Here is a 109,940-nt window from a genome sequence, read left to right on the forward strand (position 1 = left end):
GGCTTGGCCAGTTCGGATACTCAGGTCAAGCACGTATGCTCAAACTACAACTCTACATTTATGTCAATCGCAGTTGTGAACAGCTTATGCTTTCAGAAAACAGCTGGTCAAACTGCTTATTTAGGTAATGAAGATTAATTACTGACCAGCTCTGAAAAATCAGTTTAAGGAAAAACCATTTCATGTCAGAGCTAGAGCTAGAAAGCCAGCTCTCCTGTGCGGTGTTCCTTCTCCTGAACTTAGAGACCAACAGCTCAGTATTTCACTAATTCTGTGCTCCAATTTCTGCAGCAAATGAGACTGGAATTCAATAGGCAGCTGCCTCCACATACAGCCCCGATAGCCCACCAACCACAACAGAATAATGAACTCAGAAGTACCAGGGGGCCAAACTGGTGCAGCTTTCATTTTGTTCATTCTTGACTCTAAGGGCTTGTCCTTGCAGTCTTGACAAGAGTTATTTTATATAACAGCGAAATGTGATGCCAATGAAGAGGTATAGGATTATTTCTATAATACATGTACATTTTTGGTCCTTAAGCCTGCTCAGCTCACAGATGACTGGCATTCAACAGCCATCAATGTTGTAGTCCTGACAGGAAGCTAAACCTGAGATCATCCATTCAGTTTACTGAAAAATTTAAACCAATGGAATAGGAATCAAAGTTGTCAGTTCTCCTTCCTTCCTTCCTTCCTTCCTTCCTTCCTTCCTTCCTTCCTTCCTTCCTTCCTTCCTTCCTTCCTTCCTTCCTTCCTTCCTTCCTTCCTTCCTTCTCTCTCTCCTCCTCTCTTCCTCTCTGTCTTTTTCTCTCTCTCTTCCTCTCTCTTTCTCACTCTCTTTCTCTCTCTTTCTCGCTCTCTTTCTCTCTCTCTTTCTCAGTTGCCACCCAGGATTAGGAATCCAGACACACCGGCCTGTTCCTATAGACATATACATGAGTATACAGTTGTGTGTTGTGACAAAGCTCTTGTGCATGTGACTAAACCCAGTATTATCCTCTGGTGTGGATTTTCAAGCACACGTGAATGAGGGGTATTTGGAACTTTTACTTCCTTACATAAAACAAACAAAAAAACCACACAAAACCAACAAAAACAAAAACAAAGCACACAAAAAACAACCAACGACAACCCCAAAATCCAACAATGATGAACAGTGCACACCACTGAAAATATATGAATGAAGCTACAGAATGTGAAGCCACCACAGCTGCAGTTGGATCAGACTGAAGGGGTCTCGGGGACACCATTTGCAGCCCACTCAAGAGCGCGTGGGCAGGTGTGGAAGAGAAATCCCGGGCCCGGTGCGCCCAGCAGCCGCCGGCACCCCCGTCGCGTCAGTGGGCCGGTCGTGCTGCGCTCGCAGCCCAGCCCCAGCTGAGTCCCACCTTCTATTCATTTCTCAGCTTCCTCGAATTGTGCATGAAGCTTTGGCTTGTTAGACCGTGAAACCTGACCCCAATTTATTTTTATTCCATATACTTAAGTGCACATAGAAGACAGCCAAGAAATCTATAAATGCTGATGACTGCAAGAGGGAAGATCCAGGTAAGTCTCGGACAACCTTAAGAAGTACCTTAATAGCTAATAGTAAATAGCTGTTGATGTGCTTATAGAACACAGGCTTTTATGAAAGAACATGGTGTAAACATTGCAATTAATATTATGCAGCAAAATTAGGGCAAAGAAATAAAAACTAGATTACTTTTGTCAATAAATTTGACTTGATACAAATTAGTGGAAGTTAGGATGTCTCAGAGAACTTAATATGTTTGACATTGGGGGAAATAAAACCACTTGTTTTTATATGAACTCTTCAGTAGAGTGAGCGGAAAAATATTAGTAAAAAACAATGCATAGCTCAAGGTCTTAGAGCAGAAGCATAGCCTTTTGTATCTTGGTAAGACTTAAAATTCATGCTTGGTGAGAAAGGGTTCAGAAATTCAGCGTTTCCTTAGTGAACACACTTTCTCAATAAATACCCCATGGAGAAAAGGACAAGACTCGTGAGGATTTGCTTGGTGACGGGTCTCAAACGTCACTACAGGAATTCTCTGCTAGCAGTTTCCAGCCAGCATCCCGATCTCTCGACAGCAGCGCTATATGGGCGCTGGTGAGGCTGGCTGTAAAGGTTGCCCGACACTTGCCTTGATCTTCTCTCTTGCAGTCAGCAGTATCTATAGATTTTTTTGCTATCTTCTACATGCCCTGAATCATATGGAATGAAATCACTTGAGGTTAGTCTGCAGTGGGAAAATAGCCTGTTGTTGGCAGATTGTCCTCGCCCTTAAACAGTGTTCAACTCCGGACAAACCTGTTGAACTGCACCTACTACCAACACCTATTTTTGACAGCAGATAATATGTCTAATACAGATCAAGCTTTTTTTAATAATTCTTTCTTACTGGAATTCTTAGTTCAGTTTCTGCATTGGTATCTCTTGGGAATAATTATTCCTCTCTTTCTATATGTTTCGAGAGAAAAAGGTCCAAAACTGGCTTAGGCTTTTATTCCATCTGTAAAATTTAAGACTCACACTCAAGATTAGTCCAGAGGCATTGTTATTACCTTTACAGTGACTGTCTTAAAGCTCAGGGTTCTTGGCTTCATTTCTCTGACCGTCTACACATCTCCTCTTGAGTTGAAGCTTATATATTTGCCTCAAAATGTCCCAAATTGCTTCCCTGGCCTTTTGTTCAGATGTCGTTATTCACAGATTGAGGAGAGTGTTTGCCAGTCTCTTCACTGCAGAGTTCCATACCAGAGCTACACCCAGCAGTGAAAAATGTTGATAAATATGCCTAGTCCAGCTTTTTCATAGTCTTCCATAAAAGGTGTAGTCTTTTAAGCAGCAAGAACACCTATTCACCCGTATGCGTAACTGCTTTGAAAAACAAAAGCTTAATGAATGTTTTCCAGCTCAAGTATGTGTTGGTGGATACTACGTCCCCCATTGTCTGCCTTGACTCCTCCGTGTGCAAATAACTACTCAAAACACTCACATATCTTACATTAAACACTTTGCTCGCTGTTGCCTAACACTTCATGTACATAAAGTGACTCATTCTGAAGCCCCGCCCTATGTGACACCTGCAGACGTTTTCAACAAAGGGGCACAGACTGGATTTCACTGTGTTTAGAAGAATCCTTGCCAAGGAGTGAGGTAAGCAAGAAAATGTAGTTGTGCAACAAACCGCTCAGGTTGAGCGTGAGGTCACGTCCAGTCCATCTTACACCAGCCAAGCCCCGCTGCGGCTGGCAGCGCCGGGCCGGCTGTGGCGGGTGCGGCCTCAGAGCCGGCCGGGCCGTGGGGCAGCCGGGCCATATGGGGCAGCCAGGCCATATGGGGCAACCGGGCCATACGGGGCAGCCGGGCCATATGGGGCAGCCGGGCCGTATGGGGCAGTCGGGTCGCGGGGCAGCCGGGCCATATGGGGCAGCCGGGCCATATGGGGCAGCCAGGCCATACGGGGCAGCCGGGCCATACGGGGCAGCCGGGCCATATGGGGCAGCCAGGCCGCGGGGCAGCCGGGCCATATGGGGCAGCTGGGCCATACGGGGCAGCCGGGCTGCGGGGCAGCCAGGCCATATGGGGCAGCCTGGCCGCGGGGCAGCCGGGCCATATGGGGCAGTCGGGCCGTGGGGCAGCCGGGCCATATGGGGCAGTCGGGCCGTGGGGCAGCCGGGCCACGGGGCAGCCAGGCCATATGGGGCAGCCGGGCTGGGCTCAGGGCCTCAGCCTGCGGGCAGGCCCGGGCTGCTCTGCTGCTGGTCATTGGTCCAGCTTTGGCTAAACTCCTGACGTACCGCAGGAAAGAGGTTGGATTTAGTATGTATAGCTGGTTAAAAGTGCTGGGGAAAGCATCAAGGTTATTTTTAACTTTTGCATTTTATAAATGTATGCAGTCTTTGTCAGGCACCTGTATCTACATTTGCTGAGTATGATTTAATGTTGAAATTCAAGACTAGATACCTGGATTTTTTTTTTTTTTTTGGTATTTCCCTGTTTATGTTAAAAAATAATGATGTGTGAGGCAATCAAAGGAATCTTTACTGATTTCTTTAATCAAAATGTGATCAGAAAAGCAATTTTGAGAAGCCAAAATGTTGATTGACGTGGTTAATTTGAGGACAATATCTATTACAGTAATAAAAAGTTCAAACATGATGCACTCTTCCCATTTATGAAAATTCTTCTGTGCTTCCACAGAACAACAAATTGGTTGTTTCAGCAGGCCAGCAAGCGCTTTAGGCGAGGTTTATCACGCAGCTTTTGGTCTGCAGGGGACAGCAATGAATTTACGCAGCTTTAACTTCCAACAAAGGAAGTCAGTGTAATTTGGGGGCAGAAAATAAGGGAAAAGGTAGCAGGACAGCCAAGAGTGTGAAAGTTTTGAGTTACCAATATGTATGTGTCAGTTTCCTACTTTTCTAGTTACAATAAGTAGCTTTTTGTTACAATTGTTTGCCTAAGATGCCCCAAATAGATAACAATTAACCAAGGGTGCTTCCAATTTTCACTAGTAAGGAAAAGGTCCTTTTCATACTTGATTTCATATTAAGCATTGCTGGTTATTTGATGTACGAAACACTGTAAAATTTCCTTAATACATCTTCAATCCTTTCAGAAACACTTTGGGAAAACATTCAGGTTCTGAGAGCTGCAATGATTTCCAGAAGGCGTCCAGTTGGGCTGGCGGTGGTGCTGGGCGGGCCTGCGTCCTGGCCCGCGCGTGCTGACGGTGTTGTGAGCGTGCTATGGGAGCTCAGGAGTCAAACCGGTCATGAGGAAAATGTGCCCAGATTAAGAAATAGTGGATTAGCAAGAGTTTCTGGAGGCACGGAGACAGGATAAACGTTACAGAAATCTGACGACAGTCAGTGTTGCTTGTGGGATGAGTACTTCTGAACTCTTCTGCAAACTGTACTATTATAAACCAAATTCCTAGAAAACCATCTGTTTCTGGAATTGGCATTTCTTTACCAACATGTACAAATAACCTTATTACAAAACTCATCCTAAAAAGTTTCTATCTAGTGTTTGGAAGGTGGAGCTTTGTAAGACTTACAATTCCAGCTCTTCGTTCTGCCTCAGTCTTCACCTATTGAAAGGACATGGTCACTAGCAGTTTTCAGATTTAAGGGTTACTGTTGGTGAGGCAATGAAGAAATAACAAGTAAATGCAACTTTTAAGCATTGCTGTGTAATTTACCTTTGAATCTAGCTGTCATCTGGAATAGCACGTATGAGATAGGGGAAAATGAGATTCATTAATTGGTTGATTCTGTTATGTTAAGGACATTTTCTGGACACCAGACCCATGTCCTCTGTGTCTCTTTCACTCAGTGGTGTTGTTGGAAAAGCCTTTGTCCCAACAGCTGAACAGGTAACTCAGAGCACTTGGGCGGATGGCATCCTTTGTCTTAAATTGCTTTGGCCATTATTGTATCCACAATATTCAATCAAATCAGTGAAGTTCTCTGCAATGATACAGTATCAGATTAAGTTAAATCATTTTCTGGGAAGAAGCAGTTAATAGAGACTTTTGTAACTGAAAAGCACCAGGGGCTAATTTGGTCAACCATACACCTGTATGTCGGATGAACAGTCTTTTAGAATGTTTTTTTTTTCTTTATGAACACGTGTTTTTTAAACTAATCCACTTTATCCTCCAGGTTAGCTTTCCTGCAGTTATCCTTTTTGGGTTTTGTATATTTTCTATTTTATGGATGTTCTTGAAAGAGAAAAGTGTTTATGATGTCTTTAGCAACATTATTTGTAAACACAGTAAGTACGGACTAAGAGAAGAGGTAGAACCTGAACTGCATAAGCGAGGACAGTTTGCGCCTCAAAACTGCACCAGCAATTTTCATTGAATAAAATTTGACCAGTATGCACCTCTTTAAAAAACAAATGAAACAAACCACCTAAACCCAACCAAAAAACTTCTCTGTTGTGTCACAGTATTGGTGGGTATGGAAAAGAAATTCTGCATTACTCTGGTTTAATACACTAAAATCAGCTAGACAATATGTATAAATTTGATGTAGCTTTAAAGGCAGCCAACTGCATAGCATTTTATGGATAAAACTATTTAAAGCACACTAGAGGTAACTCACATTTAATAACCCAAGTGCAACTTGAATATGTAAATATTGACACAATAGTTTGTCATAGCTTCTTTCGGTATGTACTGTGTTACATATGCAGCAGCAATGCGCTGTGCTTTCAAATTAAGTTCATGGACAATTAACGAAGAGTGTGCTGAACTTTTTGCAAGAGTTCTCAGGCCTCGTGACTTGGCCAGATTCCAAGTTGGCTAATTATATAAGGTTATTTCCTGCTAATAAGAGATGCCATCACTTCCTGTCCTAAACTATTGTGCAGTCTCGTCTGCTGTGCAACAGCTCTTGTACTTGCCCTGAAAAAGCTTCTTTTCGCTTGTGGATGTAATTGCTACAGATCCACATTAAAAATATTGAGGTTGGATTTTTGAATCCTTGTGGTTAAAGAAGTAGCAGGAGTTAAAAAAACCACAACACCCAAACCACTGCATCCTTTGATCAGAGAAAACTCAGTTTTTGTTTTGGTGCAGGAATAGGAGAAGTTCATCAACATAAAGAAAATTAACCAAGTTCTTTTATAAGGTGTTTCGGAGGGTTTCACAGGGAAGGGGAAATGCTAAATATGCCTAAATAGCAAAAAGCATCTGATTTTTTTGGAAGAAGATAACTATGAACTGGATTTGCAAGGTAGTATTTCCCTGTCTTATTTCTTATAAAGGACATAGAAAAAAAGGATACAAAAAAAATCCTGATTTTTTGTTTTTTATGTATCTCTTTTGGTCACTTTATTTTACGAAGATGTTGATGGAGCAAGGTGAGGCCTCATGAGAGCGAAGGATTTTTAGTGCCGTAATTGCTGACATTACTGTTGGTGAGGGTGGTGTTTCTCCTGTCAAACAGAAACAAGTCACCTAATTCTTTCCCAAGGTAGAAGCGTTTTATTACCTGACTGAAAAATTTAGAATTAGCTTAGTTTTCATTCATTAGGAAGGTCAAAATGACACCCTGGGTATTTGGCTCCAATAAGCTGCAACTGAAAGCCCTCGAGTACTGAGGGTCAAACGTTCAGAGCTGCGGATTTTAACCATAAAACGGAATGAGAAGAGGAGAATGGAGGGAACAGAGTGAAGAGTAATGTTTTATCTGCCTACTTTTGAAGGCTTAATAATTTAATTGTTTAGAATGAACTGACCTTTCACATTGTTAGGGATTAAACTGGTTAATAAAAATACTACTTTTATTTACGCTTGGGGCTTCCAGGTGGGAGGAGACACGGAAGGGGCTGGAGGAGCCGCGGAGGGCAGGGCTGGAGTACGAGGCCGCTGAAGGGGGCTGGCAGGACAAATCCGATGTGCTGTGTTTTCAGAAGACTGAAGTACCCTTTGGCAGCTCAGGACTGAAAGGGAGATGAAATAACTCGTCGCCAGCGTTGTCTCTCCCGGAGAGGTGTGTGATCAGCGCGGCGCACCTTCTAGCGAGTGTCTTCGGGAAGTTGTCTGTCACGCAGGCTGATGCAGAAGCTCCTCAGGGAAGACTTTCAGACTTTGATAATCCATGTGAAACTGCAGCCTAGATTCTTTCCCATCCTTTGGAAGTTCTTATTTGTCCCTTGTTCCAGTCATCTGACTTCAAATTTGTGTTTTCTGCAAAAAGTTACGGCTGTTCTTCTGGGGATTCATTTGCTTCAGCACCTTTGCAAAGCTGCAGAAGAAAAGCTACCTACATACTGATTTTCCAGCAATTAAACAGCATTTCTTAATGGAACCAACACATCGATCCAGTTGCAAAGAAAGCTATTACATTTGGTTTATATTGTACGTAAATTGTTTGTGCTTTTAAAGATACCCTGGCCTTTTGTGCTTCTAACCTCTCACAGTGAGACGTAGGTCCTCCTTTGGCCACTCTGGGATGACGGAATAAAACCAGCGGAGTAGGAACGTAAAGCCAGGAGTACTGAGACATGTTAACTGGTATGAACAGCTGTGAGTGGCAGTGTCACCTCTGCAGGGTCAACAGGCACCTGTGATGAGAATGACCCTCCTAAACACAGAGTAAACTCAACAAAAAAGCTATGCTTTTGACTGGTTTACACTGTTATTACTTTTGAATGTAATTTTCTAAAACATAGTTTACATGTAATAATTGAGTTATGTATTTAGTTTTTTATTAAAAATGACCTTTTTAAAAAAATGAATAGCATGCATTAAATGCGAACTGTTTCTACCCTTCATTAGAAGAATGACTTCTACTAACCTTGCAAAAGCTTTGTTGTATTTTCTTGGATGGTAACTTTCTACCGGTCCTTACTGTGTGTCCAATCTGTCTTAATATATTTTAAAATAATAAAATACCTGCCTTGCAAACCCTACTCCAGGACGTCTGTTAAGAGAAATATATAGTATGGTTTCAAGCCTCCAGTGAATACTGCTTAGCCTTTTAAAACACTTTAAAGGACTTTTTGTGTGTTTAGGTGGATAAGCAAGTCTGCCTAGAACAGAGTGCGTTGCAAGACCAGGGTCTGGACCTGTGTGTGGTTTCAGCCTCGCACACTGGCCGCGGTGGCCCCACGAGCAGCCGGACGGCTCCAGACGCAGGCTGGGAACCAGGCTGGTGACTGGGGAGCCTGGGGGAGGAACCTCGGAACCGGATCGGCCTTTGGGAGAGCCCACCACGACCTCCACCCGCTCGGCCCGGGGCAAATCTTGGGCTTGGCCTTCCAGTTGTTCATGTGAGACACGTCACTGGTGCTGGTGACGCCGGTGTGAGGATTCAGACACGTACGGTTACGTGTCCGTAAATGTGGAGCCTACTTGGTTTTATTTCTGTTTTCTTCCAATTCAGCAATTAAGTTTTTCTGTTAGTGGGTGCAACTAGTTAAAGAAATATTAATGATAAGGTCAAAAAGCATAGCAGAAAAGACAAAAAGAACTACAAAACAATATTCTGTCATGGTACGTGTGTATATATATATATATTTATATTTTTAAAAATCTATCTATTTATTTATTTATTTATGGCACTTACTCCAGAAGCCTGAAAAGAACGCAAAGGCTAACCACATTTGTAATTAATTCACCATACAAAGAAAACGAAAGAAACAAGAATCCTGATTTTGTAGAATCCATGCTGCAGTTGGAATCTGCATTTTTTTAAATGGAGAATTACAGCTTTAATATTGCCTGGGGGACAACAGCCAAATTTGAAAGCCAGGAACCCTTCTGATGTAATAGTTAATCACTTTAAAGGCATCAGCGGTGTCCACTAACAACTGCTTCTGTTGAAAAAGCATATTAAAACAAAGGAATTATTAATACATTTTTGAAACCTTGTAAGTTTCGTGGTAATAAAACTGATTTGTTTGTGACCGATGGAAAAATACTAAACTTTTAAACATATTTTGGTGCAGACTATAAAATATTATGTAGTGACCTAAAAACATTTTGAATTGTTGACTGAAGGCCAAATTACTATTCAGCACAATGAGAAAGATATTGTTCGTATTTTGATGTCAAATATGTCCCAGTGGTTTGAATCTGGACAGTTGACTGAGCTTCGTGAGGAGGAGAAGTACGTGTTGGGGCCTGTGGTTCTGTACTCAAGTTGATTAAATTCTGTCCTGCTGAGCATTATAGAAAACAAAGATTACATAACATTGTCCAGACACGCACGCCTCTTCATTTTTCACAAGATACTATGCTTTGGCTTATTAACGGCAGAAAATAGATTTAGACTGGTTATTTAGAGAAGCTGTAATAATCATAGATACTAGAATGTGTTTTAAATATTACAAGTAGTGATATCAAATATGTACATAACAGCCAGTAGGTTTCGTAGTGTGTTATCTACATCCATTGTTTCTCCTTATAAAGTCCTGTTATCTCCTGAGTGACAATATTGTGTCTTGGAAAATGCATGAGCTTTTGATGCGTAACATTCTGAGCAAAACAGCTGTTTATTGTACCCGTACTCATTCTTATCCTACACTCTTTTTCTGAGACCATTATTAGTAAATGTTGAGGTTAGAGAGGTACTGACCCAATCAAACATGTACAGAGCTTGGCCTCCGAGTTAATTAAATATGGGTTAATAACATATTATAAGGAAATCATTGTCCTTATTACAATTATTAGGTAGCTAGTCAAATTATAGCTTCAAAGGAATGCAGAGCATGGAGAACTCAGGACTAAATTATGCATTTGAACCTTAGGCCAGCTTTTGCTGTTGAGACAGTTTGCTGCTGAAAGAAATTGTGTGTCATTGGAATTAAATGCCTTTCTGGGGATGGAAGGTTCCAGTTTTTAATGAAATTACTGAATGTGGTGTAGTGAAATGATTAAAATCTGTATTCCGGGAATGTGGCAGACAAAAAAATCAATAAATGCTAGTAAACCTTTGCTGCTGGATGTGAATGCTGGGAACGAAATAAACTAGTACAAAAATAATAATTAAAAACATATCAGCACATTAATGTATTTAGCATGAGTCTCATGAGACATCATCTTCACTAATTTTTAGCATACATTTTACTGTGTAATGAGCAGCTTTCTTTCCTCCTGCCCGCATCAGGCAGCAGTTTGCCCTTCCCCCAGTGTTCCTGCATTGCAATCATTGTGCCTGCACTTATTATGTTACAAATGACCGAGGTAAGGCTGACATTCTCATTGCATGCGAAAAGAGCTGGGCTGCCAGGCTTTTTTTTCCTAATGAAGCAGCTTTGTGAAATCTCCCCATGTGTTAATACTAATGAAGATCCTCCAGCACAATTAGAATCGCAGCCAGTGGCTGAGGAGGAAACAGAAAACAATGGCATCTTTCTACGTATACATATTTCTTTATGCTGAGATCAGCTTTATTTAGAAATAATGTTTATTTTTAAAAAATGCTGGTATGTAGCGTTGAAGGAGGTTAACAAGCCGTACACATTTTTGAATTCTGCAAGGATGATTTTTACCAGCTCTTTCTGAAATCAGTTACGTTTTCTTGGCCGCGCTGCGGTATAACTTTAAGTCTATGGTGTGAGGGGTTCTGGGGCGCAGTCCTGGGCCCCTCAAGTGACCTTTAACCTGCCCGGGCCTGGCTGTGCCCAGAAAGGGAAGAGGAGGATCCCATAGGAGTTTGCAGGGCTGGGGTAGGGAAGCACAGTTTTTCTTGTTGTACAAATAACCTGTATGGGGTGCTGCAGGAAAGGCAGGAACATTGGTACTTAAAAGATGTCCTGTATTTATTTTACACTCTTGTGTCGATACCTGGTGAATTTTAATACTTCAGTGTCTAACTTAATTCCCCCACCCTGTTGCCTGTTCTACTTGGATTATGTAGTTCTAGAGCATGAAAGTTGAATGTTGCTTCCCCCGTGAATTTCTGATTTGCTGGCTTCTTCGCAATGTCTCCTCTTTCGGAAATGGGTCGCCTTTATTTTTCTTTCTTCAGTAGATGACAATTTGTAGTGTTACAGATTCTTTGTTGCTATTTTTCCCCCAGAACTTCATGAATAAGACGGAGCGTAGCAGTTACTTCACGCACTCCAGGCGGCCAGCCGCGCTTCTCCCGCAGCCGACCGCCCCCACTGGAAGACGGCCAGGCGCGGGTGCCGCGGACACGCTCCGCCGGTGGCTCCGCCGGTAGCTCCGCCGGGCCCGCCCGCCGCGGATCCACGCTGGGCTCGCTCTCCCGGCGCGGCGCGGGGCCGGGCTGCTGACGTCACTGGCGGCGGGTGCAGCAGCACGGGCCGCGCGGAGGGGCCGGGGCACGGAGCGGAGCGCCCGCCGCGCGCGCACGCACCCGCGCGCACTCCCCCCGGCTGCGTTGGGCGCTGGAGAGCGCCGGGCAGGGCCGCTCCGCACCCAGGCCTGGCAGCCCCGCGGACCGGCGGCCCCGCTGCGAGGTGAGTGCGGCCGCTGCCGCCCGCGGGGGGCGGGCGGAGTTGTTCCTCGGGATGGGTTGCTAGAGCGTTACCGCGGCTGCCGCGCCGAGCCCGTGCCCGGGAGCCTGCCTGCCCGCTCGGCTGCCGGTGCTGCCGCCTTTGTTGTGCAGGGCCGGTCGCGGCCCCGGGCGCCCGTGCGGGTCCCGCCAGGGCCCTGCCGGGCACGGCTGCGGCCGGGAGGCGCGGAGGCCGCGGGGAGGCGAGTCCCGGGCGGCCCGGCCGGGGGTCTCCTGAGGGGATGGCGGGGTCCCGAGCGATTTTAAACTTTACTGGTGGCAGCGAGCCCGTCCCTGGGCCGGGCGGCGCCGGCCCGTCGCTGCCGGCGGTGGCCCGCAGGCTCCGCGGCGGCTCTTTTGTGTGGCGGGGCTCTCCGGCCGGCTCTCCGCCCCTCGCCCGCGCTCCGCTCGGCGCTGCGGAGCCGCCCCGCTCTCCCCGGCCGGCGCTGCCCGCCGGCTGCAGCTGTCAGGCCGGGCCGGTGCGCGGGCGCGGAGCGGCGGGGGGCGGTCGGCGGGGCCGCGCGGAACGGCCGCTGGGCAGGGCCGCGGGGAGCGGGCGGGAGCGCGTTCCCCCGCGCCGGGCGGCCCGGCCTGCGCGCTCCTGTGTGCGCGGGCGCGCAGGGGCCGCTCGCTCCGCGGGGCGCGCAGGCGGTGCGGGCCGGCAGCAGCCGGGTCCTGCGGGCCCCTCGCCTTTATCTTTTGTGCGTGTCGCTTCCTTGTGCACAGGAACAAGCAGCTGCAGCCCTTGGCCGAGTTGTTGAAATTTGTCCCTTTGTGTATATTACAATATCCTCCATTTTTCTGCCCTCTAAACAACGAGCCTTTCGCCATCTTGGGCAAATTTTTATTCCCAAGTCTGTCCGTGAGTGGAGTGAGGGAGTGGGTGGAAATCCTGAAAGTCCTTTTGGATGAGACTCGAAGTTTGGGAAATGTTACAGGGACGGATGGTGACGTCATGTAAAGTTTAAGGGGAATTTTCCCAGAGTGTGCTTTCCCCGGAATTCCTCATGGAGCTGTGGCAAACCCTGAGGAGAAGGGCTCCTGCTTGAGACTGCAGGGGACGTGTAGAATATGCTGCTTTATCTGGTGTCTGGTTTTGTAACAGGGAGAGAAATAACTCTGCTTTGGAGTTACTCTCCTCTCTCCCCTGGTGCTTTTATTTTTTTGGCCTTTTAATACTTAATGCTCACTTTACTTTAAAAAAAAAAGTCCAACATTCTGAAGTTCTTATGTTAAATAATAAATCCTCTGGAGATTTGCATTATTTTTGTTTACAGAAGGCAGTAATCTGTCATGAAGTTTGTATGAAACACTTAATACACAATCTTCCCTGAGGAATAAACAGTTTCTACTTGGGATGAGGAACATGGAAATACACAGTTATTCCATTTGCAAATGACAGATTTTGGGGGCATACTTGGGAGCAACAAATTTATTAAACTATGTTGTTAAGAGGTGTTGCATGTGGTTTGGGTTGTGTTCCAGATACTATGTTATATGGGTGGCAAAACACAGTCACTATGCTAAACTCATTAAAAAAGAACAAAAAACCCCCACCCAAAACAACCCCCAAACCCCAAATCCCTGTATCCGTGGCTACGAGCTCCGTGTCAGCTGTTGTGAAAAGGTAACCAATAAAAGACACTGTTCTGTTAATTTGCTTCTCAATTGCACTAATATTTCTCTTTTGAAATCTCACAAAAGTTTTTCTGGTCACATGGTGTGACTTGGTGACACGCGGGTGCTGGATGAGGAGTAACTAGTGTAAGCCAAGTTCTGGTTTTCTGTTCTTTTTCTTGTACTTGTCTTACTTGCATATTTACAGTCACATGAATGTGAAACTGCCTGTATTTAATTGGCATTTTCTTTGTCTTCAGGGTTGGGACAGCAGTTAATGTAGAAATGTAGAAAGTCATAGGAGCAGCTGTTAGTAGATCAAGACTGTTTTTCTATCCAAGTCAATATTGAATGATGTACCCAAAGTGCCCTTAAGGTAACGTTGGAACAAATGTCAGATGCTTACCTCGAGGACTGTGTGTGTGGTGTGTGGGTTTTTTAATGCATCATAAGGAGGGGTTGAATTGAGTATATGCCAGCTACATGGATATTTGGTAGATGAAAATGTTTAAGTAGCTGAAAGCATGTACAACAGATGGTTCTGAATTATACGTGCAACAAAGGTCTGGAAGATTTGACAGAGTATAAATGGTGAACAACACAGGATAAGTAGTTTCAGAAAATGATAGTATACGTGACATGTCATACCTGTGATAAACTACGTACGTGTGTTTGTCACAATGCTGCAAAATCAATAAACTACGTAATATAAAGAAAATAATAGCCAAGGCAACTTTTGTAGTGTTTATAGAGGAAGCACTAGGAGTTTTTAAGGGATTCATTTGAAATTTTATGCTAATTTCATGCAGGGGACATTTGTTTAATCATTGATGGCACCAATTCTTTGCATGCAATGGAGTATTAATATCAGGTTGTAATGGAGTTCTTAACAAATAGAAGTCTCTGGAGAGTAAAAAATATTCATTTGGAAGATCAGGAAATGTTCCCTTTTTACTACTGACCCGAAGTCTGTTCTGAGTGGCACAAAATAATGTTTTATGACTAATGTATATTGGCATTTTGGTACTGGTATTTCTCATCCTATTTATTTTTTTAACTAAATACCACTATGTTAAGTTCCTTACAAGTCAGTGTTACAACAAAAAGTAATTGTTTTTAAGATCTGCTCTTGTAGATTATTGTAGGTTGTCAATAACAATGCAAAATTATTTGAATAGTGTTAGGGGAAAGATAACTAAATGCATGCTTTGTACCTTTTGGTGGGAAATAGTTCGTTTTTGTGAACATAGAATAAGATGCTTTGTAATTTTAACAGATAAATGAGCAATTTTTTTATATTATGGAGGGAATAAGTCGTATTTGAGCATTGCAGTATATTTGTTTAGTCTTTATAGTGACCTTATGATAAGGAGTGCTTGGAGACCGAATTGTCTTTTTTGGGAAACACTGCAAATGCAAATAAGAAAGTAATGGAAGTCTTTCTGTTTAGGTGCTGTTGCCCTTTTCCCCATTTTCTTTGTTTGCGTGTTGGTTGTAGAACTGCAGCGTAAGGCGCAGATGTTGTGCAAACGCTCCCGACGCGTTGCGGAGCGGCTCCTGCGAGCAGGGCTGCGGCTGCCGGCGCTGCTGCCGCTGAGCGAGCAGAGCGGGCGCTCCCCGCTCCAGCTGCACTCGTTCAGGGCTTTGTTGCTGCTCCTCTGTGTGCACAAGATGTGGAGTATCACAGTTGCAAAGAAAGGGAAGTTTGTGTTCCCTGTCTCATCTCCTAAATCAGGGAAACCGGGCATTAGTACTTGGCTGCTTTTAGTTTTATAATGTTCTTCTAGTGGTGGCTGTGGGATGAGGAGATTTTAGCTGTTTGGAGGCAGATTTAACCAAAATGCGATCTGCTGCACCCCCGCCCCAGTAAGGGCATTGACGCTGCAAACTGCTCACTGTGATTGCCACTCCCCAGTCCCTAGTACAGGTGTCTTTAAATAAAGCCAGATAGCGGTTGGCTGGTTTGTTTTAACAGCTGACTTTATAACTTTATTCTAATAAAAGACTGCAGAATAGTGGTACTTTATGTTTTTGTCACATAGCTAATGTGGCCCAACAAAGATTTGCAAAGTCTACCAATTTCCTTCCAAGTGTGCTTCAGCTTTTGAGGTAACTTTGTTTCACTACAGTACATTCAGTAAATTTTGTCATACCACATTATTAACTAGTTTGGTGTGGTAAATTGCCATCAGAAGAAACACTGACACAGGTGTCGAGGACAGCAATTGTTTTTGTGACTGCTAGTTCACAACATCCCAAACATGGAGTGAGTTATGTGTCAGTCAACGTATTGTAAAGAAATTGGTGGTTTGTGGGGAGCATAACACTGTGCAGAATTCAGACTTCAGGTACAGATGATCTTCCCCGCTGCATTGGAGGAGGAGATGAGATGTCCGCCTTGTGACTGGTGTTTATGCTTTTAAAAAATTTTGGTTATGCTGCTACATTTTAACTTTAAAACTAGTTTTATTGTATTCTTTCTGTGTAATGGTAGAATGAAAGTGTATCTTTGTTTTAAACGAGTGGCAGAGTTTGGAGTTCTTCCCTGCGTGCGCTTTACTGGTGAGGAACAGAAACAAGGAGGCTGTGTCAGTAAGAATAGAGAGAAATAGGTCCTCCCCACCGCACTCCCCAATTTCTGCCTATTTATTAAAAAAAAGGGGGCAAGAAAGAAGCAACAAACAAATCAACAAGGAGTCACTGGAAGATTTGGATAAGGAAAATACATTCACATTGATTTTTTAAATTTCTGTTTCTTAGCCTTCTTTTTTATGAAGGTGAGAGTGTATCAGTGTCGCTGTTACACAGGCGAGGACTGCACGGAAGGGTTTGAGTCTTCCCAGCATCACCCAGAGCTGGCGGATGAGGCAGCAGGAGCGGCTGCCTGCCCGGACCCGCGGGGCCCCGTGGCTGTGGGTGGCACTGTGCACCGACACCACCCGAGTGGGTGACCTGAGGGCACAGAGTCCTTGGGGAAACCGGGACCCTGTTTTCATCCAGATCTGCAGAAGGGCCAGGCAAGATGCAGTAATTTCTGTTACTTTGTTTCTTAATAATAAAATTTTAAGTTTAAAAAAATGTAGAACATTTAATCCAATTAACACAGTTTCACATACCAGCTGTGTTTATCTCTTTATTGCCCTTAAATTTACAGTTACATGCTGCCATGGTGCTGAGCTATTCCTTAAAGAGAAAAAAGATCAATGGACTTTTGGAAGTTTTATCCAGAAGTTCCTTTGAGATCTAAATGGAAATAAACCAGAAAAACTCAGTAATTTTGCAGTAGCATTTGGATTTTTGTTTCTTTTTTGGGGGAAGGAAGAGAAATGGTGTTTTATTTGATTGCGGTGTTAGCACTGGATGAGGCCACCCGGTGAAAGGCACCCTGAGAGTGAGGGTCTGTGCGGTTCAGTTCTGTGATGTGACAACGGGGGGGGCAGGATACAGGGGTTTCTCTGTTTACTTTAACAGAATTAATTTAAACATTTGACGACATTCTCTTTTTATGTGAATGTTTTCCAGATCAATGGGGAAAATATGAAAGGAAGTATATGTTTCTAAACCTTACCTAGCAACAGATGATCTCTCAGACATGGTGTCTGAAATTTGGGTCTTACCAGAAGCTGTGCTGGGCTCGTGGGGGTCCCCGTCACCCCCCGGGTCGTCGGGGTCCCCGTCCCTCTCTCGGAAGGGCGATTCCAGTCGCCGTTGCCCGGACCCTCTGCATCGGCTCCCTGCTCACACCCTCCAGGGCCCCTGAGTGTCTTGTTCTCTGTGTGCAAAGGACATCAGGCTCTTTTCATGTGATGTGGGTCAGGCATTGTCAAGAGCTGAATGGGTTAAGCCTTGGTAGTTCGTGAAAAGAGATTGCAGGGATTTTTCTAGTCCCTGAGGGAGGAATCACACAAAACCCCAAAATTCAAACTACTAGAAGGGTAAAGGCACCATCTGAAAAATTGGTCCACCTCCTGGACAGTTTACATTAGTAATGGTCCCATTGAATCAGTGGGGCTGCTGAGTATGCAGATTTCATCTCAGGTAATGTTTGCAGTATAAAACCTTGGAAAAGACAGTAGGTCTAGAAATAATGCAGTGACCATCCGATAATGTCTTCTTTTTGGAGCCTCACACAGAACTGCTCTGGAATTGTTGGGAGGGATAATGAAGAATTGTAATTTTTGAATAATGGAGAACCCTTCTTGTGTTTTCTTGCAGATTGCAGGGAGTATAAGCTAGATTTTCTTTAGGATATTCATTACATACGGTGATACAAAGGCACAAAATGCTCTGCCCAGCTGTCCTTGAGCTCAAATCTCGGTCATGGGACTGTGGAATGACAAGCTAAAACTTTGAAATCCTCTAGGGAGTATTTTTCCTTCGCTTTGGATACATAGCTAAGGTTTTTGGATTGTGACCCTATTTATTAATTGGTTTGTATTAATGAAGTCATGTTTTTCTAATGCGGAAAGATTCTTTGATAAACAATGCATCACATTTTATCAGATACTTATTTTAGAACAGTGGTGTGTGGTATCCGAGTACAGTCAGCAAAATGACCCCACAACCCCCTTCTCAGCCCTCAGTCTTTTCTTGTACAAAAGAAAACCAGTTTGACAAACACATTGCAGCGGTCTGCCGGGTGCGCAGGGACATAATTGTGTGGATTTTGCCCCATTTTCTGTTGTTACACTTTTCCACAAGCATGCCCTCATTCATCAAAGACACTGTACTCCTGCTGAGGGTAGGAAGGTTCATCACGTTGGCAGCCAGTGTGGTGTAAAGAACAGTGTACTGAAGCTCTTAATGTACTAGGACATAAATAAATCTGAGGTCTTTGTATGCAAACGCTGGAGGTTAATACTGTATAATTCAATGTCCTGTCTTTGGTTTTGATGGATGTTTAAGTGTTTGAAGCTCGGTGCGAGCTCTCCCGCAGGTCAGGGCTGGCCGCCTGGCCGGCTGAAGCCGAACGGGGCTCTCCTGTGTGCTGGGAAATTTCCGTTTTCGATTTCCTTTTTGTTTTTGTGGCTGGCGGATCATTGTATCACCTGAGCTGCTGCAGGAAGGATCTGGAGATTGACAACCCCTGCTGTGATAATGGACTTAGTGCATGAAATGCTGATAGTTTGGTCCTGTTTGTTCTGAAGCTTACTGCTATTTGTATCCTTAACAGAACTAACATGTAGAACAAGGAAAAACTACTGGGATTTCCCTGTAGGAATAGTGCTGGGATCTGGCTTTAACATGAGTTGGTTGCATATTCATAATTTAAGAACAGCTGGGTACAGGGAGCATGTAGTCGTTTGCAAGCGATTATCAACCATTCCGCTCACACACGGAGGCTGCGCTTGAGCTTCTCTTTATTGATCTACCTGCATTTGAAATCTGGTCACCGCAGCCACAGAGGCCTTTCGTTTTAGCTGTGCTTGCATCATGGAACAGCCTCAGTATTAAATATTCAATTTTAACTAAATGCTGAATAAAATGATAAACTCTGAGCTTCGAAGGAAGCAAGTGAAAGCGTGAGCAGTGACATAGATCTTAAATACAAGATTTTGTTATGTACAACAGCCTGAAAAAGTAACATCAGCCAACCTTTGTAGTCCTTTGATAGCTTTTGTTATTCTGAATAAGAAATCTGTTTTAGATTCTACGATTCTATGATTTACCCCGGGTTACCTTGCTAAAACTGTAGTTGCTGAGATTTGTGGTATTGGTGCATCGTATGCCCAGTGCTTTTGGAGGAAAACCCAGAAGTATAAAATGTGATTATGTTACACAAAATGATGGTGTGGTAAAATAGTAGTGAGCACAGTCTTGCTCAGTATCACACGGGAAAAATGATGGAGGTATTAGAAATGACTCTACTCCTACATGGGTAAGCTTGTCTGTCATGATAATTAGAAAAAACCAGACTTATATGTATTAGTAAGCAATATTTCTACGCCGTGCTAGTAAAGTTGATTCCCCTTCTCCCCCTCTCTTTTTCAGTTTTGCCTTTCCAGCTTAGAAATAAAACAAAGCATTTCCACTAGTTTATACACTTAGTTTGACAACTTCTCAATGTCTTTGCTTGCCCTAGTGACCGGAGCTTCTGAAAGGAGAATGATACCAGAATTCCCGCTCTCACACATCTTTTGAGCCAGTATAAGTTACTACCTCATAATCTGGCACGTAAATAGAAGGTATTGCTAAGGAAAGGTGTCAGTTGATTTTTACTCCATACGAATGGATCCAGGAATATGGAGCTGTTGAGAAGGTTCCTTACTGTGTTAGTGAGTTAAGAATATCAGGCATACATGCCTGAGCGAGGGTCGAGTTTTTCAAGCTGTATCAGTTGATGTAGTAAAAGGTATTACCACTCCCTACAGCTGTGGTGTTCTCTAAGTAGTTACAGCAGTTTAAAAGAGGCTAAACGGTAAGAAGTGCAAACTGGTGTTTTTCCATTGCAGCTCTGATCAATTTTTATCCTCGTGGTTCCCCATCAGGACCTCACTGCTGCTTTTCCATGCTGATGGAAATCCTGGATCCAGAGATGAGAGCTGAGGCAGCGGAGCTCTGCTGGCGCCAGCCCGCGCTCGGCTGTGCTGCAGCGTCCGCTGCTCTGCTGCTTCGTGCTTTGCTCACCAAGCCTAATAGTAGAAACAGTCCTGAGTCCCGTTTTGGCTCTTTCAGAGAAGTTACCTTAAGTGGAACTCCAAATAAGTAAATGCATGTTTTTCCTACCCCCACCCCGTCTTCCCTCCACTTGAGATACTGAATGGGAATAGTCGGAGAACAGCAGCGGCCTCAAATGGACCATGTGCAGAAGCTGCTGTCCCAAAGTCCGAGATCCAAAGTCTCAATAAAAGACAACAAAAGAGTGTAGATTATTGGAAAAAAACCCCACAGTAATACATTGCTCTCTTTCTCTTCCTGGCAATTTAGTAGAGAAAGCCCTTGGATCTTGTCGTACCTTGAAGATACTGGGGAAAGGTTTGGAGGGTGGAGCTGAAGCAGAGCGGGTGGACGCGTGCTGGAGGCCTTCTGCTGGGCAGCTGTGGTTGGGTTGGGTTTGGATCGGTTGTTGGTTTGTTTTTTAAACTTGCCAGGAGTTACCAAATAAAAATAATATTCAAGGGTTTGTATAGTTTACTTGCTGCTTATTTCATTTAAGAGTGTTTGGAGAAGCAAATTAGCAAATTTTAGAAAAGGAAAAAAGACATAAGGAAAGAATATATTCCTAAAATGACAAGTCCGCTCTGTTTTGGCATTTAACTATGATATTAGCACTATGTTTTTCTGCAGCTGTCATATCTTTTTTTCTTTTCTAGAAGTGCTTTTCAAGCCCTGTTTTCTCCTGCTAAGGCTTAAATGTATAGCAAATGGTCTTCACTGAGGCAGACACCTTTGGAACGGGGCGGTGGGCGAGCCTGGCCGAGGGCTGGCTGTGAGCGGGTCCTGTGGCTGCGGGAGGGAGGGGGAACTCGCCTTGCCTGGGGTACCAGTAGTGATAAGCGCACTAGTGAGTGCAAACAGGTACAAAATGCCCTTTTTTCTCCTGATGTTAGGAAGTAGAAGGAACAGATTATGCAGGTAATTTCCCTTTTATTTGTGTGTGATAAAGAAACAGAACAGCTTGGAATACTCTCCTGTTCTTTGAGATACGTTTCTTTGTATGTCAAGCTGGTTTTGATTATCACTGAGGTAAATTTAGCATCTTTGCACTCTTGCAGATACCAGTAAATTTTCCGTGTTAACAGTTATGGACACAGAGCATATTGCAAAGTTTATTGTGTTGATACAAGTGGTTTATACAGAGTGGCCTTTAAATGCAGCCTGCAGTGTTTTTGCTGTCATAGAAATTAATGATGTATTTTGAGGGATCTGTTCATCGTGCAAAGGCTTTGTAGTAAACCAGGGGTGTAGGGGGGACAATCACTTTTAAAACTTCTTTGCCTCTAAGTGCTTAATTTATACAATTGTAGTTTTGGTATCTCGTGAAGTGCTTAAAATCAATACACGAGCAATCATCTTACGGAATGATACGTGTTGCAGGAGACGTTTGAAATGCAGGTAAGTGGGGTCTCTTGGTAAAGCTGAGTTCCCCTTTTTGCCTCCTGCATTGACCTCAGCAGAACTGGCCTGCATTCTGTTAGCTTCACGAGACCCGGGCTGAGGGGAGGGTTTGTTCTTCGCAGGTTGTTGTCCCTGTTGCTTCCAGCAGCCCAGGCAATAATACATAATTGGAGTGCTAGGAGGGTTAGGTGATGTGTGCGAATCTTTTTGTCGATTGTATTATGTTCTGTTTATACGCAGAATCTTATTCTTTAGTTCAGCAGCCCCTTACAAGTGTCTGTTTCCATGTTTAATTTTAGTGGTTCATGAATCAATAAATAATCTGCAGTTTTCTGCAAAAGTTAGTTTAAATTTTAAAGAGCTGTTTGAGTGCCAAATCTCAAATCTGTTTCTTTATAACAGTCGCTTCAAATTGTTTAGAAAAAAATCGTACGCTCACTTCTGGGGGACTCGTGACAGGGAAGGTGACCCGGGGCGGTGAGGCCGCGGTTCTGGCCGGAGGGCGCCGCGGCGCGGGGCGGGGCGGGGCGGGGCGGGGCGGGCGAGCGCCGGCCGCGCGGGGCTGGCGGGGCCGTGTCGGAGCGTTCGCCTGTCTCGCTAGCCGCGGACAGGCGGTCGCGGGCAGGTCGTGCCCGTTTTTCAGGTAAAACTGTTCAAACCTAAACTGTTTCCCTGAAAAAGGGGCATAATGGGCCTTCGGTTTCTCAAAAGGACAGTTCTCTTCTGCAGTCAGTGGTGGTTTGGTCTGTAGCCTCAGCCTGTTGGCTGTAACCTGTCCCATGGCAGTATCTTAATAAAAATCAAGAAATTACTGGATTACTGAACATTCATTTTAGTGTTTATGGACAGAAAAATGCAAAACTGACTCTAAAATGTTGCATGAAGTAGGCAAAGGGGCATCAGACTTCTTCACGTAATACCTAATTTTGTAAGACAATTTCACTTTCGGCACGACTTCACCAAATGCTTTGTATATTTTGGTTTACTGATATTCTGACTTCTTACATTTTCTCCAGCAGTAGGGACACGCAGATTAAAAGTTAAGACCCTTTTACCATGAATGATGTCAGATTTTTAATGGGTTGGTTACAGTGCAGGATATTTTTCTTGATAGGATGTGATTTGAAAGGACCTTGTAGGGAACAGGCTGAGTTTATCTGTTAACAAAAAAGAGTTTTACCATGGTGGAAAACCCACTGTGTTTATAAAAGATCAAACCGAACGTCTTGGGAAACTTAAGCGGCTGCACGAGATTAATCACTGATGAATTTGGAGAAACGCATGTGGAGAAGAGGGGAGCGGGGAGAAGAACATGAATAGGTGCACAGTGATGGGTTCTAAGTTCGTTATCTGCCATCAGGTAGAAATGCCGGGGCCGCAGCAGCAGTCACGGAGCAAGTCTGACACAGCACGGGGAGAGGAAAAAAGGACAAAACAGAAAACGTGCAGGATACTGTGTTAGTAATTCAGGTCACCACTGTCAAGTGGAATAAAAAGCAAATAAACCTGAAAGAATCATCAACTTTGGAACACTTTCGATGTGAGATGAGAGTATACTGAAGTCTTCAGCTTGGGCTGTGACCAGGTGCTACAAAGTCCTGCTTGGAATAGTAGAGTAAATAGAGAACAATTTTTTTGGCATTTCAGATATGACTGAAATGTAATATTGGAACTAAAAGAACACAGTAGTTTGTTAATATAAACCAGTAAGTAGTGCTTTTCACTTAGTGCTGGGTTAAATTGTGGACTAGTCCTTGGATACTGCGGAGAGGAAAATGGCAACACACTTAGAATGACGAGATGTGTTAATGGAAGATGGGTTTATTATGGCTGCTGAACATGGCGATTGAAATCAGCACTGGGTTTGTTACATCTTCATACTCGTGATTGCTGAGAGAAGGGTATGTACCTTTATTCTTTCTCAAAATGTTTATTACTTGTGTAGATGGACCTTATTCTGCATTAGTTAATTCTGGTTTTGTTAATATTTTATGTTTTGTGTCTTTGATAATTTGTATAGATGGAATAATAAAGATGCAAATAATACACACGTTCTTCTAAGATTTACACGAATATAGAGGTTTTGTCATGTTCTCGTGTGAGGGATTGAAAAGTAATCCTCTTTAGGTTGTGGTTGTTCAGCACAGTTGATTATCCCGCCCTTCATCCTTGGTTCCGTACTGTGCTCCTTTTGCACAGCTTGTTAATGTGCATTCTTCCATTAACATAGTGTAATGGAGAATAATTGTATGTACTGTAACTTCAACCTTACAGATTTTTCCCGTGTCCTTTCCTTCTCTGTCCCCGTGTGTATATTTAGTCTTCAGGTATATCACCTGTGATACCTGTAAACTCGGTCGTTATTCCACCCCTGCTGTTTAAGTTTCATTACATTCTCTCCAGCTCTAGAAAATTAGTTTGGGGAAAATGATATTTTCATTCTGCTTCTTGAATAAATTCTCCTGACACTATAGCTGGTGAGGCTCATACATTTCTAAAATAGTCTGGATCTCAAATATTGTCAAAACTGGAAGGGGAGGGTTGAAGGGAGTCCCTTCTGTACCTAGCCCTTAGTCCTGTTGTGGATGTTTTCTGTATTTGGGAAATAGTCTTGAACTAGCTGTTGCAGTGTTGCTTATGGTAAATATATATTGGTTTATGTAATTCTAGCTCAAGCTGGAAAAATGGGGGCAAAAATAAGATCCTTATAGGCTGTAGGCTGTAACTATCAAGTTTCAGCAGAGGGGAAAACAGACCAGAAGCTCCAGGATCGAAAGAGGAAAGCATTTGGAAGGAAAAACTGCCCAGGGAACGGCAGAGTGAAGGACCAGTGCGTAGACCAAAGGAATCCCTTCTATTTTGCTATATTTTACTTTGGAGACGTGATTAAAGTCCCATCGGCAGCCTTGCTGTGTTTCCTCTGGAGACAGTGCCCGAGTGTGACTGTGGCTGGGCAGGACGTGCTGAGAGTGCTTGGGATTCAATCCGCTGCTCTGGCAATGCAGCCGAGCTGCCCAGGGAGCAAACAAATACAAGGAGAGAGGAACCAGAGGCCATTTCTCTTCTAAAATAGGCCTGGGACAAGCTCATTTATTTTGGTGCCAGATATGCATGAGCAAATAAATGACAACTCCGTGTATGGCAGTGTATGTGTGTGTTCTTATATAGGCCGTTTTGCTGGATGATGTAGGGTACTTTGTTGTGCGGATCCTTTTAGAAATGCAGAGTTTGATGCTTCAGATCATACTGGTGTGGTTATTTTTGCAGACTGCTTTTTGACTTTAGCACAGGGCCTCTAATGGTGTCATTTACGTTCAGTAGCAGTTTGGAGCACAGAGGTCACTGCCACCCCCAGCTGTGGTTTATCCTTTTTGTTGGATCTGTTGTTCCTGATGCCACATCAGTTGCTGAGGGAACAGAAGCAGAACCCAAGAACAAGCAGCCAGTGCCAGAACTGTCTGACTTAGTTTCTCCTTGTCTTTTCATGGGAACAGATGTTTTAGAGGGGATAATAAAGCAAATAATTAAATCACTGTGGCACGTTTTGCTTCACCTTTTTGTGACTTGGGAGAAAGCACATGAGAACAGGGTTTTTTTCTATGAGTTTGAGGAACAGGCCATGAGCAGTCAGGTTAATGTGTCAGTAGAAGGCAGAGCTGAAGAGGTGCTTCAGTTTTGGATTTGACAAGTGGTTTTGGGATTTGATACGCAAGTATGTTCTGTCTTAATTTGTGTAAGTTTCCATTAAATCCTGAAAATGAACAATTTTGACTACAGTGCATGTGTCCATAAATGCCTTTCAGTCACTGATTTCATAAAAGTTTGGTAGATGCAAGTAAATTTCATCCAGACCAAACTGCACAGGTGTCTGACAGGCAAAATAACATGTATTTTAGCCAAATAAAGCATTCTAAAATCCAGGGACATGCCATTAAACCAGTTCCTTTGGTGTTGATAGTTTGGGCCATGAACAAATCCTTACAGGCCTCAACTGTTAACCCTGTACTGGTTCTACTAATTCCTAGATCACCAACTACATAGTTCTATTGTATGTTTCTTCTTAGTTTGAGAGAACTCTTGAAACTCTGAACCGTTTGATGCATTTGAGTAGCTGTTGTTCTGTGTGACTGTTCTTTGACTGGACCTGATCCTCTGTTACTTTTAGAAGATTTAGATAAGCTTTGGGTAGTGTGTAGGTGTTTGTATATTAGCATATAGGAACATTTCAATAGTTGGATGACAGAATTACAAAACACAACAGTTTTAGTGTGCATGATGCATATTATAGCTAAGATGTAGCAATTGGCATATTAGAGATACAAACTAAAGCACATATGAGAAAAATAACAAGATAATCCAGTTCTATTCTAATTTTGGAGTTCAGGTTTGCCTGACAAGTGTGAAAGTCCCGAGCCATGTGAAGCAATAGCAGAGGTGCTGGCGTGACGTTTCTGCACGAAGGGATTTGGGCAAGTCCTCGCAGCATGACGGGAGAACTGTCTTGAAAAACTGGGGGGTTATTTCTGTATGTACAAGAAAGTTTTTATATAAAACTTCGTGTTGGGTCTATCTTAAATATGTTTTTAAGAACGCTCTGAAAAGGTGTTCAACATTGAATGGAACTTTTAGGAATGGAAATAGTGTGAAACTACTAGTAAAAATGTATGAAGTGTATAAATAGGTTAGTTACTTAGTCAATAAAAGTTCTTTTCATTGGGAAAAAAATGTGATAGCAATGTAGTAAACAACAAAACTGTTACATGAAAAGTACCCATGTCTTGTGAATTAACATCTAAAAAAACCCAAAAGAGAAACCATGGTAGGTGTCAACTCAAAGTATATTGTTGGCATTAATTTAAATGGAAATGAAAAATGTCCTATCCTGAAGACTTCACACAACATTGCAAGTAAGCTGTGGTTAGACTTGAGCTCGTGAGTTTGGCTGGAGTATAAATAAGGGGTTGGAAGCGCTGGTGTCCCGTGGCGCTCCCGTGAGCCGAGCAGAGCGGGGTTCTGGCTCCGTGCTGACTGGTGTGGAGAGCAGCGCCACGGGGGGCGGTTCTGGGCCCGTTCTCCTCGGGATCCCCGTGACAGGAGGAACTTGGGACACACCAGAAACTCGTGGAAACGTGTCAGTTTGTTTGAGTGCGACTGGCAACCTGTGAGCGCTGTCAGTGTGAAAGACACAGTACTAATAATAGCGCATTTTTGGTGGAAATTGCTGAAATGCAGCTTTTAAAACAACAATATCTCAGAGTTACAATTGCTATGACATTGCTCCTAATAGCAAACAACATTTTTCTTAAACACAGAAGCCTGAGTGTATTAGTTGTCATAAACAGGCTTCACTATTAGTCTGGCTGTTCTGTATGTGGATATACTGCGTTTAACTTTCTTTGCAAGAAACAGAGAAATAGCAGTGCCAGGAATGTGAAAGATTGTATGTGATAGCTGGGTAGTCAGTTCTAAAGAGCTGGAATACATTATGCTCTAGTGCAGCGAGGGTTTTAGGAGATGGTGGAGGCGCGGGAGCAGCCTGGCCCTGTGTGCTCGAGGGCGAGGCGGCGGGGACGGAGGCCGGCCTGGCTGAGCAGGGAGCTCCAGCCGCTTCCAGCAGCTTCTCAGCAGGCCTGGCTGACCGGGGGTGTCCCGGCTCACTGAGGGCTGGCAAATGCGACGCCCGTCTACGGGAAGGGCGCGCAGGAGGAATCGCAGGCCTGTCGGTCTGAGGGTGGTGCCGGGGCAGCCCGTGGAGCAGACCATCCTTTTTTCCTCTCTTTTCCCAGCTGTGTTTGTGTCTGTGTGATTGTTGCTTTTTTAGCACTGTGCACGGTTCCCTGAGTGATGCAAAATGCAGTTCAGTTGTGTTTGTGTCTGGGGTTTCTGTCTGATGGGGCGATGGAAGCAGCTCTGCGGGTGCTGAAGTTGCGTCTCCATTGTTTGCCGAGTGCGCACATTTACAGCAGAAGTGCAGTCTCGAGTGGTGGTTGGTCTTAAACAGAGGATGAAGATACAGCCCCTCGTAGTGCAGTAATACTCAGGTTTTCTCTTGTTCAGCTCAAAATGGATGTTAAAGTATAAAATGGCACTTGCTTTGCTAGAAGAAAGACTCAGTTTGTTTCACATTTTCCTCGTTCTCCCAATGATGATGGCAGGAAGAGGATCAGTGTCGTACTTTTAGTGACAGCGTTCCTTTCTTCCATCTACACTGACACGACAGAGTTGTTAATCAACACGTCTCCGGTTGCTGGGAGCGGCCGTGACATCGCTCCCGTTCACGGGACGCGCGGAAGTGACACGCGGGGCGGTCACGCGGACGTGTCCTGCGAGCGCTGAGTCACAGAAACTGCCGTGGCTCTGGGGTGTGGGAGTTGATGAAAACTAATTAAATGACGCAAAAACCTTTCAGCACTATTAGACAAGCTTTGTCTTGAATCCTGATCAGAATACCCAATCCTGATGTAGACTTGGTCGTTGCTGGCGTTGTTGCGTCCGTCCCTGAGAGCAGCGGAACTCCTGGTCCGGAGAGGTGCGCGGCCGCACGGGTGGTGCGCTGACGGAGCCGGCTGATCCGCGCGGCTCCTGCTCCCTCCGGAGCGATGATTTGTCTTGGTAGTTGAGTCTGGCCTGGTCGACCTGTGTGGAGTAGTCAGCAATGTGAACAAAAACTGTGCCTCAGCGTTCTGAACTTTCCCATTTGTTAGCTTGGTTCCTGCCTCGGTGGGAGGACAGCGGTGCCACAGAACCGGTGTGTTTCTCAGACACGTTTCACCTGAAAAATGCGAAGAAGACTTGGGAATTTTTTTTTTTGTACTACTGAACTAAATAAAACCTCAGATCAGTCGTTAAACTTCTGTGGTCTGTTGCACTGAAAAAGAAATAAGCATAAAAGAGGATCTTTTTTCTTTACAGTGTATATAGAGATTTTCAGCATTTGGAAATATAAGAATTGCAAGTATAAGAATTAATATTTTTAGAATATTTGAAAATGGCCAGACCAGCAAATTTAGATTAATGGTGATTTAGGGGGAAGGATAACAATTCACAGCATGGTAACTGTGTCTAGAAGGTGTTTATTGATCATGATCAGACAGTCTTGCGCCAGGGGAGGTTGAGGTTGGATTTGGGAACAATTTCTCCCCCAAAGGGCTGTGGGGCATTGAACAGGCTGCCCAGGGCAGTGCTGGAGTCGCTGTCCCTGGAGGGCTGGGCAGACGGACAGGAGGGTCTCAGGACAGGGGGCAGGGACAGGGCTGGGGAACGGGTGGACTCTGTGATCTCAGGGGGCTTTTCCAAACTAAACGATTCTGCGATTTTGGGGGAATTGAAGTTATGTTTGGTTTTCTCTTTCCAAATACTTAACGGAGTTAGGAATGCGTAATTGCAAGTTAGTGCAAGAAACCAGAAGATCTAGAAGAATTCTGGGATTCTGATGGTAATTTGGAGGCTTTCTGAAGGATTTGGTAGAACCTAGGCTGGTTTCATTTAACACAATTAAAAACTGAGAGCTTGCACACTCCTGCCCTATGGGCCACAAACTCCAGAAAAACAGTGTAAAACCCACCAAAATGTAGGACTCAAACCAATGGGGTTAAGATGATAAAGAACGATTTTAGGCTGAAAAGCTGAGGAATGTAAAGACGGGAGAAGGAAGTCAATGTATAAATGGCATTTGATCCATGATAGGAGGGGCTGCGTGAGGTGGGAGGGGAGGGGAGGAGGTTTGGTCCATGAAGTCTTTTAGCAGGAGTGCGCTGGTTTATAGGGGGGGCAGGGAGGGACTGCAAGCAGGCGGGACCTGACTGCAGGAGTCTCTTAAAGAGAATTAAACCCAGAACCTGACTACAGGAGTCTCTTAAAGAGAGTTAAACCCAGAACCTGACTACAGGAGTCTCTTAAAGAGAATTAAACCCAGAACCTGACTACAGGAGTCTCTTAAAGAGAATTAAACCCAGAACCTGACTACAGGAGTCTCTTAAAGAGAATTAAACCCAGAACCTGACTGCAGGAGTCTCTTAAAGAGAGTTAAACCCAGAACCTGACTACAGGAGTCTCTTAAAGAGAATTAAACCCAGAACCTGACTACAGGAGTCTCTTAAAGAGAATTAAACCCAGAACCTGACTACAGGAGTCTCTTAAAGAGAGTTAAACCCAGAACCTGACTACAGGAGTCTCTTAAAGAGAATTAAACCCAGAACCTGACTACAGGAGTCTCTTAAAGAGAATTAAACCCAGAACCTGACTACAGGAGTCTCTTAAAGAGAGTTAAACCCAGAACCTGACTACAGGAGTCTCTTAAACAGAGTTAAACCCAGAACCTGGACTCTTTGGGAGAGCATTAAATGTTCCTCATAGTGACTGATGCCCAGCCTTTGCTAGCACCACTGTGCGCATTGCTGAAATCTGCTGCTGAAATACTGACCTGCTGTTGAATTATCAGTCTCCAAAATCAGAATAGGTATTTTTGCCTTGGCGGATTAAAATCTTTCTGAAATTATATATTTGCACAAAGCTTATATTGTTAACTGAGACTTTTTTTGTTGATCTGTTGTTCTGAAGTAATATTTTTAGTTATTGCTTTTCCACACATTAGTTCATCAAAGGAGATAGAAGCCTTTAAAAGTATTTCTAAAAAAGATGTGTTTTAAAAATCAGCTCACTTTCCTCGAACTGTGTTGAAGGGCCGTACCTTCTCTGTCCCCGGCCGCTGGGTGGGAGGGTTTTGCAGGGAGCCGGTTGTCGTGCGTTGGTCTGCAAGAGGTGTCACAGGCTCTTTGCCGAGACTTCAGATGTGTCGGCAGTGCCGTGCCCTGTCTTGCACAGCGAGACGTGCTTCAGCTTTTTCAAGTATTTATGTGAGTTTTCGGGAAGTGCCCCCATTTGATCAAATATTCTCTCATGTTTTCAAGAAGTGCTGGTTATAAACGTTGACATTGCCCTGATCTCACTTTTCAGTCATTTTCGACACCGTGGCTTGGTGAGCTCTCCTGTCCCTGCAGTTCCGGAGCAGACACACCTGAATTACGCATGAAAACCAGGAAGAATGAGCTTGAAAACTCATGTTCATTCAACCTTTGTTTGCAATATAATTAAAGCAGGCAGCGAGTCTGTGTTTAAAAGGCAGGCATACCTTTTGCACTATGTTTGCGTTGGAGAAAGAAGTAAATTAAAGTCAAGAGAGAAAACATTTTGGCCCATGACTTGATGAAAATGGTGCAGTTTTTGCTGCTTTCTGCAGTGCTTTCAGATTTTAAGTTCTGATTTAATTAAGCAGATGCTATTGCAAGGATGTAAACCAGTTATTCTAGTCTTGCTTGAAAAAACCCACCATGCAAAGTGATAACAGTAACAAAGGTGGGAATTCACCCCACCCTGTCTTCCCACTTAAGTCAAACCTCAATTAGCTTCATTTATATGCTATTAATAATATTAAGCGCAGGAAACTTCCTTTTTCTGTACTTTGTACACAATAAGGAAATAATGTAGGGGAAAAAAGATGAGGTTCTGTTAATGTTGCGTAGTTGATGGTGACGTTTATAAATACAGAACAACGTAATCGGTGCTGTCCATGCACTGTCCTTTTCTTGCCCGGAGCGGCGGTTGTTGCACCCGCGGTTCTGCAGCCAGGGCACACAGGCGGCTCCAGGGCACAGGGACATGATATGAACATGAAACAACGTGATATAAACACGATACAAAGTTTACAGTCTCCTCTCCAGGCACTCTGCATTTTCTGTTCTTTTACATTTTCAAATGCCACCTGTGTGCTCTGAGTGTGGAATGTTGGCTCTTTCTGGCCTTTTATTCTCAAGTTGCATTAGGATTTTGTTTGCGTGTAAGGCTACTTTGTTTTACGCTTCTAATAATCAGTTCTAAAAGCAAACCTAAAAAATAAACCACAATAAAATGCTTTTCTGTGGGCTTTGTTAGTGGAATAACTGTGAGTACCAAGAGGGAGAAGAACAGACGGGTCGCAAGGACTTCTGTTATTTCACAACTAAATGGTAAATCCCGAGCTTTCCACGTTTGTGCGGCTGTGCAGTTGTGTCATGAAGAGAATATTTAATCTGAAACAATATTATTTGGTGGTCTCAAATGTTTTTTGAATTGGGCGGCGTCGATGTGTAACTTCCCGAGGTTCACGCCCGGTCCCGTCTCGGCGCTCGAGCCCTGGGCTGCTCTTCAGCTCCCTGCAGTGCTTGTGTGGCTGAGGCACCTGTGCGCTGCGCTTTGTGTGCTGGGACCAAAACCAGCCTGCGTGCTTTCAGTCGGGGAGAAGAAAAACACTGACACATGTAAGGAGCATATTAGTAGTGGTATTTATAGAAGTAGATGCTTCCTTTGTTTTTAGTTTAGGAATTTTAAAGCTTCAGTCTTGGTGTATACAAATCTGCAGCAAATGATATAATTTTTGAAACCTCACAGTCACTTGTCAGAGTCATTTTTCCCCTAGTTTTACCATATAAATAAAATTTGGGTCTCTTTGTAGATAATGATTTTTTTTCTTTAACAGTTTATTGTTAAAGCCTTCAGAAATGTAGAAATTTGGATTCTTCCTTGAGCTTACTTCCAAAAAGCCCTTTACCCGTCAGTGTTACAGCCGTGGGGCAGACCATTCCCTGGTGGGCCAGCGCAGACCTGAGCACGGCCAGCGGCAGCGTGGCTCCAGAGGAAGGGCGGCCGCGTTTGCGGGGCGGGTGTGCGGTTAGCGGAGATGTGCTGGTGATGGAGCCGGGGCGTTCGACACAGGCGTTCATTCTCCTTTCCAGAGCAACAGAAATTGCTGGGCCTGTTTTAGAGGCCTTTATTTATTTGCTAACTGTGGTGAGTGCTACGAATGTATTGAGGTAGCTTTTACAGCAAGGGACTAAACTCTGAACCATGGAACCTTTCGTCTTTGGAAGGAGAATAAACAACATCAGTTATATAAGACCATGCGTTCAATCTGCTTTTCTTTGTCGATGAAGAGTGGATAATGGTCTTTAATTTGTTGATTGTGAATATGTACAGCATATGGGAGAAGGAAATAGGGCCGTGTGTGATGCATTTGGTATATGTTGCATTGTATTTGCTTTTGTTTACTTGAGTAAGAAATGGGAAGTTAGATTCGCATATAACAGACAACTCTATTTTTGTTACTAAAAGTGAATTTATTAGCTTGGGAAGCAGCAGTTGCATCAAGATGCACTTTTCTTTCCCTCAGACAGTGTCAGATACCCAGGACATCTGTCGGTCCCTTGTGTGTGACCCTCGGTTGTCCGGCTGACGGTAGCTGTGGCTCCTCAGCAGAGGGGCGGTGGGCTGTGTGTGCACATCTAGCCGGGGTTGCTTTCCCAGTCTGTAAAATTCCTGGGTTTGGACCTTCATTAAGGTCTTGACTATGTGCAGTTGATACAGTTTCACCACTCCATTAGATTAATTCAACACCAATACTAGTTTTATTACCTGTAATTTTGAATGGGCTGCTAAAATTTACCTACCTAATGCAGACTTTTTATTAAGCCTAATGAAAGTATGTCATGCTAACATGGTCATGCTGGGCGATTTGCATAGTACCATATGATACGTGAAATTTCACTGACTCTTGACTGGCCTTCAGTGAAAAAACATTAGAAGCCCTCAGCAATATCAGTGTTGTACTATTATAGCAAGTAATACTTTCCTGAGATGGTTGTATTCCAAATGTTTCATCTGTTCTGCCTTTTTCTCTTTTGTATACAATGGGTATGAACGATGTGTTTGGAAAAACTTGATCTACCCAGGGAACAGAAAATCTGGGAAGAAAGCAATCTGGACAAGTCTTCAAAAACTGGTTTTACATTGGGTGAAATGTGTGTGGATTTTGCGCTGACATAGTGGTGCTTTTCAGTCCTCATAACGAGAGGAGAATTTGGGATCCTCACGCTAGAGAGACTCAGTAAATGGATGAGACCCTGGTTCTGTATAAATGAAATTGACAATCCCATTGGTTTCCGGGAGGCCGGAGTTCTTTTTGCGGTTTAACAGGAAGATTCCTCTGACCTGCCGCCTACACGCGAAGGGACACGCGGTCCCGTATGGTTCACAGGCACGGGTTTCGCGGGCGTTTCCTGCCCCGTTTGGCGTCTGTCCCCGGGAAGGGGCTCGGGACAGGACGCGTGTGTCCCCAGCTGACGGTTGTTTCTGTTTGCAGGTTGCAGACCAGCCATGTCCCAGAACTGACCGTGGTCCGCCCAGTAAGTAACCAACCTGCAGCAGTAACCGTTGTGATGATGTTCTGAGAAGCATGAGCTGTACAGGGAGAAGGAAAACGTTATGCACTGTGTGCTTAGTGCTAAATTCTGCATCCAGGTCCTGATTTTTCTGCAAGACATTAAGCACGAGCTTAACTAAGACTTCTAGATCCTTAGTCTACATCTGCAGTTACTTTTGTGACTTCAGGCTTAACTGCTGAGTAGATCTGTGGCAGTGCTGTCCATAATAACAGTGGTATCGTGCTTTCGGGATCTGTTTGTGTGTAGGCTTGAAATATAAATATTATAGAATGTAATTTTAGTGTGTTGCATGTTTTCAGTATGCCTTTAGTAGCTTTGATATCTGATGGTATACAGTTCAGGGAATATTTAAAATTGATTGAGAGGTTGTGCTGAGAATTTTGATTCCAAAATCCATTTTAGCAACTTTGAAAAATATTTTGGATAGTCAGAGAATGTGTGATATTTTGCTACATGATGAGCGAGCATGAATTATCTTTTTTTAATTAATAGATAGCTTACTAGATGATTATGAAATCAATAATTTTACATTTACATCAATTTGCTTGTGTTTTTTCGGGACAGCTACAGAGAAAAGGTGTTTGTGTCTTACTCTGGTACTTGGCTTTAGACAAAGCTGCAGTGAAAACTGAACTAGAGATTTAAACCTTTGCTCAGCTCACAGGTGCAACTTTCAGGTGTGCTTTTCACTCTGTGCTGGCACTTGCTGTCTGTCAGGTACCTGAAGAAAGAGAGGGGAATTGGAAATGAATTTGACATGAATTATCAAGTTTATTATTTTGATACTCCTCATGTTAACGATCAATTCTTCATACGCTTGTGATAATAGACCCTGAAAATAGCAAATAACATACTTAAATTAGTAAGTTTATGTCCAGTAATGAGATATGTAGCTTAACAAGAGCCTTGTTTAGATCCCAGGCATGATATTGTGTGATTCAGTGGAGTCTTATCTTTCGGTAGCGTCCTTTGTGCCAGTATCCCAGAGGTAAATTATAATCAGTAAAGGTAAAACTTGCGCTGACAACAGGGGGAAAAAAGGCTAAATCAATCTTTTTTGCAAGCTGATTAAAATAATTTGTAAGGTTGAATTTAAAAGGTTTTAAAAGTACTCTTTCAAGTGTACAGTTGCACACTGTATGTACAACACTAAAACCACTAGATGTGACTTGATACAGGATTTATGGAATGTACCAACACCTGCTGGATTCAAAGAGTGAACAGGTTCATATGCAGAGAGCAGCTCAATCAAATAGGAGGGATCAAGTGAATTAAAGCTCCGAGGAAGGGTTTTTCTAGTGAACCCGTTGCGTACAGGCAGCGATGCGGGAGCAGGGAGGGGCGGGAGGCGGGGTCGCCTGCGTTTTGGGGCGAGCAGCAGCAACCTGAACCAGTTTAAAAAGAAAAGAAAGCAGACCTAGGAAAGTCATTAAGTACTTTCAAATAATAGACAGAAATAGGGTGACTGTGTGCAGGATTTAGAGTGTCTGGAGGCGCTGGACACTGAAGCGTTCGTAACGCGGTAGCGCGCTGCCGGCTCCTGTGGGGTCAGCCGACTGTAATGAAAAATCTTGCAGAAACACGCAAGTGAGACACGCATCTTGCTTTATTTTGAACACGTGCTTTATCACTTGTCAACAGCTGTGTCTCAGAACAAAAGAAATTGCACAAAAATGTGATTGTTGAACTGTAACTGAAATTCGATAAGAGGTCTGGGAACTGGCAACTAATGAGAAACTACTAATAACAAATTGCAACACACTGTACAGAGGAGTAAGGGGGAAAAGAAGTAAGAGAAGTCTGGCAAACTCGGGTTAACACAAATGGTTCTATGCTTTTATGGCAGTTTGAATGTACCGCCAGCTCCCTGCCTACAGCTGTTACCGTGTTACAGAAGTTAAGTGTCTACATACATAGCTGTATTTGCCTTTTTTGTCATGTAAATACTCAAAAGGGTGCAGAGAGGTCACGTGAAGGTGCATTTGGTTATGGAAAAGGGATCTTTGTTTCTATAGTCCCTCAAACAGTTGTGGGGTCTGGAGTAGAAAAGAGGTATGGAGCTGCCGGAGGGCCCAGGAGTGACGGAGGCTGGAGCAGCTCTGCTGGGGACAGGTGACAGAGCTGGGCTGCTGGGCTGCGGAGGAGAAGCTCCGGGGAGACCTGGCCGCGGCCTTTCGGTGCTTAAAAGGGGCTGATAAGAAAGGTGGGGACAGGCGCTTTACTGGGGCTTGCAGTGTCGGGACAAGGAGAAATGCTCTTAAACTGAAAGAGGCTTGATTTAAATTAGATATAAGGAAGAAGTTCCTCCCCGTGTGGGCGGTGAGGCCCGGGCCAGGCCGCAGCGCTGGTCCCGGTCCCGCGGAGCCGGCGCGGCTGGCGGACGGCGTCCCTGCCCGCGGCGGGAGCCCGGGCGCCGCGGGCCGGTGGAAGCGCTGCTCCTTGCGCCCGGCCGCGGCGCTGGCGGAGCGAGGGCCGGGGTACACCTGGCCAGCTCGGGAGAGCACCAGGGCGTCCAGGACAGTCCATCCCCGAAGAACATGGCCATTTACTTCACACGTGCGTAGCACCTACAGGTTTAATTGTATCTTTACCTCAGTAGAATGAATAACAGTTAAAATTGACTAAGAAACTGAAAAGAATGACTTCAGGTTTTATGTGCTTACAGTAGTTCTGCAGAGTGTAAATAAAAGGCAAAAGACAATTATGTCTTTTTCTACTTATTTTTGCAGCTACTTTTAGAAAATCATCTCATTAAAAAATTGAAATCGAAGTATTTTATTTCCCTAAGTTGCTGATATATCTGCAGATATGGTCATTGTGTATACAGGTGCATATGCTTGCTTGGATGTGTTTGTTTAGATTTATTTGTCAAGGAAAAAAAATAACATGCTACATAAAACCATTATGGAAGTAAAATTAAAAATGACTGAAAGTTTCATGGAAAGAATTAATAAACTACGTATTTGTCTGTGGAATATATATTTTTATTACAATTTTCTTTTAAACTAGTAGACTAGTTTGATGTGTTGTATTTTATAATCGGAAGGCAGTTTTGATAAGCAAAACAAGCAAACCACCAACACTCATGCGAGTGCTGTAAGAGTTACTCCAAATTGTTTTAATGCTGCTGCTGCAAAGCAGGTTTAAGAACAGTTATTTTCTGTAAGGGTTAAGGAGCAGCTTTTGATTACGTATTGTCAATCCAGGATTAGCATCTGTTAGGAGGAATAAGTGGTTTATTAAGCTTTACCGTACAGATGGCAACTGGAGAAGCTCAGATGCAAATTGAATTTTAGGTAGTATCCGTGTATTGTTGAGACCAGCTGGTTCTCTCTTTGCAGTAATGGTGATCTGTTTGCACCAAGTGTTAGTGTTGTTTGCAGTTACTTCAGAAGTTCAGAAGTCCTTCAAAGCACATGTGATTAGAGTTTTCACTTTGTTTGCTTTGACTTTCTTGCAGGAAGAAGTGTTCTTAGTGTTTGCATACAAAGCTTTGCTTATGGGAAACAAGAAATATTTTCTTCAAATTAAATGTCAGAGTTGTAATATACAGTAGCTCTGTAATTTAGATGTTTAGGTTAAAAGGACATTTCCAGGCAACTATTGAAAAGATAATTTTCCCTGTGTAAGTTGATACAACTTTATCTTTTGCATCTCAGTGTTCAGTGACTTTTCTGCTTGTAGCTGCTGTGAGTATTGTGTTCCTTTCTCAGCTGGAAAGCTGCTTCTGGGGGGACTTCACCGGGCACCCCAGGCAGGCTCCAAAAACCCTGGTCTGGGTAAGGGTTACGGTTTCAGGGAGGGAATGTACTGTATGCGGCGCTTTTTATGCTGTGACTAGAATTCATAGTACTACTATGAGTCATTTGATATTTGGTTATATTCTTAAAGTCTTAAAAGTCTGAAGGCAAAACTAAATTGGCTTTATTCAATTTCTTTTCTGATTTTGAGGTAGGTAGCAGATCCTGTGGCAGTAAAGGGAAAACTGAAATATTGAAATCAAGAGAGTCAAAACTGAGAAGGCAACCGGCATCCTTGAATGAAAAAATACCAAACAATTAGAGTTCTTTAATTTTCAGCTTGACAACCGGAAGAGTTTACATGTGTGTTTTGGGGAGATGGATGTGAAAACAGAACAGCCCTGTGCCGGGGGCGGCAGCTCATCAGGATCTCTTCAACCGCGTGTGAAGGGCACCAGGCCTTGGCTTGTTCTTCGTTTGTGGTTGTGCCTCTGCTCTTGTGTTGCTTGGAAGTCCATAAATCATTTACTAATTTATCTTAACAGTGGGTGAGTCAGAATAAAAGATGATTTTTTTCCCAGAGATTTTTGCCTAGCAGGACAGGTGGGGGCAGTAGCAGAAAGGCCCTGGGGTTTGGCAGAGAGTAAGTGGGAGGTGAGTCAGCCCAGGCCGCGGCGGGGTGTGAGGGGCAGGCCGAGCCCTGCCGAGACCAGGGGCTGTGCCCCAGGGCCGGGCAGTGCCGAGCCCTGCCGAGACCAGGGGCTGTGCCCCAGGGCCGGGCAGTGCCGAGCCCTGCCGAGACCAGGGGCTGTGTCCCAGGGACGGGCAGTGCTGAGCCCTGCCGAGACCAGGGGCTGTGTCCCAGGGCCGGGCAGTGCCCAGAGCAGGGGCTGTGTCCCAGGGCCAGGCAGTGCCCAGAGCAGGGGCTGTGTCCCAGGGCCAGGCAGTGCCGAGACCAGGGGCTGTGTCCCAGGGCCAGGCAGTGCCGAGACCAGGGGCTGTGTCCCAGGGACGGGCAGTGCCCAGAGCAGGGGATGCAATACGATGTGTGAGAGAACTGGGATTGATCAGAGGAGCTGATGGTTGTCTCGACCTGCCTTGAAGGTGTTAGAGAGAAGAAAACTCAGATTCTGCTTGGGAGTGGGCCATGAAATGAGAAGAGGCAAAAGACAAATTACGCAAAGAGAAAGCTTGATTAGACAAAAGGGAGAAAATTCTGAGAGCAAAAGTTGTCAAACTTTATGAGCTGGCAACATTCGCTTGCAGCCCAGAAACCCAGTTGTACCCTGGGCTGTGTCCCCAGCCCCTGGGCAGCGGGTCAGGGAGGGCATTGTCCCCTCTGCCCCGCTCTGTGAGCCCCCTGCAGTGCTGGTCCAGAAAGTTTTTATGATGAGGGTGGTGAGACACTGTAATAGGTTTGCCCAGAGAAGTTGTGGATGCCGCATTGTTGGAAGTGGTCAAGTGTGGTTCGATGGGGCTTTGAGCAACCTAACCCAATATAAGATGCGCCTGCCTACGGCGCGGGGTTGGACTAGATGATCCTTCAAGGTCCTTTCCAGCCCAGTCTGTGCTTCTATGAAACACTGAAATGGGTGCTCAGAGAGCCTGCAAAAATCTACTTCTTTGCTGGACAAGGCTCTGTGCAAGCTGATGTGACTTCGCAGTTAACTGTACTTTGAGCAGATGGGACCAGATGACCTCCCTAAGATCCTTCCAATCTCAACAAATTTTTGATTCTCTCTTAACCAGAAAGATCTTAATTGTTTTCCTTTTATTCCGCTTTGTGTCTTTCCTGCTAGGGTTTTTACAGGAAGAAGGTAGAATTAGAGGCAGTAGTTCAAGGAGTTGTTGAGTCAAGTCAGTGCTTCATAGCAGGGAAAATGGGGTGGGAGGTAACTCCCTTTGGAGTACTGAAGAGGTATTGAATTTCTACCAGTGACTGGCACTTGCTTGTTCCAGCACCTTCCACATCCTCAGTGCCATCTCTCTTAGGGCTGTGCTGTCTCCCAGACCGGGCCATGCCTGAACCCGTGGTCTGGGTGCCTCGTTAGCTCTGCTGTATTGTAGTACATCCTCTCAGAGACCCATTCCTTTCCTCTTCTGCTGGCCTGGGTTTCCCCCGATTGGGAACAATTGTTTTCAGTTTGGATGCAACGTGGTGCCCTTCTTCAGAGGCACAAAACAGTGAGCCATGAAGGTCCGTGTTCGAGACAAGTACGTTTCATGCAGGCGCTCCCTTGCATTCTGTAGTTTGCCAACCTCCTTTAACACCACTAATACCCCGAAGTAATTAGCTATTAGTAGTGAGGAGATGGGTAGAGGTAGTTGAATTGCAGATGAAAGAAACAACTGAAATGTATCTTGTTAGCAGATGGAAAATCGAACAAGTTTGGTGGACTTTTTTTTTCTTTGGGTGAGAGATGCAATCTGAGAGTGTCAGGTGAATATGTGTGAGTCATAAAATAAACATGTTGGATATGTATCAGTGTATATCTGATCCTGCTCTTTCTAAGCCAGGCACAGAGGTAACGCCTGAGCTAGCTCAGCCTATCCTGCCGTCTCCCCAAGCGGTGCTGGGGTTTAACCAGGGACATCGATCGCAGGGAAACGTATTCTGGGAATGAAGTGACCGTTTTTCCATATGGATTTAGAAAACTATTCTTGGCTTAAATTGTGTCTACTTTTGGGATATGAAAAGCAGCCTGACCAAAGTGAATAGTGGGCAGAGAGCACATAGAATAGAATAGATCAAATTTATCAGGTGTCTGATACTGTTACTGCTGCAACGGGAGGAAGTGAAGACACAGGCAGTGAGAAGACAGATGGGAGGTGAAGCCGAGATTGTAAAATATCTATTTTACGTATGTTGCAAAGTACATTTGCATAAAGGTGCTTACAAGTTGTGACTAGTATTGAAATGTTTTGATCCAAATGTTTAACATGTCAAGGGTTTGTATGGCAGTAGTTGGACATCAGCTATGTGATCCTATGTGTTTGCATATTATGTATTTGTAATACAAAATGTTTCTCCTGTGCTCCGTTTTCACTGTAAAATCAAGCTACAAGTTTGCATGTTTTAAAATTTCTGTAGAGTACCAACATGTACCTGAATTTCAAGAGTTGCTATCACGGAATACGTTCATTGAGGTCATGCTGTGATGAGCCTCGTGATGGACTGTGTATTCTCATAGCTGTTGGAGAGCATGTGTGTGCATAGACACGTATGTGTATATATGGATATATACCTATCAAAAAGTGCCTTTATTGATCTATGTGTAATCTGTTTTATCTGGGGACCTAAGTCTTCAGGTATTTGTTCAGTAAGGCAAGATTTTCTTTCCTTTTGTCCCAGCTCTAACCTGGAATCTTCCGTCAGTTTGTACACACGTCAAGAGACTAGAGCTGAGCGTGGTTCTGCTGCTGTCGGTGACGCTGCGATCGTTCATCTGTATGGTGGTCTGTAACGAGTGTCTTGTTAGGCGTGTTTTGATTTGGTAAAGAAGAAATAAGTTGAGATTGTGTTCATGTACATTATGTAAATATGAAATTAACAGGTGTTTTTGAAATGTTTTTGTGTGTTTTGTCAGTATTTGAAAGGTTTTCTTTTTAGATTTTTGTTTTAAAACAAAGAAAAGGCTGTAGACCTCAGCATTTTAGTATCCTCGCGTGGTTCCGAGGAGGCGAAGCGCTGGGGTGCTGGAGCGCAGCTGAGCGCACGCCGGGCGGGTAAAGCGCCGGCTTTCGGGGCTGGGGGGCCGGATGTGTCGCCTGCCTTGGCTGGTGCAGAGGTGACGCCAAGGTGAACGCAGGCGTGCGAAATGGTTGGGAATCATTGATATTCTGACTCGGAGGCTGTAAATGGCTCTGTGGCAGATGGAGTCTTTGTCAAGGAAGAAAAATGGCAGCTCTGGAACATCGTGGATGTTTTTGCTGGGCAGCTCAGCACACAGGCTGTGACCTTCAGTGTTCGGGGGTTTCTCCTGTGCTCTGATAAATTGTCCTCTGCTTTTATTCCTTAGAAGTAGATAAACAGTAGTCACCGTGATTCAGTACAATTTGGAGTATTTCATGGTGAAAAGGTGCGTTCGTTGCCGGTTTTTTACAAGTAAGCTTTGAAGCATGCTTGCGATTTGTGCTTGGAGTGCCAGAAACAGCTTTAGCTGAGCGTCGTGTGGTACTGGAAATAAAGGTGGTTGTGTGCATGGATATTGTACAGCACACTATGGAAACTGGGATGTGAGCTGTTGATCCTCTGGAATATGACTTTAAACCACAACAAAACGTGCTAAACTGGACACTGTTAATTTTTAGAACATATTCCTACTGTGGACATCTATATCCGTTTGATTTGTCCCAATAAAATACACAATTTTAGACTACATATTGAGGAAGCTATTTCTGGTTAGTTCAGAGAGGTTAAATGTGGCTGATAAATTCAGTCTCATTTCTGAGTTCATGCTTTTTCTTTACTGATTGAAAATCCAGGTGTGTTTTAGCACCTGGCACCATCTAATTCTCTGTACCCTTGATACGGTTTTGTCTGTGTTCTTCTGTGAGGTTGAGTCCATATTTATAGAACAAAGGTTTGCTTTTATCTGTAGAGTAACTGGTTTATATATTCTCATTCCTAACGGTGAAATTTGTGCCAGGTTGTGTGATTTGTGAATTTTGTCCTGTACTTAAGATATATGTATGGCTGCCTAGTCTGAAGTTGTGTACCAGAATCACATATTTCATGTGTACAGTAGATGTGGATCTCTTAACGTCCTTCTCATTCAATTGTTTGAATTAAGACTATGTCCTTTAACAATTCTCTGTATCTGCTAGTTTGATCCCTAATAAATCCGTTCACGTCAGTTGTTGTAGTATATGGCTTCCAGAGCCTATAACATCTTGTAGAAGATGCTCAATTGGACAGTTGACCTATATTACAGGGTAATAAGTCATTGTTAAAAGTGCAAGCATTTCACAGCCATCACTTGCCAGCCACACTCTTTAGCCTACTCGACAGTTGTTGGACTTATAGAAAGCAGTCACTGTTCATCACAAAAGAAAAGGGCCCAGCACTCTGGGCGTCAGGGTTGTTGCATTAGAGTCTCTCTCAAGCGCCGTGCAGTCTCTGCTCTCAAAGGTGAGCCCGCTCTAAGCTGTTCTGTTGCAGTCACCTCGAGGTGTAACATGGATGGCTTTTTGCAGAAGGACGAGTGCTTTGTAATTGAAGCAGAAGCATTTTTGATAACGTGATTGAAAATAATCTTCATGCATCTCTTTATTAGGACATGGCAACGTGCACATGAGAGCAAGAGCCCTCATCTGGCTGTCTGTATCCTGTAGCGCGTGTGGGTACAAGCGAGGGACACGGGGCAGTCAGGCCGCGGGGTACATGCTTTCAGCTTCCAAAGCTCCCAATGACAGAAGTGCTTGTTAACTTGAAAAGGAACAACTGGGGCATATATGGAGAGAGCTTATGGACTTTTTGACGCTTTTAGTTGCTTCCCTCGCTCATTACCTCCAGAATGTCTGTTTGCTTCGCGGGTTGCGCAGCGTGGCTCTGGTGTGACTGGCTGGCGCTGCTGTCAGACTGTTCATTAGGTTTCTCCTCTGTTTCGCAGTGGTCTCTTGCGCCTCCTGTTCCTCTGGTGGTGTGATGGCCATGATAGCTATAGAATGACTGAACGACTTCCTCATGGCCGCAAGATAAAATGAGGAATAAATGACAAATTTCTTTGATTTATTTCGCAGGAGTTCTGTATGTGATTTTTGTATACTAACAGTAACTGACTAATTGGGGTTTGGCTTAATGGAATTAGGGTGAAAAAGGAAGAAGAGCAAACAAACCAACCCCACCGACAACCAAAAAAACCCCAACCCTACCAAACAAGCTAGCAAACGTGTATTTTCTACTGGTTTATACTGGTTTTTGGACTTGGACTTTGATGCTTATCAACAAAACCGCAAACTTGATAGTGGCATTATAGTAACAGTATCTTATTGGATTATTTCAATTAAAAAACTCTGTCAAATGAAAACAGTGGACAAATGTATTCCGCTGTATTATTAATTTTACTAGTTTGTGGTGAACCCACGCCGTGTTCTGATACTCCCGGAGCTAGCTGTGTAAACAGGTTGCTTTTTGTCTATGAAGTAGAAGGCAGCATATATCCCACAAAACCAAAAGATGATGTTGGTAGAATGAGGGAAAAAACCCAGTTTTTAATACTTCGGTAATGTTTAACTTTTATGGCCAGCTCTGAGCAGTAGAATACATGATTCCATTCAGTATTTCTCTCTTTTTAGGTGTTTTGCATAGCTGATGCTGGCTTGTGCACACCGGTCCTGAACCGGCTGGCTTGTTTGACTTGGTGTCACGATGGTTTTGCATGTTTGTGCAAAGCAGTTGTGCTTTTATTCATGTAATGGTTCTAAACTCTATTCCTGTTTAATCATTAGATAAATCTAGAGGAGATTTTCATAGATGTGGTGGTGTTGTATTAACTGGTGTGCGAATCCGTCTGTGCGGGTATAGTTTGTTCCAAGTGCCACTCAGTTTTTATCGGACGTTGCTGCTGTTTTACTGAGGAATAAAACTCCTTTGTCTCCTCAGCACCCATTGATGTTTATTTTTCCTTCAGGGCTACACTGACAGTGCTGATAGAACCCATGCGATTAGAATCTACGTTTAGCAATAAGGAGAGAAATAAATTTTGTAAAGTAAAAAGTGTTGTATGTACAGTGCTAACAAAGTATTTTGCAGTATTGCTGCACTTGAGACCAGGAGGAGGACAAGGCACCGAAAGGTCGAGGGAAGATGGGAGAGAGAACAAACGATGCACAAAGAAAATGACACCGAGGTCCCGGTTTAATACATATGTATTCCAGGTTGATGGCTGATTTCATTAGCAAATCTCATTGTTATGCAATGTCTGTTCTTCTGCAGCAAAATGAATAGTGTATCCTCAGAGGGGCTGCGTGTGTGTACTGTGGTGATACATAAAGAATATGTAGTTATAGTTGTTCTAACCTTTGAAAACTTCTGAGAAGTCTTTGTTTTCAAAATAATTTTATATTTCAATTTTCTAATAAAATGGTAAATTAGTGGTTACTTATATGGGAAAGAGCAGTTTAACCCTCCTTCTCTGCGTTTCTTTGCTGTGTTTGCTACCTGTGTGATCTTTTCACCAGAACCTTCGGTCTGACTGAATAACAGCTGATACCGAATTTACCACGTAAGGAAACAGAAATTCGGTTCTGAGAGGTTGGTTTCTGTAATGCGTTTTAAATGGCTGATAGTGACGTCTGTGGAACATCGAAACACACATCATTGCAAATCGCACAGACTCAAGTCACTCTGTATATTGTAACAGAATATACTGAAAAATATTGAAAAACTGTTTTTTGTGAATTACATCAACTTTATTAGCAATGGTCTGTGCTGGTACACAGGGCAAGGGCTCCCTAAGATACTGGCGGGCTTGAGTTCCTTTTGTTTCCGAGTGGCTCCTCACAAACCCAATGTTCAACATGAGAAGGAACATACAGGAAGGCTTTGATGCAGGAAAACTGAAATGCACTGAAATGATTGAATTCAGGTATTTTTATGTGCTCTTTCAGAATTTATTCCGTATATGAACTCTGTGGAGCCAAAATCTAGTAGCAAGTGGATGAAATGCTACTAAATGAATGTTAATTTGGTGTTTTGAATAGTTTTATGATTAGTTGTAGGCGGTGAGCCAGCACGAAGAGTGCTTGTGGGCACTGCAGTAATGCGGAGGAGAGACTGCTGCTCTGGGTTCCGTGCCCCGAAACGATCCTGTCCCTACCAGGGGTTTGCCAGAGCCACGTTTAATGACAGCAGAACGTGGCTCCTTCCCAGTGGCAGTTCAGGAGTAGCTTCTCTGTTTCTTCCGATTCCCAGATACTATTTCAGATGAAGGGTCCGTGCGTTCGGTTAGCAATTCTGTGGGGACCCAAGGGCCTTCAAAACGAAGGTGAATCATGAGCAGCGTGCCAGGGGGCGGAACCGGGGGCGGGCGGAACCGGGGGCGGGCGGAACCGGGGGCGGGCGGAACCGGGGGCGGGCGGAACCGGGGGCGGGCGGAACCGGGGGCGGGCGGAACCGGGGGCGGGCGGAACCGGGGGCGGGCGGAACCGGGGGCGGGCGGAACCGGGGGCACAGGACCGTCCCTGCCGGTGCTGAGCTGTGGCCGGCGTGTGGGTGCAGGTTGCTCAGCCTCTGCTCGTGGCTTTTCGAGGTTGGGTGGTTCAGGGTTTAGACGGGCGGCGCTGGGCTGCGGTGTGGGAACGGGGACGCTGGGCTGTGAGTGGTGTCAGCCCCATTCACAGGGACACAAACAGGACTAGTTTGGGATGCCATCGTGGGAAGGGCCACTTCTGTTAACCTTTTAACTTGACTAAAAAGTGATTTAGAACTTCTGGTGTCTGACTCCAGCGAATGATTTCTGTGGGTAGTGAATTGTCCCTGTGTCCCCTCCTGGTTTGTCCGTGCAGCCAGCATCAAAGGGCTCTGGGTGGAACTGCTGAAAGCTGCAGACAGACTAACACTTGCAGGAGAAACTTGGAGAAACAAATGTGCTGATTTAGCACACTACAGGGGTGACTGCAGGAGTTGGCACTGCCTAGAGCCGCTGCTGCAGCTTGTATTCACAGGTGATGCTGGATTTTACATAGTGTTTATATTCATCAGGGTTTACTGTTTTAAGCAAGTGTTTCTGCTGTGAAGTAATCTGCATTTCTTGAAGCAGTTTTTATATTTGCATCAAGATATGATGCAAAATATAGATCGCTGGCTTTGCTGGCATTCTCTAGAGGTTACATAGAGTTAGTATGTTCTTCTCAGATAAGCATAAGCAACATCCGTAGCTTAACTGCTTTTTTTATTTCTTTATCACAGGTGAGCTGTGAAGTGTTAAATGGAAACTCCATTTGGCACGGGGCTGCCTGAGTGGTGCAGGAGTTGCAGCCAGGCTCAGGTCTCTCACTGGGGCTGGTGCAGGTTGAGGTGACTCTTACACTGCGGTGGTGCGATTCTTTGTAAAGTTGTGCTGGCGGCAATCACAGCACACAAGGCTCTATGAGAAGCCGTTGATGTGTTTGAAAAAATAAATTCAGTATCTTTAATTTTCTTTATGGCCATAGATTTAATTGCCCTGGGCAATGCTTGACATCTCAATAAAAGAACACTTCAGTATTTTGCTCACTGTTACTGTATGTACCGTTTTAAAATTCTTTAACTTCATTGAATTTATTTTTCAATACCCATATGTATAGCTAGATCCGTATCTAATACCCATATTTATGCCATATTTATAGTTAAACTTGGTATAGAAACCTTTAGATCATGAGCGTCTAAATCTTGCTGTGAGAGCTTGTTTGCAGTGATACTACTACAAACAATTAAGTACAACATACATTGCTTTTTAAAATTATTTCAAGACTACTGTGAAGAGTTTGCTGATAACTCCTTGTCTCTGCAGAAGGTTTTTCTGATTTGATGGTTTGATAAGAGTGCTTTTTTTTGTAAGATGAGTAGCCATAAGAGGCGAGATGAATGAAATGCTGCTGAAGTTTTGATGTGTTTTTTTCTTAAAGGAGAGAGTTGTGTCCATGTGTCTGATTAGGAAACCGTGGCTGTACTGATCGTGCCAAGCCCAGCTTGCAGAGCCCTGACTCTGGGTGTGCTGTGGGTGCAGAGCCCCTCGCGCTGGCACCAGGCGCATCCCAGGAGTGGGTTTGCTGGTGCGCACGCAACCTGCCAGGGTTCGTGGTTGTTCTGGTAACGCTTTCTGCGGGTTTTGTTCTCCTAGTTTCTTTTTTTCGTTTCTTGAGCTGAGTGTGAAAAATGGCTGCAGCATATTTATAACATTGTTATTAGAAGCTTACTTTTTGTTCTGTTCCTTGATTTGTTCCTTCAGTCACGTTTCTTTGGTGCGTTCCCTGGGTTTCTTGTTTCCTGCTGCTGTGCTTCCGAGAGAGGGAGAAGTAATGGACGATCCATTCCCGCCCCTTGCATAGTTCCTCTAGTATGCAAATGGTCTCTTTCCTCATTCCATGCTGCAGTCCCAGCCCTTGTGCTGTTGTTTAGGGCACCGTGGCAGTTTCGCTTGCATCAACCTGCTGTGTAGTAGGTTGGCTGTATTTACCCCTTGAAGAGATTCTGCCTTCTGTCAGTGGACCCAAGACTTGAGTTGCTTAGGAGCAGCAGGATTTGCTTTCACTAGTCAAGGGCTGTTTTGTGGGGAGTTGTTTGTTGGTTGAGAGGTGGTGGTTATTTTAATTTTCATAGTAGCCAGGGGCCCCCTTCAGTTCTACTGTGAGAATCTGGTTTTAAACTGGAGCTTGTTGAACTTAGTGTTTGGAAAAATTATGGGTAGGAAACAACCACCTTTTCTCACTGGATTGCTGCCATGTATCTGGTCCATATGTAACTAATACTTTTCAGGAGCAAAAATGTTAGGCAGTTTAAAAAAAAAGGCTTTTTTTTGTTTGTTTTCCACTTTTAAAATTGTGTTCAGTAAGTTAATTTTGTTCATTTTGGAATATCTTTAGATTTCTTTAATTGTGCTTTTTTGGAGATTGATGTTTGAATTCTGAACACAGCAATAAGCATTTTATTTTCTCAGTTTCAGGGTTTTCCAGGATTGGTTCAGGTTATTATTTCATAGCACTTTCTCATACCAAAACAACTTTTAGAGCAGTTTGTTCTGGGGTATGTACATAAGCATCATTTAAAAGACAATACAATAGTTTTGTTGGGCTTGGCTTAAAAAGAAGGCAACGAAGTACGGCATTGTGTAACATTGTGAAAAGATTTCCTTTGTGGTTCAGTTATTTGTTTCCTGCTGCCTCGCTAGCTGTGTTAATTACGGCAGGTGTAATTAGCAGTGCATGCCCAGCAGCCGGCTGGTCTGTGGTGGGGTCCCCGGTCCGTGCGTGTCGGGGTCCCCGGTCCGTGCGTGTCGGGGTCCCCGCCGGCCGGTCCGTGCGTGTCGGGTGGGATCCCCGGCCGGTCCGTGCGTGTTGGGTGGGATCCCCGGCCGGTCCGTGCGTGTTGGGTGGGATCCCCGGCCGGTCCGTGCGTGTTGGGTGGGATCCCCGGCCGGTCCGTGCGTGTTGGGTGGGATCTCCGTCCGGTCCGTGCCTGTTGGGATCTCCGTCCGGTCCGTGCCTGTTGGGATCTCCGGCCGGTCCGTGCCTGTTGGGATCTCCGGCCGGTCCGTGCCTGTTGGGATCTCCGGCCGGTCCGTGCCTGTTGGGATCTCCGGCCGGTCCGTGCCTGTTGGGATCTCCGGCCGGTCCGTGCCTGTTGGGATCCCTGCTTCCCTGGCTGTTTCCCAGGAAGCCGGGCTGTCCCTGCAGGAAGCGCCGTTTGACCCTGGGCAGGATCTCATTACAATAATTGCTAATCTCTGAATGAGACGGCCATGTTTGGTGTGGAACACGCAGGGAGGCTGTGCTGGATTTGAGATGCTTCCTCCAGTCCAGTTTGTAAACGCTCGCTTGAATTTTGTTTTCGGGGTAACTCTTGACAGCAGACATCTGGTGACCTTCGGGCTCGGCAGAGCCGGGCCATGGTAGCACGAGCTCTTTCTTCTTGCCTGAAAGAAAGAAAGAAGAAAACAAGAGCAAAGCCCCGGCTGTTGTTTGGGAGTGCTGTCACTGCTCGGTGGCGACAGGATAATGGCTCCTTGTGATTAAGTCGCGCTGCACAGTAAGCCGCACTGTTCGTGTTCTGCTCCCTTCCCTCCCCTCTGTGCCCCGCGATCGCAGTTTGGAATGGTTAGAGCTTCAGCGCAGAATATACAGAGTTGCAACTTTGAATTTTTCGGTATTCTAAGACAGGCAACTGCTGCTTTTTTGTGATACTTGTCTGATAGTAGTAATGAGCAAATATCTGATTTGCATGAGATTTAAAACAAATTAAAGTCTGTTTAGGTGTTAGAGAGCTAGTATTAACTTTATGAACGATTCTGGTGAATACTCGCTGGACAAATACAGTGACATAAAATGCACGTGTTTCATTTTATGGCTTATCACTCGCACAACTGTTTCATGTCCAATGAACTTAAGTTTTCAAATAAAACAAACCAGCTGTTTCGTCAGCTTTTCTTACAGGTGCAGTAACTGATTTGGTGTTTGGATGTTTGTTGCAGCTGCTGTGTTTGTCCTCCGGGTGGTTGCTGGGCTCTTGCTGGCAGGGCTGGGTGCTGTGGCGGCTGTCACGGGGTGCACAGCTCCGGTTCCTGTTGCTCCAGAGTGTCAGTGGTAACAGGTTTCATGCTGTGAAGCGATGGCTGCAGTGAGTTTTGGGGCTCACGCTGCTCTGCTAAATGGGTGTGCAATGAGTTGTGGTTGTTGTTTTGTTTTGCTTTTTTAAGATTGGTCTTATCTTGAACCAGCATAAATGTAATAGAATTTGCAATAGTGTTGTATGTACCGTGATAAGCATTACTGAAGTTCTATACCAGCTAATACCAATGCATGTTCTTGATTATTTGAGGGAAGTCTAGAAAGGTGTGAAGTCAAATTTTGCCATTCCAATATAAACTTGTATTAAACTAATATTGTGCTCTCGGTACCAAAGACTTCTTGGCCTTTTTTTGGGTGAGCTGTTTAGAGTCTGAAAAACACCTATTGAGAATTCCCTTACTGTGGAAATAGAATGACTTACGTCCTGTTACTAAATGAAACTGTATCCACTGTGTTAACAGATACTTGAATCAAAAATGAAATCTGGAGAAAAGTTATGGCTCAGATAAAAGAAATAAATATTTTCATAATAGATAGTTAATATATATTTTCAAATTTAATAGCCATTATTAAAGAACTTGTGAGGTAAACAGCATATACAAGGGATCTGTGGTTGTTCCCACTGTGGTAGAACAGGCGAGGAGCACAGACTGTTCCCAGCGTGGGGCGGCAGCTGGTGTTGGGGACCCGTGGGCTGCTGTTCCTGTGGGCTGTTGCCCGTGGGCACGGGGCTGGCTGGAGGGGAGCGGGGCAGGGCAGGCGCCGTGGGGAAGGGAAGAAGGAGGATCCAACCTACGTTAATTTGTTAAACAGCTCCTCTTTTCAACGGGCGGTGGAGACATGGTATTTGGAAACTGTTGATCTGCACTGTTTTTTCCCCCAAATACTCGGGCGCGTGTTGTGGGGATTACTGAGGAGCCAGCGCCAGTCAGCGTCCTCGGGGAAACTCTGAGCTCCTCGTGTCGGTGTCGGCCGCACAGGGGAGGTTCCAGGCGTGCTGTGCTGCCCCTTACCAGCCCCGGAACACCGGGTGTTTGATTTGGAACAGCAGTGACCTGGAGTACTAGTCCATACTAATCCCTCTTACAAAACAAGACTCCTTTTTTTAAGAAAATACTGAATTGCTCCTCTCACAAGATAAAACTTCGTATAAGCAAACCAGGCGTATCATCTCCCAGCAGGCCGGCAGTCTGCACTGTCGAGCTGGCTTCTTGTACCCCTGCTCAGTTTTTGTCCTGTGTCTTGCAGTCCTGGTGTTTTAAAAATGTGTCCCTCACTATTTTTAATCTTTTTACATACTCCGTGTCTATAGAGCCTCTTAAGCTCAGGGCTCAGTGCCTCACAGCTGAGTTTCATTGTTTAAAGCTTCAGTTCAGCTCATGTAGCAGAGCCGGGTTCCTGTAGAACAGGAGGGACAGCCCTGGTGGTGCTGCTGGACAATGGTTTACGGGAGTACCGTGTATCATTGTTAATCTTTATATGATAACCAAGCTTTGCTAAGGAAACAGCACCTGGTGCAGCTAAAATGGACTCCTGTATTTTAACTGGTGTCCTGTAATCATGTAGGAAAATGTAATGTTTAGCATGTGGCTTTGTTAGAAGCCTGAAATCTAGATAGGTATTCTGACACGTACGTTTGTTTTTGTAGATGGAAATACGGACGGTTTGTTGTCTGCTTTCTCTGCAGTGTGTGGAAACAGAAACGCAACCTGTCAGGTGTTTTAATGTCTAACCACTTCTTTCAGGTGTGTCAGTAACACTGGGATGTCAGTTTTGCACCTCTCTGGTTTTGTGGATGAAGTCAGCGAGGATAGTCTGACATGGTAAGATCTGCCATGGCTTCTGTTCAGGCTCGGGTTTATTTCTTTGTATCTTAAGAACCCAAATATTATTCCTGCTAGTTACTCTGTTTAGGTAAACTTAAGTGGACTGTTTTGTTTTAGTTGGTTTTGTTTTGCTTAATTATTATTTTTTTTCAAAGATCATAATGCCTTAAAAGTGTAAGAAACAATGAACAAATAACATAAGAAAGATACTTGGAAGTAAGGGCGGATGCCAGTGGTGAAGCTGCCGTAAATGGACGGCTGGCACAGCACAGAATCCTGCTAGGACTGGGCTGGTTTTGCAGAGAACTGCGTGAGTGGAGCAATGGGGAGATGTGGAGACCATTCCTCTGTGTCTCAGCCTTGCTGATCAGGCGTTAGTGGGAACCATTGCATTCCTGGTCCTGACAGCACAAGGGGCTTTAGGAGATCAAAACAGAGGAATTACCATTCCTTGATGATAAGTTTTTAGTCAAGGTGCCAAAACTTTCAGGCTTTCCTCACTGAAGCAGGAATATTTATCTCTGAGGAAAAAGCAGTATGTAGAGGGAAGATAAACTCTTTTGTTAGGCATCTATTTAGGTCCGTACTTATTGGAGACAAAGGCACTTTCAGGACATTAGTGTCACAGGCACTTTAGTGAAATGACTGTATGTGCACTATGGAACCTTTTCTGTTTTCAGTTGCCCTCTGTACACAGATGCCCGTCCCCGCACCCGTAATCCAGCCTGTGGACACCTGTGCCTGCAGGCGGTTCTAGGCGGTGTGTCTGCAGCGAGGCGCTGCGAGAGCCAGCCCGGTGCGTCGTACACACAGAGCTCTCTGGCACCCCGATGGTCCAGAGGTGTCCGGCAGACTAGAAAAGGAGATGGTGTCAGAAATTGGCTGGATCACCGTGACTTTAAAATAGCGTTAGTTCAGTAAAAGATACGTATCTTAATCTAGTGTACGGCCCTGTTAAACAGGTTTGCGTCACTGGGGAAGAAGTTTTCGGTGCTTTTACCAGTCAGGCATTGGAGCTGTTTTTTCACAGCTGGCCTGCGTATCCGATGGAAGTGAACAGCTCAGGAGCCCCTGGCGTTAGTGGAACAAGGGAAGGCATTTACCACAGGGCAATGTTCTTCTCTTTGCTCTGTATTCTTACTGGACTATGATTTTATTGCATACTTGAAGTTGGAGTGAAAACGGTAACAGAGAAGTTCGGTTAGCTGTTTGTACATTAAAGTACAAAAAGATCAATTAATGTGGTTCTTGGCAGCAAGTCCCAAGTGCTCAGTGATGTGAGGCCCAGGACCTTCTCTGGAGCTGCCAGTGTAGATCTGTCTGCTGCTGCGGGGGTGCTTGTGTCCTTAAAGCGGGGATGGTGAGAACGCTCCTGGTTTTAGTGGGTTCCTCTGCCACGGGTTCGCAGGCGCTCCCTTCCTCTGCCTTCCTGTTACAGTCCACTCAAGCAGTTCTGTGTCAGTGGTGTTATTTCAGCACTCAGGTTTTGGTACTTCAAAGACCTGCTTGAGAAGTGTATCGGAAGAGACTGAGCTGCTCCGCTTCCCTGGTCATCCCCATACCTTTATTTCTAAAATGACACTACTGTTCATTGTCCCTTCTTGGTAGGTGAGGAAAAAGGAAATAATATACTTTCATGAGTTCTAAATGCATGTCTTCACCTCTGTGAAATAAATAGGTATTTTGTGCATAAGTAGGGCATAGTTGATGCAATAAACAGTGAGCTGTTACAGCCCTGGTTGAACTTGGCCTGGCACTAGAAAGGGGGCTATAAAGGGTTTGGGGTATAATGCATGATTGTGCCCTGTGCCTCGCACAGTGTTGCTGACAGTAATGGATCGTTGGGGTCTTTGTAGTTGGTCTGATACTTGTGAAGCACGGGCCAATCTTGCTGTTGATTTACTAAAATAAGTTTTGCTGTGGTGGTTGATTTACTAAAAGGAGTTCTGTTACGGTGGCTTTCTTCCCTAGAGAGTTCTAGGTAATGTGCTTAATGTAAATTATCAAAAGTGACATAATTACAGTGAAGTTCTGCAGAACTTGAATTACTTAGTACTCAACCTGGCCTCTAAGATTTGTACAGCATTTGAGCCATGTAAAGTGACTGTCACTGATTATATTGACACTTGTATTTGAGTTTAAAAACCTCAGGTGTGTAAAGCACCGTAGCTGCAGGGTGTGCGTGTGGGAGGGTCTGACCAGGCTGTGCCACCGGAGCAGGAGCGTCATTGGGAGCCTCCCGTGCCCACAGCTCGTCTGCCGTGAGCTGCCCCGTTCCCGGCTGTCGTGCTCAGGGCACCTGTTTGTGCGGTTCTTGGCACATCGCTGCTTTCACCCCTGCTCCCCTGGTTCCGCGGCCTTTGTGACAGGCGGCGCGGAACCCGGGCTGCGTTCACCCCAGTGCCCGCTCGGCCTCACCTCCCGTGAGGGTCACCCCAGTGCCCGCTCGGCCTCACCTCCCGTGAGGGTCACCCCAGTGCCCGCTCGGCCTCACCTCCCGTGAGGGTCACCCCAGTGCCCGCTCGGCCTCACCTCCCGTGAGGGTCACCCCAGTGCCCGCTCGGCCTCACCTCCCGTGAGGGTCACCCCAGTGCCCGCTCGGCCTCACCTCCCGTGAGGGTCACCCCAGTGCCCGCTCGGCCTCACCTCCCGTGAGGGTCACCCCAGTGCCCGCTCGGCCTCACCTCCTGTGAGGGTCACCCCAGTGCCCGCTCGGCATCACCTCCCGCTCGGGGTCACCCCAGTGCCCGCTCGGCCTCACCTCCTGCTCGGGGTCACCCCAGTGCCTGCTCGGTGTCACCCCCATGAGGGTCACCCCAGCGCCCGCTCGGCGTCGCCTCCCGTGCTGACGCGGCGTGTCTGCCCCGCCGAGGGCACGGAGCCGGGCGAGCTTTGCTCCGTGCCCTGCAGCTGTTGAGGCGGGGGTGAGCTCTGCCGCGCTGCTCTGAGCCGCGGGGCTGCTCCCCTCGCAGCCGTGACGCCCTGAGCACCACAGCGCTCGCTTCCGCTCGAGAGACGCCCACGGGCAGCAGCATGGGTCAGTATGGCTGAATACCTGACTGCGAGACGAGAACACCCGATGTTGTAGGAGCCTCTTGCAGTCGGCCGACAAAGAGTCGTTACAAATGTCACCTGGTCATTGAAGAAGACTGAAGTATTTTTGTGCCCCATCACTTTCCGCTTCTTTTTCACCGTGTTAGGGGTAGTAATTGAACTGATGCAGCAATACTTGGGAGTGTAGAGATTACAGTGCAAGCTGGAGGTAAGTCTGCTGGTTAGAGTGTTTCAAGACCCACTTTATCTAGGACTTGTGCATCTCAACTGTCGTTGACAGGATGCCATTACATACTATCATCTCTTGAGGGGAGTTATTTGTTATTACCTGTTTAAGAATGTATTTTTTTGTTAGTGTACATTTCATCAGAGTTTTTGAGCATGGAATTGGTAGGTAATTTAGTTTAAAGAAATTTCTTGTTGTTAAATGTGAAAATGACTAGATTGTTGTTTCCTATAGTAAGCCTTTACCTCTTCTTAGTGTACTTACTCAACATTAGTAATCTTATTTTCAGAAAAGGCATAGTTTTCCTTGGGTAAAGCTGCCCATACCTCCCTTTGTTCCTTTTATAGAGACATTGCTTTCTGTTTTCACTGGATTCAGTTACATTCATGATCATTATTCACTATGGGAAATTCTGGGAAAATCGCTGGAGTTTTGAGCAAAGCATTGAGAGGAACTGACATGAATTACTGTACCCAGATAATTTAAAAAGCCTTTTTTTCCCCCTAGTTTTACTTATTCAATTTACAAATATGAGAATTTAAAAACCAGTCATAAAAGTTCGTAAGTATTGACCGGCAAAATACACTGAAGTGGAGCAAATGCCTAATTTATACTGGAGGTTAAAAAGAATATGGATCTGCTGTAACTGGCGTGGACTTGTCACAGAACACATGAGGTCTACAGCGTAATAATTGTTGCCGATCCTGACTAATGGCTGTTCTGGGGTTCTCTCTTGTGAAGTCAGCCGCCTGCTCTGGGTAGAGCAGTGAACTAGCTCAGCCTCATCGACAGTCGGCTTCGTTTGAAAGCAAAAGTGTGTGTGTCTTTAGGAAAAGAACATAATTTCTTCAGTTCAGAATCATTTAGGAACAGTGATATTGCAATTTTCTGTTAATCCCTTTAAACAAGCTTCATTAAAGGTTGAGAAAGGGCCCCCCCTTGGCAACCCCCCTCCCCAAATAAAAAGAGAGGGAGAGGAAGAGGAAGAGGAGCCTTAAAAGGGCAGTCTATTACTGTTTGTGCAGTTCTTACCTGATGCTGTATTACAGTTCAAACATGCGGCGTTTGGTGGTTAAAAGCTTGCAAGCACAGATAAAGTTATTTCTGTATTGAAAAGTATTGAATTACCAAGGATATGACACAAATGGGGATTGCTTATAGTTGATTCTTAACTGTGCTTATTTGTGAAACACGTTAAATTGAAGACTTATTTTAATGCCATATTATGATGCACAACATGGCAGCAATTTTCTTTAGAAATTGGAGAGTTCTGGATGTTTGTGTTGGGAAACGTACGAAAATACAACATTTCAATCTTGAGTGCTGAATGCAGTGCATTAAAGCTTAGAAACACCTTCCCTTTTATGAGTGATTACTGTAATAATACCGTTACGATGTGCTTCTCATGTCCCTTATGCCATGTGTATATACAGTAAAATCGCCATGGCCATACACAACAACGAATGCTAAAACACAGCAAAACCATAGGTCTTTGTACCAGGGCTGCCTGTTGGCCTCCCCTAAGTTCAGTCATCCATAGTGTCTGGAGAATGGGCTTCGTTGTGTTCATTGGGGTCTATTTATCCACCTCTACATTTATACAAAAGATAGCAGGTTTTTTGTAGTGTGAAACGATGCATGTTTGCAGACACTACAGACTTAAATCCACAGATGCAGCCTTAAATCATAATCGCGTGTGAAAGGGATTTTTATTAATTATTATCCTTAGGAATAATTATAGCATATAATGGACATAATTGAGCATTTGAAGTCTGCAGTACATACGGTGTTTTTCAGTGGTCTGCTTCCACTGAGTAGCAGTTTAGCTGAGTTATAATATATCACTAAAATCAATGAGGTATTCTTCAACTGTGAATAAAAAATGTTTTATTGGAGAAAAGGTTGTATTTAACAGTCCTGAATTAAAAATTTAAAATGTTTAATAATATTTTGCCTTGGTAAGTTATCTGAAGGGAAATGGTTTTCATGTTTTTTACTATTACTCTGAAAGCACATAGCCCTTGTATTTATACAATCTCGTCATAATTGCTGGCTCTTTTCCTAAACGAAGAGCCGGGATGTGGAGTTCTGGCGTGACGACAGGGTCTGTGGAGCCGGGATAGGTCGGGTCCTGCAGCCCCGGGCACCTCGTTTGCTGCCTCTGACGGACATTTCTCCTCTCTCTGGCAGATATGGAGTCTGCGGAGCGGTTGGCGTCACCGCCGGTCTCCTCCGCGGCAGCTGCTTCCACTCCAGCGCCTTCTACCCCGCCGGTGGCTTCAGCCGTGGCGAAAGGCGGCCTGTCCTCTGGGGCTGCGGCACTGGGCGCCGCCATCAGCACCTGTGGTAAGAACGGCTCCGTTACATATTGCAGCGTGATCTTCCTGTTTGTCAGCACTTGCAGTTATCGGTACAAGTCGCGTATATGGTGATCCACCGCTTCCAGAGCAAACGTGGTTCTTGCAGCAGGGCGAGCGAGCGTGTGTTCTCCAAACCGAACAACTCTTGTGCCCTGGCACTGTAGAACAGTCGATTCTCAGTGCCCCGCTACAGCCAGCATCTGCTCATCTGCGGCTGTCTTGGGATGAGAGAGAAACCAGAACGCCTGCATACCTAGAATTATTTATTGTAGTTACTCTGAGATCAGCCAGAAGAGTTCTTAGCTAAAACAAACCAGATAACAATGTGTTTTGGTTTTCAGTACCCCACTACAAATTCAGCTCCAAAAGATTTCTGTGTCTGTGTTAATTAGCCAGTGCCATGTTAAATGGTCGCTCCCAGAATGTAGCGGGAGTTAATTTAGAAATGGCTATAAATGTTCGGTCCCAAACAGAGGGTTTGTGTGACTCACTTAGCTCTGCTCACTCTCTTTACTTTGTGGATACTACAGCAAGTAATGTTGTGTCTCCTGTAACATCGTGTGTATGTATAGGATATAGATTTGGTCTATCAAGATACTGGAAGACTAAAGCAGATGAGTAAGGTAGTAAAGATAATGAACTGTCAGATCCTTTCTTCATTAGAAAATCCCGGTAGTCCTTTTCTTAAATAGGTTTTAGGATTTTATTCTCAACTTCTATTTAAAAACAAAAGGCAAAAAAGCAGCTTTACTTCTGGCCGGTAGCTGATAGTTATAAAGACTGATCGTAATTCCCAGGATTCCCAGTTTGTTACCATTTAGGTTTTTTCAGTGGTCGCATCCTTTGCCTGGCTGCATCTAGTCTTTATATATACGTGTGTGTATAATATATATCTTTTTCTCAAGGACACTTTGTACTCATAGAAACGAGCTGGCATGTGGTTTGCTGTCAGTGCTGTCCATCAGTCTCGTTCACGGGTCGGTCCGTTTCTGGGCCTGACGCAGCGCGCTGTGGCGGCTGTGGACCCGCTGCCCCGGGGAAACGGCTCACGAATCTGTGCAGCAGCCCAGGGCTGGCCCGGGGGGGACAACGGCTGAATTTACGTGATACTCTGAACTCGAGATAGACCGGTATCCTGGCCGGTTCCTGAACTGAGATGTTACTCACTTCTGTGGTATTTAAATAGAAAACATTATGACAATGTCTGTCTATCTCAATCTGATAATTAAATTATCTTCACATTTAAAAATGCATTTCTCTAACATCTAGTAAAATGATCAAGAATGAACAATTTTTCTTGCCAAGAGAAGGTTAAGGCATCTTAATCTATGCATTAAATTGGAGAGGCTCCTTTTATTCCGATTCATCTATTTATTTTCAGTGCAGCAATCAATAGTCTATTAAGTCGCCTCCACCACAGACCTGATTGCCTGCCCTGCGGGTCCCGTGGTGCGCGGGGCGGTGGGGCTGGGGGTTCGTGCTTTGCCAGGAGAGTGCACTGCAGATGAATCATTTTGGCATATTCCCAGGTCAAATAGACAAAGCACCTGTGTGAAACCATTATGAAATACATCACATACCATTAGTTTAATTGGTTAGTGCCACACTAGTTTCTGAATAATTGAGGCATTCCAATCAAGAAAACAGATACTTCACTTGCTTCTTATTCACCAATCACTAAAAATAAGGCGGCACATTGGAGAAGCAAATCGAATCTGGAAAGAGGTTTAGATTCCTCCTCATGAGAATGTTAGCAGCTTTGTAGGAATAGTAATCAATGGCCTTTTCTCACATGAGTAGGTGATACAATAGTTCAGTGTTTGTCTTTATGAGGGGCAATAATACCAGCATGTGAAACTGTCCAAAGTTGAACAAAAGATTCTTGTTGGCTTAGTGTTATCAGACTTGAAGGGTCTTTTATTTTTAATTTTCAAAAAAAAAGAAGTTCATTAACTTTCTATGAAACTATTTTAAAAAATAAGTCTTTTTTTCTGAACCGGAAGCTGCGTGTGTGAAATCAAAAACGTTCAGTGTTTTCTGAGCAACGATCTCCTCAAGCGAAACCCGGGAGGATTTTAAAATCATGGACATAATGCACAAAGTCACAGGATTGTCTGAATTTTAAAAGTGTCGTTTTCCACTTGATTTTCTGATTTGTAGTGACAAGATTGAGATGGAAGATTTTATTTTTTCTCAACACTAGCTATTTTTTGATATCTTGGTCTTTATAGAAGAACGGCAACGTAGCTCCTTAAATACATGTTGAGAAGGATCAGGTTTAGTGCCTGTATAAAGACGCTGCCTCTGCGGCGGTCTTGCAGTCCTGGGCTTTGCCGAGGCTGGTGGGTGTTCACTGACTCTAAATCCTGCTCAGCTATATGGTTTAATATATAAAATAGGACAAGTCCTGTACTTATGGCACAGCTTTCGTAATGTACAAACTTTATATTGCCATTTTAAGAAACGAAGCGTGCCAGTGGGCCAGACCGCAGGCCTTGCTCTTGCTCAGCTGGTTGCAGGGACACTGTGCAAAACTGCTTGTCCTGAATGGATGCCGCGACTTAGTCTGTGTTTTAGGGTTCAGAAAGAATCATCATTGCACTTAAGCCCTAAAGAAATCAGTTTCAAGAGAAGGAAAAGGTCAGTCTCAGGAGTGAGAAGAGACGTTCGCACCCCCTAGTCCGTCCTGTAACTTGTGTGGATTGTGCCTTCCAGTGTTTCCAGTGTTAAGTGCTGCCTAATGAAGTTTTTGCTGTAAGACAGGAGAGCATACTCACAAATCTGGTACTGTAAGCATAAACAAGGCCAAAAAAAAAGCCCTGTGTTTTTGATCTTGTTTAATGAGTGGGGCACAGCAGAGCGGGGAGGGCCCCGCTCACCCGAGGGGCCGCGCGGCCCGGGCGCCGTGACCAGCGCGCCCGCCCCAGCTGTTTGCTGTTTGGTGTTTGCTGCCGGGTTTGTGTAGGCCCAGCCTGTGTTTCCAGCCCTTGGCACAATGGCCTTGATGTGTCATGTTGCTGGTCCTTCTGCTTCTGGTAATGTGATAGAACTTGTGTTGTGATTGGTGGGTGGGAAGAGTTACTTTTAAGAGAAGAAATTTTTCTTTCCTCACAGAATATTGCTGCATTTCTTTTTTCAGACACACATTTTCTTTCTCTCACACAGAGGATCTTTGTTCCTTTTAGATGGATTTGAAAGTGTCTTCTTTAATTACGCTTTGTGGGCTATTTTCAGTCGTTGACTAACAAAGGTGTTAGGTTGTAGGTACCGCAGTAGCTCTGATAAGAGGGCCCGTGTGTTGAAGGAGTTCCCTGCGGACCCGCGCGAGTTCCCTGCAGACCCACACGAGTTCCCTGCGGACCCGCGCGCTGGTCCTGGGCCCCGGTTGAAGCACAGAAACCTGTGACAAGAGCAGTGCACTGGATACTGCCTGTTCAGGCTTAGCTGTGCCTTGTTAAATATATAGTTGGTTTGGTCTTGCAGAATTTCAAGAATCTGCAGGAAAGAATTACGTAAGGGTTGCATAAATATTCTATAGTTGCTGCTACAGTAAAGAACTTCAAAAATTGAAAGTTGTAGGGACCATATCAACTCCTTTGAAGTTTATTTTCCTGGAAAACAAAAATCAATAACCATTTAATATGAAAGTTTAAAACAGTAACAAAATTAAAAGGAGTATTATAATGTTTTTAAAATAAGAAATCTTTATTCCTCGCTCAACATCTTGAATTTCTGTAACAAAGCAGCACAGACCAGCCCTGCTTCTGGTTGTGAAACAACCACGATGATGGGGATTTACAGGAAAGCAGCAGAGCCCGCCTCTCTCTGCGGCAGCGCCAGCCTGCGGGGGGAACGGCTCGGGGCGGCTGCCGTTCCGCGCGGAACCCGGCGCTCGTGGCAGCGCGGCGGGGGGGTCTGGTGCAGGGGGCCTGCGAACGTTCCGGGACAGCAGCGGTCATTGAAGCGTTGGGTTTTTGTAGTTGTGGTGCAGGAAGACTGGGGTAAGAATGGGTGCTCGCAGTGACCTGTGAGTACTGATACTGAAGACCAACAGGTTCATTTTGGGGCGATCACTGTCACCTAGCTTTCCATTAAGTATTTATTTTCAGAATGCGTTTAAATGAAGCTGCATTGAAATCTTTGTAAGAATGGCTTTAATGACTGAAGACCAGAGTTGCTGTGGGAAATTCGTGTCATTTAAAGTTCCAAAGTGTTGCATTTTCTTCTTACTCCCAGATTTAGTGAATCTGCTCTAGATGATGCACAGCAACATGTTTACAGGAGCATTTCAGTGTGTCATTAGAAGAGCTGAGGTTTGTTGTTGTTTCCTCCCGTGCAGAATGGTGGCGAGCAGCGGACGCGCACTCTCGTCCTGGGGCAGCTTTTTTCCCGCCGCTCTTGGGAATTCCACCGCTGTTTGCACCTCCCGCACAGAACCACGATTCTGCCTCGTTCCACCCCAGAGCCACAGGGAAAAGTAGTCGGAGCAGTACAGAGAAAGGTAATGGCTAAAGTTGTATAGGGAATAACTGTATTGAACTTCTGCACGTGCGTATAGATGTGAATTTGAGCTTTACCTTTCATTGTTCTTCCCGTTCCTAAACAGTTCTTTAAAAATTGCTTCTGTTAGCTAAGCATGAGGCATGAAAGTATGGACGTTCAACAACAAAATACTCCTTCTACCAAGCTTTTCTTTTAAAGTTTGTGGTTTTATTTAGGAGGCCTTGTACTTCCATAGTGACCGCCGTTCCTCTGCGCATAAGAAGCAGGCATCAGGTAGTTGTTTGTTGGGGGCATGAAGGGAAGGGCGGCTACGGCTATGGGATCTCAGTGAAAATAGTTCAGTGACATTAGAACGTTTTCTTACATTTCAAACCAGTATCTTATGTAGTGGTATTGCACACGTTTTGGGGATGCCGGAGACGTGTGTTTGATGTCTGATGTTAGGATTGTTCAGCGGAGAGGAGGCGGCAGGGGGACCTTGTTGGTGTCCTGCTGAGGGGCTGATGGCTTCGTGCCGATGTCCGGTGATGGGACGCCAGGACACGGCATGGAGCTGCAGTGGGGAACGTCACACTGGGTGCTGGGAGCGTGTCTCTCACTGAGGGGGTGAGCGACTCCCCGGGACGTGGTCCCGGAGCCGGCCGCGCTCTTAGGTCTGGGGTTTAACTTCTGAGTGTCCTGTGTGGAGCCGGGAGCTGGGCTTGGTGATATCTGTGGATCCCTTCCCGCTCAGGATCTTCTGTTCTGTGATTCTATGATGAATGAGCAAAGCTTTTTTAATACTTTTGGTAGGTTTTGGGACCTGATATGTGTTTCAGAATCAATCTGATAATAGACCTGGGACTGCAGAGCAGCAAGTCTGTGTGAATAGGGGTAATTTTCTTAGGAAACAACTCTCTTCTTGACAGATTAGTGAACTTGAAAGCAGATATTTATTCCAATAGCATTCCTGCAATTCTCCGCCTCTTGTTACACACGGCAAAACTCATACCATATCTTGGGCTTCACGGCTTTTCTTTGGAGCTGATTCATACTTTGAAATTGGAAACAAGTTATTCTGTGAGATATTTACTGGAATGTATACTTTTTGTATCTTCTTTCTTTGAAATCTTATTATGCCTCTGACTAAACTCAAGGATAGTTTGGACTTAAAAATGGATGAATTCAGGGTTTTTTTGGTATTCTTACAGCGTTAAATGTGTTTGTCCTCTGCCCTGCATGTTTTAATTAAAATGGCTCCATGAGCAAATCGAAGTGGTTCTTGGAAGGCATGTTTTTAGTATATGTCAGTATCTTGTTACGTGTTTATGGAAGCTGGTGTGACTGGAACATCTCAGTATCTGCGGCTTCAGGGTTTTTCAAGTGTCAATTTGTAATCTGTCACCCTAAGGTATAAATGGATCGCTGAACGGGAGCAGCACCACTGCAGCGTCTGCTGTCGGCACATCTGTGCTGTCCACCAGCATTGCAACATCTGCAGGACCAGTGAAAGCTGCAGCCGCAGGGGCAGGGGGCCGCAAATACAACCAGGAGCAGAGCAAAGTTCAGCTCTTGGATGCCAGAGCTGACAAAATCAAAGATAAGGTAAATATACAGAAAAAACCTTAAGATTCAGATGAAAACTTGACATGGTAAGTGCTCTGATTATGCATACAGCAGCATTTTAAAATGTTTCTCCCAGTACAAAATGTTTCGGGTTTTTCCTATTATTGGTTGTTAAAGCAAGATCTGTACCCTTCTCTTTAGTCTTCTGCAAGACAGTCAGTTGTGTTCAAGGATTGAAGATTACTCTGAAGTCTTACTGTGTTTTAAAGATTATGCATGATAATACGATATAACAAGTTAAAACTGAACCATTAATAGAGATTTCTCTCCCTGGTAGAAGCCCAGAAAAAAGGCAGTGGAAAGCTCTAGTAACAGTGACAGCGATTCGGGCTCCTCGTCAGACACCTCGAGCGAAGGCATAAGCAGCAGTGACTCCGACGATCTGGAGGAGGACGAGGAGGAGGATCAGAGTGCTGAGGAGAGTGAGGATGATGAATCTGACTCTGAAAACGAAGCACATCACAAAACCAAGAACAAGGTACGACACCTCGCTCTGCTGCTTGCGGTCTGGTCGCTGGACGCTGGTTATGAAAAGCCCACCTGCTCATGTTTGTACCAGTGAGCAACTATTTAACTGCATATTAATGAATGCTAAGAATTTTGTTTCGCCTCAGGCTTTTCTGGGTTTTTTTTTCTTCCCTTGCGTGCGTGCATGTGTGTGTTTTGTTGTTCTCTAGGAGTTTAACGGTTGGTAGACTGTTACGTTTGTTATAGTGGGAAATAGAAAGAAAGGAAGTGCTGTGTGCTGGTAGTGTGTTGGAAATGGTCTTTCTGTGGATAATGCTTTGGCAGTTGCTTTTTTTCTAGAAATAGGAAATCAAGGTCGGAATCTTGAGTTTCCTCTTAGCTTTACAGTCAAAAATATGTTTTAAAACAACCATAGTTTAGTACTTCTTCTCTACTAAACAGTATCTTTGCAGGCTGAAACTATCTGTGGAAAAAGATCCCTAAACAGTAAATCTATGACAAGATTGATTTTAAAATTATTATTTTTCGTCCTCTGCTAAAAGTTGTACAGTTGTATAGTTATTAAATGGAAGCTGATGTAGGTTTTTTTTGAAGGATCTTTAGCTGATCTGATGTGAACTGTCAAAAATACCTATTTTGCAGGTGCTAATGCATAGTGGCATAACCGATACGAAAACTGATGGCCAGAAACCACATGAAAAGTCCCAAGAAAAAAGAACACACCAGCAGATACCTCTTGTGTCTGATCCCCAGACCCCCTCGCCGTTCCAGTCCCAGCAGAAGCAGCCTCAGGTTTTGTCACAGCAGCTTCCCTTTATTTTCCAAAGCTCTCAGGCAAAGGAGGAATCTGTGAACAAACACACAAGTGTAATACAGTCTACGGGACTGGTTCCCAATGTGAAGCCTTTGTCCTTGGTACATCAAGCCAAAAAGGAAACCTATTTAAAACTCATAGCTCCTTCCCCTGATCTACTCAAAGCAGGGAGTAAAAATACCTCTGAAGAGTCTGTCTCTGTGACCAGCGATGTGAGATCAAGGCGGGTGAGTGAAAAATCACCGTGTTTGTTTGACTGTTTGTAACGTGTGTTGCCTGCTGAACAAGAGACAGCGTTGTGCTGTCACACTCTTTGAGATACAGTGGTTTAAAATGATGTATGTATTTATTTTCATGTAATGTTTTTTGACATGCTTTTAGCATTACATGGATTTTGCAATTATGTAAATGAACTAAATTGTGTGGGTAGTGTATGTTCTGAACTGTGGTGGCTGGTTGTTTTTGGAGGGATTTTTTGTTGTTTGGGGGTTTTTGTGAAGAGTAGCAAATAATCATGCTCTAATTTTGGAGATGACTTGCTGTACTTCACAAGTGCCCTGAATTATCCCATACCTTTATCTTGGAGAAGAGCCTTCTCCGTGGTGCTGCGTGCGTGCGTGCGCGCGGTGCTGTGCGTGTGCCGTGTCGTATCACACCGCCTGTCACTGACGCCGCGCTGGAGTCTCCAGCTCGTCCCGCGGTGGAACCTGGAGCTCTGCTGAAGGAATCGGTGCACGATGTTGGCGTGCATCTCTTAAGGCAAATAAGCAGCTAAAATCAATGTCAATATATGTAGTCATGGGTAAATTGTGTGGCCTGAACAATTTTTCATGTGCTTCTCCAGGTTTCAGTTGGAACGCTGGTTTAACACTTCCCATATGTAGTGCGTAAGCATGGCCTCGCTTTGTTTCAAGGTGGATTGGTTTAAGTCAAAGTAATTAAAATTACCTATTCCAATCATTATTTTAAACAAAGTAGCTGGAAGCCTTTTCTAAACCATGTTTGATTTAATCTCAGGCTTTGTTTGCTCTTTGAAGACAGGAGGACGTTCGTGCTCGGGTAGCTGTTAACGCTCAGTGTGGCCATCGCCGTAAATCTGATCTTCCTTTTCCTGGGCAGGACACTACAATGTGTTCACACTGTCTTAGCCCTTCCGCAGCTTACCAAAATCCTTTGTAGTTGATTTTGTTAATTGTGATTTTGGTGACTAGTGGTGAATTTTCATTTCTGTTCAGTTAGATTTAATGTGTGCTAGAAGAGAATAAAAATCTAGTATTTTAGAAATGCTGAGTCTTGAGATATATATATATAGAGAGAGAGGGAGATATATATAGAGATATAGATATAAAAGTACACTTCCCAAGGCAAGTTTCATTATGAAAAGCAAACTTTGTTTTCAACTAAGTAGTATTAGGGGAGAGTAAACTCAATTCAGATTCTCGGCTAACTCTCGGTCCTCATGGAGGGCTGGAGAATATTGTCATCCTGCAGTTTGTGTTCCTACATTAGATGAGAAACTGTTTTCCTTTCAGCTCCCAGTTACTTTGTAGAATTCAAATAAGCTCGTCATTCTTCTGGAGTGGTTAAAGAAAGGACAATTATGACAAATATGCCTTTGCCACTGTTCCCGCTGTCACGTTCAGGTTACGGGGCTTCAGCTGGTGACACATCAGCCGTTTAGTGGTTCGGATTCTTTAAAACTTGAGCTGAAAACATGTGCTCTGTGAATGTTTAGTTCGTAGGTTTTAATGATTTCATACTGAGTTTTGAATGTGAGTAAATTCAAGAATGTATTGTATTTGACTTAATATTTAGGAATTGATTTAAAATGGACCGTCTTTTTCCATTCTGTTATTTTTTTCTGTCAAAGATGAGGTATTTTTCTTTTTCCTTGGAAGAGTCTTGAGACTAAAGACCACGTAAGCTTTACACGCGTTTCTGAGCCATCACTGGTGTTTTGCCGTCAAGTGCTGCTTTGTCGGAGTTCACGAACTAGCGTATCACAGCACTTCTGACTAGTACCTTTTTTCCATGGTTTTTTTTTTATAACATTTTTCTATGCCAAGAGCGTTCTCTAAACAATCGCTGAGTGGATCATCGAGATCCCATAGAGTTCACCTGCATGAATACTTAAATGCGGAGTTTTAATTTTTATTATTTCTATTCTTATTTCTCCAGGAACAATATAAACAGACATTCCCAGCAGCACAGCTAAAGAAACAGGAATCATCTAAGAACCTGAAGAAGGTTATTGCAGCTTTGTCAAGCCCCAAACCAACATCTAGTTCACCAGCTCATCAGAAACTCACATCCTTGGAAAACAACCATTCCAACCCATTCCTGACAAATGCACTTTTAGGTAATCACCACCCCAACGGAGTTATTCAGAGCGTCATCCAGGAGGCTCCTCTTGCACTTACTACGAAACTGAAGCCCCAGACCAAGACCAATGACAGTGTAGCCATCTCCAGTAGCGCCCCCTTTTCTGTGCCAGTGAACCTGAGCGCAAGTGGGAAAAAGCCAGCAGGTACCCGGACACCTGGTGTGCCCCCTACCTCTCCTGTGTTACCAGGCTCAGGAAAGGAGAAACCCGTCAGCAATAATGCAGGAAATGCAGCGAAAACCCAACACCGCCTTCACTCTGCAAAACTGGTGGTGGAGCAGTTCCGAGGGCTGGACTCGGATGCCCCCAGCAGCAAGGACTCTGATGACTCAAATGACGATGATGACGACGACGAAGATGAAGATGAGGACGATGAAGATGATGATTCTGATGATAGCCAATCAGGTGGTTTAACCTTTTTAATAGGAAAAGCAGAAACTTTATTTTTTGAGTGTTGAAAACTTATTTCCCACCATATTAAAAAACGGGTAGGAATTTTGGGAGTAGTGTGGCCCACGTGGTGTCCTCCAGGTGTCCTGGAGGGTGGCACATGGTCTCCCAGTCCCCTATTGTGTCATCCCTGGGTCGTGTTTCGGGCGTTCTGGGTGCTGGCTGACGGCGAGCGTGCCGCGGGCTGTCCTGGAGAGGCGGCTGGGGCCCGTCCTGCCGTGCCCGGCTGCAGGAGCGGGCTGGGACGTCAATGCTCTGCAGGCAGAGCCCTCTGCACAACAGGCTTCCCCACCCAAGAGGGACTAACAACGCCTTCACGTGGTCATGAGAAGCGTTTCTAGGCTTCGTTCTGGAGCGCAGCAGTCAATGAGCAAGAGTAGAGGAAAATACCAGGGCTGTTGTAAGTGCTGCAGTGTTTGTAGAGAGTAACTACTATTCTAAAGGTTGTTAGGCCGTTTGGAAGGGTAAGGCCCATTTCAGGAGCTGACTGTGTTCCTGGGCACTCCTTCTGCCCCTGCTTGGGCCCTGCTCCACCTTCATCGCTCTCTTTCACCATCATCACACACCCTGTACTAATCCTCTTTATTTTCTCACAGCTGTGGCCCGTCTTCAGTTCCTTACCCTGTCCGCCCTGTATGTAACCCTTCCTTTGCCCAGATGGCCACCCTTCCAGTCCTGACACCTCACAGCCTTCCATCGTTTGCTCCCCACGCTCGGTTCCCAGCCCGCGGGGCGCCCTTTGCAGGCAACATGGGCAGGGGGTGCTGGAGCCGGAGCTGCTGCTGGGGTCAGCAGTCTCTTAAATGCTTCAGCTTCCGTCTCTCACCTCCTCGTGCAAAGCCAAACAATTCCATCTGAAACAACAGTGCATTATCATGCAGAATTACTTCATGCTGTCGTATTTGTAGTAATTTTAAAATTTAGGTGGTTAATTACAACCATCTATATATACTCAAGAGATCGCTATTAAAAAATAAGTCAAAAAAGCATATTTAATAAGACAAAATGCTTTGCAAGTTTTAGAACTGAAATGTGTTTGCCATTAATTATGGAATCATAATGTGCCTTTTGCCACACTTGTTTTTCAACAGAATCTGACAGTAATTCTGAGTCAGATACAGAAGGGTCTGAGGATGAAGATGATGAAGATGATAAAGATCAAGATGAATCAGATACAGACACGGAGGGAGAAAAATCTCCACTGAAAGTGAATAAGACTCCATCGTCCGTGAAGAGCTCTTGCATTGGTCCTGCAGCTCACTCCACCCCGCTTAATCTCCAAGTAGCAAAGACCCCAAGCTCCGCACCAGCTGCCTTATGTCCCGAGAGCCAGCCCGCGGTTTTATTTGGGACAGCACCGGCTGCCCTCGGAGCAAGCACACACTGCGGTACCCGAACTGTTACTGTAGTGCATGTAACGTCTCAGTGGCATGTGTTGTAAAAGTAGTTATGAAAATAGCTCAGACTCAATATAAGAAATACATTTTTTACGGTGAGAACAATAATTCACTGGAACAACCTCCTCAGGGATGTGGTGGAGTCCCCACCACTGGAGATTTCTTAAGCTGTGGCTGAACAAGGCGCTGGATCGTCTCACCCAGCTTCCCTTTCCTACGAAGGCCTGGATCAGATGATCTCTAAGGTCCCTTCCAGCCCGTCCTGCCCTGTGATCTTTTCTCGGGGGCTGGCAGCACATGTTAGACCGAGTCAGCAGATCGCAAGTTCTTGAGACATGAACATTACACTTAGTCCAGGACATTTTGGCTCATATAATTATTTGAAAGAAGCCAGGATGAAATAGCCAGAATTGGTATTTATTACATTGAAACTCTTAATTATTTAGTCTTTGTTCTTTACCATTTTATTCTAAACCCAGGTATTCCTGTTTATTTCTAATTCTATGCGTTATAGTTTGCATCCTGGATCTTCCAGTTTTGCCCCTTTCCCAACAAATTTAATAACTGTATTTAGTTAAGATATATTCATTATTCTGTCAAAATTCTTAGTAGGATTTATGGATTATGGGCAAGGCGTTATTTTTAAAAGGTTAATGAAAAGCACATTTAGCATTTGCCTGATATAATCCTTCATTTGATGACTAATAATGCAACATTTAGTAATTACTGCTGCTACAAAAGAGTGAATGCATTCTTGAAAGTTGCTTCTCAATTTGCATGGCAAAAATTAAATGAAATTGTGTATTTACTACTTGGAATTAGAAAGTTGATATTTAATTGCCATGCAAGTGGGTAGATTGTAGATGGGACATCCACTCATAGATTTTGTTTTCTGTTTGGATTAGTGAAGCAGGAGTTTCGTTCCATGTTGTCACGTCAGTGACTGTGAAGCAGGGTGGTCTGCTCCGGATTTATCCCAGGAGCAGGCCGGAGCAGTTTGTGAAATAGTTGCCATGCATTAGGAGCAATCTGGATTGTTTAAGTACAAAGTTAATTTTCTTCGTTCAGTAGTCTGGTGATTTGTGGTGCTTTGAACAGACCAGTAGCAGATCTTTGTCTGTTCACTGGGTGGAAAGTAGAATAAATTAAATTGGGGTCCCTGTTTTGGTGTAGTGCTGTTTCCTAATAAGAATCACCGTAACACAATTAAAATGCTCGTGTGTCCCGTTTGCCTGGAGCTCGTCAGTCACTGGAGAGGTCTCTGTCTCTTCCGTGTGTCTGTGTTTCGCTGGACAGCTCAGTTTTCAATTCAACTTCAAAAGTAGAAAAGTTACATTAGTTTTCTTGGTTCTTGAGGTATTTAGTGGCTAGAATGTAAAAACGATTTCTCTTTTAGTTTGGGGATAAAAAGTATAAAAGGTGTATTTCAGGAACATGTTTTCATTTTGTAAGTTCTCTCAAGTGTTAATCAGAAGTTCTCTCTCAGGTGTTTCGAAAAGACGAAGAGTAACAGATGAGCGCGAGCTGCGTGTGCCTCTCGAGTACGGGTAGGTTGTGTGTGCCTGGTACCTTAGGCGGGAGACGCTGCCCTCGGGTCGGCGGGTAGGGAAACGGCAGTTTGGGAGTTTCCGAGCATGAATAATAACGAAAGGGCTTCAACAACTGAGAGTTCCAATCACACTGACTGTGGATCTCTCTAATAAAAAGTGTCAACATGTATCATGTTAATTTTTGTGCAGCACATTACTCTTCCGCAAACACAACCCGTCAGCAATTTTACTGCTGGAAATGGATCCTGATGGTTAGATCTGAGTCGTTACAGACTCCAAATAAGTCCCTGAAATATAGTTCTAAGCCATTTAAAATCTGCTAATATGTAAGTAGCTTGATTATAAATCCATATAGAGTCCAAATTTGGACAGTCTACATGATAACCATTTCTGGTTTTGCCTATTTGATGTACGATACTCTTGTCACATTTTAGACATGTGCCTTTTTATGTAAACATCTTACATTGACAGTAATGACTTGTTTTTTAAGAAATGTACTGTTTAATGCAACTATTTGCCGTTACTCTAGCTGGCAAAGAGAAACACGAATAAGAAACTTTGGTGGTCGTCTTCAAGGAGAAGTAGCGTATTTTGCACCTTGTGGAAAGAAGCTGAGACAGTATCCTGAAGTAGTAAAGGTACGTTCCTTCTCTTTAACTTCCGTGTTCTAATGCTGCTGAGCATGCTTGCAATTAAAATATGCCATTTTTTCCCTCCAATAAAGATACTTATTTCAAAATGTCCCGTCATGCAAGGCGTAATGTATCTCAGTCCGTTACTGATTTGACCTCCTATAAATGCATATCCCTTTGATAGAGAATGCAAAGCATTACACTCACAAAGTCAGCTGTACATCAAAGCTGGGTTGTAATGATTTACACGCTGAAGTGGAAAAATATGTGATTTTTTCAGTACCTCAGCAGAAATGGAATAATGGATATCTCAAGGGACAATTTCAGCTTCAGTGCAAAAATAGGAGTGGGTGACTTCTATGAAGCCAGAGATGGACCGCAGGTATCTGCTTTTTAAAAAGTAAAGTCTTTGATCCAAGGAACATTAACTTAAATTTAGGTGAAGTAATTTTTTCTGCAGTCTGGAGCATTGCCTGTTTTTCACTAATTCTTTCTAAAAATGGTGCGTATTTGTTAATAGTGGTTCCACTGAGGTGCTGAGAGCTCGGTCCTGGGCAAGCTGAAGGTTGCTGCTCGGTGATTTTGTTGGGATGTTGCGGGAGCTGAGCGTGCCTCGTGGCCAGCTCTGGGCCTGGCTTTGCCCAGTACCAAGCAGCTCTGAGCTGCCTATTTCATCTTAGTGTTCAGATATTTCTGACTAAAACTCCATTTCTTCTTTTACTGTATAAGCCTAATATTGATAGTAATTTATGTGTGTGCATTAAATCACACTCTTTTTGTGTATTCGTGTACATAATATGTATAAAATAAGTGTTCAAATAGAAGTGTTTCCTGTATAGAGAAAACAGCCTGAGCTGCCTGGAGCGTGACGTTTTTACCGGAAGGAATGCTGAGTTACACCACTTGTGCTTTGCAGTGGTACAACTGCTAGACTTTCTTGTAGATAAACTACACGAGGATAAATGAAGTTAGTATTTTCAGGAAATTAGTGCGTTTGTGCCATACTGTGTATTTTGGTCATCTTAGGATCTTTTCAGGACTTTTGTCAGTGAATATATTTGCTGCTTTAGAAGATTAGAATCCTGAATATGTTACTCCAGGAATGTGGACAGACATGCTCTCAGCAGCCTTGGATTCAAGTTCTGGTTAAGCCTTATGTCCGTGTGATACCCCGCAGAAATACACAAGGTTTATGTAGCATAAATCTGAAAGCAATAAAGACTAAGTTCATAGCAGGGCATGCTTCTAGGCGCTGCTTACCGATTCCTGGCTTACAGGGCCGAGCGTTGCTAAACCCCCTTTGTGTTTGGCCTTCATCAAACAACCATTGCAAGTTCATGTAGTTGTGAACTTCATTATGTACCTGAATGGCTTGACTGAAGTCCTGCCTTGTCCTGTGAACATGATGCCATGTCAGCAGATCTGCTTCTTTGTAGCCTGTTACCATTTGTGTGTCAGTTGCCCATGTTTCTTCTTTAGTCTTGTCCCCTTCTCTAGTTATCTCTTTCTTTTCCCCTTAATTAATGAGGTGATTTGCAGGTGTTGCCCTTCCTTGGTACCGTAAAGCTTCCGAACGGAGGCCTCGGGAAGGGCAGGTTCCTGTGGGAGGGCTGGCAGTGCGAATGCTGAGTTACTGCACATCTCATGGTAGTTCCCACTGGTCTAGCTTGTGGTAGGTTCCGTTTGTTCTTGGTTAGACAAAGGAAGAGTTTACTTGTAAAAACAAAGGGACCGAGGGCAGCTAATTCAGATGTGCTAAAATGTATTTGCATTTTATGTATGCGATTTTGAATGAGAAGATAATAATGTCGACAGCTGAACTACACTCAGGCTGATAATATGCCCTAACAGAAGTGATATTTGTACCCTTTTTACTGAGATTTTTTTTAATTGTCCAGCTTCAAAACAATATGTGATAATCGTATCTTCATGGATGTCTAGAGGTAATTCCAGGAATTTTATTTTGGCTTTTGCTGTAATTTTGATTATTCTGTATAGCCTTTTGTAGTTCCTCTTCCCTTTCTTCATTATCTATTTCTGTCATCTTTTGAGACATGCAGCCAAAAAGACTGGGTAAGTTTCACAAAGCTCGAAGGTGGAGCAAGATGCAAAGGAAATTATTCAAAGGCTAAACCAGTTACACTGAAGAATTACCTACAGCAAACCTGCACCATGGGTTACCTGCTCCTTGATAGCACCTGTGTTTCTCTCTCCTGGTACAGCAGCAATCAGATGCTGTGGGTTATTCAAAGCTGTAATCTACTGCTTTAGCAGAGGCGTCTATGGTAGAAATCGGCCATGAAGTAGTAGGGTTAGAGGAATGTTTGAACTTGGGCAGATGTAGAAATGCAGTGGCAGGACCTAGAGCTTTAAAGTACTGTGATTAAAAAGATAAGTGTGACTGTGATTTGGGGTGATGGAGAGGGCACGGGTCCGTACGAGTTGGAGTAGTCTGGATAGGGATACTGTGTCCAGTAGTAGGTGGAGGAGAACGTCGTGGAGTGATACCGAGCTGTACCCTAGGATTGCATCTTGCTGGATTTGATTAATATGGAACAGCAAGAGTATCCATCACAGCTTCACAGGATGTTTGAGGTTGGAAGGGTCACCCAGAGCCAGTTACCCAGGACCAGGTCCAGACAGCTCTTGAAAGTCTCCAAGGTGGGGGATGCCACAGCCTCCCTGGGTCACCTCTTCCAGTTCCCAGTTTCCTGCCATGGTGAAAACGTGTCTCCTGATGTTCAGGGCGAACCTCGGGTGTCTGAGTCTGTGCCCCTGCCCTTGTCCCATCCCTGTCCCCTCTGAGCAGAGCCAGCCCTGTGCTCTGGGCAGCTCCCTCCAGGTGTTCATCTCATTGACCAGACCTGAGCCCCCAGCCTGACCGGCCCAGCCCTTGACCAGACCTGAGCCCCCAGCCTGACCGGCCCAGCCCTTGACCAGACCTGAGCCCCCAGCCTGACCGGCTCTCAGCGCTTCCTTTGCAGTCGCTGTGCAGCACAGAAAACCTGACTCTTCATGCAGCTCCATCCAGATCCACTTTAGTTGAAGACGAAACATCAGTAAGGGCAAAATACAGACTTTTAAATCTGGATATAGCTCTTTGGGAGTAATCATTAAATTGTACTAAACATGGTATGCCCTTTCTTTTTCCCCAGTAAGATTTTGCATAAAGCTGTGAAAGTTATGCTTTTTCTGTTGTTCCCAGAGCCCGCATGCCAGCCTAGGGGGCAGCAGAATTCAGGAACAGGAAAGGAGGAAAGTGCTTGAAATACTTGTTGCTGTCTCCTGAGTGTGAAGTAATTGCTGTGTGCACGGGGCTTCTCGGAGTGCCCGGCCAGGGGGCTGCCTCAGCACAGAGCGGTGCATCTGTATCAGGCGTGAAATCTGCCTCTTTTAAGCCAGTTCGTAAGCTTGCTGTTGTTTACTTAAGAGACTTAATCTGTGAATAAGTATTCAGAAGTCTAAAATGTTTATTACAGACAAAATAGAAATACTGTACAGAACAGGCAACTATAAAATCAACTGTCATATACATTCGTACTGTAGTAGTAATTAGTTGTTTCCTTTTCTAGAAACCAGAATTTAAAATGTTTGTCATATTTTGAATCCTGGGATTCAATTTAGAAAGCTTTGTTATCAACTTTTTCTCACAAATGGAAGCTGAATTTAATGAGTGCTTCTTGCACCGTTCCTCTGGTTTTGCTCATCAGTTTGGTTAACAGACTGAGCTTGATTCTGCTTCCACGCGTAGCTACCTGGCGCCTTTTTGGCAAATGTCCTTGTAGGACAGTATTGCGATAGATGGTAGATGCCCTTGAAACACCAGTACCTTGAAACACCAGCTCCTTTTGCTTCCTGAACCTTCTAGCTGCATTTGGTGACCTCTTCTTTCTCTTTTGGAAGTCATTAGGAAAATGTTATATACATCCATGGTCTCTGTGGCGCTCATGATCTTGTAGGCCTCTGTCTTTTCTGCCTATTTGTTATCATTATTATCAGTAACCACAGAAAATACAAACAGAGCGAGAACAATTTCCTTTGCAGGATCTAAGGTGCTTCTAGAGCTGTGGCTGCTTCTCCTCCTTTTCTTTGAATTCTATCTTGCATTTTTGTTTCTCCCCGCCTCTGGTGCTCGCAGGTTGGAGGCTGGTGTAGGTGGGAAGTACAGTATTAAACCTGGCTTACATCGCTGTATTAAACCTGGCTTATGTTACTCATTGGGCTGGACCTGGGATAAGTCGTCAGTCAGGTCCCAGGCAGTGAATCAAAAGCGTATGCTCTTAAAGGTAGAATATGGATTAACTTCTGTTTGTGTGGCAGCAGTAACTGTTCTGGATTGAAAGGTCCTTGTGCACGTAGTGTGATGGTCGTGATTGGGAGCAGCTTGTACTTAGGAACATCACTAATAACAAAGCCTTTGGCATGCCCGTCAGTAGGTGTGAGATGAGCTCCTGGGGTGGTGATTCAGGCTTCAAAAACGTGTCTCTGCAGATGCTGGTGGCTTTCTGGGACTCTGCAAGTGTCATTACCAAAATGGCATTTCATTGTCGAATCCTTTATCGAACATTTGTAATCATAGAGAATGAGCAGGAAGGATTAAAAGATAAATTGACAGAATAAGCTCATGAAAATCTATGGGCACAGCCAATTTGTTTTCAGTATTTATGTATGTATATAGTTATTTAATTAATGGGTTTTATAAGTTGTCAGCTTCCATTCCTGCTTTAGCAGACACTTTCAGAATGTTTTCCAAATCTTTAGAGGCGGATCGTGGAGTCGTCCCGCGGGCTGCATAGCGCCATTTGTTCCCTGCGGTCTTCAAACGCTTGGGAGAGTGATGAGAGATGTTACAGTTTTGAAAACCTTGTGTTCGGTCAGACAGGATCAGATACTGTACTCCTGTTCTGCTCAGTAGACACAATAAACTTGACCTTTTATCAGTTAAAGTAAAGCTGTATCTATGTGAGGACTAACTTGGGTATTTGTATTGACAAAGTACTGAAGTATTTGTTGAAATTTCAAAAACCCAGCAGTAGCAGTGAAAGAGACAGTTGAATGTGCTGCTGCATACTTTGTGTGGTTATAGAACGTAGTTACTGTAACTCCTAGTTGAGATAGGTGGATTCTTAAAAGTTACAAACTTCTTATTGCTTCAATATTGGTGCAGAAAAGAATTTTCGTGCAGTGAATGAGGAGGGAACTAAATTGTACTAAATAAAACCTCAAGACTAAAGTGAGTCTTGTGTTTTTTCAACTCGGTTGTTGAGATCTACAGCGCTCCAGAAAGCAATATTTGAAAACGGACCCTTGCCTGCGCTCGTCGTGCTGCCAGAATGTCTGTAAGCACGGCTGGCAGCCTGACACGTGCTGTCGTTCGTGTCGAGCAGCGGATTCTGTGAAAGCAGAGGAGTTATTTTTTAGTTTATGTAATAAGGAAAAATCTATTTCGCCTTTTTAAAAGGTTGAGCAATAAGCAATTTGGTCAGAAATGATAGAAATGGCATGGTAGTGGCATATCTGCTGGGTAATACTCGTGTATGTCACTGAATAGCCTTCACAGCCTTGCACAGTAGTGCAATTTCCAAAAGCTGGTTGTGATGAGCTCTCAATATGTGGCTTCTGTGCATCATCAACACGTCGTACTACCCCAGTGGTGCATACCAGCTCTCGCATGTTTTATATATGAAACTTATTTAGAAGAAGGAAAAGTGTCTTGCTGTTGATACTCTGGAGTGTGTCGGGTGTGTGCTCCATCGCTGACCGCCGTGTCTGCCTGTCCACCCAAGGGCGTGCAGTGGTGCCTGCTGCAGGAGGACGAGGTGGTCCCGCGGCTGCGGGCCATGGAGGGGCGGCGGGGGCGGCCGCCCAACCCCGAGCGGCCGCTGTCCCGCGACGAGACGCGCGTGCGGCGGCGCAAGGGCCGGCCGCCCAACGTCGGGGGCTCCGAGTTCCTGGACGGCGCTGACGCGAAGCTGTTACGGAAGCTCCAGGCTCAAGGTAAGAGCTGTGTTACTGTTCTCGTGAGCAGAGGGTGTCTGAGCAGACAGGGCTCGTGTGTTTTCTGAAGGGGACCGGTACGTTTCACTAGGATGTTGTATGCAACGTTTTGTTTTGGAAATGTGTATGCTGTTCTTGAAGCCTTTTCAAGATGGGTAAATGTGTATGTGATTCAAAGGAAGGAGTGTGTGTAAATGCATGTCTTAGTTTACTCTATAGTTACTTTATTTAGATTTATAAAATTTAAAGAAGCGGACATCCAGTAATCGGGTTACCACTGATGTATGTTTTAAATTGGCAAAAATTAACAAATCTTTATTTCTCAACGACAGTGGAGCTAGAAATTGAAATTGAGAACCACCAAAGTTAGTGTTTCTGAGGAGCTTTGGGCTGTTCCAGGGAAAATGCTCTTTTTGTGAAGCCCCTGATAGTGATGAGATTTAAATGCCCAAAAGGTTGAATAGGATCCTATAATAAGTGGTACCAGTGCTGACAGTAGAACTTTTCATGGTATCAGATACTACAATATGTCAAAAGCATGAGGGCCTAGTCTTAAATAAACATCAGGTACGTGACTCTTGAATTTCAGTTGTTTAGTCCCTAAATGTATTGTATTTTCTGAATGCATCTAATCCAATATGAAAAATCCTTACAGACTGGGAGTCAGGATGTTTATTTAAACTGACGACTTAACTTTTCTTTCCTGTCCTGACTGTGAGTGTGTTTGGGTGGCTGCTTTATATTTTGCGTAACGTCCTTGTTTACTGTCCCTGTGCCTTTAATACCCGTCTTGGTGCAGTTCTTAGCGTTGTTTTCGCTTGTTGCCTGCAAAGACGACTGTTGTGTGGACAGCTTGCGGGCGCGCCGCGGTCGCGCTTTGGACACGCGGGCAGGCGGGAGCCGGTTGTGTGTCCTGTAGTGCCGCACAGCCATTCTACCCGTGTGCTAAGGTCGCCAACACCTTTTATTCAGTCTGAGAAGCAGTGCACTGTAAGCGTCACCTGCTGAAGCATTGTAGCGTTCACTGAGAGGCTGTGTGTTTATTGCCGAGTTTCAGTAACTGACTTCCAGAAGTCTCCTCTCCTCAGTGAAAAAGGACGAGGCCTGGTCACTAAGCTGTTTTACTTCACTCTGTATCTTCCCTTTCCCTGTATTGTTCTATCGTGTTCATCGTTAGGTCCCACTGATTGCATTTCTGGCCTCCTGTCGTGATGCATGTAAAGAACTTTTACTGTGCGCTCAGACATCCATTGTGAGGTGCTCTTCAAATTATTTTTCTGGCCTTTTTAACTTTTAGTTTTGGTGTGTCATAGGCTTTGCTGTTGTTATTTGAACAAGCTTTTAGTTTTCACATGCTCACCATTTTCCTATGGTGGCCTCCATTCCTGAAGAGCCACATCTGGACTGCCTTTTACCTGTTTGGGATGTGGCTCAGTGTTTACCTGGACAGGTGTACGTTGTTTTGAACTGCTTCTGGGTTGCTCACTTGAAGTAAGCGTGCTTGGGTCCTGCTCTTGCGCAGCTTCTTCGGGGAGTCCGCCCCACGGGCTGCGCGCTGTCTGCTGATGCACAGCTTCTGTGCTGTGACTCGACCCTGCAGCTCTGCCTGCAGCGCTGCTCTGCTGCCTGGGCGTCTGGTTCTGGCGTTCCTGTGATGGTGGTGTCTGGCAACACCACGGATTCTTACCTGTCCTTCTGCTGTGCCTACGTGATGTTCGTTACACCCTGATGATCATTTCATACCGACAATTCTGCTTTCCCTAACTTTTGTTTAGGTGTCTTGGCGCGATGTAGAAGCCCTTAAATGGTGCTCGGTACAGCACGTACTAGTGACCGGAAATACAGGTCGTCGGGTTTGTTGTCCCTGCTTTTTGCAGTATGGGTGTTTGTTTTCCATCTGTCTCTTTCAAATGCATGCTGAACATTTACTAAATCCTCCTCGTGGATTGTGCGGGCTTGCACTGAGTGGTCCTCTGCACCTGTTGGCCTTTCCATAGTTTCATGGTTTTAAGTTCTCCTCTGTAACATAAATTGTGATTTCCAGCTGCTGGTTCTGTTTCGATTAAGGTGTAACTTCCTCTGTATGGCTTACCCTTGGCCCTGAAGGTTTTCCTGTTGTCGGTACCTATTTACACTACGCTTGCTATCCACAGCATCATCTTGTCTGTCCATGGGTTTTCCATGTCTACCTGTGCCTTGGTCGTTGCATGAGAAGCTGTTGGTGTTGTGGAGAGCGCTGTCAGAGAGGTCCTGAACCTCAGCCCTTGGATAGGGGGCTGAATGCGGCCCCCAGAGACTCCTGCGGTGTCTGACAGCAGCGTGGCCGTTCCCCGCTCGTCCTCGTTCCGCGGGTGCTCCCCAGGCGGTACCCAGGTTCCATAGGTGCTCTCAGCGTGGTGGATGCTTCGGGAGGTCACTGATGGGGGAGAGCGGCTGCTGTAGGTTCCGCTGTAGAGGGAAGTGTGACCGGATGGGTTCACTCTTACTGCGCTGTTAACGAAGGGTTAAATAATTATAGAATTATATTCTGAATAAAATGTTGATTTGGTACTCTGAGACAAATATTTTCTGCATTAAAAAGAAAGAGTAAATCAGTTTTGAAATGAAGCAGCATTATTAGCCTGATGCTACCACTTAATAGATAACTTAATAGATAACTCCAAAAAAGTTCATTTTATAGAAAAAAAAGTATCCGTGTTCATTTGTGCTATTTATGTAGTTACTTGATACATGGTGATAGTGAAATGTCAAGATAAACGTGTGAAAACCAGATCCACTGTTTCCTCTGTCTTTACCTTATGCTATTGTCTGAAATACGAGCTGTATCTTTACTGTTGGGCAGCACTGGCTTTATGAACTTTCATTTTGTAACAGAAATAGCGAGGCAAGCAGCACAAATAAAGCTACTGAGGAAACTCCAGAAGCAGGAACAAGCTCGAGCTGCCAAAGAGGCGAAAAAACAGCAAGGTAAGCGTGGCCTGTGCACGTTTGTGCATATGAGCAGGTTGTTTGGGAAAGAATTACTGAAAATTGATGTTACTGTCTCTCGCCGTGTTCTGCTGATATTAATTTATTGTTTCCTTTGGTTTGTTAGCTATTATGGCAGCTGAAGAAAAGCGAAAGCAAAAGGAGCAGATAAAGATAATGAAGCAGCAGGTAAGCTTTGTGGTTGCTAAGTAAGCTGTTTAACTTTGTTTCAAATTATTGTATTAGGGTATTTTAATTATTTAGTAAATTATTAAGTATGTGGATTCCAAAGTGAATGTTTAAAATCTAGGTTTAAAGAGCAGAGGGTGTGTATTATTTAGCATGCTAAACTCTACAGCTGTTGTTCATGTTGTCGGGACGTCGCAGTTTTGTCTGTCTTGATTTAAACCACCCAACGTACGTAATTGCTTGTCAATAGCAGTAAGAAATTGAGAAGACTACTCCAAAAGTGCAGTGATGTGCTCTGCCTTTACCTGGTTCAGTGAAGGCAATGTTATATTTGTTCATGTAAATACTGGACTAGCATAATTAACTTCTTCAGCGCCTCTGGCTCTCAGTGGGTTTAGGTGTGTGCCAGGGGCCGGATCTCAGTACGCCAGTGAATTTATACGTGTTGTTAAATGTACAAGTATTGTTAAATACTGGCAGAGCAAATATGTCCGATAAAAGGGAGCCCATAGGAACTTTACCAAACGAAGCTATTACAGAAAGAGGCTTTTGATTTTTTTTTTATTTTAACAAATTAGTGAAAAGTTATGTATGTCTGGAATCTGAAACTTTGTAAAAAGGAATAATTGGCAACCAAAAGTATATTTGCATGGTAGGTTTTTTATATTCATTCTGTTCTGCATGAAAGTTACTGCACAGTTCAGAAATGAAACACATCTGCTCCCTTAAAGCTGTTAAAAAATCCTGTGGCCACTTCACCACGAGCAGCTGTGTGTGACGGAGCGGTGGTTCCCTCGGGGACGCGCCAGGCGTCGTCTGATGTTAGCGAGTTCTGAACAGGCGCTGTTGTATGGGAGCTGTCGACTGTGATGGGTGTGAGACGCGGTAACAAGAAGGATACATGTATAGACTTGGTCGTTTTAACAAATATAAAAGTAATATTATTTTCTCAAGGTTTTTAAAAAGAAATTACTTTCTTCCCCATGTAGGAAAAAATCAAGCGAATCCAGCAAATCAGAATGGAGAAAGAACTTCGAGCTCAGCAAATTTTAGAGGTAAAAATAGTGGCTCAAATACCATTTTTGTGTTGCCATTTTAAAGAGTGTTGTGTTTTCACAGTCACACATGCCGCTAGGTGTGCAACTAAACCTAACAGCTCTAACAAGCTGGCCTTCCAGAGCCAGTTCAAAACCAGGTCTTACAATATTCTTCTTAAAAAGTCCGTATTACTGCATCCCCAGTCCTGCCGTGTTCACTCGGTGTCCCAACTCTCCACACGAATGGTTTTATATTTGCTAAAATTAACAGCGTAACTATTCCTTTGTGAGAAAACGAGTTTGCAATAAAAGGATGTTAAAGCCGCATCATGCTCTGCTCTTTATGAAGTGCAGTGGTTTGAAGTACTGAGGTTTCCTATGTGCTAGAATATACGGATGTACTATCCTGGTTTCTAGTATAATAGCAGGGGTAGCTGGTTTTCAGGGCTCCATTCTTGGAAAAATTAATGGTAATCTCTTTACCATTTATATGTTATTGTTTCTCTGTATACTTACTGTCTTAATTATAATAGCCAGGTGAAGCAATTTTGAGTGGGACTTGAAATTCTGGCTTAATTTTTAAAAAGGAAATGAATTGTGAATTGGTTATGAAAGCTGCTTTGGGGAAGACATCTGTTGCAATGTACACAATATGTGATGATGTTTTGAACGTTTAAAGGCATGTAACTTGATTTCTAGTCAGATTGTTTTCAAGGTGTGACGGTGCTGTTGTGTGACCTGTTTTGCATGCACAGGCAAAAAAGAAAAAGAAGGAAGAAGCAGCAAATGCCAAATTATTGGAGGCCGAAAAGCGAATAAAGGTTAGTTTAGAGGAGCTCCGAAACAAGAACTGTGTTATTGTGCATAATATATGTTCATGTATAAAGGCAGTACATTTGGAAGAATATTCATTGATAATGAAATTGTAAATAGGGCATATGAATAACGTGTACATATGTTTATATAAATACATGGAGCATAAACAGAGAAGCCTGTGTATGTGTGACATACGCAAACACAAACATACCTACATTCGTATACACACACATGAATATAGAGACAGTAATTTTTTGTGTGCCATTACCATGAGTTTTGGTCGTACGACGCTTGGTTTGTATAACGTGAAAACCTCGTGCAAGAACATAATTCACAATGTTCTTTTAAGCACAGTTCAGCAGAAACCCCTTTGCTTCTCAGCAAGTGTAGTCTTTTCTAGGCTGCTGTAGCCACTCTTACAAATGTTGGAAAGTGCAGTCTCTGTTTCCTCCTGTCGCTGCTGTAGCATTCTGGGTGTATTTTAACACAGAACTCCCAGCTCAGTAGACTGGCTGTCATGTGTACCACCTGTACTTCTCTGTTGTCCGTTTATGGTGGGCAAGGAAGTAAGAATTTGATTCAGGTGTGCTGTTTAGTGTGGCAAAAATGTAAGTAAATGGCTCAGTAAATGCTGATGGATGTCTTAACGACGTTTTTGCTGTTCTGTTTAAGGAGAAGGAGATGCGAAGGCAGCAAGCTGTTCTGCTGAAGCACCAGGTTGGTGACCTTCAGCTGGCCCAGCAGGCAGGGTGCCAGTTGTCAGCTGCCGTTGCGCTGTGTGGGGCGGGGGGTCCTTTCAGATATGCCCTTTTAAAATTCTGGGTTTGATTCCTGCACAAATTTTCTTTCACCTTATGATTTGTTGCTTTGCTTTGGTATTGGGGTCTTTTGGGGGATTATAAAGTGGTTTTATGACTTTGTGATTTCTGTTTCATAATGTTGTGCCAACTCTTTCTACCAGGAGTTGGAGAGGCATAGACTAGATATGGTATGGGTATGTTTATTTTTGTACATCTAACACCGCATTGTGATTTGGTTGTGATATGGTTGTCATAGCAATGCATAAAATGTAGCACTGGCTGCTGTCATATTACATACTGCTGCATGGCTTTACAGCACAGTGCATTGCATACATCTGCTTGTCTTGTCTCTTCAGGAAAAAAGGCATGTTTTGAACATGTGTATAAATTGAACGTGTCGATGAACACACGAGCTTTTTAACCAGAAGTCTATGTTACTGATGTCCCCATAGAAACTGGGCTACTGTATAAAATCTGGGAATAATTAATGCAAAATTATTAGGTAATCACTTAGATAATTTTTGCAAGCCTTGTCCCATTCACTGGGAATGAATCCAGACATTTTAAATACAATTTGAATTAACCTCTTTTAGAAATCAGGATGATGTCTTTTGTAGGTTTGTAAGGTACTGAGGAAATTAGCTGCAGGTCAGTCCTAAACATGTAACGTCACAAGTGTAGAGTGAAACACTGAATGTGGTCCTGGCCTCACTGGATTAGATGATGAAATTCTCGTAGCCTTTTCTGGGGCCAAAATTTACTCTACAGCTTTTAAGGCAACAATCCCATACGTAATGCTCTAGAATGCAGCTCCTCCATGCATTCGAAGTTAGCGACATAATTTATTGAGGGACAGGCATCAGTAAACGCAGGTGTTGTTGCGTATGTATATGCGCCACCACTAGCTTGATTAAAACTGATCTAGAGCTGAGAAAATTCATCATGAATTTGTTGCTTGGTTACAAAAATGTGAATATTTGCGATGTCTGAAAATGACCAGTTGAAAATTTCTGCCAAATTGGCTATTGAAGAAGTAAATTACAAGTTCTGTGATAGCAGATGTAAGGTAACTGACCTGTTCCAGCCAACCATTATGCTTTTTGTTCTGCCAGCTTATGAAGGAGCATCACAACTGCCCATAAGTAAATCTGTATGCTTCTTTTTTACACTGTCTCCATGTTCATTCCTTTACCTTTTTGCTTTTGATTGTTCTTGTATTTGCTTTCTAAACCTGAACTAAAACATGCACAGACTTGGCCATTCTTGTCCTATATTTAGTATTTACTGTGACTTGTCTATTAATGCTAAATTTGTTACTCAGCTTCTTTACTGATTTGGAAATGTGGATTAGTTTTGTTCTAATCTTACCTGCTTCAATAGGAACGAGAAAGGAGAAGGCAACACATGATGCTTATGAAGGCCATGGAAGCACGTAAGAAAGCAGAAGTGAGTACCAGCCTCTGCGGGTCTGGGGGCGTCACGGTGTCGCTGTGCGGTGGTCTGGACAAGAGCAGCGTCTTTCGCGTGCTTGGCCGCGTGGTGCAGCCGGAGCAGCAAGGCCCAGCCGTGTTCAGAGCTGGCCGGAGTTCTTTGCCTCCCAGGCGTGGTTTCCCAGCACAGGGCTCCGGAGTCCCAGGGCCCGGCATCAGTGTTAAACACAGAGGCACAGAAGGCGTTAAACGTCTCTGCTTTCCTCTGCGTTCCCGTGTGTGAGGTGACTGACCTCATCCAGTGACAAGCCAGCGTTATCTCTGATCCTCCTTTTGCTGTTAGCATATTTGAACAACCCCTTTTGTTGTCCTCCACAGCACAATCCAGCTTGAACTCTAAGTGAGCTTTGGCCACGCTAATTTTCTCCCTGCAGTGGCGAACAGCATCCCATGTAAGGAAACAAGCCAGGGGTATTTTGTGTCTTAAAGTTGGTGCTTTAGTGTGGCTTTCCGTACACGACTAATGCTGGTGAAGGGAGGAAGCCGTGAACCAGCAGCGTGCCCCTCGCACAGCCCTCGCCGTCGCGGGTACGGAGGGGCCTGCACAGCCGCGCAGCAGCCGCTGGGCGCGCGAGCAGCTCTGCGCCTGGGGCGCTTCTCACCGTGCTTCCCCTCGGCCATCGTTCTGAAATAGCGCTCCACGCTGTAAACGTACTCAACGTCTGTCTCTGGGTGGACAGGAGGGGAAAAGCAGAATCTTAGATTTGCTCACAAATTCGATGTTTTTGTTCTGTTTCTGTAGCTTCCCCCTTCCCTTTGCTTGAATACAGGTTCCTTCATGGCGTTGGTAATTACTAAGATTGCATAAGTAGTGCTTCTCAGATTCTTAGATTGTTCCATTGTAAGTAAAGTACGTGGGGTTTATTTTCTGCCTTTTAAATTCTATTTAAGGAAAAAGAACGGTTAAAACAAGAGAAACGCGATGAAAAACGATTAAATAAAGAACGTAAACTGGAACAGCGAAGATTGGAATTAGAAATGGCAAAGGAGCTAAAGAAGCCTAATGAAGACATGTGCTTAGCAGACCAGAAGGTACTCATAATAGCCAAAACTTACTCTCTTGCTTCTTGTTTCTGTGTTTTGCTGTTGTGGCAATGACTTTTTTCTTGCAGCCACTCCCAAAGCATTCAAGCTTTGGTCTAGATAATTAGATGACTATTTGAAATACGTACAGATTCAAGACACTGTGAACACTGAAGTAGCATATCTTTAGTTAATTAAAAGCGTTTTGTTTAGAAGTGGCCTGCTTCCCAAAAAGCACTTGCATGTTTGCTTCAAAAACTGCGATTACTCTGAGTTACTTTGGCAGCAGGAATATGTATCATGTTTCAGTACACAGGTGCTAGATAGAGCTTTTCTCATAGCGCAACTGTGACTCAGGAACACGACTCTCCCAGCCTTCTGCGTTCTTAGTAGTTGTCCTTCAGGACTCGCCCACCTCAGGTTCCAGCCGCTCTCTTCCTGAGAGTTCCCCTCCCTATGTCTCCCAAATATTTTTACACCACCTCCTGTAGTATTTTGGCTCAGAATACGGCCTGAGAGTGTCTCCTGGCCAAAAGGTATTTATCAATCTCCTGCCTCCTATAACATGTGAAAAGGTAATTGTACTTCAGGTTTAAATGTACTGGATGGGATGAGGGGTCAGCTTCCCTACAGCCTTTACCTTCTAGCATTGCCATGCTGTAGGCCACATGGAAACATCTGCAACTTTCCCTAGCTAGTATCATGAGAGCGTTCTTTGAAATACTCTCCTGAATCTTTCATTGCTTTGCTTTGCTTTCCAGCCGCTGCCCGAGCTGCCTCGCATCCCAGGCCTCGTTCTTGGTGGCAGCACCTTCTCGGACTGTCTCATGGTAGTGCAGTTCCTGCGGAACTTTGGCAAAGTTCTTGGCTTTGATGTGAACGTGGATGTCCCTTCCCTGAGCGTCCTTCAGGAGGGTTTGCTGAACGTGGGGGACGGCATGGGAGAAGTACAGGACTTACTGGTAAAGCTCGTCTCTGCAGCTGTCTGTGATCCAGGACTCGTTACAGGATACAAGGTAAACAAAAACCCATAGTAAACACCCCATATTTATGGATGCATTTTTCTTAACGTGCCTTTGACACCTCTCTGGTTTGGATTTCCATTCTCCTTCCTAACTCTTCAGTCTCACTCTTCTCATGTCATTCCAAGACTTTCTGTGCCCTGTCAGCCTTCCAGTTTTCCAGAAGGGTTATATTTCTGGGAAGCTTCCACAGCCTCCTGCGTTTTCACTCGAACCTTGTGTACAGCACTGAGGCACTGCCACATGTCATTTCACTCTTGTTTCCTCCTCCTTTCATTCTTACCCTGTGTTATACTCAGTGAATGTTGCCATTTCTTTCTCCAAAGTCTGCTCTGTACGTCACTTCATCAAAACTGATTCATTCATGATTCTCTTTCTTATATCATTATTTTTCAAGCCAAAATACCCCTTTTCTATTCTAGAACTGCAACAGAGCATGGTTGTTCAGAACAATATTCACCAAGTTCTAGTTGGACCCTGTCTTTTTCATTTAGCTGATTTCATGAATATTATCTCTGCTCTTAAAAACTTAGAGGTGAAGACATTCTAATTTGCTACTCTGTTCAATATTTACATTTGAATAGTTTTAAAGAAGAATCCTGATGAAAGTCCTTACGTAAAAATGAAACCAAACCCACTTCATTATTTTATAGACAATAATATAGCCTGCAGATGGAAATAATATTTTAAAATGTGATTGATCAGAATGTCTTTATTCTTTTTAGGCTAAAACTATTCTTGGGGAACACTTGCTGAATGTTGGCATCAATCGAGACAACGTGTCTGAGATTCTGCAGATCTTCATGGAGGCTCACTGTGGGCAGACGGAGCTCACGGAGAGCTTGAAGACAAAAGCTTTCCAGGCACACACTCCAGCTCAGAAAGCATCAGTACTTGCTTTTCTTGTCAACGAGTTAGCGTGCAGCAAGAGCGTAGTAAGGTAAGGACTTTTCCCAAACAGGTGTGTAAAAATACAAGTATAAAAGTGTTATAGTTCAGAAATACTGTATACACTGTGTTCTGTTACAGGAGAATTCTTGATATACCTGTCATGAAAGCTGAAATTGGTTACCTTACTGCCTCTTACCTTTGTGTACTTGTGATATGATGGGAGAGTAGAACGTTTCCATGTTTGGTCTCTAGGTTTGTTTTCAAACGTTATGCTATAGCAGGTGACCAACTCTTAAGTCATATTTGTAGAAATGATCATTCAGAACTTGAGTTCTCTATCTGCATCACAGAAACAACTCTAACCTGCTGAACTATTGGGGCTGGGCTGTTTTCAAAGTGGGCTTACGTGGCCACTGTACCGAAGCACTTTGGTTGTGCAGTTTCTGCAGCGAAGAGCAGAAGTTAGCGGTGGGTCCCGCGGCTCCCCGTGGGAACACCACAGACGCACCAGCGACGAGTCTGTGTCCAGCGCGGGGCTGGCGCTGGTGGCTGATACATTTGGCAGCTCGGCGTTGAGTTAGGGCTCTGGGGAGTGTGACGTTCTTGGAACGCCGTGGTTCTTGTGGAAAGCAAGCTCCCGCAATACTGTAAACAGCGGCAGCCTGACCGAGGGGCAGCAGGACAGCAGGACAGCAGGACAGCAGGGTGCTGCGACGGGGCTCCTCGTGCCGGGGTTCCGTGGCTTTAGCACTGGTTGTTTTGAATTGCAAACATTTCTCTGAGATAATTTTTGGAGGCAAAGTATCTGTATGTAAATATCTGTCAGAAAAATCATGTAAGTTCACAGTTAATGCATTATTTTGTCTTTGACAGTGAAATTGATAAAAACATTGACTATATGTCAAACTTAAGGAGAGATAAATGGATGGTTGAAGGCAAACTTCGGAAGTAAGTTTTGTTTCCTTAACTATTACAATATATTGCTTTTTTGCATTTATTCTGATGTGTTGCTATATAGACAATTGGTTCTAAGGACAAATTTAGCTGATAAAATGACAGGTTTACCAAGAAATCAGTAACTGACCTGCTTACTAAAGCCGTTTGTGGATTTAGAATGGTGCAGCACCAGTCTTCTGCAGTCTGTTGAAGGTGCGTGAGGTTCGGAGGATTGGTGTCCCTCAGAACTGGAACACAGTCAAGGCCATTTTTGTATGCTTTGCAAACAAGTATTTTTTTTTTAATTGAAGTGTTACAGGAGCTGTCAAATTGCCATTGACATTATCAAAGTCTATCTGGACCTACCATAATTACCAGTGTTCATTTTGAAAGGTGGCTTAAGAAGACATGATTTTCATACAACAATTACCAATAGAATTTTGCTAATTTGTATGATGTTATCTTAGTGTTTCCCATCTGTCAGTGTTGCGTTGTTCCCTATAGCTAGGGATCGTATGTAGAATGCAAACTTTGAGATATTTTTAATATTTTTATTTAAGGTAAAATTGGAACTTTTAAAGGGTTTTCAGTTTCATATCAACTGTTCTCCCATTCTACAAGACAAAATTCCATACAGCAAGCGTAATGGCTCCAACTACCAGGAAGCTTGAAGGCATAAAGTTCATGAATCACAGGGGGTAAAATACATAGCCAGACTCTACTTTCTTTCTTTTCTTAGTCATCTTTATCTCTTGCTAGGAGTGGTGAATCCTTTCTTCGTCCTTGCTCAAGGTACCTGTGTTTCTAATGATGTGTCTCCCTTTTTTCCCTTTAATTTATCTCAGAAGGAAGAAGGAAAGAAGTAAAGAAGGACAACGAGGGAGGCAGATGAAAAAATTAGACCAGTAAAAAGCAATTACCTACTAATACTGCAGATCCCAGTCTGCACAGGGTTAACATATTTTATCTTTTAGGACAATCCAAATGCCTTTTCCTGTCTTCATCTGTACCCCTCCTATGGGAGATAGTTTAAAAAGCGTTACTGGAGTTCTGATGTAGCCAAGTGCCCGTTAGTGGAATGGGGCCCTTTCTGTCCTTGTCTCCTTGGGGCTGCTTACTCTTTTTCTCCCTCCATCAAACTGTAAGTACTGGTAGATGTAGGATCCTTCCTTTTGCTCGCGATCTTTCTTCTCTTCCCTTCCACATAGTGCACATAGTACCCTGCGGTCTCCGGCCCCTCTACAGTCATTGCTGTTGCTCGTGTTTTCCCCTCATGTGGAGTTCAGGTTCCAATAGCGCTGTCCCTATTTTTCAGCATAAGTAGCACGCAAGTGCTCAGAAACCTTGTTCTTCCACTTCTTTGAATTCTCTGGACTTGCTTCATCTCTCCCTTTTTTTCTCTCTTTTTAGAAGAGCCTTTTTTGATCAATTTTAAACTGCGTATTCTTCTTTACTATATCAGTTGGCATTTTTCATAAACTCTTACAAGTGTTCTGGGGCTTCTCTGAGCAGAAATGTGTCCATTTCAGTTTGCTGTTTGATCTCTCTCTCTGCTCCAGACTTCATTCTTACACATGTTGTCTTCCCCATCCATTTCAAAGCTCAGTCTGGTTTTTAAGCATCCCAGCCCCCGTTTTGCATAGGAATATCTGGTTTCTTGGCTGCCCGCAGTGTGATCGGTGGACGTGTACTCTTCCTGTGCACACAGAGCTGTATGTGACACTCGCCACAAGCCCATTGTGCCTGGGAAGCACGTAGTGCTACAATAGCGATGCTGAGGGGTGAGTTTATTTAATCTCAGCCTGGTTCACCAGTGTTTGCCGTGGTAAATCTTCACAGCACTGTGTCAAGACTGCCTTGACTACGTGCGGCTGGGATGAGAAAAGGGACTACTTGTACCGCGTGTCTTCACTAAGTGGTTTTTTGTGCTTACGTTCTCACTTTTTATGAGATCACCTCAACTGGGTGTTGGGGGAGTGGGGTGGAGGGCCGAAAAAATGATATGAAACCTGTAAGATATAAAAGTCAATATTAAAATCCTGGGTTGGAAAAGGGAATCATTGTATAAAAGCCCATAGGGATGCTTTATTTTTGTAATGCCCTCTGAAGGATGTTGAACAAAATTCCATTATACGTATAATATTTATGGTTGGAAAGTGAATTGTAAGGTGCCTGGACTGTTTCTGCTGGGCTGACTGTCAGTGAGAGGTTGCATCTGATTCCTTCTCTGTCACGTTTAGATGTGAATCTGGACGCTAACCACCACTGTTGTAAAGGCGCCTGGCTTACGCAGTCGATTCTTCTCTGTGCTTTCTGTGCAGCAGCTGCAGTCGGGAGACTCTCTCGCCTGAAGATGATTCAGCTGTTTTTCAACCGGATAATCAGAATCTCAGTATCTCTTTCTCCATTAAATGTCTTCTCCCTGGCATGTCTTTTGTAGCTTGGTCAACAGAAAAGGGAATAAAAATGACATAAATCACCTGAAGGATCAGGTAATATCTGTTTCTTTACGAGACTTGGAATACTGCGGAACAAGGTTTGTCACGGTGTTGTTTCCAACACGCGCGTGTGTCGGCGTGCTCCCGCGAGTTCACTTACTTCAGGGAGGCCGTCTCAGCTCCAGTGACGGCGACAAAGGCACGAGAGGGCAGGGATGCAGCCTGTGTTTGAGCGGGACTGGTGGTGCTGATGCGGGAAACTTCCATCTTTTGAGACCCAAGCTGAAGTATGTTAGAAGTGTGATGTTTAGAATTTCCTTGCCTTGCTACTCCTTAATATTTAGGTGCAAAGTTATGAGGAAGGCATGAGAATTACGTCAAAAGGTGGATTTTCCTTCTGTGGTCTAGTAAAAATTACAGATTAGATTAGAGCAGGCTTAAGTGACATGTCTGATTATGGGATGGGCCGCCCCCTCCTTCTGCCGGCCAGCAGGCTTCGTAATTCCCTCAGCAGCTGCAGGAGTTGTTCGGCGCGCACCTGAGAGCGAGGAAGACGAAAGGGCTTTCTGGGCGAAGGTTTTCTTCCCTTGCTGAGCCACGTGTGTGGGGAGCAGCGGGAAGCTTGCGCTATCTCTCGAGATACCTGAGCATTGCAAAGCTTTGTTCTCGCTGGTTTCTTCCTCCGCGCTCCCTGGGGTGCAGACTCGTGCTTGCGGTGCTACCGAAAGAGCATCCCTGCTCCATTTCCATCCCTCTGAGTGGTCGTGTCATGCAGGCCTCTGCCAGTGCTTGACCGCGGGAGATCTCTGGTTTTGCTTTCACCAAAAGGAGACTTTTGGGCTCCTTCTCTTAGATTGTGTGAGAGAGGTGTCTGCTGGTTGTTGAACTCAGCCTGCCAGCCTTATTGCTGAATGGTCTTCACGGTGGTCTCAGTCTTGCCTCTGGAAGCGTCCGGCCATGCAGCAGTCAGTCCAGTCGTTGGCTGGTGGCTTTGTCTGACGGTTCATTCCTGTGTGCAGGCCGAATTTCCAGTCCGGATGAACAGGATTTGATAGTTTGAAGTCGTTCTTATAAAAAAGGATTTTTTCCTAACAAACTCGATTTGGTGGCACTCTGGAGTAGGATTGATGCTCAGGGAGATGAAGGCTTTTTGCACCAGACCTGAAAATGTTACTCGCTTCCAAATTCACCAGAAAGCTCGACAAGTATTTTCTATCAAAAAAAAAAATGACTAAAGTAGCAAAAAATCCGTTTATATTGGAAAGATAAAAGTATAAAACTGTCTAAATTCTCCAGTTGATTCACCGCTGCAGCAATAAAAAGGCAATAAATCACCAAGCCAAAGAGAACCCCAGACCAACCCACTACACAAACAAAACAAGACCACCCCCCCAAACCAAACCAGAGCCTGACTGTTCTTGAGCAGACAGAAGGTCCCTTGATGACATATCGCTCATGGTCCTTTTAAAGCGCTGCTCCCAGTGCCAGCTCCGTGTTCCTGTGCTGTGCAGTCCGGGCTTTGCTGAGCCGCGCTTTCGAAGGCCCACACGCGCGTCCTGTGCCCAGAGCCGGTTCTCGTGCAGCACTCCAGACCTGTAGCCACTTGCTGTATGGAATCTTGTTTTGTAGGATGGGAAGAGAGAGAAGTACGGCAAGGAAGAATTACGTACTGGTAATTGTGTTTGTCGTTACCGTTCTACTTCTCCCATCCTACCTTCTTCCAGTCATCTCTTACGAAAATCTCTGTCTTTTCTACCCGTTTGTGAATCTCTTCTAAGTCAGTTGCATTTTCGGTCTGCGTTGTAAGTGACTGGTTAGGCCTGGCTCTTGATACCTCCTGTGATTCAGCATGTTTGCCTGCCAGCTCCCTGCTAGGCTGGAACTGTAATTGTTGCTGTGTGGAATCTTGTCTTATAGGGTTTTGTAGAAGAAGAAGGTCTACTACAACCATAATTACTGGTATGTAAGTTTCCCTTTTCTTTCATAAAAGGAAAAATGAGAGTTTGATTGAGTAATCTCCTGATAGTTTAGGTAGCTGAGATTTCTCAGAAAACACAGCATGTCCTAGAATAAAAAGATCAGCAGAAGAACTGGAGTCAAATAATACGTAATCAATTAAAAATGCATACAAATCTGAAATGGAGCTAAAACCTTGCTGTTGCCACGCAAATGTAAATAATATCACACTTCCAAGTAAAGATTTTTGCCCTTTTCTCCCACCTCAGACACAGGTATTTTATGATTGTATTCTTAAATGCATAAAACAGAAGACGAAGAAGTCGAAACGGTTCTTTCTTCTAGTTGTTTTTCCTGACTTTTCAAAGTCCCTCTTGCGTTTCATTTCTGCTGAACTGTTGCTCAATAAAATTCACCTGGGAGAAACAGAAGTTCTGTTCATAACTGAGTAAGAGGCTTAAGGGGCTTTACAACCTGAATTTTTCTTCTTGACTAATGGCACTAAATATTGAGCAAGTAAGCATCATATTAGAACAGAAGAGCTAAGCTGAATCTAAAACGTCCGCTTCGCTTCCAGTCACGTGGGAGGAAAGGTGCGTGTGAGCGCTGCGTGGCGCCCCATGGTTTCTCCCTGGTTGTGTTTGCAGGCTGAGGATCATCCACGCCAAGAAAACGGGCAGGAGGGACGCGGCGGGCGGCGGCGAGGAGCAGCACGCGCTGGAGGCGCCCGCCCCGGGCCGCAAGCGCCGCAGGAAGGGGGACAGCGACGATGACGACGACGACGACGACGACAGCGATGACCAGGCCGATGAGGATGATGAGGATGAAGAGGACAAAGAAGATAAAAAAGGAAAGAAGGCGGAAGTTTGCGAGGATGAGGTGAGGGCTTTGCAGTATAGTGGAACTTGACTAACTTAGAAGTTAAAACTTGTTTTCCTTCTGTTTCTCTGCAATAGGGCACTCTTTTCCCAAACTCTCACAGTAAAATGAAGGAAGAGTAACTTACCTCCAGTATTTTAAAATTTTTGTAATAAGTTTCTTTTCCAGAGTATTTTTTAATAACTGTTGTACTATGGTGTGGGGTTTTTCTGCTTACTCGTTCTGACTTATTCCTAATTTCTCTGAAATTATGAAAGATTGTACCAGATCCAGAGAACAGAAGCTTTGTTAGCAAATGAGCGTAGCTGTAGTTTTCTCTTGGAGGAGAATGAAGGTCGTTTATTAGTTATCAAAACACAGAGCCAAGAAATACGACCAGTATCTAACGGTGCAGGTGACTGGGAACTCCTAGGATTTGCTTGTATTCAAGACTTTCCTGAACTACATTAGAAGTCTCTTTGTGGAAATGACTCTCACTTTTAAAGGGTGTCAGGAAGGGAACCATAGTTTAATCATGGGTGCATTCCTCTCAGAAATCAGCAGGATTAATACAGGAACCTTTGCAGCACTTGTGCTTTAAAGGGGCTCTACAGTTTCTTGTAGATATTGAAATAAAATGCAAGTATGCACTGAACAAAGACTGATAAGATTTTGGCAGATTCTGTTATTATTGCACACGTGAAGAACGCCTAGAAATGAATTTGAATATCCAAAAGGCTTCATAGAAAACTAAGATTAAATTCCATAGTCGTGTTCGTGCACAAACTGAATTATTTCTTCCAGTAAAAGAGTGTTTTCAGCAGACATTTGGCCACAAGCTTTCTCCTTCGTGTGCATCTGGGATGGCTTGGAAAGATTCAAGATATATCTTTTTCCAGCTACATTGTTCCTAGCCAAATATATTAAACAAGCACAAAATTGGAACCTTTTTTACCCTTAGAATTTGCCTCATATTTTCTGTTACATCTTTTTACTGTAATATTAATAAGATGTGGTAGTATGATTTTATCCTGAAATAACTACAGCCTGACAGTGTGTTTGGTGGTTGTAGGATGATGGGGACCAGACAGCAAGTGTTGATGAACTAGAGAAGCAGATTGAAAAACTGACAAAGGTGAGAGGTTGTTTGTTATACTACAAATTTGATCATTGGATGCCATGAGTTAAAATGTTCACCATCATCTTCAGCGCTCCAACTTAATATCAATTGAAATAAGGATCAGCCTTTGTTTCGTGAAAATATGGAAGATGCTGCTGGTGATGACACCTGAATTGTGAGTTTAGTCTGGTGGCCCTGAGTGGATATGACTCAAAAGATGGTTGGAAAGCTGGTGACAATATATTTGCACATCTCAGAATAAAAAGTAATATCATTCTTATCCAGACCTAAATGATATGCTTCTGTTGGTTGATCTTAGAAAGTGATGATAAATTTTGTGTAGGAGAAGCAAGGAATTTTCCATTATACAAATGGTGGCAGTTCTCATTCACTCCTGCAGCTGCCTGGTTGCTGCAGCTGTGTTCCAGGCGGTACTGAGGACTCTGCTTCGGATTGTGAATGAAGAAACAATGGAACAGACAGAGAAACATAAACAGGAAAGAATACTTTAGATAGGTGTATTCATGGCCCATGTTTTTGTTCTTCGTATTTGAAAATTCATCATTTAAGACTTTATCTCTTGGTTTCTCTCATGCTCCAAATTGCGATAAGTGAGCAGTCCAGAATTACACCTGACTTCAGCAGTGTCAGTTCAGCAGAGCAAGAATTGAGTAAATGTACTGAACTCTTGTTGGCCCCCTCAGAGTGCTGTTTGTGTTTGAATAAGGAATTTATTTGCAGGCAGTATTGTTCTCAGTCTTTTACGAAGCAGTTAAAATATCTCACGAGTGTCCCATCGGGAGCTGCAGTACCGTCAGTGCTCTGCTCACCTGTGCTGTTACTGCGTGACTGCTGGGTTTGAGCTGCTCTTGTGCAATGAAATCTTGGGTCCGATTTCCTCTGACAGTCAGCGTTAAAAAGACAGGACCTGCCATCGCGAAATGTGGGTTTTTTGAACGGAAGACTGATAAGCTTAAGCTGAACCAGGAAGGGATTGAATTGATAGTTTTAAAGGGAGCTCTGTAAGTGAAGTCGCGGAGGCAGCGGTGGTGAGCGGAGTGTCACATCACACGCACGGGATCTCTGGAGCCTCCTCGGGTGATCCCAGACCTGTTCTGCAGTCTGACAGCCAGGAGATGTTTTCTGTTCTAACACAGTTGTTCCCTTGTTGAATTACACTTTCCTTTTTTTCAAACAGCAACAGAGCCAGTACAGGAAGAAGTTATTTGAAGCGTCGCACTGCTTGCGTTCCATGATGTTTGGTCAAGATCGGTACAGGCGCCGGTACTGGATCCTGCCCCAGTGTGGTGGCGTTTTTGTGGAGGGCATGGAAAGCGGCGAAGGTAGGGGGCACGGCGGCACGGCGTCCCGGCGTAGGGGGCGCGGCGTCCCGGCGTAGGGGGCACGGCGGCACGGCGTAGGGGACGCGGCGTCCCGGCGTAGGGGGCGCGGCGTCCCAGTGTCACGCCGGGCGTCCTGCCCTCGGCTGGGGGCTGGAACGTTGTACAGCAAGGTCTTGAGGCTTCACCGTAATAGCTTTCAAATGAGGGTTAACGTTTTCAAGTTTTCAGTTGGTGTAGTTCTATATGTTTTGCTTTTTCGTATTTGTCCACGTGGGATATTTTTTGGCTCTTTATGAAGTGTCACATTTCCCTGGGTAGTAAACTCCGTATATGAAAACCATGATGACCACAGAATGCCAAAACCCCTATTTTGATCTTCAGTTGTTACATTTTGTGCAGAATTACAGGCTGTTCTGTGCTCAAGGGTTTGATATGTGTCTTCAAAACCATGAAAATGAGTTTCACACAGTGTGAAGTACTGCGTTTTCTAATCAACAGTGTGATTTAGTCTCTGTATTTTACCAGCTGATCTTTCTTCCAATCCAGCAAGTGCTGAAGTAATTTTTGCTAAAATTAAGATGTCATTTTGTGGTTGTGACAGCTGTATACTAACTGTGGTTGAATTTTACACACACTTCAAATTGGATAGATGTAGAAAGCATATATTAGTCTGTCCTTTTTGTGGATATGAGAATTTTGAAACATCAGCCTTCATTTTGGTCACAGAGAAATCCTTTGTCATTCTAATGAAGTTAAACCCCATTACTCTCACAATTTTCCCCCCAAAATAAAAAATAATCTCTGATCCCCATTAGAATCGCGTGATCTCATGAGAGCCGCGTCATTCTAGAGCGATATTTACATAAAACAGCTGTCGCGTGCCGTATGAAAGCGGAGCCCTATTTTGGCCCCCAAAATCGGCTGTAGAACATTTCCTGGGTCTAATCTTGGTCTGGAAGTTCTCTTTCTAAAACGGGAAGCATTTCCCGTGTGTCCCGTTCCGCGCTGTTTTGTGCCGTGCCTCGGGAACCGTTCTGCGCGAGTAGCTGGATGCAGAAGGTGAACTGCCCGCGCTGCACTGCTCGCATTCACCCTGTTCACCAGGTGAATCCCCAGATACTTTGGAAATTCAGTGGCAATCAGTGAAAAACACCTCCCTGTCTTCAGACAGTCAGGCAAACACACACATGGAAGTTTTTGGCCGAGAGCTGTGGGGCCAACCCATGGTTTTTAATATATTGTCTTAATGGAAGTTTAATATCCCTGAATAGCAAAATGGACGTGTTCTAAAGTTCTCAACTGCTCCCTCTTCCCCTCAGCTCTTGCTTTGCCCCGTTCTGAGTAAATTCCGCAGTTTATCCCTTCCTGATTCCTTTCTCTAGACACAGGAGTTAGGGGATGTGAACTGTGGGATGATCGGTCCGTTCAGAAATACTTGTCCTTCCCTCTCCTGCCGTCGTCTCGGTTCCTGTGCTGAACTCAAGTTGTGGATGTCTTGACGTATGCCATAACTGTGGACAAATTTTTAGGTTTTATTGGGAGGGGATATTCTTTTATTTAATGAATTATCTTTGCAAAAATGATGATTTTCCAGAACGAGCAAGTAAACTTCAGTGGATGGTCAGGCCATGAACCACAAGCAGGACCTTGGCTTCTTTGTGATTGCAGTATCTGATGAAATAACTTAAGAAGTTGGAATGTAGGATTTTCTGCCTACTTCCCTTTGTCCTGATGTTTTTCCATTCCACCCTCAACTTTCAGGACTGTCAGTGTAAGCTGACACATCAGAAATAGGGCGGAGGAGAAATGGTTAAGAACGACTAAGAGAGCAAAGAAAACAGAAACAAGTTCTTCCTTTTCCCGGGAGGTTTTTTCACACCCAGGTCTGAGGAAGCTGGCGTTGGCAAACAGCCCCTGCTCCTTGTGCCTCAGGTGCCCGGTCACGTCTGCTGGGTGAGCGCAGGGTCCCCGGGGCCCGGCTGGGGCCTCCTGAGGAGTCTCACAGTCAGAGTTGGTCGTGATTTTTATTGGAAGAGGTGAAGTATTTAATGTTGTGTTTCAATACCAGGGCAATATCTGATTTCACAACAGGAATTTTGGTCCTTTTTGTAGTTGGCTGTGAGTTTAATGAAATGGTCTTCTGTAAACATAAGCTTTAAGGCTGTAAACATTTTACCTTCTTGATGCAAACAGAGGAGGTTTTCAGTAAAGCGTGGAGAGTCTTGCAAAAAGAAGGCTACCAAAAATTCTTCCTTTTCAGACTTCACAGCAGCAAACGACTTCAAACGTACGTGCATGGTAAGGGAGGATACTATAGCTGCATTAACTACGTGGAGATTTTCCTCCAGGTATTTAGCAGGGTTTAAATCCGTGGGTGCCTTGAAGCCCATTTCCTTGTGCCAAGTGTTCTGTAAGGTGAAAAAGGACGTTGTGATCTCGCACGCGTTGAGCCAAAATGAAGGAACTGTTTATTTAACTGTGATGATAATAATGGTCTAAATTAGTTGGTCTGTTATATTTCATCTGTATTCCTTGTACACTTCTAGGCCTAGAAGAAATTGCAAAAGAAAAAGAGAAGTTAAAAAAAGTAGAAAGCATGCACATCAAAGAAGAAGAATTTGAGACAGAAGAAAAATTACACTGTTCAAATACAACTCACTGTGAGCAAAAGGAAGATCTGAAAGAGAAGGACAACACTAATTTATTTTTACAAAAGCCTGGGTCGTTTTCGAAACTAAGCAAACTGTTAGAGGTAGCGAAAATGCCGCCCGAGTCGGAGGCGGCGGCCGCGAAGGCGAACGGCAGCGCGGCGAACGGCTGCGCCGGGGTGTGCCCGGGCAGCTCCCGGCCCGCTCCGTGCGGCCTCCCGCCCGCCGCGGCACAGGGCAGCGCGGAGAAGCCCGACTCCTGCAGCCCTTTCGGCCCGAGTGCCAGCGGGCCGGGAAAGTTTTACAGTTCTCCGCTAGTTCCAAACGATCAGTTGTTGAAGACTCTGACTGAGAAGAGCAGGCAGTGGTTCAGCCTCTTGCCGAGAACACCCTGTGATGACCTGTCGGTGACCCACGTGGATGCGCCCGCCACCGCAGCGGCGCTGACTCCGCCGTCGCAGCCCCCGTCGAAGTCGCCGTCGCCTGTCCCGTCCCCTCACCTGGGCCCGGCCCCTGCGCAGAGCCCGGTGCCGCTGGGCCCCTTCGCGCTGTCCCCGCTGCAGGTGAGCCGGGGAGGTCCCGAACGCTCGGGGCGGCTGTGCTTGTTGGGGCAGAATTTCTGGTTGGGTCAATTATTTCACGGAACTCTTATCATATCTTTCTTTTTCTATAATGTTAATAACTAGTTCCACATTATATAAGTTATGTAATACTAGAAGGTTTTTGATAAAATGTTGAAGATAGGTAAAATTAGGTAAGCCAATGTATGCTATTTTGTATGTGTATTTTGATAATTCAATTAGGCTTTTAGGAGGTTGGCCACCAAATGAATGAGTAAAAACTAGTTTTCAGAAATGCGACATACCACAACCTCCCTTTAAAAGCTATTATTTTTTAAGCATTAACAGGGCCCTAATAGGGAGTCTTATGTGTTAGTGTTATGTTAGTTTGTCTTAAACTAATCAAAGTACCGAGTAAAAGCCTCATTTATGTTTTGTTTATTGCTTGACAAACAGCATCCTAATCATAATTCAGGTTTCTTGGTGATAATTACTGATGGTAGTTGTGTTAACAATTTGTTCTGTGTAGCAGATGAAGACTGGCCTGCCTATAATGGGACTTCAGTTTTGCGGATGGCCTACAGGAGTTCTCGCTTCGAACGTTCCATTTTCATCTCCCTTACCTGCCCTTGGGCCAGGGCTGGCGTTGTCAGAAGTGAACGGGAACTCGTTCTTGGCATCTGGTGCTCCTGCGAGTAAAAGCGAATCACCAGTGCTGCAGAGCGAGAAGACAGCCCCCGCCCCCTCTGCAGCGGTGGAAGTAGCCAAGCCGGTGGATTATCCCCACCCAAAACCTATACCAGAAGGTAAGTGGAATGCAGCAATGAGATAGAGCTGTGCGAAGGATCATTTTTGCAGTCCCACTACAATGTTACAATTTTTGTTTTTATCATTTGCCTGTAGAATTTGGCTAGCTGACTTCTGTAATCTGATTGTGTGTGGTCACGTAAAAAACGCCCGCAATGTGTTTCTGTGCTTGTCCCGATGTAGAAATGCAGTACGGGTGGTGGAGGATTACTGATCCGGAGGACCTAAAATCTTTGCTTAAAGTGCTGCATCTCAGGGGAATAAGAGAAAAGGCCTTACAAAAGCAAATACAGAAACACATGGATTATATCACTCTGGCTTGCATAAAAAACAAGGATGGTATGTAACCGATATTTATGTTACACATGATGTGGGGGCATAAGATGGCTGGCATAGAGCTCTTTGAGATGTGTTCAGATACAGAGCAAGAAAAGGAGAAAAAAGGTAAAGGTTTTCTTGTCTGTAGTTGCTTTTTCACCAGCCTTGTTCTGGAAAATCAGAGGGTTGGAGAAATCCCATTCAATACAAGTGGCTCTAGTGCCGTAAGGGCGGGTAACCGTTAAGCTTTTCCCGCCCTGTGTCACTCTGGCTCAGCCCCTCGTTCCTCTTGTAAATCAGCTTGAATTTACTCGGGTAAATCAGCTTGAATTTACTCAGAGAAGCTATGATACTAATTAAAATAATTAAAATGTGATTCTCAAATACAGTTGCAATTATTGATATCAATGAAAATGAAGATAACCAGGTAACTCGAGATGTTGTGGAAAACTGGTCAGTAGAAGAACAAGCAATGGAGGTGGATCTTGCCATTCTTCAGCAGGTGGAAGACCTAGAGAGGAGAGTTGCATCAGCTAGTTTACAAGTTAAGGTAAAACCCACTTTTAGTAAAATGTCTCTTTAATTGGTAAGAATTTAAAGCAGATGGTAGCAGTCTTTTTGCTGTTGGTAAGTGCCCTCTTATTCCATCTCTGATTGTCTGCAGATAAATCTGTGTGGGAGCGTAATGGATATATGTGTTTGAAACACTATTGCAGTTAAGTCTTCAGCTGAGGATGCTCAGAACGGCAGTTCCTGGAGGGTGTTCTTGCGCAGTGTGCGGTTCCATGCGTGTTTTGTTAACCTTCCACAAATGCATACGTTCTGTTGCATATACCCTGCTTAATTGTAGTGGGTTTTGCCACAGTTGTGCCTGGCTGGGTGATTGTCGCTGTTGATGCTTTCAGAAGCGTCTACAAGTACATCATAGTGCTTTGCTTGGGTGTTGCAGAGTCATGGGGAACATGGGATGATGTGAGTGTGAAAGGTTAAGAATTCAATGGCTCCCATGACAGTTTGGGATTTTTCCGAGGTGGGTGTAGGGACGTCAAATTGCGTATGTTTGGTTGTAGTACAGATGTAATATTTGGGATCTAGGTTTAGAGGTGGATGTTATTTCTGTGTGACCGATTGATACTGTCTCCTGAGCCTGTTGGACAGACAGACCTATTGAGATGTTTCGACCAATGAAGTAGGTACTTCAAAAGGAGATAAGAATGCAGACTGTTGCAGAAAGGTCCCTTCAGAAAGTCTGGTAATGCTTGTATTTTTTGATTAATTATTTTAGTTCTCTGGATATTTTGGAAACTGTCTCTACAGATGGATTACAAGTAACCAAGATCTACTGGAAAGAGCACTTCAGTTACTTAGTTTGATTCCATAAAGCAGTTCGTCTGTTTCCACACTAAGTGAACAGCAACCAATAAATGCACAAACCTTTCTATTGACATAGGGTTGGCTGTGTCCTGAGCCTGCGTCAGAGAGAGACGACTTGGTATATCACGAGCATAAGTCAATTACTAGATTGCACAAGAAGCACGATGGCGATTGTGCTGGAGGCGGAGAAGGCAGTGCCAGCTCTCTAGAGCGGAGGAGTGACAACCCTCTAGATATAGCTGTCACCAGGCTGGCTGACTTGGAGCGGAACATAGAGCGAAGGTATCTGAAGAGCCCCTTAAGTACCACCATTCAGATCAAACTGGATAATGTGGGCACAGTTACTGTCCCTGCTCCTGCACCATCCGTTAGTGGTGATGGTGACGGGTAGGTTATTGAGATTAACTTGAAAAATTATTGTGCTTCTTTGCTAATTGGAGCCTATTTTCTTATTGCCTGTTATCTATGTACTTTCTTGTATGTCTGTGATCCATATGGATCATGCTGTTCTGCATGGTGCTTTGTAAAGATATTTTTTGTTCCGTTTGATAATCCTGCAAAGTTATCTTACATTTAACTGGTTGTGACTAAGCTTTGAGGCACGTAGCCACAGTCTGTGCACTACATGAAATTTAGTTGCTTAAACCTTATACTTATTGGCTGTGTACGTTTTGTCATTGCTTGGCTTTCAATGTGATGATGATTGTTCCACATCTAAACGTCAGCAAAAGGGAGGTGACGTACTGAATTCTCTGTGTTTCATCGCAGAGCCGAGGAGGACCTGGCGCCGGGGCTGCGCGTGTGGAGGAGGGCGCTGTCGGAAGCGCGCAGCGCCGCGCAGCTGGCGCTCTGCATCCAGCAGCTGCAGAAAGCCATCGCCTGGGAAAAGTCCATTATGAAAGTTGTAAGTACTGCGGGATTTTTAAATACTGTAACTAAACTATTTTGCTATATCCTGTTTTCCCACTTCAGACGTTTTGAGATACCATGGTTAATAATGCATTTCTTACTACTGTGTGTAAAACTTAGTATGGTTACATATGTACAGATACATGTAAACCTAATGGAAAAGATTGTTCCTTTCTTGCCACATTCAACATCCTGAACTTTCTGAGATAAAAAGCCCCTGAAACGTAACTGGTTGCTTGAAGATGATAATTACTCTTTATTGTTAGCATTTTGGTTAGAAAGAGTAATTTCTGGCTCCATCTGATGTAAGATACGCTCTCTGATGAAGTATTTGTGATGCCACCTCTGACATAAGCTTTATGGAGGTTCAGCATCACGTCTCCCAGTTAAGGACGCCATTGTCAGAAAGCGGAGATGCTGCCATGCACTCTTCTCACAGCTGAGCGTGCAAAGTGGGCAGAAATACGTGTTCCCTTGTACAGCTAACAAGTCAATCTGTGTGAACTGCCTGTGCAGAGCAGGCATGAAAAATGGGTGTCAAAATTGCACCGACCTTCGACCCTCGAACTTCTGAAAACGGCTGCTGCAGCAACGGTGATGGTGATGATGGAGTTAGGATGGCCAGCGCTATGTAGTGGGTGGCAAAAGTGACTCTTCCATTAGCGGTGTTTTCCCTCGTGTTTTCATGTCCACCAGTCCTATACAGATTCTAATTAGAGCTGGACAATTAAAGGATGATTTTAATAAAACTATAGTGTAAGGCTGTACCTTTAAGTTTGTGTGGTTGTATGGTTAAAGCTGTATCTTTAGAGCAAAAAGTGTGTTAATTTAGTAGAAGCACCTGAAAAGGCATTTGAATGTTTCAAGGTGTAGTAATTTATTATCCAGAAAAAATATATAGTATTGTTCTCAGTTTAATTGAAATGTTCTATACATTTAATGAAATAGTAAGTATTTGGTAAAAACATGTGGAGATCTTGAAGTTCCTGAAAAAGAAGTGCAGATCTAGGAGAGTATCAGAATCACACCGTGTGAGTTAGAAAATCGATAATGCGATAGGTACTTTTAGGTGAGTGTGAATTTAGGAAGTGCTAGGGTCGTTTGGTTTTCCCTACTGAATTTGTTCATGGTGGCCTTTGGATAAGATCCTTACTAATTATTACTTGAAAATCCTATCATAAAATACAGGTTATTTATATGAAATAGTAACTTATCTATGCAGTATGGGCATAAATGAAGAGAAGGCTCCTGAGATGGTATGTGTGGGCCAACTGATTTCGATGGGCACATAGAATACCTTTACTTTTCATGGACACTAATGAAATACAAGAACTGTCCATACTTTTGTGCGCTGTATGACATCTTTCTTTTAATGAATTGCTTTTGCAATGTGTTCCCAAATGTGGCCTGCAGATGAGTTCCTCACATTCTACATGTAATCTTTTACAAATGTGATCATTAGTAGACGCTGCTTGTGGTGAAATGGAAGGAGAACAATTTTGAGAGTGGATTAGTGTGTTTGGAGGGGAAGGGTAATTTAGATACCATTTCTGTGTTTCAAATTTTTACACCTGAATTAAAGCCATTTCTCATGTATTCCAGTACTGCCAAATTTGTCGGAAGGGAGATAACGAGGAGCTGCTGCTCCTTTGTGACGGCTGTGACAAGGGCTGTCACACCTACTGCCACCGGCCCAGGATCAGCACCATTCCGGACGGGGACTGGTTCTGTCCCGCCTGCATAGCAAAGGTGACGCGGGCCGGAGCCGAGGGGCCTGATGGGGACCTCGCTAGGGGTGGGGGAATGACAGGGCTGCCGGTGCTTTTTGCAACGAGAACGGTTCATGTTGGGCTTCCATTAAGTAATGAGGTCAATGGGTCTGTTTAACTTGGATTGTAGTTGCAGTAAAGTCTAATTTTATTTGTTTTAAACTGTATTTTTTTAATGTAAGTAGGTACAGAATTTTCTTGCTGATTCAGTGCCATAGTTTTTTATTTCTCTTCTAGAATTTTTTCAGTATTTGTCTTTCGAGCTTTGTTGTTAATTGTTGACAGGGCAATGTCTTTGATTCTATTTGAAAAGAAAAATTGGAGAAAATACCTGATAAATATTTCTTGTAATTTTTGTACTTTGGTTTCATTTGTTTGCTACACAGTACATTTGAGAGAGAAGCAATTTATTTTTCCTGTGTGAGGCTTATTTTTGTGCCCTCCCAAGAAAAATAGTAGAACTTTGGGATAGTTCTGTTCAAATACCTGAATTAGCAGCCATTCCCACCTACTTACAATGGACATTCACAGAATGTCTCAAAGTCAGGCCTGATGTGACAGTTCATCGGTTCTCACTGCCTTATGTTGTGATTTTAACCTAATGGCTGAAAATCCACATTCCTCTTCAGTTGCTGTGTGAACTGATAGACTTGACTGTTTTTGTATCCTTGGACCAGGAGCAGTCACGGTACAGAGCAGTGTTGAGAGTGCAAGTATTTACAAACCTTTCTAGTGTTCTGCAGTAAGCAAAAGGAATCCTGTGCACAACGTACATCAAACAGCACTGGTTCCATACAGACACCACTTGTCCATCCATTGACCACGACCCTCTGGATGGGACCATCCAGCCAGTTCCTTGTTCACCCAACAGCTGGTTCCCTCCCTGGCTTTTAAAACCTCTTTTCCAGTTTTCAACATCTTGCAAGTAACGATTGCTTGAAAATGAATATACCATTCCAGGTGTGGCTGTATCGGTCTCTTAGGAACAGACAGGTACCTGTGCAGAACTCCGCCAGGCCTGGTTTGCTCGCAGGTGGTGTTTCACCAGTCGGGAGGTCGGGTGCTTTTATACTGTCAGGAGTTGAGAACCGAAGTCACTAGTAACAGGAGTTTCTACAGCCTTATTTGCCTTTAGAGAAAATTAAAAAGTGAATAATCCCTGATATGAAATATTTCAATTGTTTTGGTCCTTCTGTTTGTCTGATGTGCGTTGCTGTCTGTCAGTAATAACAGCGGCTTCTGCAGTTTCTCGGTTGTTGCTTATTGCAGTTCTCTCTGTCTTAGGCAAGTGGTCAGACTTTGAAAATAAAAAAGCTTCAAATCAAAGGGAAAAAAAGCAACGAACAAAAGAGAAGCAAGAAATTAGCAGGTGATACAGAGGATGAAGACTCTGCAACCACGAGCGCCTCCTTAAAAAGAGGAAAAACAGACCCTAAAAAACGAAAAATGGATGAAAATGTTTCTGTAAGCCAGTTGAAGCAAGAAAATTTCACAGCTGTTAAAAAACCCAGAAGAGATGACTCTAAGGACTTGGCTATATGCAGGTAAAGTGACAAACTCTAAGCTTAGGTGTTGTTGGAACAAGTGGTGCCTGCAAAACAAGAACCCTGTTGTTTGTCAGGTGTGCCACACAGGTGGTGGTGACCTGAGTCTCTGGATGAAGGTGTAGTGTGTGTGCTCGAGTGACTGCTGCGCGCTGATGAAGCCCGGGACGACTGCACCCAGTGTGACACCGGTCTGCGCCATCGTCCCTCCCGCCCTTCTCAGGGTGCGAGGAAGGAGCCCTGCCGGCCCCGCCCCCCTGCCGGCCCCGCCCCCCTGCCGGCCCCGCCCCCCTGCCGGCCCCGCCCCCCTGCCGGCCCCGCCCCCCTGCCGGCCCCGCCCCCCTGCCGGCCCCGCCCCCCTGCCGGCCCCGCCCCCCTGCCGGCCCCGCGCCCGTTCTCGGGCGCAGCACAGCCCATTCATTATCCACTGCGTCCAGAAGGCGTCGAAATGCAGAGGAGGCAGTGATCGGGATGTATCCGCTTGTGTGGTGTTGCTGGTCAGGCAGCAGTGACATCGTTTAGTCTCTCACAGTTCTGCAAAGCCAGCATTAGCACCCATGTGATCGGTTTGCATTGAGGCTCAAAGTACTGAAGTTGCAGGGCCGTGTTTTTCTTTTAGAATGTTGATTGCTGGAATTTCATCTTCCATAGGTTGCCTGGAGAGAACGTAGAGCTCTTTTAAATACTCAGTTGAGATGTTTGTCTTTATCGACATTGTTCTCGGCCTTGCACAGGGCACAGAATAAAGTGCTTTCCTTTTGTAAAGGGAATAGGTTGGCAGTACATGATGACTTCACGGAACAGTGAAAAACCTCTGTGAATATATGAATATGTTAAAAATATTGATTTAACACCTTATTTTATTCAGCATGATTCTCTCGGAATTGGAAACTCATGAAGATGCCTGGCCTTTCCTACTTCCTGTAAACTTGAAACTTGTTCCTGGTTATAAGAAAGTTATTAAAAAACCTATGGACTTTTCCACCATTAGAGACAAGCTAAGTAGTGGACAGTAAGTAAATCTATTGTAAATTTTACTTTACATTTTAAAAATATTTAAACATTGAAATGCAGTGCATTTAAAAATCAGTTAAAGTATTTTTATCTGTGATTACTTCTGCAGTGAAAACAAACATTCTGAAGTGTATAATTTAGTCTGTGCCATGTCTAAGTTCAGTGGCACATCAGGCGGCAGAGCCTGTGGAACCGGCTAAAACCAATGGAACTGCCAGGCCAAATGCACACCACTGACCAACAGGAAAGCTCTATTTCCTCACCTTTCCTTATTGAGACATTAGAATTAGACTGCACAACTTAGAAAAGACACTGCATGCCTGTGTTCGCCTCCTTGTTTCCACCCCTGTGCTCTAAGGACTCCCCGCCGCCAGAGAGAACTTGTCATCCATGGAGATCGACCCTGGCCAGGGTCTGGCAGCTCCACAAAAGGACGGTTCCCAGGGTAACAAAGGGGCTTTTTGTCCCGTGAGTCTTTGGCTTAAATGCTCCACACGTGCTCATTGGTACTGACAGACTTGGAACTTTTGCTGTCTTTAATAATGCCTGTGAATCCTGGAGCACTATTTGGGCCACCTATGAGGATGAGAAAAAGGATGACAAGGGTGATGTCACAGGATTGATCTGGGCAGCCTATTTGGTACCTGATTGTTGCTCTTGTAGGTAAATGCGGTTGTACTCAACACATACTTTGAAAGGACTTAAGCCCAGGGATACATGAATAAATGGAAAATAGCCATAGCATTTTAACTAGAAATCAACTGAAGGGGAAGTTGGTTTTTAAAAAGTTTGTTTTCCAGTACAGGCTTGAAATTCTGCCTTACGGAGTTTTTGAGGGAAATAACAAATACAATGACGAGAGTGTTTCCTTCCACAGACGTTAATTTTCTTGTTAGTATTTAAGTGAGAATTAAAAAAAAAAAAAAAAAAAGTATAATTAGCATGTAGAGCATTCATTGAGTATCCGTGGCTGGTTGTAAATTCACTGACGTTAAGGCGGCTTTGTCGTGTCCCCTTTGGTTCCCTGTGTTCCAGAAATGGTTCACCCCTTTCTCCTTTCAGGTATCCTAACCTGGAAGCGTTTTCGCTGGATGTCAGGCTTGTTTTCGACAACTGCGAGACCTTCAACGAGGACGACTCGGACATCGGCAGGGCCGGGCACAGCATGCGCAGGTACTTCGAGAGGAAGTGGACGGAGGTGCTCAAAGTGAGCTGAAGTTACCAAACCCTCTGTCTGTCTGTCTGTCTTTCATTAAACGAGGACTGTAAGACCAGCAATGTGAACTGTATTTACATGGAAGTGCGAGGCACACGCGTACCCAGTGACTGTTTTTCCTTTAAAATGTCACAGAGCTGTGACACTAGTTCGAAAGGCTTCACTCCTACAGCAGCCGCGGCCCCTTGGTTATTGGTTTGTGTGTTTTAACAAACTAATTTAGGTAGAACAGGGAAGCACACCCAAAGAGTTTCAAAGAAAGGGGTGTTATAGTGCAATAGCAATTTAAAATATATCAAAACGCACTGAATATTCAACCACCAGAGCTCTACTTGGGGAAATGGTTCACTTTTCCCTTTCAATAAATATCTATTTTTCATTTTTTTACTTTGTAGTTCATTTTTTAGTGAATGTATTTAATTTTATGAATTATTTATGATTATACAGCGTTCAGAATCTTCGTTTTCTGTGAAAAGGAAGAATTAGAAAATTGCTTTAAATCTTGAAAATACAACAAGGAATGTTTTAAAATATAAAACAAAGCCAAGTAAAACTGTTTACACTGATGTGCTGTAAAAGCACTAAAAATTAAACTTTACTGTAGAGTTACAAGTACGTTTATATATATATGTTGCTGCATCACTTGTGTAGTTAAATTGTATTTCAAGACAGTGAAGAAAAATTGAGACATGTATATACTGTTCATTATTGTTTATATTAAGTCTTGTTTTAAATATGTATGATGTGTACATATTGTTTGCAGACATTATTGTTTATGCCTTAGGAGGGCGGTAGCATTTTATTTTAGTCTTAAGGTAATTATAGCTCTATGGCTTGTACAGTAATTATCCTCTACCGACACTGTGGAGTCTCCTTAATCTTGGTAGTGCCTGCCTTCAAAACAGGGTGTAGGGGATATTAGTTTTCCATTTTTCTATTTTGTTATATAATTTCAAGCCACCACGGCCTCAAATTCAAGTATAATCATTTGTATCCATGTGGAACAAAATCGTGACGATTTCCTACGCACACAGTATTTTTTCATAGAAACATTTCCCTCCATTTGCCTTGCCACAGGAATAACGACCCCGTTTGTAACCACTGTGTCTCTGCTGTGTGTTGTGGTGGCCTGCTGGGGCAGATAGATCAGATTCTTTTTGTACTGATGTAAGAGTACTTGAAGTTTTATTTAAAAGAAATGTTGTGGAAAGGTAGCATTCTTTTCCTTTGCCTTTTTAGGAGTGTTATTTTTCACTAGTATGTGTGGCACGGATACAATAAAAGACTGTTTTGCAAACCAGATTTTCTTGGCGATTTTAATACCTCAGATCCTGTGTCTACAGGAGTTTTTTAATAGTGTCTTGGGAGTCTTGCATTTAACATTCAGTTCTAATGATGACGCATCTAATTCTCCTGGCCCGTTAACAGTAGTTCAAAAAGGAGCGATTGCCAAGCGGCCAGAGCCCAGTTCAGCCACCTATTAATAACTGAACGAGCATAGATAACGTGAGGTGGCACGCTGGGCTGCTGGGTGTTTGACCGTTCCTGCTGGTCCTGCTCACGGCTGTTCCGGCGCGGATGCGCAGGGTGGTGTCAGTGCATGTGAATACACGGCGCGCGTCCTGTTCCTGGGGAGCGCTGTCCGTGCAAGGGTCCGTCCTTCCGTGGGTCTGGAGAGGGGCGCGAGTCCTGATCTTTGCTCTGACGGA

At 44.2% G+C, this 109,940-nt stretch overlaps 1 protein-coding gene and 1 long non-coding RNA gene across 21 annotated transcripts; both read left to right on the forward strand.

Annotated features, from left to right (window-relative positions):
• The first annotated feature begins 1,435 nt into the window (after window positions 1-1,435).
• Window positions 1,436-8,434, forward strand: LOC139828383 (uncharacterized). The gene is made up of 3 exons (XR_011739904.1): window positions 1,436-1,548; window positions 2,920-3,163; window positions 7,327-8,434. It is a non-coding gene; the product is annotated as an uncharacterized lncRNA (long non-coding RNA).
• Window positions 8,435-11,799: 3,365 nt separating this feature from the next.
• BAZ2B (bromodomain adjacent to zinc finger domain 2B) lies at window positions 11,800-109,528 on the forward strand. Of its 20 annotated transcripts, XM_065841553.2 has the most exons (38): window positions 11,800-11,950; window positions 33,833-33,875; window positions 51,667-51,744; window positions 57,218-57,373; window positions 61,727-61,888; window positions 63,281-63,474; window positions 63,773-63,973; window positions 64,606-65,004; window positions 66,956-67,565; window positions 68,702-68,998; window positions 70,494-70,554; window positions 71,087-71,195; window positions 71,470-71,571; window positions 76,976-77,186; window positions 80,061-80,153; window positions 80,281-80,342; window positions 81,332-81,397; window positions 82,135-82,200; window positions 82,868-82,912; window positions 83,157-83,189; window positions 84,376-84,441; window positions 85,377-85,517; window positions 86,270-86,524; window positions 87,256-87,470; window positions 88,295-88,369; window positions 93,399-93,630; window positions 94,682-94,744; window positions 95,928-96,072; window positions 98,619-99,283; window positions 99,810-100,086; window positions 100,271-100,426; window positions 100,795-100,955; window positions 101,856-102,166; window positions 102,548-102,683; window positions 104,291-104,437; window positions 105,742-106,001; window positions 106,870-107,013; window positions 108,078-109,528. In XM_065841553.2, the coding sequence occupies exons 4-38, from the start codon at window positions 57,220-57,222 to the stop codon at window positions 108,229-108,231; spliced, it is 6,468 nt and encodes a 2,155-aa protein (XP_065697625.1). In that variant the 5' UTR covers window positions 11,800-11,950; window positions 33,833-33,875; window positions 51,667-51,744; window positions 57,218-57,219; the 3' UTR covers window positions 108,232-109,528. The 20 variants fall into 20 exon arrangements, with proteins under 20 accessions (XP_065697625.1, XP_065697624.1, XP_065697634.1 ...); XM_065841552.2 differs by lacking the exon at window positions 51,667-51,744; XM_065841562.2 differs by lacking the exon at window positions 51,667-51,744 and having other exon boundaries at window positions 101,856-102,061.
• Window positions 109,529-109,940: the final 412 nt, after the last annotated feature.

The sequence above is a fragment of the Patagioenas fasciata genome, chromosome 7 (genome assembly GCF_037038585.1).
Source record: "Patagioenas fasciata isolate bPatFas1 chromosome 7, bPatFas1.hap1, whole genome shotgun sequence".
NCBI lineage: Eukaryota > Metazoa > Chordata > Aves > Columbiformes > Columbidae > Patagioenas > Patagioenas fasciata.

Coding starts and splice junctions, on each gene's coding strand:
- BAZ2B (XM_065841553.2), top strand. CDS start 57,220: ATGGAGTCTGCGGAGCGGTTGGCGTCACCGCCGGTCTCCTCCGCGGCA. Junction 71,196..71,469: donor AGTATCCTGAAGTAGTAAAG/GTACGTTCCTTC, acceptor TGATTTTTTCAG/TACCTCAGCAGAAATGGAAT. Junction 86,525..87,255: donor GACTCGTTACAGGATACAAG/GTAAACAAAAAC, acceptor TATTCTTTTTAG/GCTAAAACTATTCTTGGGGA.